Below are 121896 nucleotides of genomic sequence, written 5' to 3'. Positions count from 1 at the left end.
AAATCCCTGGTCTAGTGGTCTAGGGCACCCACTCGGCAAGTGAGAGTCCCTGGGTTCAATTCCTCGCAAGAGCTGCTGAATTTTCTATTTTTCAAAATTCATCTTCGCTTCAGATAGCTGTTAACCGCTTTGCTTGCAAGCGATTGGCAAGAAATTCGGGTGATCTTTGTTTGACTAATCAGTGATAAATATGGTAACCTTGTCCTAACCTAACAGCATGTTAGAAAAAGGAAGGAAAGGAAAAGTAGAAAAGTAAGAAAAAAGAACAAATGGAAGGAAAACAGTGAATTACATAAGTAAAAGAGAGAGATGTATAATTAATAATCTATTATACTCTCTTATGTCCCCATCTTTTATCTGTAATACTTACAGATACTAGAATAAGTACGAAGTGGATTTTTCTTTTCACCCTCACCTACCTGTTCTCTTTCGCTCTTAGATGAATATAGTAGAAGGGTAAATCACACGAAGAGGTAAAAAGAACTACATTTTTTTTTCGTAGGGTTGCAACAAAGCTTTGTGATGATGAGGGGGAGAAGAAAGAAAACAGAAGCCGAATCATTTTGAGGGAGACAGTTCCCCCCCCCCCAAGATTATTTCAATACAATCTGACCATATTTCTCCCAGGGAAATACGGGAAAAGGGATTGCAAATACAGGACACGCCAATTATCGCCAACAATGATGCCAAAAGTGAGTAAAGTTGCCAAATATTGCTAAAATCAAGGAAAAATTGCTAATGGCGAGAAATGAAGCACTACTGCGAATTGCAGCAGATTGAAATCAATTGCGCAAATTAAAATATTCACAATGGCAGAATACATAATGAACCGAGCACAATTTATTCACGATGGGAAACATGTAAAATCAATATTCTTGTTTATGGTTGTAAAATAATTCATGAGTTCAATAATAATTTGAATCTTTGATTTCAGTAAACAACGGGTTTAAAAAACGGGGACATTTTGCAAAAAAGTCGGGACATCCAGAAAAAAGAACAGAGAATGTCTTTGAAATTACGGGACGCAGGGCCACGAGATGGTAAACCTAGAAGGAGCATCAAAAAAAGGAATTTTCCAAGACTTAAGAGGACGCATGACACTACAACAAAAGGGAGGACATGTCCTCCGGAAGAAGGATGTCTGTAACCTCATATAAAAACTAACGAACTTTCAATGTTCGGATTCAAAGTGACGGCTCGGTTACATATGGAAGCGATAAAAAGGAGGTTCAAAGAGAGTAGTGACGTCACGACGTTTGTTAGGGCCACGGGGTTTTGTCACCGGCGTGTGGCATTGTGTTGTGTGTGAACCAGCGATGAATTTTTTACTTCTTTCCACGAGTTTGTTGTTTTAAATATGTGTTATTTACTATTGGATGGGGCTGGGAAACGTATTTTGGTTTATGAATTATAGAAGTTGCTGTTCTTGAGGAAAATTAACGGAAACGAGATTAACGTCCTTGAACAAAATTCTGGTATCCGGCAACAACCCGCGTTTTTTTGCTTCAAGATGGAGGACTTGGCCGTCGAAGTTTGCGGCGAAAACGGCGCTTACTACAAGGTAAAAAAAAAAAGACAAAAGTAATTACAACCGGCGACTTACGAGGAAGTGTTTCCTTTTATTTGTTTTCGTCGCGATATTTATTCATTATTGAAAGTGTTCCGGTTAATTTAGAATCAAATCTCGTCGCGATATTTCGAGTTGGAACTCCCGTGCTATGCGACGAGGCTTGGGCTTTCTTCCCTTTTTTTTTTCTCTCTCTCCTATCACGGGGTTGTACCGCGTGGTTTGGTTTTAGTTTCGGCGATGTTTATTCAGCGACTTTTCTTCGGAGAAATTACGCGACGTTTCTTCATTTATATCCAATGACGATTATTTGTTTTTATGTAGATATTCTATTTTTTGTAACCGGAGCTTTGACGGGAGGATTCGTTTCCGAGTTCATAACCATGGCTTTTATTGGCCGTTAGTATTGAATTAGGTCTGGGGCTAATCTGTATAATCAATTAAAGTTATATATTGATTATATTACTATGTGGTTTGAGTGTCAATTCAATGATCAATGATTGCTAAAGCAGTGTATTTAGGATTTCATGTGCTACATGGATTTCACTGCATGTTATCTCTTCCATAAAATGCGAGCACATTTGATTGAGGCAGTTCTTTGTGATTTACTAAATATGGGTTTTAGTCACAATTTAAAGAGCAATATGAATTGATATTGCTAGAATCGAGTTTTCGTTTGTTATGGCATGAATTCATGGTTACAGAATGAACTTCAGACAGGTTACAAGGAAGCGTTTATTATATGTAAGTGGGATAAGCCTAGGAACAGCTATATTATAATCCCTTTTGGTGATGTGTTGGAGATTTTTTTTTCTCTGGTGAGGACAATGTGGGAAAGCAGATGAGAAATCGCCAAGAGTGAAACAAAGTAGTTTTTTTATGTCTTTATTGCTAAAGAAATATTGTGAAGAACGGATAATATTACGGTTAAAACAAAATGACAATAAAAATGAACAAAAACAACAACGAACATACATTTCAGACTAAATAAGGGTTCAAGATTGAAAATATAATATACTAGACCAGATAAAAGTGATTATGAAGACTCTTTCATGAAATACAATGGCCAGGGCAAAAAAAAAAGTGGGTTTGGGTGATAAGTCTTCAAGGAAAACGTCATTACGAGATTAAATTCTTATGGCTAGTATGAAATAAACACGAAAATTCAAGCACATTTACCATCTTTACTTCAAAATATGGAAGACAGATGGCAGTATCAACAAGAACATGTAATAAGCACAATTCTGATATAAACATGTTTAGGCCAGACACATTACAAACACGCATTCTCGCATATTCCGTAGAACACTTTTTTTATGGTCTGTTTACTCATGGTCCACAAAGCGATGGCTTAGGTCAGTGGTCAGCAAACTCATCAGTCAACAGAGCCAAATATCAACAAGCCAAATTTTTTAAACTTAAACTGCAGTAGAACCTTGATTATCCAAACACATCGGGACCAAAGGGTGTTCGGAAAAGTGAAAAGTTCAGAAAATTGATTTCGAAACTAATACACGATAACTCAAAGGAATACATTGAAATTCAGCAAATAACTATTCTCCCCGGCAATAAGAACCGTGATAAGAACTGTCGTGTCAAGAAGACTGCCTCCCATTAAGGCACACCCATAGGATTAAGATTAATTCGTCAGGCAAAAAAAGATGTCTGTTAAATCTGTTCATATTCACACGTTTGCTTGCATGTTAACCGTTTATAACATAAACTGTACCCGGATCCACCCATACGTAGATCCATAGCTCATAGGTACAATTGTTTGTAAGCAAATTATATTGTACAACGGAACGAAACCATCGAGTTGGGATATTAGAGGAATCTCAAGTTCCAAGAAAATAAGAGGTTGTGGCCCAGGAGGGTCATCTTCTATAATTGATCCGGCCGGGTAGAGGTTGATGTTCCTTAGTATGAGAAAATATTGCATGTCTTCCCCCATTGTTTCGAGAGAGCCACTGTGGTGATTAAGTGGTCATAGTGACGGACTCGCATCGCGAGGTCCCGGGTTCGAACCCCACCGTCACCGCAGTTGTGGTCAGCTGAAGTTGGATTTCTGTGATTTCCAACTTCAAGGTGTGAATGCGAGCCGATCTCCCTTTAAAAAAGTCTCGCCACAGAGAGAAACAGACCTACAAACAGTACAAATTGTAATTATATCAATTATCAACACATCACTCACTTCACTTCTGAAATATAGATGGCAGCATTGAATAATCAAACACAACACTACATACGTTCTCAGACTGTTAGGTACACACACAGTTACACTTTCGGCACAACTCACTAGGTAGTAAATCACCGATAGATGGCGATAGACAACCGAGGTGAGGTTGGTTTGAAAGAGAACCCCAGAGAACCTTAGGAAAAAGCCTCGTTTTCGACAACTTCCCAATTTTGACCCACCTGCTTGGTCGCGGAAGTGTCATTTGACAACAGCGTCAGGCTTTCACTCTTTCTTTCGGCAAAAGCCAGCAAAACAGATTACTCACTCGGGAGGGGAAGGGAGAGAGAACAAAATAGAGTCAAAATGTGTGTTTAAACACGATTCTGTAAAAATTTGGAATTTTTGTGCTCCCGCACATGATATTTTGTGGAAGAGCCGCACTCAAGAGGCCAGAGCCACGGTTTGAGGCTTAGGTGGTTTGCAGGCAGACTTAATATCAACATATTTGTTGCTGTAATTATCGTAAGTTATGAAAACGTTATTCATTTATGATAGTAAACATTGCAAATTAAATAAGCGTTGTTGAAAAAATGGAACAAATGTACAAAACTATTCGGAACAACTAAAAATACATGTCCTGTAATACAGGACCCAAGAGGCTCATTGAATCGTTTGACATTTTACTGGTCTTTGGGTTCAGAAAGGTTGAGAAATGCTGCCATAAAGAAATGTGTACTCGGTACATGTACGCATTGAAGTAGTAAGTACAATAAAACCTTTCTCATAGGTTTCTATGGAAAATTGTTTGATTCGTTCCAGCTTCTTCTACCAAAAATTTAAAGATATGTTTTTTAAAGCGCAAAGGAATGCTATAAGAAAGACAAACTGGTTGAAGGCTGAAATGAACAGATTCAAAATTGTATGAAATTCTGTCATTTTGTATGAAATGGTTCAAAGAATTTCAGGAAAAAAAGTTTAGGTACATCTGAAAAACGATTGAGAGCTAGACATGAGTTCCCCAAAGCAGAATGTTTTGCGATGTTCTGCAACGAGCCCTCAGTTGACTGAAAATGTTCTGCTGTAAAAATTTGAATATACATAATAGCGTTTTTCTACACTTTTCTTAAAATTCTTCCAGATTGTTCTGCAACAGCACTGGTTGTTCTGCGACATAAGTCGCACATTTCGGCATATTCTGCTTTGGGGCATGAGTTTATCGAGCTCTAATGATAGTAATTCTGATGATCAGTGTGAAAATTCAGCTCAAGACTCGGCTATTTTATGTTAGAGTGTGAATTCGTATTATTGAACATATTCCTTAGCCGAAGCAGAAAATCATGAAATCTTCGTTAGCCAAGGCGTTCGCGCTAGCAGAGGTATCACGGTATTTACAGAATCAATTTTTTTAACACTTGCTACAATTTTACATCTAATTAACCCTTAACTGGAGTGGGGTCATCTGGATCCCACACATTGTTCGTCTTGCCACACCTTGAGAAAGACATGCATCTTGACCATCTTATTTTAAGTACCATTCAACTAGTTGTTTACACATGTTTGACAAATTATATTCTTTTTCTTCCCTTTATATCATTAGTTAAAGGAAGGTTCTGTTGTTTGACCTCATCACAACACTTCATTGGGCTTGTAAGTTTTTTTGTTGGAGTATTTAGATCAAAATGGCGTCTCTGAAGAGCGTCGGTTTTTTCGATTATGGTTTCAAATTAATAGCGAAACATCGGATAACAGAGGAGAGCGCTGTTGGTGAATTGTACGTAAGATCTGTGTGATCAACATGTCATGGTGTTTGCAAGGACTGTTCCAACTTTGAATGAGATTAATTTTGGTGCTTCTTAGAATGTAGTCGATATTATTTTAGTTTGTAAATTTTATTTTCCGAGTATATTTTAATCATATCTGTTGGTTTTTAATCATGAAAATTGCGTTCAAAAAATTTAATGTATAATTTGAATTTTTTTCTGTAAGTCATGTATCCCTCTATTTTTTTAAATGTCTTAGTAAAAGATCCCAAAGAAATTTGAGAAACAAGGCCTAGTGACCTGATGAAAACTCTCTTCATTGATTTTTTGTTCGCTGATAGTGAATGTGATAGTGTGTAATTCATACTCACTTCCATATTGCAGTAGGATACTATTTTCAGTTTCTTGTTTTCCATATCCTAAAAATTCACCCTAATATAACCTCTTTTACAGAGAGGGATGCAAACAACAAAATATAATCAACAAATTTTTAATGTATAAAATTCCAATTAATATAATTTTTAAAATATGTGTAGATTTTCATAGATATTTGGTGCAATATCTAAGCATTATTCGGCCGGTCCGAATACTCATCCTGTCTGTAATACTGTAATACTATCCAGCAGCTTTCATATATTTAGAAAAAGGGTATAGGATTAAACTGGTGATTACACATTGAATAAAATTCAATAAAATTTTATATGTATATGCTTAGATTTAAAATTCTCGAGAATAATCTTTCGGAGAATATTCTCTGGTAGGACTACTATTATAAATAACTTGAGAATATTCTTATAACTTCTTGATGAAAATATTCTCCTGTTATTTATAATATAGTTACATATAATATCCTTGAGAATATTCTCTGGAATGACTGCTTTCATAAATTACTGGGGAATATTATAGAAAATAAGAATTATTCTGAAGTTAATAATAGTTCTTCCATAGAATATTCTCAAATATTCTTCTCAATGAGAATATTCTTCAGTTACCGAAATCTTTCCAGAGAGTATTATCAAGAATATATGTAAGAACATGTATATTATAATAATCTTGACAAATAACTTGAGAATAATTATTATTTTTGATAAGAATATTCTCTAGTAATTTATAATAGTCCTTTCAGTGAATATTCACTCTGTCCCCGTCTCTCTTCTCGTCAAGAAGATGGGAATATTGAATCTTGTAGAACACACTATTAAAGTTTGAAAGCAAGAAAATTAAACCAACATGGCTAAATTATGTAACTTTTAAAGAAATGTGAGTGATATAGAATTTAAGTGCACGTGCATTGAAAAAAACAACAGTTCTGTATATTTTTAGAATGAAGGTGATTATATAAGAATAGCTTCCTTTATCAATCAACTTTTTTATTTAATTTTTGTTTTGACCTTATTTCTGAGAATTTATCTAATTTTAAAATAATTTTTTAAGGTTTTAAAAGTTGTCATTGGGGGTGATTATACGAAAAATTGTTTTGTTGTGAATGTTTCAGGCAATGAAAACTAATTTATATTTCACTTCACATCTTTACATATGCTCAGCAATGTTTGTACAGTTAGCCTCTCGTATTCACGGTTTTTTTCCCCTTTATTGGGAAAAACTTTTTGGAAACTCAGCAATTGCCATTCACGTATTTTGTTTACAAAATTTGAGTTGTGCATGTTTAGGACGGCTCATTTTTCAAGTGCTACTGATAATGCTTCGAAAAAGACAAAAAAAAAGTGAAAGGTTTACAAGAAAAATTGGATAAATTGACTATGCTTGGTGAAAGTAAGTTAATTGCTGCCGTGGCCCGCCATTACGGAATCAACGGATCTACATCGAAGAAAAAGGAATCTGAAATGCGTTCAGCCGTGCCTGTGCCTGTGGCAGTGAAAACTTTGCATCGCGTATGGGATCCACGTGTTTCTTGTACAGAAAGTGCTGTTTTTTTTTTGTGGATACAAGACTGCTACAAAAAAGGTATTCCAATTGATTGTAATATTATAACGGAAAAGACAAAAAAAATGTTACTTTTATATAAAGGGAAGGGCTGGTGAAACGTCTATTTCATCAGAATTTTATGCAAGTAAAGATTGGTTTCATAGGTTTAAGAAACTTATCGGATTACGCAATGCAAAAATCATGGGTGAACAAGCCTCTACCGACCAGGAGGCAGCTAGAAAATTTCCAAAGACTTTGCAGAAAATTATTGAAGAGAAGGGTTATGCACTTCAGCAGGAGTTTAATGCTGACAAAACTGCACTATTTTGGAAGAAAATGCAGCAAAGAACAGTCATCAATCAAGAAGAAAATCGAGATCGCCTGGGTTTTAAGATAGACTTACTATGTTGTTTTGTGCAAATGTGTATTGGTACATGATAAAGCCCATTTTCATCAAATCTGTGAATCCGCAAGCATTGAAGAGAGAGGATGTGAAAGCTCCCAGTATTTTGGAGGAACAATAAAAGGACTTGGACTATAAAAACACTTTTCCCTAATTGGTTTAAACTGTGTTTCGTTCCGGAAGTCAGGAGGTACCTCGAGAGTAAATACATGTCATTCTAAGATCTTTTGATGCTGGATAATGCTCCTGGACAGTCAATGTGTTCAAAGCTGATGGTGTGGAATTCCTTTATATGCCTCCTAATCAACATCTATCATTCAGCTCCTTGATCAGGGGTATGTATTCAAGGCTCACTATATATGCCACTCAATGGAGATGATTGTGCACGCAATAAAAGATGAAAATGCATAAAATGTCTTGAAGGTATGGAAGAATTACACTATCACTGATGCCATTACTGTCATAACTAGAGCTGTGGCAGCTCTAAAGAGAGAAAGTCAACTCTGGTTGTATTAACCTTTGGCCACAATGTTTGCTCCAGGACACAACCATTTCTACAGAGCCAACTGAAGAGATGATAAAAGACACTGTCGTGTTATCAAAACATGTGGGTGGAGAATGGTTCAATGATATAGATATAGAAAAAGTAGAGCAAATAATTAATATCAATTCAGAGGTATATTTAATGCAGCTGACTGCTCCTGAAATTGATTAGCAATACCAGCTAAAAAGATCAAGATAAAAAGTGGAGAACAAGTTCACCATGACTAACATAGCGGAATGGCTTCACAAGTTTGAATCAGCAATAGATCATTTTCATGACATAGGTCCTTCTATGGTACGTTCTTCACATGTAGAAAAATTAATAGAGGAAGCCTTGTCAACATATTCCAACATACTTGATGATATGAAGAAGAAACAGCAAACAGAAATCACCATGTTCTTTCAGAAAACATCGCCAACAACTGCTGCACCTTCTTTTACATTCCCTTCTACTCCTGCGTCACCCTGCTCTTCTCATTATGTTCAATGAACAAGATAAATAAAAAAACACTATGGTTTCACTTATTCGCGGATTTCCGTATCCGTGGCCACCCCGGAACGTAACCCCAGCGAATAGGGGGGGGGAAGGTACGACTGTATTTTCTACGTTGCAGCTATTTATACAAACACAACGCTACAACAGGCAAATTGCCCAACGAGGTGGCTGACTTAAGAACATCATGGATCCCCGAGCTATTTTTTGGAGGCCCTACTTACTACTGGTACACCACACATGCACCCCCCCCCCCCGCGCGGAACCCCCAACGAATCGTTACATGCGGGAATGTGCGTGTACGTGTAGTGAAACCTGAAGTGCAGTTTTTTTTCTCTGTAATGCTTGTTATGTGTAGTGCTGCCATCTGCCACCAGTTTTTCTAACTATGAGTGAAGTGTTATGATTGAATGATTTATCATTGTAGGACTGTTGCTCTCTGTGGCGAGACTTTTTAACGGGGAGATTGGCTCGCATTTGCGCCTTGAAGTTGGGAACCACAGAAAACCAACTTCAGCCGACCACCACTGTGGGGTTCGAACCCGGATCCTCGCATTACGAGTCCGTCACTATAAATTGTCGCGAGTCGTCACTATTTAATTTACAACTGGTGTTTTATCTGCAGTACTTACTTCATTGCAAAAGGTTGAGGCAGGTTTTTTCCTTCTAAAGATTACAGATGCCAAATGTACATGTGAATAGTAGAATCAATATTTTTTTCCCCTTAATAAAATGACAACTTCCATTCTTGAAAAGATTTCATTTAACGGATAACTGATAGAAACGTGTATGTGTGCATGGGAATATTGGAGGAAATTACTGTTTGTCAAAGCTTGATTTAGCCTTTGATATTTTAATGCCTTTGAAGTCATGTTTATTTGGATTGAAAATGGTGAGAAATATATTTTTTTAAATATTTCTATATATTTTTAAATGCTTAGCAGTGAGACAAGATCTACAGTGTTGATATTGGCTGTCTCTTCAATCACGTGGTGGTGCTCAGTTTTGTTTTTTCCCAAAATAATAGACATACTTATGAATGTGATTTTTTGCCATTTACAGGAATCTTGAAATATTTTTCTAATCAGAACTTTATTTTTTTCCAGAGTTTTATATTGATATGCTTGAAGTGATTGATATATGGTTGAGTACAGTGGATCCCGCTTATGTTTTTCAAAAAACCATTATGAAAAAATGTACGCAGGAACATACTTTGAATGAGAAATCTGACTATTAGTAAGAGTTGGGACCACAAAATAAGTCATTCAAACCTGGAAGTGAAAATGTTGTTATAAGCCAGATCCAAAAACTGTGTGATATGAATTTGTTTAGTTTAGTTAGAATTAGTTTACATTAGAAATTAAAGAGTGAATTTTTAGTATGACTTTTTTCAAGTGAAAGAAACTTGATATTTATACATGTATATAGGTCATACTTGAAATATAACAAGCAGGATTTTTTAACAAATCAGAATCAAAAGAGGTTTGTTACACATGACTTCCCGAACCCATACTGGTTTTTCAATATCACATTTTCGCCTATCCACTCCACCAATTGCCTTTTGATATTTCCCAAAATTTTCAAGAGGGTGCTTTTAAACTAACTGGATGATAATTTGACACAAGTTTCTCTACTAACCTTTTTAAATATATGACCATCATTAGCAAGCTTCCAAGCCCCTGGGACCATACAGTCAGCAACACTACTTTTGTAAATCTATAACTACAGCTGGTATGTTATAGAAACTTTTTTTTTCAATGCAGAGTCTATCAATATTTTTTACATTTGGTTTTTTTTAATTCCCCAACGTGAAGCAGAAATAAAATGGCCAACATTCAAATGCTCATGAGACCGATTATAACCTTTTGTGGTCCTATGTTAAGGTGGAATCGACATCAGGAAAAACCATACTTTATTGTTATAACAACCCCTTATGATCACGGGGAGACCCCTGTAAATTAAGCTTCTTAGTACAAATGTATCAATGAAAGAACCTAAAACCTCTGGACCTGCAAAAGCTTAAATAAAAAAATTTAATGGTTTTCTTGAACACAACATTTTCATGTAGACATGACAATTATAAAAGTTTATTTATTTGGTTTATTTTCAGTGTTTTTTAATGAAATGTGTGATTGTTTTTTACCCCCCTTCTTTCCCTTCTTATTCAATCTTTATCAATTGTGAAATTTTTTTTAAATTGCACTTGCTTTGATGTCTTTGTATTTCATCATTTGAATGTGTTTTTGTGTGCAGTAACGTAAACACTGACATAGGTATTTATTTGAATATAGGCTTATATCATTGAAGTTCATGATGAAGAAGTTAGTGTTGCTTTTGAAAATGAGTAAGTAAGACCTTATTGTTCTTCACTCATTGATTTTTTTTAAACCATGTCAAAAAAAATGATATTAAAATTAATTTTTGTCCCAACTAATATGCTGTGCAACGCATATTTAACAAGAAAATTCATGTATTATAATTATCATGTTACCTATGTTCGATTTGCCAGATCATATGATTTAAGTACCTTTGGTCGCTAAATTTTACTGCAGAACATTAAAATATGATTATAAATAATCATATTTTTTGGCTATTTGGAATTCATCGACTTGTACAATTTCTGTTCATTAACCGATTGCCGTTCGGATACTTCTCTTCATACTATGTCTTTCTCTTCCCAAACCATTATTTCAAAAAATATTTACAAGTTATTCATATATTTTTTTACATTTAGTTTCAGCTATAACTATTATTAAAACATATGCACATGAGTACATTCATATCTACAGAACATTCTGCCATCTCAAATATAATTTGCCGTATTCTCTTGTTTTAATTCTGAGAATATAGAAGTACTATCTCACACTATATATCTTATTGAGAGAGGAATTCTAGACTTTATACCATTCATACACCATACAGTATATTTATATGTGCTCTTTGATAAAATTATAATATTCTTACTAGTCTAGGTCTCTTCAACCCAGGTCATGGAAAAAAACCTGGGTACACACACTCTCTCAATAAACAAATGAGGTGACTGAAATAACTTTCTCTGAAATTTCAGGTGTTGACTAGCTAGATCCTGGGGTCTGTCCAGCTTAAATTTGGGTCAGTTTTCCTTCTTAAAATTACGGATCTCCGAAAAATAGACCTTTGACAAAATCCAAATTAACACAACCATGCATTAAGCATTGCATTTCTTTTGTGATGAATTAACTAGATTGTTTCAGTTTTCATTAAATTACTTAATTTCACAAAATGACCCTTTTCACAAAAACAGGACCCTGCAAAAAAGGTATGGACAGACCTCTGAGGTCTATAGTACATTAGTGATTACATTCATTTATAAAGCCAGGGCTTGACAAAGTCTGGGCATCAGGTTGCTGTGGTGACTATGAAATTAGTGTTTAAAATTTTCAATAAATGATTATTCCGAGTCTGAGGATAATGGTCAGAAATAAAATAGTCAGAATTCATGTCAGCATGGATACACCTTAGCAAGGGGTCACCAAATCGTAGGGAAAAAAAGTTGACTCTATTTTTCTTGAAAATTTTTTGGCTTCTAATGAATTTAGCAGATGCCTAAAGTTTTTCTTGATTTGTCAAACCCTGTGCGAAGCAATGTTTTAAAAAAATCTGTTATATAGTTAGATGTCTTTCCATCCTTAAAAAATAGCCAATAACTACAAAATCTTAGATGAACAAAAATCTATTGTGCAAATAAGTTGCGGGGTCCATTTCTGTGTAATTTTATTAATTTTCAAGATAGCAAGTAGCAGCATGATTGGAGATTAAAACAGCGCCTAATCTAGTTTCATCAAGCCTGTGGTAGTTTTTTATATAGGGACAAACATTTTTTTTATTGATTATATTACAAACTTCGGTTTCTAAAATGAAGCTTGATAACACAAAAAATTAACCTTAACAATTTTATACTGATTAGACTACTTTTCATAATTTCTTTCCGTATGATTTGAACGGCTACACATTTTTTTAAATGGCAGTAAACGGGCCGAACACCTGAAAGATTGCATTTATTTTACTAGGTTTTTATTATTTAATATTTAAACTTTTTGGTAATGGATGCTCTTGATTAAAGTTTGGAGTGGTGGATTAAATATGATGCACTTTTTTTTCCCGATGCTGCAACTATAAGCAAAGTATGAAGAGAAGGTTGAAATGAACTTAGGAGTACCAAGATAATTCACATTTTCTTCATTTCATTTTTTCATCTTTTCATTTCTTCATGAAAAGATTCCACCAATTTTTTCAGAGCATTGAAATTTCATAAAGTATAGTGGAACAATTAAAAATACATCACTTTCCTTGGTTAAATATGTCCCCAACTCTGCTTAGTTGCAAAAAGTGTGTGTTGACACAGTTGAACATATAAGTAATATGCGAGAACCTATATAAGTCAGTAAGAAGTAGGTGTGCATGGCTGTATTTGGCTAAAAGCAGTCAAAACCTGATCGTGTGACTTAAAAATTAAGAGCCTGATCACAAAAATAACAAGGAGATCAGTTTTTATATTGAAAATTTCAATTGATTTTTTTTGTATAATTTTCTCCTGATCTTCCTTCAAAATCCAGCTCATCTCTTAGATGACTTTTTTTAGACTGGATTTTGAAAAAAAAAAGTTTTGGCCTGCAGTTTTTTTCTATTAAAATTAATTTCAGTTTGTATCAGAATCCATCTATTTTGTTTCAGAAATTGTGAAGCAAGAAAGTCGCTGTCTGATGGCTCTCGGGAAACCTCACCATGGTCAGAATTAGAAAATTGTTTCAGCATTTATCAATTTAAAGTTTTTTTAACAGCCTGTTTTGTTGCTTAAGCGATGAGTTTTTAGTAATTATTGAATAACAAATAAAAAATATGTGAGTATGAAAAACTACCACTGTATCATTCAAGCCAAGTGGAATCAAGATAATCATTGAGAAATCAATATATATTAATCACATTAAAGTTCATATTACTTTTCATTCATAAATGTAATGCATGCTTATGTATGCTTGAAGAAAAAAAGCATGTCAGGACAGAAACCTTTCTGCAAACTAATACATGATTTTTTTTTCTATTGTCATTGGTCAATTTTAACAAGATTGAAACATTATTTGTCATAACCAAAGCACTGATCTAGTCAATCAAGTTGCTACTTGCATATCTTGGATCTCCCTGTTAATCATTTCATGAATTGACTAATTTAATATTTTGCATGGTGAAAGATGCATGGTGGGTTTGGTATCATGATTACATGAATGGTAGAGATTGTGTCTATCACATACATCACATTTGGTTTCATGACTCAGTTGCTTTTAAAAGCATTCAGTTATAATAGCATTGGGTCACTGATACCATATCATTTTTTGAGAGATGATAGATGTGAAAACAAAAATATTCAAATTTTGAGCTGAAGTTATTAGCTTTAGTTTTTTGGTTGATTGCATGGAATTATGTTCATGTAATTTTACCAAAGTATTTATACTTATTTTATTGTTTATGGGCTGCAATAGTGAAATGAATATGAAAATAATTATTTTTGGTTCACATTTTACTGAAATGTTTATCCTATAGTAATTGCACAAAAGTAATTTAAATGTTCACAGTTCAGATTCCCCTTCCCCAATGTTGTTATTCCATGATAACAGTAAATAGAAACAAACTCCTTTCTTGTTTTCTTGGGAGTTGAGCTACTAATGCAGCCTGTAAATGATATTTCCAGCCTTTTTTTTAAAGTTTGTCTTATAAAAATTTATTTTGATGATATATTTCTTGGTGATATAACTTTGCAAGTGACCTACATTATGTTAACAATGAACTAACGAGATGAACCATTTGCCTATGCTTAGAGTTGGAGTTTGTATCTAACTCAAATTATTCCCTCAGTGTTTTTCTGAAATTTTGCGATTGCATTTATTTGTGTAGTGAATCAATTTCTGTGTCCATCAAAAAATTCCTGTGAATTTATCAGCCATCTATACTAATTTTTTTTCAAATGCAAATTAATAAAATGTATTTGCTTCATTTTAAAAGTGATCTCTTCACCTTCTAGAGTCATCCTTCAGCTTTTCCGAGGCATAGTTTGTCTTGGCCTGGAGTATAGCGTAAGGTTTCGATACCATATCTTCGGAATGAAAAATATTTGGTCGAGGGGGTGCAGAGAAGAGCTAAGCATTGCCTGTTGGTACACTGGGCTTGAGCTATGAAGAGAGACTTGATCTTTTTAAACATCATTAAAAGAAGTTGGGAGTAGGGAGACGATGGAAGTGCTTAAAATTCAAATAACTAAGATGGACCATGAGTTATTGATGCACCATCCATTGAGTGCTTCAACAGAAGGACACCAGTATAGATTGGTTACAGTTTCGGTTAGTAAGTATAGATTGGTAAGGGAGCCAATTGGTTGTGGTTTTTTTCCAACAGGGTTGTGAATAAATGGAATAACTTACCCCCAAGTGTTGTGAATTCTAACACAATTCACATGTTTAAAAAAGAAATATAATATTCGTATATTGGGATAAATCCAAAAGCTATCCATTCTTGGATGAAATCAACCATAATCTCTTGTGGGTGATTTCTTTTCTCTTAGTTTTGTGGGAGTATCATTGGCATACAAAGTTGTGTACTGGCACTTAAATTGAAACAGTGATTTATCCATAGGTAGCTCAACCTTTACTCTACAATAATTACTTAAATTTCAAAGAGAATAGCTAAATATATGAAATTTATTAATTTGATGAAACACATGGTACGTTACACATATAAAAAGAAACGATTATATACATGGACACGTAGAAAATAACATTTTAATAGAACCCAGATTGGGAAACTGGCTCTTACAGAGTAAAAGTATATAATGGAATACATGAATTAAATTCTTAAGTACTTTTTCCCTGAAATTTTGGCTATTTGTCAAGTTATAGCCATGTCAGTGACTTCACTGTAACATTTATACATACAGGGTATGAGATATAAATTACATGGCCAACTAATGAATTTTGGTGTTAATGAAAAAAAGTGGAAGTGGTTTTCATATAGTATGGTGTTAGAGTTATTGATTGCTTAGAGCAGCGGTTCTCAACCTTTTTTTGACTCATGGACTCCTTTTTGGTATATAATTTCTAAGGCGGAGCCCCATGGGCCTATTTTTTATTTATTCATCAAAGTTACTGATTTATTTTTATTCAAAAATATTTATAATTATTTTTTAAAATTTACCGTTTTTTTTAAAATTTTCTTCGAGTGGCAGAGGAGCCCCTGAAAGTTCGCACGGAGCATCTGTTGAGAATCGCTGGTTTATAGCATAGTTTCCCAACCTTTTTTGTCCCATTGCCCCCCCCCCCCCAACGTAATCTAACCCATAGGATCCTATGGATTATGGATAACCACAGCTTCAACCGCCTCCCTGGAACATTCCATCGCTCACGTTGGGAATCACTGGTTTAGAGTTATGAAGATTTGTTATATTCTTCACAACTTGTAAAGATTTGTAGATGTGATGGATATCTCTTGAGAAAATCTATTTCACTCATTTCTAAATCTGTAAAATCACATCTTTTTTCAAAGTACCAAATCAAGGCTTGAGAGTTGTATTTTGGCTGTGTGTAGGGTACAAAATGAAACTGTAATGAGCTCAATGCTTTTCTTATTGCTCTTGAATTAAGTGTTTTACTCTTGGGATAATGTCTCTGTATGAATTTGACCAGTTCAAAAGTTTTGTGGTTTGATCATTGAAACAAATTTGTATATTTGAAGTATCTTTTCTTTTTTTACCTTGAGCTATTCAAAGTAGTGTTTACCTAGTGGCTTTTTGATAAACTAGCTGTTACCCCGGGCTTCATTCACGTGGATTTGTTAATCTGAAAATTGCTCAGCGATGATTTCTTCCATATAACATTTGAACCCCTCGTGACATCTTTGTGGGTTGAATTTCCAGAAATCCAGTGTCAGTAAGTCTCTATAATATAAAATATAATACTGACCTAATTTCATATTCATAGCTTTAGTGGTTTGAGCTCACAGATATGCTCAGCTCCCCAGGTAATCTTTGAACCCCCCACGACCTCCTTAGTGGTTGAATTTTGAAAAATTCCTCCTTAGTAAGTCTACATTACAGAATGAAACTACTAACCAAATTTCATATTTACTGCTTCAGCAATTTTGGCTCAGCAATCTCCTCGTCTCTCTTTAGGAGCAGAATTAAATAAAACCATTCTACTGAGGCTTTATATTTTAAAACAAAATTATTAACCAAATTTAATATTTATATCTTCGGTGATTTAGGCTCGGCGTGCTTTCTCTATATAATCGTTCGTTGAACTGCCCATATAGTGAGTCTTTACATTATGAAATGAGACTGATAAAATTCCATATTTATAGCTTCAGCAGTTTTGGCTCTGTGATGATGAATTAGTCGTACAATATTTATATATATATATTAATTTCTTTGGAATACATTTAATTTCCCAATGCAATTTCTATTCCATGCTTGTTGCAACTTGAAAGTCTGTATTTATTTTCACACCCAATATTTTTCATAATATTTTTAGTTAGTTAGATCAATGGTCCTCAAAGTTTGTGTAGTGACCCCTAAGAATGTTGACAACATTGGTCGAGCAACATTAATTATTTCTTATAGTAAACCTCATGAAATGAAATAACAAATAACATTGAAAATTGGATGAAACAAACAAATTTCTTCAATTGAAATTTGTATTTTTGTAATTTTTTTAATTGAAAGTTATGAACCCTTGAAATTATTCATGCATTGTAATTGAAACAAGGATATGCCATCTTTGTGTTACAAACTTGTTCTTTTTTACCTTTGCTTCCCATGTTTTTGTTCATGAGAAGCAGGGAGATTCTTCAAAGACACAATGAATCCCCTAAAACACCTTGTTTAGAATTAACAGAGAATTCGACTGTTAATTTGATGCTGCAAGTTTAATCACAAAACTTTACCTACAGTATGTTCTAACATTTTACGGGGAAGGGGGAAAGCTCAGTTTCTAATATGCAGTGGTTCTCAACTAATGTCATATGACTCTTGCCAAATCAATCCAATAAAAAACATTCATGCCCTACAAAAGTAGGGTTGACAGGGTTACAGCCCATTGGCCTTGTAATGATTTTTATCATTTTTTTGTTTTTCACAATATAATTTAACAATATTTTCACAAATTTGGGAATTCCCATTGATGAGTGGTGTAGGTTTTCTGAACATTGTTCAGCGGTGGTCAAAAACCAAATAAAATTCTTGGTTTCATTATCAAAAAGGTCTCTCTGTGTTCTAAAGTTATTCTTCAGCTTTCCAAGGCTTGATTCGTCCTGGACTGGACTATGCTGTATGGTTTTGGAGACCATACCTACAGAGGGACATGGTCAAGAGGGCTGTAGAGAAGAGCCGTGCATGCTCTTGCTGGCACATAAGACTTGAGCTATGAAAAAAGACTTGATTTCTTAAATATGTTTACATTAGAGAATCCCAGGTGTCGGGTGGGGGATATGATTGAAATGTTTGAAATTTTCAATGGGATGGACAGTGTGCTATTAATACCGTCAATCAACTGCTTCGAGAAGGAGGACACCAGTAATGTTTAGTAAGGGACAATTCCAGGTTGTGGTTCGTAAGAAAATTTTCACTAATAGGATTAATAAATGGAATAGCTTACTTCTGGGAGTCATGAATTCTAATGAAATTGATATGTTTTAAAAAAGTAGGATAGACATAGTGGGTTAAATCGAGGCTATCCATACTTAATAAGACAACTATAATTTTTGTATGAACAGTGCATTATATAGAGTCAAATCTTGTTTTAACGAATACTGTTATAGTGAAAGTCTTGTTTCAATAAACACTTTTCTAACCACCGGATAAGTTTACATGGAAATGTCAAAACCTGGAATTCCTATATAATTAAATTTCGTTATAATGAAATGATTTCTCAGGTCTCTGAGTTCGTTATAGCAGGATTCAACTGTATATATATATTTTGGTGATATATGCTTTTATATTGGATATTTTTGTGCTATTTGACAACCATATTTTTTATGTGCATAAATTTTCAGCCACCTTGTTAGGCAATTCGCCTGTTGTAGCCTTTGCATTTGTATATTGGAACGCAAGGAAGGTTTAATGAGCCTGCCAAATATCCTAGCCTAAGTGCCCTCCTGCATTATGTGGGGGCATGAAAACATTTCGTGTAAAAAAAATGTAGCCAAATCTAGATTGTTTTCCTGTAAAAGGTTGTGATATCTGATATAGAGTTGAATTCACTGCACAGCAAAGTCTATTGTTATTAACTGTGTCACTTTGATTCACTAATGACCCCAAGGCTCCACACATTTAGTTGAAGAATATTTAATGCCTTGGCAATTAAACAGCATATTACACCATGCAATGTTACGTAAAATTAAGTCCATACTATAAATATTTCTCTTTCATCAAATAATATTTTCATGTGAATACTATTTGATGAAATTCTATTTGATCATTGTCACACCACAGTCATTTTCTGCACACAAGGGCTAATTAGACTGGGACCTACAATTTATTGCTGATTATACTCGTCAAGAGGTGCTAACCCCTTGATGGGGGGACTCCCTGCGGTAGTAATTTTTTCTGCGGTCATGTCATCGTTTCTGTTGTACCCCTGTGTCAGAAAAGTTTTCTGACAAGGATGAACCGAGTATCAAACTCGCGACACTTCTAAACACCCTTTGGTACTTTAGGCGAGTATCTTATCGACCTGGGCCACCACGCCCCTGAAATGCTATTAACTGTTTGAAGGCTAATGTTCCATAAACAGAACATAGTTTTAATTTACAAAAATATCAGATAAAAATTGATTTAAACATATCTGGTTTTTGTATCGTATATAGAGAAGAGTTCAAAGTATTTTTTGAAATAAATTTGGAAACTTCAGGTTAATATAAACTTTTTTGACAGAACTTTGAAATTTGACTTTTTTTTTGGTATTTTCCCCATCTCGATTAAAATTTTCCAAAATTTCAATTTTGAAGTAAATTTAAAATTATTTTGTGTGTTTTTACCACTTGATATATCAATCAAAGTAAATTATATATTTTTTGTACTGTTACATGTGAACAAGCTACGTGCGTTCAAATATGCATGTTCCATTTATGGAACATTAGCCTTTCAAGAGAGCTGGATTCTAGCAATATCTAATGTGCAGTACGCTGCTTTGATTTTCCTGTTGTAACCACAGGGTTTTGTCATCATTCGACGCATGTGTATAGGGGGCGAATTCTGGGTAATATGACACAGAGGAATGTGCTTTCTGGGGTGTATTGTTTATATTTTTATTGGGTGAGTACTTTTTAATTCTTGCATTCTTAGAAATACATGTTTTTGTAAACCAAAGACTAATTAAACCGAGATCCGAGGAGAGGAGATCCCCAATCTGCAATCTTATGTTAAGCTGTATGTAACCATGTCCAAAAGTTATCTCATATTAGAAGAAGCTGTAGGATATTTAATAACTCAGATATATGCCAATTACTTGCTAATGAAATGGGAACATCACAGATGAAGATGTTATTGTTGAAAATGTTCTAGTGATAACAGTTCCAACTGAGGTATGTGGAATGCTAGATATATTTTGCAACAACAAGGATTAGTTGTTATAAACGTGTTCCTCAACAGATGTAGCGCAGTAAAAGGGCAACATTCATGTGAATGTTTCAAGAAAAGGCAAAACAGCTTTGAGCAATCCAAAAAAAAAAAAAAAAAAAAAAAACCATTGCATGTGATAAAAAAAAATTCTTAGAATCTTATTAAAACCTCAACTCTGGATTTCATTGGCAAAGATTTGCCATATGACCTAATTGTAGCATTTTGGAAAATTCATCTAGAGTTATGAGAAGTGGATCTTATTTTGCATTTGGAATTCCGAAGAGAAGTGAGAATGGACCTTCTATGAATGAAGGAGGGGTTAGTTATTCATCCAGGTACACATTGTCAACTGAAAAAAAAGATGCCAGGTTATCTGATGGCCATTATATTGTGTCTGCAATGTAGGAACGGTATGTGGTTTGCCAAAAAACACTAAATGTTACCAATGTGACAAACAAGTCCGTCAAAGATGTTTTCCTCCTTTTATCACGGACATTAGAAAAAAAAAATTGTCTGCACACATTTTTATGTTAAAAAAATTGGTATGTGTTGCGAATTCAAATTTGTAGTAGAAAATAGAAAATTTCCTGTGATAACTGTACTCCAGAAGTAAAAAATCATGAGAATATAGGTGATACCAGTTTCTGCTTTCACCTCTCCCCAAGTGCCGAACAATGAAAAAAATTTTTTTCTTTAAACTTCAAAGTTGATCTATGTATAGGCATGCAAAAGGACCTCAAATTCTGAATTTTAAAACAAGTGATTTTGTTAATAGTTTGGTCTTTAGATGGTTAATGAAAGTGAATATTGAAATCTAACCACCAGACACATTCTGCATGATTGCCAAGTCACAATATGTTCAATTTAAAGGCTTGGACTGATTTGTGAATTGAAGTTCCACAGTTGATAACAGTATAAGACTTGGGCTATATTAGTTGGCCATTTAAAGAACACTTATATCTTTAATGAAATCAGTTAGCACATTATTATTAAATCTGTATTCATCAAATCAATTTAAACATATTGTAACTTTTTATGGGTAAAGAATCTCAAAACAGCTAAATTTTTTACATGAAATGTTTTTATGGTATTTCATTTCTTTTTTGAATGTTCATTTTACCTTTTCCTCGTGTATAACAAATCTGTACATTTTAATCTTTTACAGGCTGAATTCAGATTAGTTTCATTATTCCTCTCCTCCTAATCATAGTTTAAAGCAGTGGTTGTTAACCTTTTTTTCCCACCGTTGTACCTCCAGTGCAGTACGATTGCTTTTCCTCAACCCCCCAGGATTCAGCATTTTTTTGTATAATTAAGTATAATTAAGCCTTTTTGTAATTAATTTAATCAATTATTTTCTATTTTTCTCTCATTTCCTTTAATTCTTTTTCCATCCATTTAATAGCCACCAACATTATTAAATGGCTGTAATAATTGGTACTATTACAGCCATTTAATGGTTGGTTTTGGGTTTTTTTAAAATCAATTCAAAAACTAACATGAATGTATTTACAGGCAACACTCGTTATGATGACCCAGATTATTCCATCAAAAACTGATGTTTATCTGGTGATTATATCGAAAAGAAAACATATATGATAGTTACTATGTGAAAACATTAGGAATTACCATACTGTCATTCCCCAAAGCAGAATGTTTAGCACTGTTCTGCGACGAGCCCTCAGCTAACTGGAAATGTTCCGCAGTAAACCCCCCCCCCCCATACATGTAATAGTGTTTTTTTGCACTTTTTCTTAAAATTCTTCCAAATTGTTCTCGCAGTAGCGTGAATTGTTCTGCGGCGTACGTCACAGATTTTTGCACATTCTGCTTTGGGGCTGTCATTGAAATGGTTCTTACAATGAGAGTTGACTGAATTACTTTCAGTCAAATTTTTTGAAACTTGAGAGAAAAAGATTCACTGATTGTTCTTGACCTATTGATTCCTCCAGCCAAAACAACACTATTACATGTTTTTTTAACACTTGATAATTTTTAAAATTTAAAGTTTCTCCAATTTTTAAAATTTAAAGTTTTTTTCTTAGCTTATGAATAACTATATTGAATGTAAGTACAGCATGCTGATAACACAAGGTATGAATGTAAACAAATTGCAAGTATTTTGGGTGAGAAAAACTTTTGCAATGCAAATTTCACATAATGTATTCCTACATGCAAAAGTTAATTAAGGTATCTGAATATAAGTATGATTAATATTTTTCAAATAATTCACAAATTTAATTCCTTATTTTAATCTTTCAGAAAAATTAGTTTTCACAACTTTCTCATCTCGCACCCTTAAAAAGGCTTTGCCGCACCTCTGGTTAGAGATATAATCCTTGAAATTCTCATTACAAAAATTTTTTCCTGTATGTTTTTTGGATTCATCTTTGCCTATGAAGCAACTGTAAAAATACAAATTATAGTAGACCTTTGCTAATCTGGCACAAATAAGATCAGGGTGTATCAGATTACAGAAAGTCAGTTGAAAAAGCCCATTTAAATAAAATAAACTTAGTGTATAAACATGTAGCAAAATCTTAGCCTTTTCTACACTAAAAAAAACCAGCCTTAAAACTCCAGACTAGTGCATGGCTGGATTATCGAAGAGAGTCTACTGTAGATTATTTTCTCCATCAAAAATGGATGATTTTAGAAAAATAAATTTAGGGTAGGTCTAAATGCAATAAATGAAATTTTTCTTTTCTAGATTAATACTGCATTTACATATATACTGATACTCAATAAACCAATACCACTGCAGATATACAATAACTAGAATCCGGATTATAAGCATTAAAAAGTGATGAAATATGTAATGTATAAAAATATTCTATATTCAAATGCTAATCGTGCAATAAAAAATCCTGTAAAAGTTGAATATTTCAAAATGTGTATTGAAAATGAGAAAATATGATATAAAAAATCACCATGCAAAAAAAATGTTCTTAAAATTCATATTTTCTATTTCTTAGTGCATTATTAATTTACAAAAAAATATACCTATATACACATGTATATATGTATACAAATAACTTTTACATATTTTTTTATTTAGGTTTTTTCTAATTTCTAGCTACGCGTAGCTGCTTGGAGTAACAAAGTATCAGTAACAACATAATTTATGTTGCTGGTATTTTTAGAAATGGCATCAAAAGTGGTCAGTTTTTGTTCATCCCATATTAAGCACCTAAAATTTGACTCAAAAAAATGTGCAAACAAATAGGCACCCGGCTTCCAGTTAAGGCCCATCAAAGTTCAAGGGTTGAGTCTGCAATGTTTCACAAAGCTCACCTCAATCATTAAACTGTTATAAATTTCTGAATTTATTGTGCTTGTATAAGTAATTCAACCTTTTAATTATAATATTTTCATTTTACTACACTATAACAGAAAAAAAATTACTGAATCCTACCTGCAGGGAAAAAAAGTTATAAAAATATTGAGAGCAATGTTTGTTCATGTAAAATTGTAAAAAAATGTTATTAAATTTGAGACTTGATAAAAATTCAAAAATATTTCCTTGTTCTAAAAATTCTTTGATTTTATGCATTTATATGCATTAGTATTAAAAAAGGCCAAAGTATAGAAATGCATATGCACATAATCCAGGCTCTAGTAATAACCCTTCATTTTCGAACCTCAGCAAATTTGAGCAAATTTCAAGAATAATTTGCAGTTTTGTTTGGCATTTTTGGTGACAACTGGTAATATTTCTGATTTCTGCAAGGAATTTTCCAATTTTTTTAATTTTCCATGCTTTTTGTCCTAAACACCACTTTCATACCATGAAAGTTGAAGTTTAAGGCTGCCGAGGTGCCTCCGATTTCTGTTGATCGGTGAGTGGATCAGTCAGTATTGAAATAATGAAACTTTGAATTCAAATTTCTCATGAACTAGCCTACAAATGACAAACTTGAAATTTAGATGTTTAGTTCAGCTTGTGGAAGACTCTAGGTATGTCAAGTTTGAAGTACATAAGCAACTCCAATATGAAAATATGGGGGGGGGGGCTGTCGAAGTACCTTTAGTTGCTATCAGAAAATGATGTTATGGCTGTGCTTGTTTTCTTCAACTTTGCAGGGACAATGCGATAACCTTGACATGTAGTAAGCAAAAGGGAAATATTTATTGAAACTTGTAGCTGAAATTTATTTGGGATTACTGAGGTTTTACTGTCTTATTTTTGTTTTGGGGTGGATTGAAATAGTTTTGACAAATGTAGTTCAAGTCAAAAATGAAAAGGACTAATTTTTTAAAAAAAATATTTATGGTACTATTAGTAATTGAATGAATAATAAACATTCTTATGTGTCAGATATTCAGTGGATTTACTCTAGAAAGTTAATTCATTCACCTGAAGGGCAAAGCAAAGTTTTGGAATCTTGCTGTATGATTCATATAATAAGTAAACATTTTTACGTACATTGCTATAAATATTTATTTTATTTTCAGTTGGCAGCCAGAGAGCAAGTTCCCTTTCCATCGTGTAAGACTTCCTCCAGCTGCAGCAACACCAAAAGGTGAAAAACCTGTTATGACAGAAGGCCAGGAAGTTGAAGTAAGTATTTTCCTTTATGCTTGTGATGATTCGTGAAATATATTTTATATATTCATGTGTTATTTAAATGCATAGCATTTGAATTAAGATAATGACACAAAGACTCTGCAGCAATTCTATAACATGGAGAAAATTAAAAATTTAAATTGGTGAGGAGCAAATAAGAGCTGTTACCACTCTTTGCAAAAGACAAACCTCAACTGATGTGATTGTATATGGGTTTCTTCTATACACTCACACGCACAGCACAGACAGCATGACCTATGTTTACTCTACCATTCCCAAGCACATCCCAAGAATGGGGAAAGGTGGTGGTGTATCAGGGAAAGCTTCTTTATATGTAGAATATAAACATTCATATGATTTTTTGAAGCCTTTGACGTGCATATTATCATATTATGACACATCAAATTTTCTCACATCTTTTTCTTTTTTGAAGGTTTTTTCTCGTGCCAATGAGCAGGAAGCATGTGGATGGTGGAAAGCTGTAGTAAAGATGACCAAAGGAGAATTCCATGTAGTAGAGTATTTGGGATGGGAGACAACATATACTGAGATTGTACCCAGTGATAGGTTACGAATTAAAAATACGAAGTAAGCGTTTTTGAAATTTATGCTGCAGTTTTCTCATAGCATATGCTCTGCTTGATTAAATATTGAAGTTACTTTCAAGATATTCTCCATAGTTGTATTTTGTTCTTTGATTCCTCTAAATCAAGGTTTGACTGTATTAAGATTTAATATAGGTTGCTCATGAAATAACTGCTTATATTCAAGCTCCAAGTAGTTGCTAAAATCAAAGAATTTGGATGAAATTAGAAATACAGGTGTTTCAGAGTATGTGTGTGTTCAAGGATGTGAGAAAAAACAAAACCCTAGTTCTTGCAGTTACGACCACAACGAAAACATTTTGAAAAATTTTAATGGCAACACCCACTTTTATGCATTGCAAAATTATCAACGTATCAAAAACATAACATTGGAACGGTACCCATTGCACCATAAATGTGGGTGCAGGACCCAGACGAAGAAAGATGTAGGAACTCTGTGCCAATTGAGCCGCACTGTGCCAAAATTAACATCTTGCACCATCACGCTCCAATAGTGTGTTTTTATATTTTTCTGTGCCAAATAGCCAAAATAGCAAATTTTGCTTCAGTATACCTGGAATTTCGGAAAGCATGACAACAAATTTTTGTTCCTCCTTGCCGTGAAACAATTCTTTCTACGAAGAGCATGTTTTATTCCTCTGTACTTGAACTATTGCCTTATTTAAACTATTGGCCCCTCATCAGGCTTTCTATCGCGAAACCCCAATAATATCCATGATCGTGTAACTGAAGATGGTTTTCAATGGTCTTTCAGCTTTGAAGTGCAAATGTCAGTTTGGGTTTTTAAAAAAGAAAAAAACTTGCCACACTGCCAGCAGCAGAAATTACTGCTGTCGATTGTCATTGAGTCAAATCCAGATGTTTCCTGCAAAATATTTTCATTCTGGGAGTAAAAGAGCAAGTCCGCCAAGTTACGAATGGTAATTTAGAAACTTTGCCGAATAACGAGAGTTAATTTACCAATTGCTGTTATATCGCCAAATAATGAGTGTTGAATCGCCAAACATCGTGTTGATTCTTTTGAAATTCTCTCCCATTTTTCAACAATTTCTTTCAGAGTATATAAAAATTGAAAACTTATAGAAAATTTTTAGCTCATTTAAACTGCTGCCCTCATTAAATAGTGCCCTCAGTAAGCAAAAAAGTGTCAAGTTTATCCTTTCAAACAAGGTGTCAAAAGCCTGAAACACCAAAAATAAAAAAAACAAGCTGATGAAAACAAGATAACAAAAAGACAGTGTAGTTTTATTTTGATAATGGATACGGGTTAACGAAAATATTTTTGTAAACTAATTTCGCTGCTCCAATTTATAAATATCTGCTCCAAAACTGCTCAAAATCCTGAATTTTACTGCTCCAAAATGGACTTTGTCACTTCCCACCTCTGAGAAAGATTTCATCAAGGGGTTGGTATGCTAGATGCTTGGTCAGGAACTTCCACAGATTTGAAGAAATTCCCATACCGAGCGACTAGCTCACCAACCCCTTCGTGAAACATTTCTTTGTCTGCAAGAGACAAAGCGCCCACATTTATGATGCTGGTACAGGCACCATTCCAATGCCATCTATGTTTTTTGATACGCTGATCATTTTTCAATGCATAAAAGCAAACAACAAGTGTTGCAATTCATGGTCAAGCTTGCAGTACTTGTTTTTGTTTCGTTGTAAGTGCTATAAGAGCTCTGATTTGAAGAAAACGGAATGGGGGGGGGGGTGTCTAGGGTTTCTAGACGTCCGTGTACACAGCTTTCAAGGGCATATGAAGGTTGAGATTGCATTAAATATTCATGAATTATTAAGCAACTTGCGACCTGGGGGGGGGGGAGAGGGAAGGCAGCTCATGTGGAATGAGCCTTCTAGGTTCCAGTGTCTATGAGGTGCTGTATTTAATTAACTTTCAATTAAAAATTTAAAAATAAGTTTTTAAATGATCTCTTCCCCCGCCCCCCCCCCTCGAGCCAATGTTGGCATGTCTGGACTATGAATAAACACATGTCATATCCATGGTGTACATGCAGAAAGGGATCACCTTTTGGGTGAAGGAATAAATAAAAAATATGGGTATATATCTACATTGTTTTTCTTCTGTTTAACATGGTCACCTTTCAAAATTAATATTGGCTTCTAGCTGATGAATTTATTTTGAATGGAGGATGAAGCTTGTTTTAATCTTGCAAAGTAAATCTTGAGAACAGAATCAAAGAAATTTACATTTCAAGTTTCACTTTTCACAATTCAATTATTGAAAAAGTGTCTCTGCCCCAATGATAGATGTTTCCCTTGCTGATTTTTTGAGTTAGAAACATAATATTTAACACTCTTGGTGAATCCATGATTGACATTAGTAAGGTTTGACAAATTTTTTGGAGACATCTGCCCTTTTTCTTTAGTTTCTACACTAATTGTAGATACATAAGCAGACCTGCTAACTCTCCAGATTTAGGCGGGAGACTCTGGATTTTTCATCCTTCCTCCTGCTTTCTGGATTTGTTAAAATTGATTTGGATTTTGGCAGAAAATTATATTTTATGTGAGCTTTCACGTTGTTGTGACATCAATGACTGCTGTTGTCGTTAGGGAAAACACCCATAGAGGACAACCGTGGTCATTTCCATTGAGCATCTGTAAAAAAAGTCTTGGTGACCGACATTTTAGTATATAGCATGTTGCGATCAGATTTCTAACAAAAAATTAGCATGCTATTCAGTCAGAATTTGTCTGCCTTTTAAACTATGGGAAAAAAAGAGAGAGTTTTTTGCTCAGCCTAAGATATCAAAGGAACATATACTTTCTGGATACTATGCCGAGGTGAACTCGGAAAGAAAAGTCATACTGTCTCTGTCAGGAATCTCTCGAACCAAGGCCATCATATACTGGCAAGCATGCTACCATTTACACCACTGAATGAGTGACGCCAGGGTATCTGCCACCAGACTTATTCCTTTGCCGAGATCTCTTCCAGCCCAGCTTCGTGGCAGAGTCTGGAACAAAGTGAGTGCACCTAACAGTCTGAGTGTGTAGCTAGTGTTGTGTCTGATATTTCAGTGCTGCCATCAAATTGTGAGTGAAGTGTAATGATTGAATATTTGTAACGTTGTAGGCCTGTTGCTCTCTGTGGCGAGACTTATTAACGGGGAGATCGGTTCGCGTTCGCGCCTTGAAGTTGGGAACAACAGAACACCAGCTTCAGCTGACCACCACTGTGGCGCCGGTGGGGTTCGAACCCGGATCCTCGCGATGCGAGTCTGTCACTATGACCACTCGACCACCACAGCAGCACCATTTACACCACTGGAGACACAACCCTGCCTTCCTTATTTTACTCACTGTGGTATGAGGCACTGAGGTAGAGGCATTAGTAGCGTTTCTTAACTCCAGGAAATGGCTCCCCAGGTGGGTTGGTAGAGAGACAACACTTTTTTTCAGCCCAAGATATCAAAGAAACATATTTTCTGGATATTTTGCTGAGGTGAACTCTGTAAAAAAAGTAAGAAATAAGGAAGGTAGGGTCATGTCTCCAGTGGTGTAGATGGTAACATGTTTGTGTGCCCAGTATGCAAGAGAGCCTGGGTGCGAGTCGCGGTGAAGACAAGCTAACTTTTCTTTCTGAGTTCGCCTCAGCATAATATCCAGAAAATATTTTTCTATGGGGGAAAACTTTGATTCACTGTTATATAATTATCTCTTTTCAATCATTTTTTTTAACTTTGGCTGCAAGTTCATTTTGAATAGGGCTTTTGTTTCTGAATTTAAATTTGCGACCTTTCAAATTACTAACGATTTTACTAACTGATGGTAATCTGAATGAATTTTTTAAGTTCAAGAGTGTGTGTGTAGTGAGAGTTATGGAAATTTATTGTTTCACCTGAGAATGGTGTTAGTGATTGATCTTGATGCTCATTTGGAATTCAGCTTACAGAAAATGTATATTTTTTAATAATTTTCTAGCCCCCCTATTACTAAGGGAACATTTCACCAGTTTGAAATTCCTGTGCCAGAGGATGTGCAAGAATAGTAAGTTCAAATATCATTTTTCTTTTCACATGATTTGTATAGTTCAACTTTATTTGTTAGACTAAAAACCCAGCTTATAAGAAAACAGCAAACTTCCGAGATTAAAAAAAAAGTTACTTAAAGCTTTGTTTTTTTAGTTGATAACTAATTTTGGATGGATGAAGTTTTTTAGTTGTATTTTCCTGGCTATATTTTTTTTTCAAATGAATTTTGAATATATTACACTGTTTAACAAAATTTTTTTTTACAAGTTGCCAAGGAAGTTTGAATGGTTGTTATATTAGGGCTGCTGATTTTAAAAATGGTTCTGGTTTTGCTGAACTGGCTCTAGTTTTTGAAATAATACATACTTTCAACATTTCAATGTAGTCTGCAGCCACTAGTTTTTGCATCAAATTTTTCTTTTATTATATTACCATTTGGGTCATCACATTTCATATTTACATCATCAGATATCAGTGGTCTATATGTAATTATCATGAGGTGAACTTTTCTCTCTTCTATTGGGACAACAAAGCATGTACACGAAGTACTCTGTTTTATTTGCTTGTAAGGCACATAGGTATCATTAGAAAAAAAGTGAAATATAGTTAGCCATTGTAAAGGGTAGCATGGATATGTGTAATTTTGCTATCATGTTATGGCAGCAAGTCTCTTTGTTTACAACATACTTTGGTATTCAGAAAGCAAGCAGTTTTGTGTTACTGCTCCAGTAATATGCAGACCTCGCAGTGCTCCTATTTTTCCTACTTTTTAGAAATGTCATATTTTCCTACTTTCGCCACAGTCGTCCTTTTTTACTTCTATTCTCTCCTCCTATTCTTATTTTATCCCTCCCTTTTGTTTACAGCCAATATCTACTACCACTACAAAAGTTCAGAGAAAGAAAAAAACAGCAAAATGTCACTGCATTCCATCCCCTTATGACGTGTTTTATTCACATCATAACTCACTACTGAAAATTTTTTTTTCAGTTCCGCCAGAGTTAGGGGGTAATGACAAGCGCATATTTTCGCCTCCGTACCTTAGGGCTGTATTGACTGACATAGTTTAAACTGTAGTCACAATTTTTGGATGAGAGATCAACATAGATTGCTTAAAAACCTGAATTTAACCAATCTGTGTCATTCTTTTATCAAAAAATTGTGACTATAGTTTAAACTTTATACAAAAATTGCCACATTTTCAAGACAAATAAAAATTTAATTGGTCAAATGGTCGACACGTTTCGGCTCTTCAATGGAGAGCCGCCATCAGGACCTCTTGGTCAGAATTCACACGAATGAGTCGTGGAGGGGTGATGTTTACGTCTGGTCGTCCAAAGAGTTCACCTTTGTATTTGATGCGTCAGAGTGGTCCTTGGATGCAAATTGGGGAGCCATCTGTTGCAAAGTGTTGAAAACTTTGTCTCGACTGAGGTTAATAAAGCCTGTCCAAGCTGACTAAATAGGTGGCATGTTTTTTCCATCATTAACGAGGAAATTCTGGCATGTTCTGATGAAGTATCCCTCGAGAAAACAAAAAAAGAAAAGGGGGAACAGGCTCTGTCCACACATGAGATTTTCCATGGGAGACTAGGTTTCTCTCTCTCCTGAGATCCTGTAAGGAGCATTCATCCCTAAAGCTGGGTTTTCCTAGGAGTAGGCTTTTTGCGCCGCATGAACCGAACTGGATCATTTCACATATTAACCCAGAGTGTATAAAAATTATGAGCTTACACTTGGGATGAATGGTTAAGGCATTAATGCAGTGGGATTTTATACTGCTTTCTTTGGAGACTTAGAGGGGGAAAATATATATAGACCTGAGAGACCTGAAGAAATGACTGTATAAGAGGAGTGACTGATGAAAGTGAAATAAGGAAATAGACTAAAAGGTCAATATTTGGAGGGTGAAAAAAATCTAAATGCTTTTATGAAGTGATTTTGTCAAAAAACAACCTCTCCAAATCACAATATAGTAAAACCTCTCTTTGCAGACACCTGTGGGACAAAAATAAAAGTGTCAGCAAAAGAGGGTTGGTGATTAATCAAGGGATTGACATGCATACTTTATTATTTATGGAGAAATTATTTGGCTGTAAAAGAGGGTTGACCATTAGGAGGTGTTTTGCTGTACATAAACTTAAAAGTGACTGATTTCATGTTTTAAGTAGAAGTCCTAAATATTGAGAAATCAAAAAATTTTGTGGGAAAATATTTAGTATGACCATTGCTTCTGTAATTAAATGTGGGAAAACCATGTGAGATATTTTATTAACACGTGTCAAATAGTTTTTATGTTAGGCTAGAGATAATGTTACCTTTTATACAGGGGTCATAGCTAACAGCACACACCACATTTTAGTGGTGAACCGTTGATCCTAGAGACATACTCAGGGCTCCCACTTTTACTACTTTTTGGCGAAATGTCCTACTTCCTAGGTTTTATTCTACTTTCCAATTTTTGTCTTAATTTTCCTACTTTTTACCCCCCAAATCCTATCAACAAAACTCATTTAATTGAAGGAATCATCGATATATGGCCAAATATTACAAATGTAAAATTTTTTTCTGGAGAATAGATTTTTTTGCGATTTGTCTAGCCCTGTATTAGATTGTAACAGCCATCAAATTTTCATGGATGCAGAAATTGTCTCTGAAGTTTCAACTGGCAATGACTCATTGTCAAGCAATGGGTCAGATTAGTGGTTCTAAAGGTTTTTGTGCGTTTTCTCCTACAGACATCACCAACCTTTGTCAAGCAAGTCGTGAGCTGCAAACATTGATAATTGCCTATTCAATGCTTAGGAGTGGTTCTTTCTTAGACTACTCAGCAGGATTCGTACGGTGCTTAAAAACCTCTTAAAAAGTCATTAATTTTCATTTCCTTTTTAAGGACCCTTAAAAACTCCTTAAAATCCTTCCAGCTGTTTCTAAAAAAAGGTAGTCTTTCCCCTGCTCTCGATTTTGTCCCCGAAAATCGGATTGTGTGGTAACTGCAGCTCCTTATTCAAATTATCGGCCGCTCATCAGGCTTTTCATCATGAAACCCCAATCATATCTTTGATCGTACAGCTGAAGATGGTTTACTCTAGTCCAGTGTTTCTCAACAACCAACTGCGGTTTCCGTTTTCAAAAAAAGAAAAGAAAAAGTCGCCACTGCAAGCAGCAGAAATTACTATGGTCGATCGTCATTGCATCAAATCCCGATGTTTCGTGGGAAAAAAATTAATTTCATGAATAAGAGCTAGTCCGCCGGATTATAAGAGTTAATTTGTAAATTTTGCCAAATAACATGTTAAATTGCCAGTGTCGCCAAATAATGAGTGCTAAATCGCCAAACATCGTGTTGAATGTCCTGAAATTTGCTCTCATTTTGCAACAATTTCTGAGTACAACTGAAAAACAAGAAGGAAAATTGAAAAACTTAATTTTAAAGAATTTGTATATGTGTTGATTACCTTTGAGCGAGAGATGAATAAAGAGTTGCTGCAAATATAATTTTGTAAGAAAAATCTTTGTCAGCTGTGGATTTTTATTTTTAATAATTGGGGGAGGGGCAATGAATATCACTTTTAGAATTTTTATAATTTATATGGTGATGTCATGAGTTATATTTTTGACCGAAACTTCAAAGTTTTAGAATACTTTGGTGACAACAGAGAAAAGTATGTATGTAGATTGATTATTTTATGAATTCTGATGATGCTGGGTAACAAATCAAAAGTTGTAATTTCTGAACCACTTCTACGTCTATATTTTTGAGAAGAGGGAAAATTTGGCAAATAAAAAATAAATTTGTGTATGGGCCCCGCCCTTTTTTTGCTGTAAAACTTATTAATAAAACATATTAACCATTTTATTGCTGTAAAAGTTATGAAGTTTGCCATGACTCCTTAAAAACTGCTTGAAACTCCTTAAAAAGTCCTTAATTTTTATTTAGAAAATTTTGTATGAACCCTGTTCTGGGGCATCACGGATAAATTCTGTCATAGCAAGGTAACCACGGATGTTATAAGTTCGAGAACAACTGGGTTAGATTATGGTTCTCCACTACCAAAGACTCATTCAGAAGCTGTGGTAGCTTTTGAAACTGCAATTCCATATGTGGAGCAGCATGATAATGCAACCCCTGCAGACATGATTCCTAGATGTTGACTACAAGCATCATTCTCCGCTGAGTATATGTTGCTTCTTTAAATGGAAACAGTTTTTTTAAAGGCAACTAATGTAATTCATCATTCAAAAGCCGCTGTGGTGGTCGAGTGGGCCGCTGTGGTGGTCGAGTGGTTATAGTGCCGGACTCGTGATGCGAGGATCCGGGTTCGAACCCCACAGTGGTGGTCGGCTGAAGTTGGTTTTCTGTGGTTCCCAACTTCAAGGCGCAAATGCGAGCCGATCTCCCCGTTAAAAAGTCTCGCCACAGAGAGCAACAGTCCTACAACGGTAAATCATTCAACCATAACACTTCACTCATAGTTAGTAAAACTGGGGGCAGATGACAGCACTACACATAACAAACATTACACAGAAACAAAACTTTACGTCAGGTTGCACTACACGTACACGCACATTCACGCATGTACCGATTCGTTGGGGGGTTCCGCGGGGGGCGGGGCGCATGTGTGGTGTAGCAGTAGTAGGTAGGGGCTCGGGGATCCATGATGTTCTTAAGTCAGCCACCTCGTTGGGCAATTTGCCTGTTGTGGCGTTGTATTTGTATTTGTATTTGTATCATTATGAGGTGTGATCCCCCATATGTGAAACATAAGTGTTACATTGCAGCATTTGAGTTTTTTTTTTTAGTTGTCGATTCTTCTTTCTCGCGCACTGAATCTTTTTTTTTAAATATATATATATATATATATATATATATATATATATATTTATTTATTTATTTAAGAGCCATTCGGATTAAGCAGGTTTTTTGGATTAGCAGGGTTCTAATGTATTTAAAGACAACGTCTTGGAACTAGGAACTATGTTCAATACAAGTGTTCCCATGCGAGCTGATCTCCCAGTTAAAAAGTCTCCCCACAGAGAGCAACAGTCCTACAAACAGCACAAATATTCAGTCATTATACTTCACTCACTTCACTTCTGAGATATAGAGGGCGGCACTAAAAATCATACACAACACTAGATACGCACTCAGCCTGTTAGGTACACATACTTACACTTCCGGCACCACTCACTAGGTAGTAAATTGCCCATGGCGATAGACCTGAATTGTGCTCGGATTGAAAAAAAAAAAAGTGTTCCCAACCTTTTGGTTCTTCTGGACTGCTCTGCTGCATTTAATATACGTTCAAAAAATGCATAACTAATTTTTTTTTGTAGCTCCAAAGTTGAAGAAGCCCACAAAGAATTCAAGAAAGCAATAGAAGCAGCTGTATGTAAATATAATGCAGACAAAAAATGCCTTCAAATAATAGTAAGTATAGCTTACACAATAGTTCTAATTATTCCCCTTTAAAAAATTAAGTGTATCAAAATTTTTGTAAAAGGTTGGAGCGGATAATGATTCCAAGGATATCAGTATTTCAAAAAATGATACACGCTGAACAGCATTGGAAAGCATTTGTTGTCCGCTGGTCCAAGGCCACTCATTAAACGATCAAATCACCTAGAAAAAAATTGTAGTGACCCATAGGACCAGTAGCTGAAAATCCCCTGATACATTAATTGCAGAAGAATCTCCTGTGGAAGAATCGTCAATCCTCAGTCAATTTATGTTGTCTCAGCTATTTAAATGCTCCCGAGTGGCATGGTGCTAAAATGCTTGTCTACCACCATAAAGATGTCCATCGTGGTTCAGGGTTCAAGCCCACGGGAGAATATAGGTAAGATATTTTCTTAACGAGCTTGAGACCACCTATAGATGATGCCTTCACTTCCAACCAAACTTATTAATGGCAGCAAATTGCAATATAACGATATGGCCAGAGTTGGTGTTTGGTGAAGTAGCTATTTAAATGTCAAATGTTAATCATTTATTTGCTGTAAAAAATGTTTTGAAATCCACTTCTGCTGCAATTTGAAAATTTGTGAGCGAAATTGACTGATATCCTGCATGTATACATACCATTTGGTGCCTCAATCCTTTTGCATCCATTTGATGAATCAATTTTTTTTCGGCATTTGCATGCTATCATAATGCCATATGCTCTCAAACTAAATTGAAATTTTATTGAATTTTTGTCTAAAAAAAATAGCATTATACTAGAATATCATTGGGAGCTGCTGATTTGAGATTAGCTCATTCTCAATCCTTTAGCTTTAGGACCCATCCAATTTGATTTTCTATCTTTTCTGGCTGAAAAACATGTGGTTGGTTCCTTTCAACCCTTATTCCTGAGGGTGCATAGATAGCATATTCCAGAGTTCTTTTTTTGCCTGTCTTTGCCGCTCTGACACCTGAACATCTTATTTTTTGCTGAATACGATTAAAAAAATTAAAATGTGCATTCACATGAAGATATTTTGTTTTAATTATTTATTAATTAAAGTTGTCATTTTAATCTTAGCAAACCATTGAGTATATATCTTAGTAGATGAAAATATCTTTCGCAGAATCTTTTTTGAATTACGTTTTCAAAAACAATGTCTTTAAATCTGCTCATTTTTGTTTTTCGATAAAGCCACAAAATCAGTTGTTTTGGTTTAAGCAATCACACACCCCTTAGTGGTATATCATTCTTTTGAATGCTAATATACAGTCAGTCCCGTTTATAACGTTTTTTAAAAACAGTCATCGGGAAATCTTAACGAGAATTTGTTAGAGTTTAGACCACGACAATAAGTCGTACTAAGCTGGAAAACGTTATAAGTAAGAATGTTATAAGCAGGAATGTTGCAAGCTGGATGGACTTTATTTAGGAAAATAAATTTTCATTATTCAGAATGTATTTAGTTTATTAGACCAGCTGCAGACCAGTTCATTCTCATGTTCACTGGTCCGTGTTAACAGTGACTTTAATTTTTTTAATTCTAATGCTGTTGAACCACCTACTATTTTCCACTATGATGACCTATAACATCTATTGCTCTACTCCCTTTGGTGCTAATTTTTCAAATTAGTCAATGTGGTTAAGCATCTTCTGATATTTGAATTTAATGTATACTACATGTATGTAGTATAATAATGTATAATACTCTCAATATTTAATTAAAAAAAAAACTTTATGGTTCAGCATGGCCATTTTCTGCACGTGAAGGCAAATTAGATTGGGACCTTCAGTTACGATTATTCATTTATTAAACTTCACTCACTATGAGTTGAGAAAAAACTCAGTTTAAAAAACTGATTGCTGATGGCAGCACTACACATAAGCATTACACAGAAACAAACTTCACAGGAGGTTCACTATGCGTACACATACATTCCAACGTACCAATTCATTAGAAGTTCCGCAGAGGAATGTGAATGAGGTGCATGTCTGGTTTAGTAGTAGTAGTTGATGGATAGCAAATTTATTATTTATTTATGCAATATTATTGGCCTTTTCAAAGGCCTATACAAGAGGATGTGATTGATTTGCATATAGATGTTTTGTAATATTTGACAAGAAATTGGATCATGGGGAGTTAACAATAGTGGAGGGGAGCTCGTTCCATTCAACTATGGTATGTGCATGTCAAAATGGCAATATTCTATAATTTTTTTTCTTTCATGTGTGTTTAAAGTTTGGTGAACTAAAAGGCATATGCAGACAGAGGTCATAGGTGGTACTTGTCTCCCCCAAAGTTCATTAAAAACTATATTTTTATAAAACAATTAATATTGTTTATTTTAAAAAAAGTACCTTTAAATGCTATCCTGATAAATTTGCTCCATTGGTTCTTAACCAGGGGCCCACGGGCCACGTGAGGGTCCTTAGAAAGATTTCAGGGGGTTTGTGAGTTTGGGATGAAAAAAACAATTGCCTCATATTTTTTAATATTACTATATCCTTTCTTTGAAACAAATGAGTTTTACAAAATGAGTTGTGCCGAAAGTGTGCGTATGTACCTAAGTCTGAATGGGTATCTAGTGTCCCCTGTCCTATTTTTTAGTGCTGTATAGCTATTATTAGCAACTTTTACAGCTATTATTCAAACCAATAGTGAGGTGTAATGATCGAATAGGTGTAACCGTGATGACGAGACTTTGGGATGGAGATCAGCTTGCTTTCACATGTCAAAGTTAGGAACCATAGAAAACAAACATTAACCGACCACCACTATGAGAATGGAGTTCGAACACAGGTGTTTGAGATACAAGCCTATCACTACGTCCACACAGCAGCCATTGTTATATACTGAATATTTTGTGAGAGAATCATAGCCTTTATTTTATTGTCACAGGGTACAAGAGCAGGAAAAGCTATTAAATGAAAAAACCATTAAAGTTAAATGAAACCATTTTAATTTAATACACCCCGTACTTAATTAAAATGCTTTTTGAAAGATAAAATTTCATCCCCTGAGAACTTTGAGTTATGTCCCCCTCTCCCAAACTCTGTCCACAGTTCAATCCTGCATACCCCCATCCCCTGAGTGAGCCGACCCCTTACAGGAGGGTGAGAAGTTCCTCCTGAAGTTTTTCTGGTTTCGAGGCAAAAATATGAGATCTCCTCGTTAAAAAAAATCTTGCCACAGAGAGCAACAGGTCTACAAACGGTATAGATATTCAATCATTAGACTTTGCTCACTTCACTTCTGAAATATTGATGACAGCATTGAAAAATCAGATACAACACTAGCTACACACGCACACTGTTAGGTAAACATACTTACACTTCCAGCACAACCCACTAGGTAGTAAATTACCCATGGTGATAGACCTGAGTTTTGCTCGGATGAAAAAGTCCAGTTTTACTACCGTGTCAGGAATAATTCTGACATGCATTAATTAGGTATGAAATTAGTGATACACTAGTTTGTGAAAATTTTCAAATTGATCATTTTATTTGATAATTTTTGTCATACCAGGTTCATTTGATATATACTGGTTAATTGAACCCAGATTGGCACTTTATAGCTGATTCTGAATGGATTCTGATTTCTGCATTGTTATTTCTTCTGCGTCTTTCACTAAAAGGTTGATGTGTTCATAGGTTCCTCGTAGAAGCTTCTTGGCGTAACCATGCTTTTGTGCATTTGTCTTGGCACCATCTTTCTTTCATGGGAGTAGTGCGTATGTGCCAGAAAAGATTTTCTGAGAAAGACTGAGCATGTGTGCTTTAAACCAGTGTTTCCCAAAGTGGGCAATGGGGAGAAGTCCAAGGGGGCGATAGAAGCTTGTGGTTTAGTGTAAGATTTTATGACTTGAGCTGGGGGCAATGAGACTAAAAAATTTTGAAGAAGGGGGGGGGGAATGGAACGAAAAGTTTGGGAAAATATGCTTTCAACTTTTGGAATTCAGAAATTCACAGATTCTTCTGAGGGGGTGGGGGTGGATGGAACTGATAAAAAAATTATAATTTTTTTGACATTTTTTAATGAATTGAAAAAGTGGCCCCCCCCCTTCCTTAGACTGGTCTTGGATAGCCCCTGAGCAGAATATAATCGGGGATGGTATCAGTGATGAATATTCTTGGGTATACAAACTCTCAAATGCAGTTGTATATTTTCTTTTTGAAGACATTTGATCAAAGAAAAGAAAAAAAAAACTTCCAAGTATAAGGCTTCTGATGAAAAAAGCTCCTGTGATATCACATGGTGTACAATCAATCTGTTATTGTTTGCTGTATGGCTGTTGATAGAATACAACAATTATACAGGGATGTCTGCAACCAAGACCATCCTCTGATAAATGGTTGCCCATAAGTGCTAGTAAACAAAGTCACTTTGTTGCCAGCTTGCTTAAATGCGCCCATCAAGACATTTTTTTGATGGCTATTTGATGCAAGTAACTTCAACTGAGTTGGTAGGTTCCGTGAACTACAGCTGCCCTATATAGGTATTTTCCTCAACAGAAACTGTAGTCATTGATCATTGATGTTGAGAGAAAGTTGATGTTAAATCGATGTAATGATTGTATTGTTTTAGGCCTGTTGCTCTCTGTGGTGAGAGAGCAACAGGCTAGGAGAGAGCATACGCTTCACTTCTAGTTAGAAACATTGATGTCAGATGGAAAACACTACACACAAGCATTCCACTGAAACAACCTTCATTTCAGGTTCACTACATATTCCAACATGTACCAATTCGTTAGAAATTCCGCAGAGGAATATGGATGAAGTGCATGTATGGTTCAGTAGTAGTCATTGATGTCACGACATCATGAAAGCTCTTGGGAAATCTAAATTTGCATCTAAAATAAAAAATCTTTCCAAATCTAATTATCTGCTAACAAAGAAATTTTTAACAAATCCGGAGAGCCGGAGGAAGGGCAAAAAATCTGGAGAGTTGGCAGGTCTGGACTAGCCTGCACTGACTAGAATAATTAAATTAGTTCCGTAAAATTGATTTGGCAAGTTTGATTTTAGCTAGCATATTATTTTAATCTTTTACTGGCTGAATTAAGATTTGAATTGATTTTCTAATTTTTTTTCCCTGTTATTTCCTGTCCTAATCCTTTAGAGATATGAATCATAAAATTCATGAGAAAAATTTTTTTTGTATGTTTTCTCGAGTGTCGTATCATCATATCACATTTTTTGAGTCTACACTTGCTCATGTCCATAGAAACAACATTGAAATGAAAACAAAAAAAATTAATTTTATTCTTCCTTTAAATTGTAAAAATTGGCAATTTAACAAAATTAAATTTATGGCATAAAAAAAAGTGCTGAAATGAATTTTTTTTGTAAATTAAGTTTTGAATCTCATGTATTGGGGAAAAAAATGAAGTGCTTTCATGTAAAAAAAAATATTCTTTTGCAATTAATGAAACTGATGTTCCCCCAATTGGGATCATTGTCCGTTAAAAGATGAAGGAAATGTTTAGATGTTTCAACTTAATATCAAGGGGAATTACTAATTAGTGCAAGTCTATGTATGTAATGTTTTGGTGAATTATATTTGCTAAGCTCTTGTCAGTTGCCCCCTTCGCAGGCACGGTCTGACTCTTCGAAGAAACGGGCTGTCATGCTCAGTGATATGCACTTCAGAAATCTTCGGCAGAAGGTGTTGCTGATGAACAGAACAGAAGAAGCTGCTCGGCAGCTAGAAGTAAGCCTGGATGTTATGCATTTTAGTAATTAATTATTACCCCATTCCTTAAATTTAAATCTTTTGGAGCAGTATATGTTTTGTAGTTTACAATAAGAATTTTCACAGCACAAAGAGTACAGTGGTATACATTGTCTTGCTACTACAATTTATTCGGTAAATGTGCTTATATTCTAAAGCACTTGTATATTTAAGTCCAGGATCTTCAACCCATGGCCCTCTGAGCTATTTGACATAATCTGCCAACCACTTTAAGAAAATAGCTGCTTCACATAAAGAATGGAAAAAAAAATTGTTGAAAAGCTGTGGCCTTTAAAATCTGTACTGCTGTATTTAGAGCTGCGAGGTATTTTCTAAATTCAATTGTAATGGCGTGCATTTGATACTTTAAAAGGGCTGTCGTAACAAATTCTGGGGGAGGGGGGGGGAGCTGGGATCTAAACACTTTTTCAATTTTATTACATTAACAAAATGCACATTACAAAACAAAATCCATCCATGGGTTCGTTGTCCATCCATACTGGTGGATGCAATTATTTTTGAGTTGATTTTCAAACATTTTCAAAGACATGATTTTTGGCATACAAGAGGCATATATAATTACAGGATTTACAGAAATTCTGAAAAACCACTTAATGAAAGAAGTACGGTAATTTCAGAGTTATTGAAAAAACGTAATTTCAAATTATTGAAAAGTAATTTTATAACTCGTATTCCAAGGTTTCACTGTAGGCCTACACATTTTCAAAAGTTGTTTCAATAAACAAAAATATCAGGTCTGAAATCATTGAATTTTTTTACATATTGTGCCAATTTTTTAAAATCTTGAAAATGTACTCAAAATATATTACCAGGTATATAACTACCAGTTTTTTTGTAAAAGGCAGTTCAAAAATCTTTTGAAGGCATCTACAGGTTTCCATACTGTCATCTACCTCTCAATGATAATTTTTTTTATATCACCATATTCTATTTTTTGTGGTGGTCTTTTTTCCTTCTCAGATAGTCAATCATTTCAAGAAACTTCAGAGAAATCTCTGCTACAAGAGGTTAACTTTGTCTTTTTTTGGCCTTTTTTATGCTTTCTATGTTTCTGAAGAAGAAACTCCATATCGTTGCGAAATGTAATCAATGAAAGTAGAGTAGTTAACTATGAAAAGTGTTTTTTAAATACCAGATGAAAAACAGCTTCCAACACAGGTTCAATTGAAAAAGATGTGTAAGTACACCCTGCATTAATAGTAATTTTTCTAGCTGCTTGCAAGCAGTACAAGTCATGTAGCATATCCACTTTACACAAAACAACACAATGATATATTCACTTGAAAATGTACATTTCTATTCAGTACCCTTTATTATTACAATTTTTTTAACTGTGGGCTCTAAGCAATGACTGTTTTTATTGGGTCTGTTATAATGAAGGCTCTACTTTACTTGCTGTAAGCATTTATATTTTCTTAAATTTCATTTGAAAACAGATTTAGCGACTGACTGGATTCAACAAGCATTGAAACTACGTCCTTGCTAGATGCTGGTCCCATTGAACTTTACATTTTTTCTCTAAAACTTTCAAAGGCCTGTTGCATAATATTTTGCTTGTTTAAAATTGCATAACTTCTGTGTTTGTCAGTGAATTACTTTATGAATTTTTCTTCATTTTTATTCCTTCTGCAGAGTACAAGGTTGCATTCAAATTCAGGTTATGGTGAAGAGTTCACGGTTCGGGAAGATCTGATGGGGTTAGCTATCGGTGCTCATGGTGTCAATATCCAGAATGCAAGGAAGCTTGACGGTATTACTGGAATTGATCTGGAAGAACGCAGTTGTACCTTCAAAATTTTTGGAGATGTATGTATATCATGTTAAGTCTTGCTGTTATTCATTTATCATTTGCATAAATAACCAATTCATAATTTCTAATTTGAGAGATAGATGGCTGCATGCACTAATTTAATGTTAATTGCAAATTGTAATGTTAAATGCATGTTAATTTAAATTTAACCATGTTGAGAGATAGGCATTTTGCCTGTTTCAGCACTTAATTTTGTATTAATGCTTGATAATTGCAACATGTTTCATCTGTTTTAATAGATCATCATTTTCAACTTGGACAAGCACTGATAACTGTTACTCTGAACAATATTTTTATCGATTGCATTTTTATTTATTTTTGTGTGTGTTTCTGGCTCATTTTTTGTCAGTTTCATGGGGACAACAGATTTCTAATTTGTCTCTGTTTTGTTAGAGCGTGAGTTGAATTCTCAAAGCAAAGTATCTAGATGAAACATTATTTGCAACTTGAATATTGCAACCAAGAAATTTGGATTTTTTAAAATTTTTTCCCCCTTAACTTTTGATCAAACCTTCCTTCTGGTTACAGGGTTCGTACGGGTCAGGGAAAACCTGGAAAAGTCGGGGAAAAACAAATTTTTACTAAAAAAAGTCAGGGAAATCAGGGAAAATGGCCCATTTTTGCTTTAAAACTTGGAAATTTCTTACAATGACCTGGAAAATCTTCACGATTGTCGTCTGATCGGGTAAAAAGATTGATCAAAAATAATAATGAGGGAAAAAAAAGTCTGTCGGGATGAAAAAGAGAATTCCGATAGCATCGTAAATATTGATAATCCGTAAAATATTGTAATATATCGCAAAAACGTTAGATACTGCCAAGGAGGAACGAGGATTTCGTTAGTCCGCTTGGAAAAGCGTATTGCTACGACTTTATCGTAACTTTTTCTAGTGCTTCCAGAAACATAACTACGCATCGTATAAAGCCATGGGTACAAAGCGCAGTTGCGATAATTTCGTAAGTTGACTTCAGTTAGAAACGACAGATGACGCACGGGTATGTTTTGATTTTCCACGTGGGTATTTTTATTTGAAAACAATACGTTGTAAGAAAACTTGTCTGAGCGGATCGTCAGTAGGCTGATTGGATCGAAGCAGTCAAAAATGACCCGTTTAAAGCATGGTGGCAGCTTTGCGGTAAAACTCGCAACATGGGCAGATAAGTTATCCAGAACTATGCCGAGCACCTGAAATCAGAGTTGATGAACAACCCCCGATTGCGTAGCTTCTCGGTTCTAGCGCTTACGCGAGTGCAAGCCAACTGTAAAGAATTTTGATGCAGTGAAACCAACTACATCTTTGACTAATTATGTCACAAAGGAAACAACTGTAAAGGCTTAAATCTTGTGCTTAAATCTTTTGTGGGCATTGAAATTGCCGAAAAGGGAAATCTTTCATTCCTTAATTGTGTTCCATTTTTCTTCTCCATCAGGTGTATTTGAAAAGCATAAATGTGTGTAAAAAAATCTATGATTATGATGTCATTATGATATTGTAATTAAAATTATTAATTTTATAATATAAATAATTTTATAATATAATTAATTTTTTCTAAATTTTTATTAATTTATATCAATTTTTTGATTTAAAAAATACCTGGAATTTTTTGAAAATTTGACTGGAAAACCTGGAAAAGTCAGGGAAATTTTTTTACGAAAATGAGTATGAACCCTGGGTTACCTAATGCCAGGAGGAGGACATTTTACATGTTTTGTGACACTGTTAAAAAAATAAGCATGTATGTTCAATTGGACAGTTACATTGCTCTTAACCTCAACACAAAATTTGATGGGGGCTACTTTAAGACCAGTCATGGCCCAGGCTCTGTCTCTTAGGGGGATATGAGCCATTTACCCTGAAGGGTTGAGCCACGCTGGAAAGATGATAGAAGGCAACTGGTGTTGTGGGCTTTGAACCAATTTTTTTCTAAGTGACACGAGTGGGGGAAAAAAAGCTGGGAAAATTTTTATTTTGCTATAAGCTGTTGATAAAAAATAGTTGAAATTATGAAAAAGATTAAATATGAAAGTATAGTGGTTCTAAAAATATATATTGGGGAATTTTTTTTTTTGTTTTAGGATAGAAAGTTATGATCTTAAAATTTGAAAAATAGACTGAAGATAGCCAAGGCAAGGACATTGCCTTAACAAATGAAACATTGTGGATGAAATCTATTGATTAAAAAAAAACCATGAAGTGGCAACTTTTCCAAAACTGGAACTTAGGGAAGGACTAAAAAAAAAAGTGTATCAAATACATTGAATTTAAACTACTGGGGACACAATGTAGGCCAATTTTGTGAAATGACTCGTATGTTAATATATAAATTTTAATTGATTTTGAAAAAATTATATCTTCTCTATGAAATCATTAAATTATATAATCTTTTTCGAATTCCATTACGTTGAAAGTATAAAATATGATTTCAATGATTCAGCTTCATTCTTAAAAAAGAAAAGCCCACCCAGCCACTTCAATTATTAAAAAAAAGATTCTGATTGTGCCTTCACTTTATGCAATCTAAATAGATATTTATTTTTGGAAAAAAACGGGAATCCTATAAATTGAAATATATAGTATACACTCATACTTGAATCATTCAGTTATTTTACTGTTCTGAATTATTTGTGAGCCCATATTGATTGTCTCCCCTCCCCTTTTTTTTTAGTCGCAAGAAGCTGTCAGGAAAGCAAGGAACATGTTGGAGTATGCTGAAGAATCTGTTCAAGTGCCTCGAATGCTTGTGGGTAAGTAATTCATTCAAAAGTTAGCATAACGTGTAACCGGTGTGCATCAGCCTTGTTTCCCCCCCTTTTTTATACATGATGTTTTGAAAAACCAGTTAGTCAGCTCATGAGAAATTTAGATTCAGCATATAAGGTAGTTTTCTTTCCACCCCATTTCATATGTCTGTCAAGCTGTCAAAATCACCTGCGTTGTCCTTAGCCACACTTCGAAATTGATTTTTGTTTGGTTTGGTATGCCACTGTACGACCGGTTTGGATTCTTCTTTACATTGGTGACTGCAATTGCCATAGGTTACTGCAGCTGCGGTAAGAGCGGGAGCTCTCTGTGCAGTTGTTGTGTGCATTCCAGATTGCATAAAAAATGCATTTAAACTGTCAAAAACTTTAAACCATCAAAAACTATTGTAAACCGTCAAAAACCTAAACAGATGCTTTTGGATAATATTTTGAACACGATAAGTTTGATAACTTATTTTTTGTGTTACATTTTATTTTTAAACACTAATTTATTTTAATGAATAAAACAAAACATCAATTATAATTTGAAATTTCAAATATTTTGACATGCAAAGAGTCAGATATAATTTTATGGACCATTTTATCTAAACTACTGATTACCTGTGTTAAATTTACTAAGCCAAATAGTGCTGTTTATTCAAAATATGTGTGATAGATCACATGGTTAGGTTTTTGACCTCAGAAACTTGATCAGTCTTAAAACAGTCAAAAACTTATTGCCAGTGTTGTCATTCTTATTTTTTCACTTAGAAATTCACTTTTTACAATCAGCACTGGTAAATTAAAGGTCTTAAAATTTAGTATTTTGATTGCTAGCTGTATTTTAATGTTATGCATAATAAGGTATCGTGTTAAGTGTCAGTGATTATTCAGATAATTTAATAACAGAAATCAGTGTTACATTTTTGACATAATGCACATGGGCAAGAATAACGGCAAAACTCAAAAACCTGAAATTACAGAATAACGAAAATAAACTTCACATTTTCACTACAAAAGGCTGTTCACTAGAACAAAACTTTCGCTGCTTAGCGGCCAGTTTTGTAGTTACAGGAATGTCAATATTACTGACTTGTAAAGAAAAAAATTGTTTTGAATATGGCGTGAACCTAAATTCTTGAATTTTGAGTTGTGATGTTATTCTTGTCAGTGTGCAACAAAAGAAATTTTTAAACACCTATCTGTTATAAAAAGATGGTTTATATCAATATACGTACAGGACGTCCATAATTGAAAGACTATTTTAAAGTAGTCTACAGGCAAAACCAGTCATCAGAAAAGTGTGAAATTTTGTGGAGAACATGAAGTGATGGAAATTTATTTCAGGGGAAAAAATTAGTTGTGCGTGTTGCCACCAGAGGGCATTTCACTTTGAATACCTGTAGTAAACGTGCAAATTTATGTGATGTCAAGCAGCAGCTGTTATAAAACCTAGAAACCAGGGTTGGGTTTTTGACATGACAAGTGTCAAAAACTGGATTAAACCGTCAAAAACCTAAATGAATGCCTTTTAATAGTGTTTGAATACAATAGGTGTGCAACATGATGAAAAACTTACTTTTTGGCATATTACAATGTTTTATTTTTAAACATTAATTTATTACAATAATTAAAACAAAATATTATAATTTGCAATTTTGAATTTTTCAACATAAGAGTTCAGAACATATGAAATATAATTTTATGGTTTATTTATCTAAGCTACTCATTATCTGTGATCAATTTGATAAGCGGAATAGAGCTGCTTATTCGAAATATGTATGATAGGGCATCAGAGTTAGGTTTTTGACTTCAGAAACTAACTCGGTATTAAAACTATCAAAATCTTACTGTCAATGATGTAAAATTGTTTTTGTTAACTTGATAGATATGTTAAATAACAAAACACTTACTTTTATTTAGATTAAAGGGTTTTATATTCAGAATTATAATTACTGGGGAAAAATACCAATTTTGATATTTTAAATTTTGTGATCTGCCCAAAATTTTATTCTATATAAAAATTCTCATGTAGCATCTGTTAATGCACTAATTAAACTAATTTATTTTCGCCTAAAAATTTCTTAGATCAAGGTGTATAAATTCACAGAGCTTTAAAGAGTATTTTCAAACCAAAGCAGAGCTGACAAGACTTGATACCCAAAGCATTTGTTTTGCATGTTTGAATACAGCTTCAATTGGAAAACCATTGCATTATAAATGCTAGTAAATGTACTATATCACAATGCAAAAGTAAGAATAATCCAAGTTTGACATATACAAGCTAGCGTTGCCAAATTAAATGGCATTTTAGTCCTACAATTTAGTATTTTGATCGCTAGATATATTCCAATGTTATGCACAACAAGAGTATCGTTTTAAGTATCTGTGGTTATCTAGATAATTTAATAACAGAAATCACCATACATATATGATGTAATAAACCTTTTTTTAAGCTCTTATCTGCTGTAAAATGAGTACAGCAGATGGTTTATATCAATGCACACATATATAAGCAGTTGAAGAAATTTTGGAAGGTCAAGAATCATTTTGAATCAGAGAATGTCAAATCATTCCATAGTTTTCCCTTTCGTGTTTATGCTATGCTTTATTCAAATTGTATATTTTATAAGAAAAAAAAAAATATATATTGTGCAAAATAATTTTGTAGAGAGTAGACAATTATTTTAGAATCACATTAAATATTTATTCTTTGTATAACATAGTCACTTTAAACATTACATACAATTAACGTGTTCATTTCCAATGGAAATTTTTATATCGAAAAGCAATATTTGAGGTTTTTGACAAAGTTTTTTGACGGGATGGTTTAACGTGACAGTTTAAACCATCAAAAACTGCCATGTGTCAAAAACCTGCCAACCCTGCTAGAAACATCTGTGGAGATCTTGTTTCTCAACATGTTTGCTGCTCACAATGATGATAAGTGTACAAGATCATGCTTTCTTGGTCAAATTGTTTTACTAAAACAGCAATTCTGCAGTAATTGTTTTACGGAAATATCAGACTTATAAGAGAATTTGAGGAGGTCTAATGAATGTTAAAAAACATTTGGAGTATGATAAAATTTGAAACCCCGGATCATTGGCTGTTCGTCCTGGAAGAGGAAGAAAATCAGTTTGTATAGACGCTGTGCAGGAGGTTTCGCTTCATGTGGAACAGGACAGCTTTTCAAATTCTTGTGGTAAGGTCAGGCATGTAGAACAGGCGTTGGATAGGCCACGTTCAACTGTCCATAAGATGATGCAGAATATCCTCCGATACTATCCGTACAAACTTTCACTTGTGCAGCTGTTGCTCCACATGATTATGATGCTCAGCTCTGGTTTTCACTGCAGCTTCTAGCTCGCGTTGAGGTAGATTCAGAATGGCCTTGGAATATATCACATTTTCACTTGGATGGTGCAGTCGATACTCACAACGGCCGAATTCGGGAACCAGAAAATTTGCATGCTATCTTAGAGGTCCCGTTGCATTCATCAAAAGTGATGGTATGGTGTGGATTTACTGCATCATTTATTCTGTGTCGCTACTTCTATGAAGAGTTGCGTTCTACAGGTCTTGTGACATGTTCGATCACAGTGAAGCAATATGCTTTGCTGTTACAGAACAAAATTGTTCCGGCTTTGCAAGCATGTCACTACCTTGCAGACACAATTTTTATGCAAGACTGAGCTCCTCCACAGTTACAGTGTGTGTTAAGAATGTTCTTAAAATACATTTTACAGAACGTATCATCAGGTTCCCTAATCTATGGCCTCCCCGATCCCTGGACCTTAATTTGTGCGATTTTTGGCTTTGGGGGCATTTGAAACGTCAGGTAAGTCATAACAATCCAAGAACTTTATCTTATTTTAAAGGCAGCATTTCACGCTACACACTTCGGTCAGTTGTGGAACATGCCATCTAGCAATTTCACATAGTATCTGAAAATGATGGCCATCATGTGGAACATGTTTTGTTGCAGTAACAATTGCAAAAGTGTTTAACAGTTGCTAAAATTGTAAACCTTTGCCTAAATGCGTCATTTCTAAATAAAGCTTTCTCTGGTGGCGACATGTGCAACTAATCTCCCAGAAACAAATTTCCATCACTTCATGAAGTCCTCCACGAAATTTAACAATTTTCTGATGACTGGTTTTGCCTGTAGGCTACTTTAAAATAGGGTCTTTTAATTATGAACACCCTTTATATAAGCAGTTTTAAATAAGCATAAATTTTTGAAGATCGAGAATCTCATCTTGAATTGAGGAATATCAAATAATTTCATAGTTTTTCCTTTAACTTTTATGTTATACTTTATTCAAATTGTATATTTTACATGAAACAATACACATATACACTGAAGTGCCAAAAGCCATGGTATACCTCTTAATATCATGTGGGACACCTTTTACCCGGCGAAGTGCAGCAACATTAAGAGGTATCCTATAACTTTTGGCACTTCAGTGTATTGTACAAAATAATTCTGTAGAGAGCGGAAAATTATTTTACAATCATATCAATTATTTTTTTTTTGCATAACATAGTGACTTTAAACATTGCAAGCAATCAATATGTATTTTTAACTTGAATTTTCATATTCAAAAGCAATATTTATATATTTTTTAATGGGTTTGAGACAAGACAGTAAAAAAAAAAACCCCTGCCACGAATGTTTTGCATTATTATATCCTGCTCTATAATACATTTTACCTGCTTTGTAATTTTTTCACAAAACCGAAAAAATTTTGATAGGGGCTATGGCAGGAAGGGGGCATAGTCCCCTAAGGGAGAATATCTAGATTTTTGGACTCCAAAAGTTGTCTGGAATAAATTTTTTTAAACACTAATTCTCAATAAATTTCTTGAAACTGAAATAAATTTCTTCTACATTGTGTCTTGAAACTGATTTAACACCACAGCAAGCACATTAAAATTAAGACTTCAGGATGCACATAGGGTCCATCAGACTCATATGCTGTAAATTTTAGTGATATAGTGGACACCACTTCAGAATTATGGATATCATTTGGGTAAGGTTATAGCTTTCCCCAAGTATGTACCAAACATACGTATATCCTAACGTGGGAACACTTTATATTTACTTTATATCAGGGCTCTACAAAAAAAGTTTAAATCCATTCAAATTTTCGTTTTAGCCAAGAATGGTTTTTTGCAAAGGAAAAAAAAGTCCTAAATATTTTTTTTTTACTTTTCCCATGGCTTAATAACATCTTCCGATGCTAGAAAAGCCATTATAATGAAATAAGAAAATTTTGTATCAGACTCCAATTTAGCAGGTACACACAGAAAATTAAGGCACCAATTCCTATTTTATAGTTACCATGGCGACCTGAGATTTATCAAGCCCTGGTGCCTCGTTGGATCCCAGTATCTTGATTTCAGAATGTAGTCTATAGACCTCTATTTCATGTGGGTGGGGGAATTGAAGGATTGGTCAAACCCCCCACCCCCCCCATGAAAGGTGAAAAAAATTAACGACACATTCATAATCATGTGATTATGTTGACCACACTAACGTATCAGTTTTGATCCGCTCCCAGTGAAAATTTGACTAAACAAGAACATTAAGTGTCATTAATAACATGGTAAATATGAAAAAGCATGTTTTTTGAACATGAAAAAACATTAGACATTTTATCTGTATGTAACACATCAAAATACTGTACAGTGAATACCTCACATAATGCACACTTCTCGTTAGCGGACACTTTTTTGAATTCCTCTGAATAGGACTTCTATTTATTTCACCACCATTTAATCCAATGGGTGCCTGTTATTGAGAGGTTCCATTGTAGCATGAATAGGATTTTTGTACCTTTCACTCTTAATGAGATGGTTGAGCTTGTTGGCCCTTGCAGAGTTCTTTTATATCTGGCTCAATATTAGTCAATTGCAGTTGAAGATCGACACATACACTAAGCCGATTTCTGTATTTTTTTATTTGAAGGAGAGGGATGAAAAACTTTTCTCGCAGAGATTGGTGGTCGGAAACTGCATGATGATAATTCAAAAAATGCCTTTGTCACTGAAGGTGAAATCCAGAACTTTGACATTCCAAGATCATGGAATTGTATTTTGAGCCCACTGTCACTGGACAATTCAATAAACTGCTTTTTTTTTTACAGTGGAAGCTCATGTCCGTGATTGTATGCCCTGAAGGGATCGTCAACCCATAATTGCTTGAAATAGTTATTGTGAAAATATAATTCAAATTCCTCCTTTGCAATTTAGAGATGTTTACAGACTTTTTCGAGAAACTTGGAATCAATGCATATAGTACTTTCCACTGAAAATTATTCAAATGTTGGGGGAAGGTGCAAATTGTCGGTTCTGTATGTAACTAATCCATAAATCGAATTTTCTTTTAAATGCCTTTACTTTGTTGAAGGCATCAAGAACTGTTAGAAATTTCTCCTGAAGTTTAGTTCAGTTCATTCAATTTATAAAAAATGTCCTGAAGATATGATAAATTTAACAAACAAGTTTAGTCTACAAGTAGCGATGCAAAATAACAATTAGGCTTATGTTCATTCACAAACAATAAAACTTCATTTCTCAATTAAAACATCCTTGTCAGTATTTTGCCTCTGGAAAGCCAGCAAATTTCAGAATGAAGCAAGAGTTGCGTATGCTCGCTACCCATTTCATCACACAGTACCGTAAATATTTTGCTGTTCAATAGCAGAGCCTTAATAAAATTAATGAGCTTTACAGCATTGTCTAGCACACTTTTGAATTCTGGTGGCATTCCTTTGGAGGCCAATGCTTTCCTATATATAAACAATGCACCCAATTCATATCTGTAGCTATTTCCTTGACCTTAAAAATGACACCACTATGCTTGCCTGTAAGTGCACAAGCTCCATCCGAACGAAAGCCCACACAATTTACCACTGTTTTATTTTTCTGTTATGTAACTGTTGGGAGAGTGAAATAATTTTTCTCCAGTTATTCACGTCTGCAAAGTGCTACAGAATAAAATATTGTGAATGTTGTTATCATGCACATATCTAACGTAGCATATCAACTGAGCTTCATTTGTCACATCAGTTGTCTTGTCGATTTGTATCGCATAGTATGGGCTTTTCTTAACTCTTTTCATCAACTGAGACTCTACATTATCTGCCAAATCATTGATTCTGCAACTGACAGTGTCATTAGAAAGGGGGAATCACATCAATATCTTTCAGAAATTTGTAACCAAAAATTGTTGTTACAACATCTTTTATAGCTGGAAGAAGTAGATTTCCACCAATTGAATGAGGTCTGCCTGTTTTGGCTATGTGCGAACTTTGCTTCCAAGGCTTTGCTATTTATCGAACCCATGGCCGAAACGACGTTTTTCCATGATTGAGTGTTCCTAAGTGTTGCTGAAAAAATTCAACTGATTTGATTTTCAAATTACAATGTATAGTTTCTAGATATCGTCAGAGTTTCGCAGGTTTCATGCACTCGTTGGACAGCACTTCATAACACCCAACACAAAGTGGTTTTTGTTCACTTTTTCATTACCATACCAAGTAAATCTGAATTCTAGATATGAACTGTGTGTGTGTGTGTGTGTGTGTCTCTCATATCTTCTATATTTGTTTTTCGACTTTAGTCGTAGTAGTAGAGAAATCTCTTCTACTCTCCGTTATTGCTCACGTAACACCATTACAGTATCATTTATATTATTCGCTTTCCTTTTCAAAAACCCTGTTCAGAGCCACTTTTCCATAATTAAATTTTTTATTTAAAATGTAAAAAAACTGGAATTAACTAACAGATTTTTTTCAACTACTGTACCTTAACACTTCTGAAAATATACTGAACATTGAATGAAAGAAGAAAGACAATCTGAAGATTCTCAGGGTCCAAATATACGAATAATACTATCATGGAACCACTGTGGTCCAACCAATCTCATGTGTTTATTTTTTGAGGGTTATAGGAAGAAATGTTTTTTTTGCATATGGTGAAGTTATGCTAATATGAGCATAAGCATATTTGTGTGTAACTGCTAAAAGCAGCCATTTTCTTCTCTCTCTCTCTCTCTCTCTCCTATTTTTGTGTTCTTTTTGCAATATTCCACTAATTTCCAATTAGTGATTGAAAATTACTTTTTTTTTACATTTAGCCTATAGACGCAACTCGAAGAAAAAAAAAATTGGATGAGCCAAAACCATATGAATCTTATTTTTTGTATCACCAAAACTGTTAACAGCTAGTAAAGTTGCAGCTAAAAAGTACAATATGTTCCATTCCAACACATATTTTTAAAATGCAAGCGAAATTTCCAATTTATCTTTAAATCGAGATAATTGTTTACATTTTCATTGAAAAATCTTATTTCAATTAGTGCATTTACAAAACCCGACCGCGGACCACAGGTTGAGAAATGCTGCTATAGATATAGTTATGTAATTGAAGGTATGCTAGTTTAATCCCTCTTCATAGGGAAAAAAATTCAGATTTCCATTGTGCTCTAAGATAAAATTATTGTCTGTAAGATACAGGGCGATTCCTTAATTCCCTTTGTTGCATTTTCCTTAATTCCATGCCCTGGCAAACCTTGATCCTAAAGGCACATTTTCAATTAGAAAACGTATCCGAACAACATGTAGATCTTAGATTTATCATTTAAATTCGAAGAAGTTATATAGTTATTCAGAGATTAGAGTTGTACTCTAATCTTGGTCCGCAGAACCTATGTAAATTATAGACAGGGCAACAACTTTCTCTTTTGTTTTTCAGGACAGTGTCTATATAAAAAAAGGTATTTATTTTTTAATAACTTTGTAAGTCCTTGTGTGTGTAACGTGAATGTATCTGAAGTATGTGTATACATTATTTGGATGCTTTTTCTTACTGAAATCATGCTTCTAGAACCAATGGTTTGCCAGTAAAATGAACCAAAGAAATTAAGGAATTAAGAAGTATATAGACTTGGAGGAAGAGAAAAATCCAAAAACTTTCAGTAAGAGATGTTGTTAAATTGGATATAGACCTGTAAAATTTATTTTTTTTTGAGGTCTCAGGAAGAGTTATAAAATTCTGATGCATAAAAAGAATGACTTTGTCGAAAACTTTTTTTTTTCCTGTGGTTCTGTGGGATTGACCATGTATGGCACTTAATTAGTGTATAAAGTTTGAAGGAGAAAAACGGTTTCAAATATAATGAGAGTAATTTTCATTACAGGGAAAGTGATAGGAAAGAGTGGACGAATAATTCAAGAAATTGTTGACAAATCTGGTGTCGTACGAGTGAAAATTGAGGGTGATAATGAGAACCAGTCACCAAGAGAAGAGGTAACATAAATTTTTTGCACTAGATAATCATGCATTAATATACGTTATGTACATTATATGTTATAATATGTATTTATATCTTTTACTGTAAAATATTATACACACTCACTGATCATTTTGTAAGTTTGATGTATTTTTATCATATACAGTCAACTCTCGATTTTACGAACATGCTCTTTTTTACAAACTGTTTCTGTCCTGAGCAGCATGCCAGAGCTAATGTTAAAATCCACTGTTTTACAAAAAAACTCTCATTCCTATTAACTCTATTTTATAAACTTAGTTTTTCTTTTATTTTTAGTTATTTTATTCTTCCATCGTTCTCTGAATTGGTTGTAGTAAAAGGCAAACTTCCATTCAGTTGTTCTAGTGTCTTGAGAAAATGGAAGAGGAAAGGGTAGAGTTCACCACTTTCTCATGAGCAACATACAGGTGTTTTGTGAAGATGTACTATTAAGAATATTTGATTGTTGGCAGGAGGTGACCATGAAGTGAAGATGCGTTGACAACAAAATTCACTCTTTGTGCATTATGATTGGTTGAACTTAAGGTTTTCAAATTCCCGACATTTTGAAGCCGACATGAACAGGAAATCATATTTTCTGAGAATTATTTCAGGAATTCCAGGAATCACTTATTTGCAGTGAACCCCCTGTTTACCCAATTCTCTCCATTTATAAAAAAAAAAATTTCGGACTCAATTTTTACTCTATACTTTTTAAAAATGAAATATTTCATTTATGTGCCACACAACTTCAATTACACATTTTCATGACATAAATCCAAAATTTTCTAATTAACTGATTAGCATTATTTTATTATAATTTATCCATGCAGTAAACATAAAAGGTTTGGAAATCTTTGCGTTAAATGGTGAATTGGCACTCGTTCTTGTGCCCTTGAGATGCTTGGTAGTGCCAGGCCCTAAATTTCATTGCAGTTTAGCCAGGCTCCAAAAGACTTATACAATTTCATATTTTGCCTGTTGCAGATCAAATTGGATTTACGCAGCATGAAATTTTATTCTCTCATTTTCTCACAGATAGCAAAGGAAAAAAAAAAAATGCACCTTTTGTATAGTTTGAATTCCAACTTGTGTATGCAGTGCTAATATGTCTTCATCCCAATTATGCTGATCACATGCTTACACATCACTCATAATCAGTACTGATAAATATAATAATTCATGACCACTAATGCAAAATAAGCATTCTAGAATTCTGCGTTTTAAACTGTGTCTCTAAACGTTTGAGATTCGTATAGCTTCAACTTAAAAAGTAATTTTTCCCCTATTTGTACATTAAATTTTTTTAAAACTCATTTCAAGCTATTCAGATTGAAAAGCTGATTGTGGTCACTTGAAAGAGCAAGAAAAAAATCACACCCCTTGCAATCCCTCTTATTTTCCTATAGGATTGCTTTAAAAAACAGGGCCCAATGACGAATTTTCCTGGGAAAGGATTCACATGCACCAAATTGAGCCATCACTTGCAGGTGGTTAAAGAACAAAAAGAATAAGTTTTTAAATATCAAGCTTGTGGAGGGCGAGGATTAAAGAAGGTAAGAGAGTATTAGAGGGTATTACACAATTATATTCTCCAAGGAAAAAAGGGGCCCCTCAAGTAGTGCTATAAAGTAAGGGGTGCTGATGAGTGAGGAAAATATTAAGTTGTTATGCATGTTTTACTTCAGAATAGCAGAGAGCTTCTGTCATCCATTTCTGAAGCTCTCTTCCTCAGAAATGAATGGACTTCACACATAGAATAATTGGGATAGCTTTTGATGCTTCAGCATATTTAGAAATCGCAACAAACAGAATCAAAGTTTGAGCTTCAAAAGCATGTGCTTCTTTCTGATCTTATCTCCTTTGCTTATCGCTCGTGTTTCCACTTCCCAAAACAGTACTTTAGGAATTCATAGTAGGCAGGGTTACTAACTGGAAGCCCCTTTACATTTTTTTACTCAAGCTCTCTATTCTCCCCCCTTTATACTTTCCCTGAAGCAATACTTTGCTATAGGAATAGAAAATTAAATTTCCAACAAATATTCCGATTGACTTAAAAAAAACATTTTATATTCCATTTTCAGTATTAATGTGTCACAACAAATTTTTTCGATTTCCAGGGAATTTTTCTCAGGATTTCAGGAACGAGAAATCGTAAAAAATTCCAGAGAATGGGCAGGAATTCTTGTCTGGAAACCCTAGTTGAACTGGTGGTTTGAGAAATGGTGATTAATTAACTTGGGTTCTCAATCTTTACTCTAAAGATTTTGTGTGCCCTTCTCAGAAGCTCCAAGGATGCTCCTGGAGTATGAAATGAATCAGTGAGCTTGAATAAATTTTTAAAAAGTGGCCACCATATAAGTTATATATTAAAAATGGTCCTGTAAGTCAAAGTTTTTGCTGCATTAGCATATTGATATGGCCATTTCTGAGTTGATCGGACTCTAGTTCAGTCATTTGCGGTTTGTCTACTTTCCCAAAGCAGAATGTGCCGAAATCTGCAACATACGTCACAGAACAATTATTGCTACTGCAGAACAATCTGGAAGACCTATAAGTGCAGAAAATGCTATTATGGAGATTTTTATCGCAGAACATTTCCAATCAGCCGAGGTCTTGTTGCAGGACAATGCAAAACATTCTGCTTTGTGGGGGAAGGGGGGGGGGGCAGAAGGAGGTATCTACTTTCCCCTTCACAAATCGACGAAAAGGAAAATATTGTACTTGATTGTGTTTTTTTTTTAAATTGTAGGAAACCAACTCCTTTTTTTATTTCCTGCACTTTTTCATTCTCTCTTCCACTTATGAACTAATTATCATGTTCGTACGGATTCATAAAAACGAGCATTGACTCAATCGTCAATTTATCACATTTACTGGTAAATATATATTATCATAAGCCTGTATTGGTAAGTATGATAAATCATGGTGTTAATTATGATAGTAAAGTGCATTGGTTTTTTTAAAATATTTTTGTTGTGTGTAGGTGCCATTTGTTTTTGTTGGAACAGTGGAAAGCATCACAAATGCTAAAGTCCTCCTTGAATATCATTTGGCTCATCTAAAGGTTTGTTAATTTAATATATAAAAATTTTTGAATTTGAATTTCAAGACATGAAAAAATTGGTTCTGTGTTTTCTAGTGCATAATCTGTTCTGGTTGTAGGGCATAAGAGAATCATAATCCTTAATTGCAGATTATATGAGCCATTGAATGCAAGTAAAAAAAAAGTCCTTTCAAGATAGTCCTTTGTGAGAAGTTGTGTAAATTTTGAGTTATTAAATGAGATACATTTTTTCACAGTGGTCGGCTGAAGTTGGTTTTCTGTGGTTCCCAACTTCGAGGCACGAATGCGAGTCGATCTCCCTGTTAAAAAGTCTCGCCACAGAGAGCAATAGTCCTACAAACAGTACAAATATTCAGTCACTACACATCACTCACTTCATTTCTGAGATATAGATGGCAGCACTGAAAAATCATACATAACAGTAGACATGCACTCAAACTCAAACTGTTAGGTACACACACTTACACTTCTGGCACAACTCACTAGGTAGTAAATTGCCTATGGCGATAGACCTGAGTTGTGCTCGGTTTGAAAAAAAAAATTCACAGTCACCTCAGTATTGAACATCTCTAATTATTTCACCAAATTTCAGTGATACTTATTCAGAATTGGATGAATTATTCCATAGTAATGGTGATGGACGGGGGTATTAAAGAAGTCCATCACATCCTTTTTTTCTGACTTTGGTAGCTGGTCTTATTGCGGTGTACAATGGCCATTGCTGGATTTGTGCAGAAGATTGTGCAGATCCCTTTGCAGGTGGCAGTCAGAATGTATGAAACTGCTCTAGACCTTTCATTGTATATTTATAGTACATAACATGTGGGCTGTTCTTTCTGAATGGCATCCAACTTATTTTGAGCCACTTACTGGCTCGTACTGTACTACTTCATTGATTTTTTTTTTTTTTCCTTATACAGCCTTTTCAACTTGATGTTGATTTAGTCTTGCACATAAAACCTATTCTTCTGGGTGGAGCGGGTAGGTTCATATCAGTCTGGAGATATGTGATGCACTTTATTTCTGGCAGCAGTTTCAGTGTGTTTGTATCATTCCTCATATAACTAGCCTGATACAAAATATTTTTGATCAACTACCCTTATACTATGTGGATTAATGACAATTTTAATCAATGTTGAAGCTACAGTTGGGCCCCATATTCGGGGGGTTATGTTCCGGAGGTGACCGCAAATACGGAAATCCGCATTAACTGAAACCATGGGTTTTTTTGTATATCTCGTTCATTGAACATCAGAACAGGGTACGCGGGGGGGGGGGAGGAGAGATGTTTTCTGAAAGAACATTGTGATTTCTGTTTGCCGTCTCTTCATATCAAGTATTTTGGAGTATGCTGATAAGGCCTCCTAATTTTTCTACATGTGAAGAACGCAGCATAGAAGGATCTATGTCATTAAAATAATCTATTGCTGATTTGAACTTCCGAAGCCCTTCCGCTATGTTACACATGATGAACTGGTCTTCTACTTCTTTATCTTGAACTTCTTTATCTGACAGACCAGACGCGACCCAGGCTCTGTCCCTCCCGGGATATAAGCCATTTACCCGTGTGGGTTGATCTTCTTCATCTGGTGCAGCTTCAGTTTCAGGAGCAGTCACTCAGCTGCATTAATTCCTCTTCGGTTAATGCCTCTGAATTGCTATTGATTTTTAACTGTTCAATTTCTTCTATATCCATATTGAATCCTTCTTCTCTCACCTGACGTCTTTTATAATTTCATTGGAAATTTTCTAGCTGCATCCTGGCTGGCAGAGGCTTGATTGTGATTTTTTACATTGCGTAATCAAAATAGTTTTTTAAACCAACCTTTAATTGCATGAAGTTCTGATGAAATAGACGTTTCACCAGCTGTTTCCTTTATAGAAGAGTAAAATTTTTTCGCCTTTTCCTTTATAATATTACAATCAATTGGAATACCTTTTCTGTGGCAGTCTTGACCCACAAAAAAACAGTATTTTCTGTACGAGAAACATAGGTCCCATAGGCAATGCAAAGTTTTCGCTGCAATAGATGCAGTTACAGCCTCGGCTGATTGAATTTCAGATTCTTTTTTCTTGATATATCTCACCGTAAATTCCTTGATTCCATAATGGTGGCAACAGCAGCCATTGATTTACTTTCTCCAAGCATATATAATCAATATATCAAAATATTTTTTGTAAAGTTTTCACTTTTTTTTAAAATCTTTTTGAAACATTATTAGTAACACTAGAAAAATTACCATCCCAAACATGTGGAACTCAAATTTTGTAAACTACACATGTGAATGACGTTTGCTGAGTGTTGGCAAAAAAATGTTCAATGAAAAAAAAACTCCGATTACGGGGGATCGGCTGTACTTTGAAATTACAGTTTTGCCCGGTGTAACTGTCACAATGCTACTGGGTGCTTCTAGTTCAAGATACTTTGTGAGACAAGAAGCTATTTCCTGAGATCACCTTGAAGCAATCATCTCATCTCGCATGTACATCCAAGCCTTATTTTCCGGCAATTTGTGCCTCATTCATTTTTATGCTTGTGATATGACTTGCACCACTTTTGCACAAAATGTTTTTGTCATTTTATTTTTTACTAATAAACTTTTGCTGCAATATGGCGATAACCAGTTGAACTGGAGTCAACCACTTGTACACAAAACAGATTGAAGGTAAAGCTACCCACATATGGCATTAGTCAAGATTGAATGAAAAAGGATTTTCATCACTCTTGTACTCAACGGCTCATATATTGCTGTGTATCTATTACTACTTGACCATACATGCACTGCACCACCTTTTGCAGAACATATTGCTGCCTATTGCCTGCAGCTTATTTTTCTGAAAGGCTAAAATATTTTTCAAAGTTATTTGTAAAAAATAAGTTTTGAAGATTTATAGATGGCATATAGCAAAGCTTGACAAATCAAAAAAAAAAAATTTAGGTGACTCCAGCCCAATTAAACTCCCTCCCAGCAAAGCATGATATTTTGTTTAAAAAACTGTCCTAAATAATTTATCTTTTACTTTTCCTATGTTGAAAGACGTACCATGATGAAATCAGAAAATTATATGTCGCCCTTGAAGTCTAATTTAGAAATTTACTCTAATTTAGCAGGGGTGCAAGAGCTGCTCCAAACTGCGCCGAAACGGTGCTCTTGCTACATGGTGAGCCGAATCCCTGTGCATTTGTGTCAATTCTTGTTGGTGGTTCGTGGAGGTACCACTAATACACTGTAGTGCGTCAAATACCTGGAATTTAGGAAAAAGAAGCATAAAAATTTTGTTCACGGGATGCGTTTTTTCTGAGACACGGAAAAAGATACGGAGAGGGAGAAACTTCAATTTTTTTCCGCTTCCCACCATCTACCACAATCGCATTATCTCGTGACGTTGGAAAGTAGTTCTACTACCTTGAAGTATAAAGTCCTATACTGTTATTTGTTAACCGGCGGGCTATCAAAGTTCCTGAATGAATATACCGAATTTTCAGATTTTGGAGACCGATTTTTCTCCTGCAGGTTATATACTGAAAATAACGGTAATTTTGCGGCTGCCAACCTGCATTCAAAGATGACATACATCTAAAAGGGAATTGGTTTACTTGTTTAAATTAGCGACACTTTTCGAAGATCGTTGAGAAAAAATGGGATCTGTAAAAACTCCTCCTAAAATATTCATAGTTCTGTCATCTGGCCACTATGCGGTCGTGTGGTTATCATTGGCGGTTGCCGATCATGACAATTTCACATTGCGAAAATCCGGATTTGGTGAGCACACACAGGGGCGGCTCGAGGAAAAAAATTTCTACCCATGTAGAATCTATTTTTGGCGCTACTGACAGCATTTTTTTTGGTCAACAAAGCTTTTTTCACCCTTTCAACTTCATTTGGCACCCCTCCTAGCATGGCACACAATATGGCCGCACGGTCCGCACTGCATTGATGGGGGAGGGGCATGCTCTTAACAATAGTCAAAGGAAGGAGTTTGTACTAGGAGCATGTGCTCATTTTACTTAACTTCTGTGAGATACCTTTTTTGTATTAATGTCCTACCTTTCTGAAACATGTTGTTGGAGAGAATGAAACGTTTGCACCCTTCCTTGTTTTTCGCACTCCCTCTCGTGCATTGCTGGGATGGCACATTACTCCCTCACGTATTGCTGGGATATTGCGTAACATTGTATCACCAACAGAACTATTAATTATGTGTGATGAATGTGTTGCATTACAATGCAAAGAATTACAAGAAGTGAAATCAGTTCAGAGGATAGATATTGGGCAGACGTATTTAAACTTTGTAACTTTGAAAGCAGCCCGAAGTTTTAAATTTTGCCAGTTTTGGTGAAGGCTTTTTTATCTTTAGCACACTGTAACGCAGACAGTGAAAAAGAGTTCATTATTAACAAATAAATAAAAGTCTGTTCGAACATTAAAAAATCTGTCCATCCAATGCTTTAATGGAATAAGACACAAAATCTTATGTTCAAGGGTATGAAAAATTTGAAAAAAATTGTCATTGAGATGCTGAACTTTCTGAAAGCGACTCGTGATTTGTAATCTATTAACATGCTATTAGGTTGGGAAAATGTTTAAGTAAATAAGGTATTTTTATATTTTTCTCATTTTCGCATTTTGCTTTTAAATTCAATAGTTCCTTTAAATTCTGTGAGTAGATAATTTTTTTTTCACGGAAACCCTTATTATATTCTGCACACACTTTTTTTGCTATATCAGCATGAATAAGATTTTGGTGTTGCAAGCAGCAGAAATTCTTGCTGTCTAGGTTTTTAGTATGCATGTTGCTTAATTTAAAAAGAGTCTAATAATTTTTATTCGTATTCCAGTAATGCATGTTTTAGTAGTGACAGATAATTCAGAAAAAAATTAAATGGATTTTAATTTGTGAAGGAAATTTATTTAGAATTATTTGTTTCAACCATTTTTGGAAAAACTTTTGGCATTTCACGGAAAAATTACTCCTTATATTGCGGATATAGTTTGTTTTTAGTTCTGCTCCATTTTCAAAATTTCTGCTTCAAAAATGAAATTTGCTGCTCCAAAATAGATGAGGGGTGCTTGCACCCCTGATTTAGCAACCTTGGAAAATTTTAGGCGCGAATACTAATTTTCTAGTCACCACAACACACACAGCAACCTGGCCCTTTTCCAGCCCTGCCGTATAGATACGAGTAGAAGAATCAATGTCTTTTTTCCCAGATATATATTTCTTTATTGGTGAATGAAATTTGGGCATCTATGCAGATTATACAATGACTTTTTTTTTCTTGAGGTAGTAAAATTTTCCACATATAAACTGCAGATTTTACATGTGGGGAATTATGATACAAAAATAATATATTTGATTGAACTACATCTATCACGATTTCTATCACTTCTATATAATTTCTGTATCAAATTCTGTAATTTTGGACCAATTTTTTGCCCGAAAGGAGGGGGTTTCGATTATAATGCTGTTTTTATTTTAAATAAAGCATATCAGGTTTTCTGTCATTTATTTTAAAATATTTTGTTCCTTATAGGAAGTAGAAAAGTTGAGGCAAGAGAAATTAGAAATAGATCAGCAGCTACGCAACCAAGTTGGATCACATAACCAGAACTTCCCAGTACCTAGACGTCCTGGTCTAGAGCGTAACTACAACTCGGATGGAGAAGCTGTCAGAGGTCGTGGGATGCCCAGAGGCAGAGGAAGAGGATCTGGGCCAGTACCGGGTCGGCGATGGGGTAACGACTCGCGTTACAACAACAGTACTGGTAGTCACCCTGCAACGCTGAATGACTACATGTCAAATCCAGATAAACGAGGTAGTCACAACTCTTATCCCAGAGGTGGCAGTTCTCGGGGCCGAGAAAGGGGTGGAGGAGATAGTGGTCCAAGAAGCCTCCCTAACAGAAAGTAGCCCAAGTTTGGTTGGGGAAAAAAATATTGACCAGTACCTTACCCTGGAAATTCACTATACACAGCATTGTGCTTAGTGCTGACAGTATTTAAGCTTGGAATTAATCTGAGTTGTCAAACAGACACATGTTCATAATAATTACTATGATAACACGTATTGATTTCAGAAAGTGTCTTTTCCCGTTTTTCGTCCTTAATTCCTGATAATGTCTGCAAAAAGAAAAAAAACCCTTATGCTGACAAAAAAAGTAAAAAAAAAAAAGATGTATTTAAAAAAAAAAAAGAGTGTATGATCACTTACAAATGAGTTGATAACGTAAAATCAGTATTTAAAGGCAGCAGGAGTTTGAAAAGGTCACATGTCAATGCTAATATGATGATGATAAAAGTTTGGTTCAGAATGGAGTTACAATGGGCACCTTCGATTACATTTAAAAAAAGGTTCGTCGGCTAAGTCAACTAGAAAATAAAAACAAAAGACATTTCTTTTTCCTTTTCCCCCTCTTTTCTTCCTTTTGAACAAGGCAGTTAGTTGATTTTTTCTTTGTGTGGTTTTTCTTTTTTGTAATAATTGGTTCTGTATTTAGTGGACGCCAGAAAATGTGGACTTCAATTTTCTCTTTTGTAACATTAGAACGAAAAAAAAACCCTCATTATTTTGTGTGTGTAATTATGAACTCCTAGAGTGCATATCAGCTTTATCACCTTTTTTTGTCATTATGCTATTTCCTTCTACCAAAGGTATGATTAACCAATTCATTTGTTAGTTGATTGCATGTCATAACATGTGTGCACATTGATCGTACAGTTTTTAGTGCTTGTTATTTAAAAAAAAAAAAGAAGAAAACTTTGCTTTTTTTTGGAAAATAGTGTCGAGATCTCGATGGGAAAAGTTAATACTTGAGAAACATGTTTTTTTTGTTTTTGTTTCGGGTGGAAGATATGCCAGGCGAAGTGTATTTTTTTTCTTTTTTGTGCAACAGCAGACTTGCCGAGAATTTATTGTATGTTTTTTTTTCCATTTGCCAAAATAACAAGTCCTTCAAACATGACATCTTTCATGTAATGGTCAACGCATATTTATATACGATGATGCGTTCACTCTTTATCAACAGAGGTAATGACGAATATTATTTCATTAAAGTCATGTGGCAGTGCATTGAAATTCATCATGTAAACGTGAAGTGTTCAGCAATATGTTGTTTAAAGATCTGAGTGCAGTTTGAAATGTTACTATTAAAAAAGAAATCTTGTTTCATGCTTGAAGTGTTATTGAACTGGTGCTATACTATTAACCTTAATGGTACACGAAGAGATTCCAGTTTTAAAAAGCAAAAAAACATCTTGTGTAATGTCATCAATGGTTTACAAGCAGCCACATCGAAATGACTATAACTACATGATTGAGTAAAAAATAAATACCTTGGCTTTCGACATAGATTCCGATATAAGACATAAGCAAGATTTGCTATTCCGAAAGAGTCATGTTAATTAGGAACTGTGATATGTGAAAAAAAGTGCATAACATTGACATTATTTGTGTGAATGGAATGCCGTCTGGTTTATATTACAGCAGCATTTGGTCTGTGTAAAAAAAGAAAGTGTAAGCGAGTAATAAAGTGGCAAAAAGGAAGACTCCCATGCGTTTTAAAGTCAGTGGCGTCTTCTGATTTCTACATTTTTGCTTTTTTTGTAATGGAAGTAATGTTCCTCAGGTTGTAATAAAGCTGCCATATTGGAAGCAAGTCTCGGTGATTTCATTGGATAGCTTGAGTTTTTTTACAATACATGTTTAACATGAAGTCCTTGGTATTGGACTATGATTTCATGCAGGGTTGTAATTATGAGTTCAGGGTAAAACAATTTTTGCATCCTCCCTGCTATAAAATTTAATGATTCTACAACTTTAGTTTTTCTCTGAAATTTGTTGCCCTTCTCAAAATTGCTGCCTCCATTCTTAGATCCGATCACAATTTACTGTATTAAATTAGGTTCTGGTTCAGAAAATAAAAAGTTCCTTTAACTCAAAAATACGTAGTTTAAAAATTTAAGAATATTTGAATGTAGTTTGCAAAATTATTTTTATGAGGGGGATTTTTTTTTTGGTGTAAGGAAAAGAATTTTCGTCGATAGAGGTACTGCATAACTCTGGTAGGAATGATTAGACCTGGACCTTTAACCTATAGTTTTCCTACCTTTTTTGTCCCATCGCAATCTAACCCATAGGATCCTATGTTATACCCGTAGTTTCTGCCTCCCCCTGGAGCATTGGGGGCGTTAACGCCCACTTTAGGAATCACTGCTTTAACCTTTTCTGAAACGTTCGTAAAGCATTTCTTTTACCTCAGACAGTGTTTTCCCGCCGATGACCAGATCACAATGGAAAACATTTGAGCGCCAGTAACAAAAATTCTGCGTGGTAAGATGCTCGTCTTCCACTAAGAAGGTTGTCAAGGTCCAGCCGAAAGAACATCGGAAAAAGTTCTTTACCTATCAAGCCTGGGTATCAACCACTGCCATAGCTGCCGTCTCCCGAATTTTAGCTTCATCGCTCGATCTCCCAAATTTTTACGATGATCACAAAAATCCCTAATTGTCCCTAAAAATTCCCTACTTCATTAAAAAAAATCCCCGCTTATGAAAACAATCCCTAAGGAATTTCTTGTGGGGCATGAAGCCTCTTTTTTTTCCCTTTCGAAATGACGTCACACGTCGTAAATTGGGAAATTCCCTTTTTAAGGAAGTTTTACAAACCCTCTGATGGTAACAAGAAAGTTGTTTGTCTTATCGTGCAGGGAAATGGCTTAGCAGCCAATAGTCCTGGATAATAATTGAAGATTATGGTGATGCACATGTGGTCAAAATTTCTTTTGTTGAAGTTACGTACGTGCGATATAACAAAGCATGAATAATGAAAAGCAAAAACATATTTAATCAATTTTAAAGATACTTATTCCGATGAATTTCCTTTCATCAAACGTTCCAGAAGAGGGCTGACTTTTCCTTTTTGTACAAGTTGTGTTACGGACATAAACATCGGTCATGGAAAGACTGCCATCATCAGTCGTGAAGTGAAAAAAAAACCATCAAGCAAGTGTCACAAAAAGTCAGTGTTCTTCAAAAATTGACGGTGTTTTCCTTCATCTTCCGATGATTTTGTTGTCATTCGCGCAGAATGTTTGTTCACAGCGTTTCTGATTGAACACAATATTTATTTTTACATCATTGAAGTTTTGGCCTCCAATTTCACTTGTTTTTTGCGTAGGAATTTTATTCCCAAGGGTAATGGGAATAAAATCTTCCATGTGTGTAAAATCCCTATTTTAATTTGACTTTTTGAGTAGGGATTTTATTCCCTACGCTTTAACTTTTATGTTTGGAAAATCCCTATTGTATTTATTAGGGAGTGGTTTTAGCATAAAATACGGGTTTGCGCGAAAATCTCCCGAATTTTCATTTTCAAAAGTTGTCAGCTATGCAATGGTATAGATGGCGCCTTCATTACCCACCCAACTCTACTAGTTGGAGATTGCCAAATGGCAATGCATGACTGGAGTTGGTGTGCGGTAAAGTATTAACAAGAATTCATAAACGAGCAATTAATCGTTCACCCTCCATTTTATGGACTCTCATTCGCATGTTTCCAGTGATTTGTTTTGTGCAGCGGCATCTATCGACGAAAATTTAAACCAATTTTTTTCTGCTGAAAAAAAAAACCGTGAGATTAACTTTTTCGCAAACCGCGTTCAAGAATGTACAGATTCCTTCCATTTTTACGAACTTTTTTGAACGGGATGGAATTAACTGCACTTTTGTTTGAATGATCTTTATTGTCATTAATCGATAATTGGTTTCAAACTATTAGTGTCAGTCATTCGAGAGGCGGTGGGATCTTGCGTGAATCATGAAAAATATAATCGCACCCTAACGAGAACTGTGGCCGCTCCCTATGGTCGTAGACGCCCGCGCGATTCGCGGTTGGGAAATGACCCCAAAGCTGTATAAAGGTAATCTCGAGCCGCTTTGCCCAAGCCCTTCCAAGACTTGTAGTGTGATAGTGCACGTCATAAAGAACGACGCAAAAGAATTGATATTAAAACGTGATAATATACGATCAGGTAATGAACCAATTATAATACCCGGCTCTGCCCTGGTTTTCAATTACTAGGAGGATTGAAAAGTGACAAATCATTATAAAGGAATATAAACTATATTATATATATATTCACTCAGCATTAAAGAAATGACAAACCATTGTAAAGGCATATGCATGTCTGAAACGAAGGGTTAGGGAACCACGGTAACTAAAATAAACGTAGCTCTGCACAATTCAATCAGAACCAAAGTCATTCCGAAAGTCGTTGAGGCCCAAAAACCATTAGGGCCTGACGGTTTTTCGGGCATTTTCACAGCTCTGACGAACTTTTAAAGTGGCCTATCGTTCAATCCTACTTCACTAACTCTGACCGTATTGCTATTTATTGCCATTAATGAGTTGGAAATGAAGGCACCATCTATCGATGGTCGTCTCAAGCTCGTTAGGTAAAAAATATTTTTCCCCGGGTTGGAACCTTAGACCGTGATAACAACCTTTATGGTCGCCGCTGTGGTAGTCGAGTGGTCATAGTGATGGACTCTCATTGCGTGGACCCGGGTTCGAGCCCCACCGTTGCCGCAGTGGTGGTAGGCTGAAGTTGGTTTTCTGTGCTTCCCAACTTCGAGGCGCAAATGCGAGCCGACCACCTCGTTAGAAAGTCTCGCCATAGAGAGCAACAGGCCAACAAACAGTATAAGTATTCAGTTATTTCATTGCTGAAATATGGATGGCAGCACTGAAAAATCAAACATAACACTAGATACGCACTCAGACTGTTGGGAACTTACACTTCCGGCACAACTCACTAGGTAGTAAATTGCCCATGACGATAGACCTGAGTTGTGCTGCTCGGTTTAAAACAAAAAAAAAAACTTCACGGTCGTAGACGAAAATCTTACCTCCACGCCACTCTGGCGGTTATCCTTCAAACCTGGTCCTGTTACGTATATACAGTATATGTAAAATTGTAGATTTGTATAGAGAAAATGAAAAGACACACAACAGAGACAGAAAATCAATTATGAACGTGTATATATATATATAGATTATATGTCAGGAACAGTGTTGTATTGAATAAGTTCACGTTGGTTAATTGATTCATTAAAAACGTACCTGAAAACTTATGATCGTTCAGAGGGAATTATTTTAATTAGCCCACTGTATCGAATAATTATAACTAGCGGACTCTTAATAAGGGTGCAGTGGTTAAATACCGTATAGCCCCCGTTCACGTGTGCAAATATTGCGGTAGCATTGAGAGTTCTAGCACCCGCTCGGCGACTTTTTTCTTTCGTAAGGAAAGAAATGAAGAGCAAGTCACATATTGGTGAAAATCCATTTTTTTTTTGTGAAGCGGGTTTACTTTTTCTATTTCCCATGTGAACGGGGTTATATGTATTTAAAAGGGGGTAGAATATAGTATCAACCGCACTCTAGTTTGGATGATATATAAAACTAAGGTGGTTATACCAGATCCGAAAACAACAAGGACACTTGCACGTGCACCCATAGTGACTCACTTTTTCTAATTTTCACAACAGATGGCGCTACTATACGAATAAGAAACCGCCCTCCACAATTATTTCTCCCAACTAGAACCACTAACGGCCGTATTCATCGAAAGAGTTTAAACTACAATCGCAGGTTAAAGGATTAGACATGGACACGAATTGGTAAAAATCCTGACTTTAACCAATCATAGTCGATCTCCAATCCTTTCACCTGCGATTGTAGTATAAACTGTCGGTGAATACGGCCCTTACAGAAGAATAAGAAGAAAAAAATAACAAATACCTATCTGCCTCCTCTTGCTTTTGATGAAGTGTTCAGTCTGGTCAGTTTTATTACTCTGCCTAGAGCAAGGCGAGAGGTTTTCGTTCTCTAACCTGAGTTTTTTTCTTTTGGGAGCGTTGCTTTTTTTGCCAGAGGTGATTTCGCCACAGTAATCATTATTCAGCGTTGTGTTTGCATCCTATTTTCTTCATTTCTTTATGGAAGAGGTAACCTGGAGGTATAAGAGTGTCTATTAAACATTTAAGTGGTTTTTAAAATTTTCCTGATCATCATTATAACTGCCACATTAGAAATAAATGAGTGTTAGGAGCCCGAGATATTTCGAGGTGACCGAAATAAAGCAGATCATGTTTGACGAGATATATCGGGATTGCCGCTGTAAGGGCTGTGCGGAGAACTTCAACATTGTCTTTATGGAAGAAATGTTGATTGCAGAGGAGTTTATCCGTTACCCAATGAAGCGGGACGGACTTCATTCGATCTTTGATTGCGAAAAGTAAAACCGAGGCAAATAGGCGTCTTGAAAGCCTTTTTTGGGACAGTGAATTTAATAGCAAAATACGGGGACATCTGGCCACCCTATACATGACAGTTCTAAACACATTTACGAAAAAAAACGCGAATTTCAGAAAATATTTTTTCCACAGAGAGCAACAGGCCTACAACGCTACAATGAAACATTACGATACATTAGAAAAGTACGCGTGAGTACAAGTTAGGTAAATTATATGCATTAAAAATTCATTTGCTGTTATAAAGATGTAAGCTTACTATAAAGAAATGGATTTCCAAGAGAACGGAGAGGAGAAATAATAAAATATCAACCGAACCAACATTGGCTTCACTGCAATATAAGTTAATATACAAAAAAAACAACTTGACATATTCCGAAGCTCCAAGTGCACGTATAATCCTTAGAACATACGTTAAACGTTGAATACATTATTGAAACAGTTAAAAAAAAAAACCCCGCAATTCAAAGAAGAACAAACGGGTTAAGGCAGTAAAAGTTACAGGTTGAATGATTCTTACAGAAATTTCTTTAGTTCGCTCCGGGAACAAATCACGAATAAAGTCAAGCTGTTTTCTGTGTATATTGGTTCTTATAAAAGTGAATTTTGTGTTTAAAATGAATTTCATTTTTTTTAAGGTGTTGAATAGTTTCAATTCATACTTACGTTATATGACTTCATCCATTTATATCTTTTAAGTTGGTACTCTGAGACAAAATGACAATCAGAAAGTGGTCCGAATGTCCTATGGCACCTGGGATGACATTACCCTCTAATATAGAAATGGTAAGGTGCTAAACCTAAACTCTTCAATTGCTCTAAAATCTTCGTTACATCTATTTGTAATAATAATAACTGATGGGACTCACCTGGGTTACCAAAACGGATGCGCAAATGAAAGTTTGAGGCCTTCAAATTTTTCCTGATATTGAATCACGTCGAAAAACCGGCTAATTGACGATATATCTTATCAGAAAACACCCTCAAACCTCAGGTCGTTACATTTACATGCCTTGACGACTGCAGCGCCACAAACGATCAACCAAGTAAGTTTTACACCGCCAGAATTTTGTTTTTTTCAAAACTGGTAAGTATTTTACTTTCTTTTTTCAATAATTGTATGCATTTTCGTGAGCATATATAATTCTTACAAAAATTCCAATTTTCATCGTATGTTTCTTGCTTATAACATGCGGGGTTTCCAATGACGTTTTACGAAACTTTGACACTGAACATGAGCCGCACTTCGAAGACATTCGAGATGTGACAATTTTAGTATTCGGAGAGAGATACATTTGATATAGATAAATTTTAATTATGGACTTCACGACAAATATCAAATTTATTTTTTGATAATTTGGTTGCCAGATGCATAGTGCATCTTATATGAAGATTTCAGTTCAATGTCGCGAAAATTCGGAAAGATGTCAGTTATACAGTGAGCAGTAATTTGAGTTACTTGCCGAAAATAGATGGATGATAAGGGACTTTTCATAAATCAATATTTCGATTATTTCCTGTCATTTGATTATTTCAAGAATAAGCCCGCACCATTATGCGAATGAGTGAAGAGGCGTGTCTGATGCTTACAAAAGAAATTCATGAGTATAACACATGCGTATGAAAAAATGTGAACGCGAGGAAAAACTGAAGAAAATAATGAAATGACAGAAACTGAAGAAAATAATCAAAATGACAAAAAATAATCGAAATATCGATTTGTGGACGATCCGTTATCGTCTGGCTATTTTCAGTAAGTAACTGAAATTACTGCTCACTTTACCACTGATATCATCCTGAATTTTCATGACGTTCAACTGGAATTTTTAAATAAGTCGAACTGGTAACAAAATTAAGAAAAAATAAAATTGCCATTTCTTTGCTCCAGACAATCAAGAGTCACTTACTTGCTCGTATCTCATCTAATACCAAAAATTGTTACATTTTAAATTTCTTTACACTATGTCTCATGTATAGTCAAATTTTCTGTGAGTTTCGTGGTACATTTTTATAAGAAACATTTATATTTTCGTGAATGTATGTGACATTTTTACGGAAATGCATACAAGTATTGCAAACAAAGCAAGTAAAATATTCCCTGACAGAACATTTTATTTATATTATCATTTGTAGCTTTTTATAGTTGATCAAAAACTTTTTTTTTTTTAATTTTCTGTCGGTTTCTTAATAACATCCGCGACTAAATTTTCACTGTTCACAGTGCAAGATCTGCATAGAAAAGTGTAAGTTCAAGTGCAGTATTATGTTTATATGCCCGAAATTACAGAACAGTGTGAGGCCATAAATAATTTGCCCGAAACTGTCGGGTGACCATACAGGGTGCCCTGTAAGTCCTGAAATTCGGTCTTTATCTCATCAATCGTTCAACGTAGACGTATGGTTCTAAGTTAACGCTAAGAAAACGCTAAAAATGTGTTAAAAAATCACTTTACTCGTTTTGAGAGTGAAAATACAGTGTCACAAAATAAAAAAAAATATTTTTTTACACAATATCTTTGTCTTCTAATTTCTAATTAGGAAGTTATCACTTTGTCTCTCCTGAGGTCAATAAAAAAAACATTAGCTGAGATACTTGATTTGAAAAATCGGAGAAAAGTTATGGAACAGTATAGAAAAACGGACAACGCTCATTTATGCTGTTCTTTTCCAATTCTTCTTCGACTTTTTAGTTCAAAAATGGGTCAGCGAATATTGCACTTAGAAACATGGAATTTTTTATATTATTTTCCGTACATACGATACCGTAAATGTGATAAATGTGGTTATTATACATAATAGCAAATTACTATGCATACTTACCAAGCATTTTGGAAAGTTTGAATAATTTCCCTAAATTTATCACTTTTACCAGCGATTGTGCATTGTACTCAAGCGTCGTTGGTATATTTGATAAATTTCCCTAATTTCAATACTTTTACCGGCGCTTATGCATAAAACCCAAGCGTCGCGTTGTTGGTGAACATGATAGAAATCGTTCTATGTTATATACTATTCACGATAATTTGTACATGTATTGTATCATTATATCGGGGTACGATCACAAATTTTCTATCATTATATCGGAGTCCGTTTATATTCATCACACATACTAGACTCAATTGTACTTTTTTTCATATTTATTAAATTCACCATTACACTAAGCTATTATGCACAATTTCTGATAAAAGCTATAAACTTCAAGTATTTATCAAATTTACCGAATGCCACTTTGTTATTATGTAGAATAGCCGGTAAAGGTGATAAGTCCTTTTATCAAACTTATCAACGATGCTTCGATATTATGCATATTCGCCGGTAAAAGTGATAAATTTATCAAACTTACCAAGACGATTGGTAAGTATACATAGTAACCGGCTATTATGTAAATAATAGGTTGTTATACATAACACACAACCGATTTAACACATTTACCGTAAAATATACATTAAGTGTCCACTAAATAAGCGAAGACGCGTGTCTGATGCTTCTGAGAGAAATTTAAAATGAAAAAAGATAAATGAAAACTGAAGAAAACAATCAAATAGCAAAAAGCGAATCAGAATAGGACGAAGAAAAACGGAGCTCCATGAAACGATGCTTCGCGTCCTTCCGTCTCTTTGTAAGAGAATAAAACCCTTCTACTTACTATATTCTACGTACTTGTATTGTATTTGCCATTACTTAAGCATCGCTTCCAGGTAAATGTTCTTAATGCAATATTTCATTTCGCTTCTTTCGTATTCGTCGAGAAAACAGAGGACACTAGATATTTTTGGGAAGATAACAATGTGACATGGCTATCGGACAACTTTTACAATCAGGAGAAATATTGATGTTGACTTTATCGGTGGAAAAAGTCTAGCCAGAGTAATGTACCACGGATAGTGTGCGGCGCAAAAAAAACCCCCCTCAAACACAGTGCATGTTATATACATAAAAGAAGTTATGGTGTCATTCAACAAGCGTATTAGCGAGGCCTCCTGGCTCTTACTTTCTTGCAGTTTGTCTTGTTTGCGAGCCAGTAAAGCCTTGATGGATTATCCCATTAGCACAAGGTCCTTTTCACTCTCTTTTTCATGTTACTTTCATCTTCCTCCTTCCAACATTGATGGTACATACATGCTTTTCTCATTTTTTTTATTCTCATCCCTGTTCTTTCCCCAACGTTGGCTTCTTATCGAAGTGGAAGAGTTTTCAGGTTGATGGTATGAAAAAACAAAACAAAACAACACACAACACTGACTGGAAACCTCTCAATTTGCAGGAATTCTTTCAATTTTATTGTTTGACTACTCTTATCTTTGAAAAAGTCTAGAAGAACAATAAAAAGCAGAAGCCATAATTGCAGATGCATTTAATGTTTTCCTCAGCTCTGAAATGAAATACATACAGTGTTTATCATCGTTGCCCTCATCAGAATATCTCTTCTCAGTCTTCACCAAAGGCCGCTGTGGTGGTCGAGTGGTCATAGTGACGGACTCGGATCAAGAGGATTCGGGTTCGAACCCAACCGGCGCCACAGTGGTGGTCGGCTGAAGTTAGTTTTCTGTGGTTTCCAACTTCAAGGCGCGAATGTGAACCGATCTCCCCGTTAAAAAGTCTCGCCACAGAGAGCAACAGGCCTAAAACGTAACAAATATTCAATCATTACACTTCACTCACAATTTGATGTATAGATGGCAGCACTGAAATATCAAGCACAACACTAGCTACACACTCAGACTGTTAGGTGCACTCACTTTGCTCCAGACTCTGCCATGAAGCTAGCAGAGCCCCTGGCGTTCATTCAGTCTTCACCAAAGCACACTCAAACTCGGTTATAAGAACATCGAAGATTCCGTGAATATATATATTCGTCGTTACTACTGGTGTCACGTTACAACCAAGGTTGACGTTTTCAAGACCTTTTTGATGAGAATTTCTCGAAAGAATGAAAGAAAAGGAGAAAAAGTTTAGCCCCCTCAGTTATGCTGTTCCCCCAATTTTTCTCCATTTTTGAATTCAAATATCTCAGCGAACATTGCACTCAAAAATGTAGTATCTGTTTCGTTGGCCCCAACTAAAGAAATTCCCTCAGACAGGGCAACAACTTTGTAACTGGGTTTTTTGAGCAAAGAATGTCCGTATGCAAAGATAATATTTTTATTTGAATAAGTATGTAATATGCATGACGTATCCACGTTGTACACGTTATTTGTGTGAGTACTTTTCCTAATTGGAAGCATGCCTCTAAGATCAACGGTTTGCCAGTAAATTGCGGATCCAACTGTTATATAGCTATGCACTCGGTATATAAGAAACACCACTAAACTAGTACCTCTGCTGCCACCTATCAAGTAAAAAACACCACCATTATGATTTTTCTATTGAAATTAGTGACCAGTTCTTGATTAACGTGCCGCATTAAAAAAAAATATGGCATGACATAATTAAAGGATTTATAGGTAATAATATTTGTTAAATTATTATATTTGCCTCGAAATTTCAAGTCCAAGTCCTCCTTGCATATCATGTCCTTTTCGTTACACTTACCGGAAGGCACTTGGACTATGAAAAGTTTTACTAATATTATTTTAGCTCATTTAAACAACAACTGCTAAAATTTGAGGTAAACTTTACGGTTCAACTGTTATTACTTAGCTTACAAATTATTTAGTAATATCATCCTTTTGCTGCACATCAATCAAGAACCGATCACCAATTTCAATCCACGAATTGCAAAAGTTGTGTTTTTTATTTGATAGGTGGCGGCAAAGACACTAGATTAAATTATATTTATTATGTATACATGGTGTTCTGTAAATGATAATGCGGTCTTTATCTCATAAACCGTTTGTCATAGAGGTATGATTTTAATTTCAAAAATTACTCTGTACCAATTTTACTGTGTATAACAAAATAAGAAACCTAAATTTTCATACAGTCCCCCTGTCCTCTAACTTTCATGTAGAAAGTTGTTGCTCTGTCTCTTCTGCGTCCGATTAAAGAAATCCTATGTTGTCAATTGCAATGTTCACAGAGATATTCGAATTCAAAAATCGGAGATGATTGAGAAAGGACAGCATAAATGAGGAAAAAGAGCTTCACCCGTTAGTTTTCGCTGTTCTTTCATAACTTTTCTCGAATTTGAATTCGAATATTTCAGCGAATATCGCACTCGGAAGCATGAAATTTTTTCTGTTTATGTCAAGGAATGCAGGGCAACAATTTTCTAATTGGAATTTAGAGGATAAGGGGACCGTATATAAGTTTTTTTATTTTGTTACGCACTGCATTTTCACTCTTAAAACTGTTACAAGGTAAATTTGGAACGCCTTTTGAGCATTTTTATAATTGGAATCATATCTCTATGGCAGGTGGTTTATGAGATAAAGGGCACATTAGCATTAACAGGACACCCTGGTATACATGTACACTGTATGTTAAACTGTATTTGCCAGTCTGACTCTATTTTCTAGTAGGCATATTTTTGTTGATAAAGTTTTATTTTTTCCGTTTGTTGAAAATGGACAAAAGTAATTTCGAAAATCACCACTTTTTAATCGTGAATAAATTTACAAAATATGGACCTTTAGAGTCAGAAAATGCTCCCGTGTATATAGAGTTTTTTGTTGTGCGGAAAAAGAGAAAAATTCCCTGTACAGCATGAGGTAGCAAGCACGCTATTTTGTCATTCCGCACAGATATCGAAATTCTGTGGGCAAAGAAACAACTGGTCTGTGCAGGTAAAAGACAAGAATGTGCCCCCAGGGCCGCAACTAGGGGTGAGCGGGCGGGTCTGTTGCCCCGAGCGTCGGACTGGAGGGGGTAAAAATTTCACTCTTTAACCTCTCCTTCAACATTATGGGGGGCGCCAAAATGCGTGCTGGCCCCGGCTGACACAGCATCTAGTTACGGCCCTGCTCCCCCCACATACCTGGAAAGAAAAGTTAGAGAACACATTTCATTCAAACAAAATTTCTTCTTTCCCCGCGTGAATCTCGGGGCTCGCCATGGCCTCCACATCCTGGAGCCAGGGCCCTAGAATAGCTTTGGTGGGTCTCGTCTGTAGTAATTTATACTGAAAAAGACCAAAAATAATAGTAGTCATTTGTTCCTACCATGCTTGAGCTCTACCAGTCCTCCTACCATTGTGGATGTAGAAGGGGGTCATGGCGCGATGGTTTACATAAACCAGTGGTTCCCAAACTGTCGGTCGCGGCTCCGCGTTTAAGAGCTAATTGATTGCGAAAGATTTTCCAAAATTTAAACGTCTTAAAATCAGTTTATTTCATTCTTTCGTAACGTAAAGAAATATACGTCAAACGTAAAACACACCTTAATTATCAGCTGAACTTTTTATTATATCCATGTACTCATTCACTAGTCATGAGTAAAGCACACATCTAATAAATTAGAAATTACAGGGTGGCCGGAAAATGCAGGAAAATCTTAACGACAATAAATACAAATACAAATACACCGCCACAACAGACAAATTGCCCAACGAGGTGGCTGACTTAAGAACATCATGGATCCCCGAGCCATTTTTTGGAGGCCCTACCTACTACTGCTACACCACACATGCACCCCCCCCCGCGGAACCCCCCAACGAATCGGTACATGCGGGAATGTGCGTGTACGTGTAGTGCAACCTGACGTAAAGTTTGTTTCCCTGTAATGCTTGTTATGTGTAGTACTGTCATCTGCCCCCAGTTTTTCTAACTATGAGTGAAGTGTTATGGTTGAATGATTTACCGTTGTAGGACTGTTGCTCTCTGTGGCGAGACTTTTTAACGGGGAGATCGGCTCGCATTTGCGCCTTGAAGTTGGGAACCACAGAAAACCAACTTCAGCCGACCACCACTGTGGGGTTCGAACCCGGATCCTCGCATCACGAGTCCGGCACTATACTCACGATGGAAAATGGAAAGTCATTTTTTTTCACGCTTGTGCAGACAGCCTGTATGCAACGGCACAAATCTTCAATCGTTACAGTTCACTCATAGTTCGAAAAATAGGTGACGGGTGGCACAGTTAAAACAAGCATTACACAGAAACAAACTTCACGTTAGGTTTGCAAAACACATACATACACGTTCCAACATGTACCAGTTCGTAAGAAGTTCCGCAGAGGAATATGGATGAGGTGTATGTGTGGTTCAGCAGTAGGCATCCCTGTAAAAAATCACAGGGTTTAAAACGTTCGATTAAAAAGTTTAATTAAACGTGTTTAACGAAATCATGTAGTGTTATAGATTTTGACGACAGGGGGAAGCCTTACAATAAATTCAACTTTCATTAGTTGTCAAACCTTCTGATGATGCATGCATTGCATACATTGCATAACCACTGACTTAAACCAATGAGTATGGAGTCTAAATTTTACTGTCAGGAATCAACGCTCTATGATTCAAAATGATCAGCATCATTCAGTGAAAGCAAGTCAGAATTCTTTCATGGGTGCTTTTCTTCTGGTGATGGTTATAGACAGTGTTTTTGATTCGTGAATATACCTCCCAATAAATAGTCTTCACCCTCGTGCCAACGCACCGACGTATCCAGTGCTTCCACTCTCCCAGAAGCTCGAAAACCATGGCGGACACAAAATAGGGCACAAAAACTAAAGAAAATGCTGGATGGAATAGTAAAAGCCAAAATGTGTGAACGTGGTGAAGAAAAACCCTTTGTCCATCTAAGTGAGGGTTGAAGGAAAGAAAAATTTCGGCAGAACCGTCCGGATTATGGATTCATCTGCATTATGGGTGCCCGGATTTGGGAGATTCTACTGTAGCAACCGGTATTTTGGCACAAAGATTACACCAATATGCAGCGGAAGTCTCGTACCATATTGCATTGTGTATTTTCATGCTAATCACGTGCTTAAAACCAACAACCATTTTATTTTTATAATTGTGACAGCAGGGGTCCCTAACTTGACGTGTTTCACGTTTTACGTATTTAGATTAACAAAGTATAAATTTGAAATATGTGTCAGAAGATTAGGAAATTTTCTTCCAATAATTTATTTTTCCGCTGGTCAAAAAATTATTTTTCCCATTTATGCCGGTTCGCGAAAACGTGCAAAAATAACGTGGTCCTTGCCAGTGCTCCTTTGGTTACATAAAATATTAACATGACAAAAATATAACAGTGAAACAATAAATTATTAGCATAATATTTAACGTAGATAAAAATTAGATAGGAGAAAATATTGAAAATAATTCTATTTCATTGAACAAGCAAAAACAAAGACAGAGAGGCGTCCCGAAAGCAGGGCGAAAAATAGCAAAAACCGGGACACCTGGCCACGATAATAAAGGGCATCTAATTTGGAGGAAAGAGTAGTCAAGAAAACCAGACTAGAGAATGGGTAAATGAACAGTGGCAAAATAATTTGTATTGACCACAGGCTACAAGACGACAAATTTGCATCCTGGGGGGGGGGGGGGGAGGCCTAAAATTATGTGGTCCTCGCCAGTGCTCGAATTTCGTAGAAAAATGAGGGAAAAAAATCCTGCTGAGATTAATGAAATTTTTTTGTTTGTTTCCGTGGTACCAAGGATTCCCTTTTTCAGATAGCGGACACATTCTCTTCAATTTCACTTCCACAGACCTGTTGTTTCTGTGCACACAGAATTTCTATGTCTGTGAGAAATGAAAAAAATATCATTCTACCTTATATACAATATAGGGAATATTTCTCTGCGCAGTAGAAACTCTATGTACACGGAAGTGCTGTCATTCTTAGCCATTCTCAGACTCTGAACATCCATATTTTGTAAAGTTATTAACCATGAAAAAATGTTGCCTTTCTTGGTTATTTTTGTGTATAACCAAAAAAGAAAATTTTATCAGATAAAAAAAAAAAAACCCTTTTCGAAAATAACTGTACAGTACAAGATGTATTATATTGAGAGAAACATCATATTTAACTGAAATCCCTTCTGCCACCTATGAAATAAAAATAAAGATAGTCATTGAAATTAAAAAGTCATGAAGAATAATATGCTGTATAAGAAAAAACAATACATATTAATATTTTTTTTAAAAGCGGTACAAATTAAATTATCAAATTTGTTGAAAAACTTTGACTGTTGCGATTATAGTCAAAAACGTACAAACCGAAATTTAATATTATTTTGCGAGTAATACTGATGTTACTTTAGTGTACATAAAAATCAACTGTTGAAATTTTTGTACAAATTTGATAACTCAAATAATATTATCGCTTATAAAATACTCAACAATATCATATTATATATATATTTTTTGTTACATTAATAAAAAAACCAGTTACGCAATTCCATTCCAACTATTGTGTTTTTTATTTAATAGGTGGCAGAATCGGTTCCAGTTTAATGATGTTTTCCAATACAGTCGAATCCCGTTTTAACGAATACCGTTATAGCGAAAATCTCGTTTTAACGAACACTTTTCTAATCCCCCAAATAAGTTTACATAGGAACAATGTAGGTAACCTGGAATTCTTTTATAACGAAATTTCGTTTAAACGAAGTGAATCTTCCAGTCTCTTGGCGTTCGTTATAATGGGATTCGACTGTATAACACATCCTGTACTGTATAGTTGTTTTCTAAAAGGCATATTTTGATGTTGATAAAGTTTTCTTTTTACCCATTTGTTGGTTAGGGGCCATTCAAGTATTATGTCAGCATCGATGGGGGGGGGGGTGAAGGGGGTTTCCGATTTGCTGACTTTTGATGACTGGGAGGGGGGTGGATGATGCTTGCGTCATCAACCACCTTTTATGAAGATATGAAATATTGTTAATGGCATATTATATATTCGGGTGCGCCAAAAACGGAAAAATCTTTCGATAGTTAGTGGGCATCTGAACTAACATTCTCCCTATTGATAAGTTCCCTACAGAGCCACTTTAGTGATCTCTAAATGTTTCACGGATCCTTTAAGTGCTGCTTCCGGGCAGTTCAAGTGCTCTGGAACTATGCCACGTATCACTCAAGTGATCCGTAATTATGCCACGGATCACTTAAGTATCTTAAGTTTTAATCTTGGAAAGTTCCGCGGGTAACTTGAGTAATGTAGAATCGCACTGGGGGCGCTTAATTTTTTCTTTGAAATTTTAACTTTAAAATTTTTTTTTTGCATTAAAAATATTTTTTTCTCATCTGGGGGGGGGGGGTGGCGCACGAGCCCCGTATGCGCCACTCCCGCAAACGTTTTTGATCCCACCAATATGCGTTAAGGGGGCAGTGCCGACGAAATTTTGCCGACTGGGGGGGGGTCAGAGTTTTGCTGACTTTTGCTGTCAGAAGGGGAGGGTGGTCAAAAATGGCTAAAAATTTGCTGACGCAATACTTGAACGGCCCCTTGTGGACAAAAGGAAGAGGCGCCAACAAAGGCTTAATAAATTAATTCTCCATTATGCGCAGTGAGATAGGTAGGTGCAGGTGAAATAAAATACAATATGCGCTCGTCTGGAAGGAAACAAAGTTGGAGGGCACATTTCTTGTAGGAATAAAATGTTTCCTTTCCCCGCGAGTATTTCTGTGCTCATCATGACCCTCTCGCACATTCTGTAGCCAGGCCCTGTGGACTTAGATCGTTAGTGGGGCCCTCCTTCATAGTGAATTTATAGTGTAAAAAAATCCGACAACTCAGATAAACACCCTATGATTGAATGATTAGCATTATAATTATTTCAAGCATTTTCATGATTATTTAACGCACATGCCAGAGTTCTTAAACGGGAGCTCTGGTGATTGTTACAATCACACCTCTTGATTCGAGAATATGCCTCCCAATAGGATGACAGATCTCCAACCGCTCGAGTCCCAACCACGAATTCAAGGCACGGCACGGAGACCTATGTCCCCTTCCCATCCTACAGTAGGACCCTCAAGCAGAGATTTTTGGTGGGCTCCCAGGTAACACTCTGCACGGCCACTCCCATTATGAAATTATAGTGTGAAATAAAAACTATGAAAACAATCTCGGTGCCCCATACTGGGGCTCTGACAGCCCAGCTCCCTTGTAGGGACATCAGTTGAATAGGGGGTTCCACGATATGATCTGGCACAATGATTTATGACAATTAATATGTATATTAAGAGCAGAGACGTACTCATTTGAAGTACGTACCTTTGAAGGTTCGATCCTGCTTACGCCTCTGATTAAGAGGTGGTGTCTAAGCTCTCTGTCATTCCGCTTTTCGTTCTGGGCTGTAGTATGCTGTAAAAGTTTAGAGACCACTCCTACAGAGGGAACTTGGACGCAGAGAAGAACTACGCGTGCTTTTGATGGCATACAAGGCTTGAGCTATTAAGACTAGTTGGGAAAAATATTTTTATGGCAGTGTATTATATATAGTATTAATTATTGGTTTTTTTTTCTTTCGTGATACGTATATGTTGTAGACATATACGACCCAATGTGCTGCATTTTGATTACATTGGACATCCAAATTTTTATGGGCATTTTTTTTCAGTCACTTCTTTGGGCCTTTGTGTTTGTATTTTGGTTTATCCAAAAGTTCGTGTTTCTTTCAATGTTTTGGGTCATGTCACCACTTCTGTTTAAAAAAAAACCACTCAGCACAATGAACTTTGATGGTCCCATTTGCGCACCGTTGGTGGAGCTCACGAAATTAAGAATGTCTTAGAGAGAGGTTCTGAAAACAGGACCGTCTTAAGAGCATCATGGGCCCCCGGACCAAGTGATGTTTTTGAGGCCCTACCTGGAAAATTCTTGAAAATTTCAACCACTTCTCACTTTTGTGAGAAAACCCTCTTCTTTCGAGGCCCCCGGCCGTGCCCGGGTGGGCCCATGCGTTAAGACGGCACTGTCTGAAAACACCAACAGTATGTTTTTTTTGTGATTTCGAATGCGGTTGGAAAAGAAATTATAAGCAGCACCCCTTCCCCCCTAATTTGCTGATTTCGCTGCCGAATCGTCAAGAAGGTCATCAGTTATAATCGCAAGTTCCATTAAGTGGTTTCGTGCTGCTCGTGGCAAACGGACATGGCCACAAGTGGCAAAAGAGTCTCGCACGAATTTAATCGTCTTCTTCAGTCTCTGATCTGGAACCGCAACTGGAGGGAACGGGAACGGGTAGCAGCAGCAGTCAGTGAATTACTTGCTTTTAATGGTGACGGTTTCCCGCTTTTTTCCGCTTTCCACCATTTACTTACTTTTTTTTCTGCTTCCTCCCGAGACATTATCCGGCTTGTGTGTCTCGTAAAGAGTCGATGACGCTCCACAGGTTTAATTACGGCCCAATGAACGCTGTCTAGGGGGCAATTTATGCCATGCGGGAGACCAGCGGCCTCTGCCAATTGCAGGAAAAAGTCCCTTCCTTGCTTTTCCTCGGATTTCGTTCTCATGCTACTTTTTTTTTTGACTTCTCCTCGGAAACTACCAACAAGAGAGGATGATGAGGGAGAAGAAGAGGAATGGGGAAATTGTCCTCTATTTCTTACTTCCAGTGAGCAAATGGAACTAGGAGCTGCTGATGAAACCCTGCGTGGGTTGCTGAGTGTTCTGGAAGCAACTTCTGGATTTAATGCACGTTAATGTTGTGAGAAGAAAAGAAGCAATTCTCTTAGAGGCGAAAAATAAATGCTCGTTTTCATCAGAGAACTTTCTTTCTTTTGCTCTGGTGATCAATGGACGATTCTCTCACCTACTCTATGTTTCTGCCAACATACATGTGGTTTACAAGAACTCAACATTATCACTTGCCTTAAGGCAGTATAATATCCCTAAATACTCTTAAATACAGTCTACGCAGCTTAATGTGATCACAAAACAGTACAACTTTGTTTTCATTTACCATATAATTGGTTGCGAAATTTTCAATCGTTCCATTTTTTTAAATTCTAAAACGGTACTTTTTCCCTTGAGCTAAAATTCTGCAGTTCTGTTATTCGCCTATTAGAAGGAGTTGGAACGGACCTATTTAATGTACAGTGAAACCTGAATACAACGATTATCGATATAACGATAAAAATCCCTCTACAACGATATTTTTTCAAGTCTTGTTTTTAAATGGCTATAGTCTAGATTTAAACTACCGCCTCTTGTTGAGTCACTCGTCATCTGCGACTAGGACCGCTACTAGAAACTTTAGCAGCCGGGGGCAAGCACCCATTCTGGCGTTCCTGTGTAATGCAGAAGAAGAACCAGTCAAAGGGTAAATTTGGCCTCCTCTCTAGTCCGAGGCACAGACCCACCTGCTCTCCCGCCCCCCCCCCCCCAGTGACGACACTCTCTGAGACCACCGACGAGACGAAAGTTGAAGAAGAACAGAGGCAAGGACGTTTAAAAGTCGGAGGGGAGGGGGAAGAGGCACATTTATGGTTTTCCCTCCTGTGGGTGTTACACGAATTTTACCGCTTTTTCTCCCATACTAGTCCAACTTTCTTGACTACTCTTCTCCCCCCCCTCCCCAACTCCTTCAATTGCACCTGTGGTTGAAGTCATTTTTACTCATTCACATGGACATGGTTGCACAATGTTCTGGTCACTCACACGCTCACACACCGTTTTGGTCAGTCACTTAATTGCACACGCTCTAGGTCACTCACTGACCTGGTCGCGTAATTGCAATCCCTACATTCTTAGTAACACAAGAGGCATTAGCACGCAGTTGATTGGTTACTACGAACAAGAAAGATAGCTAGACGTCACGAGAGGCTTAGCTTTTGGCGTAACTGAATTTCGCCAAATAACTCGCTAGGCGCTTTTTCAGTTGACGATACAGTGAAGCTGCTTGAACGCAGTGTTGCCAACTTTGATACTGTGAAACTGAGAAATCTTGCGCATAAATTGAAAAATGCGTCGCGTATTTCCCGGAATAGAATTATCATCATTTCCATGGTATTCGGCTAGTTCGGGGTGTAAAATTCACCGCCCCGAAGGAACTATTGGTGGCTGACGACGTCCCAACAAGATGTAAAAAATACATTTTTTTTAAAATTAAAACTAAACTAAAAAAATCAATGCTTTCCCACCTTGGTTTTTTTTGCTTCTTTGATAGCTTTAGAAAGGGCTACGGGCTTCGGCTTGGAAGATGTAATTTCCACTTTGCAGCTTTGCAGACCATATGGCTATCTCACGTTCTCCAATGTATATTGCATACGCTGATCCTGTACCAATGCCGAGATATCTCATCTAACATGCTGCGCTTTATTTCGGCAATCTCAAAATATCTCGGCTCCTTGAAACCCTCTCATTTCGGCAATGACGATCCCAACTGCTGCGTTGAAGTATGTTTTATTTTTACATTCAAACGTGTTTTCCATCCCCTACAATCTGTGGATCAACTGCCAGTAGATGGAGTTAGCTTTTGTCCAAATTTGATTTGGTGCGATTAGGTGTGATTAGGTGCGATTGTTTCAAGGGGATTTTAAATAAGTATTGGATGTGGGAGCAAAAAATAATCGTTCAAATAAAAATATCGTTCACGTAACGCATAACATCAAAAAATGTTGTCTTAAATTAACAACAGATGCCTCTAGTGAAACCGAAACTAATTTTGATTGGAACACGTAGTTTGCGAAACCGAAACTTAAAACGGTGATTTTAATGATTCAGAGAGAGAGAGAGGCCCGACAAAAAAATAAGTATAAACTATTTTAACCGATATATTACTGTATTAAATTTCACTTTGATCAAGCTCACTTGTAACAAATTTTATTAAAATAATAAATTGAGATGTAAATTTTACCAAATAAAACCAAAAAAACATATATGCATCAATTCAGAAATTAGTGGTACAAACCTACAGGAGATGACGCTAGTAAAACATTTCCCTTCATGGTTTATCAACTCATTTAATTGCTCTTTCAATTCTTAATGAAATTGCACATATTTTTCATGTACGATTACGGTATGATGATTAAGATGATAAACTAGCCCAAGGCTGTCAAACTCAATCGGGCCCTGGGGCCATTTGCTTCAAAATTACCTCTCAAGAGGGCCGGCCATTATTAAAGACTGGTAATCAAAATTCTATTAGTAAATGAAGATTTGGTAAAAAGTTATTCAAAATTGTTAAAAAGTTATCAGAAATTTGTTAATTAGTAATTATTATTAATTATTATTATTATTAGTAATTAAATATTGTTTAATAGGAATTGAAGGGCGGTGAAACAATTATAAATGAACCATGAAATTAATTCTACCTACGTGCCAACCAAGATTTTTACTGATCAACTGTTGACAAATGGAAAAATAATTGAGAATATTCTCTTCTGAATATATTTTTGAGCAAAGCTAATTAATTCGCCCTTATTATTGTTAGCTGATCTTTGCCTTTAAAGTGCATATTTAAATTATCCAAATGCACTAATATCAATTAAGAATGATAGTTATCACACTCGTGTCTTATTATGAAACAAAACATCCTATTGTTTCATTTCTAGGAACAGTTTTACCTCGTTCAAAAGTAGAAACAAAATGTTTTCCGAACTTTATGACCGACAACCAATATATTTCTCTGCCACAGACGCGAGAACGCTGCTGCTTATTTCCAACTCTTAGCAGCAAAGATGATCAGCAGGTCTTTGCTCGTATGGGAGCGGTATTGCCGTTTCCCTTTCTCTAAAACGACCGCAGACGAAACGATGGAATGGTTCGCGATTTTCCCCGGTGTTTATTTCACCAACTAGGTATTTCATTTCCAATAAAATTTTAGCCTATCACCGTTTAAATGTGGGGAAACACTTTTACCCACTCTTAATGCTTTTTTATGGTCTGGTAGGTGCCAAAGCTCGAAATTCGGACATTGGCCGGATCAATTGGCAACGAAATTGGCCGATTCACAAACTGGCCGATTTTGGGGTTTGGCGGTAACATATCTACATTCCTTACACATTCTTTACCCAAAATCTACACATTCCTTTACCCAAAAGAATGAGCGTTAAAGAGAATTTTAATCAAGACTATATTGAAATTGTATGTACAATTATTTTACGGATAGAAAATTAAATGGAATACATACATTTTTTTTAAATATGAAGAAGAATTGTAAGATTTTGGAGCCATTTTAAAATAAAGTCCACCGATCTCGAGAAGCACATTGTCTACGTCACGTTACGTCACGACGGACATTTTCTTTCAGGCAAAGCGACTGCACATCGAGAATAGCGTAAAGCAACTGAGCTTTCTCGTTTGTCGTCTTTAGTGCAATTGTGGCCTCATACAAGTGCAAACATGGCTCACTCAATTACCGTCATCACAGAGTCTCTGTAACTTAAACCATTTCACCCCAACAACGGTGGGATGGCATTGCTTCAGCCCAGGAAAATTTTCATTTCTTTTTCCAAACTATAAATTCATTGAATAGCGGTCCATGAAAAATCTGTCGAGGGGCCCAACGAAGATAGGCTCTGGCCGGAGCATGTAGAAGCCATGACGTAAACATTGGTTGTTCGAACAACCACAGTATTCTGCAGAAGTGATCGAGCACTCCAGTATTTATTCAAAAACGGAATTTCATGCATCGAACTATAGCCAAAATCCCCACAGGTATCCCCACAGGAATAGCCAAATTCCGACGGCTTAAACAGAGAGAGTATAATACCATTATCCTGCAGGGTTTCCGGGCCGAATATAAATCTTTATACACGAAAATCAATTTGTTGCACAAACTCAGATCCTACATTTCGTGTTGACTTTTATTATTTCAAGACATTTTATGAAACCCATAGCGTTTGAACAATTTTTATTTTTACGCTTATTGATAAAGAAAACACCTTCTACGGGTTCAAAAGAAAATAAAAATAAAGTAATTGAATACACTTTGGGGAGACAGTTAAGACGCTTCAGAGTCAAAACTTATCTCAGACTGATTTTTTTAAAACATCTATTGTATAAACTTATGATTGCCAGTATGACAAAAGTAAGTTTTTAGCAATTTTTTTTCCTCCCCTATTTTTTGTGTATAATATTGTTTTCTTAAAGAATAAAATGTATTGATTGATTGAGGAAAAAATACTGTTGTGAGTAATTCATTAAATAAAATTATGTTTTTCTTCATAATAATATAAAATACATTCTCCTCATATAATTTCATTTATTCATCAGTACTAATATCCATGATGTCTGGGATTTGTCTTTAATGTTATTATAAATATAAAAAAAGTATTTTAGAGGCTGTCTATATGAATTGTTAAGAAGCAAAAACATCGTAGTATATATTTCATCGTATCAAGTTTAAAATTAAAGTCGTACTAGAAAATTGAAGTGAGATGAATTGTTGGTATATCACAAAATCTTTCAGCTGGATTAATTTTATTACTGAAATCGTGAAACTTATGACCGATTTGAACAATCTCAAGATCAGCTTCTTTCCATCTAAATTTCACGATCAGCTTCTTTCCAGTATAAATTTTAGGATCCGTTAGCACTGCAATAATATTAAATAAAAAAGACAATTACCAATACAGCAAAGAAAACGAATTGCATGGTGACACATCACCTAATTTCAACGAACAAACTGTGCTTAATTTTTTTTTCCATCTTATAATTTTCAGAATCAATCATAAAATGAGACTATATCATCATATAAGTTGAAGTAAATTTACTAAATAAATAATCGTGGATACACATTTTATATATATTTAGAAAAAAAAAAACTGAAAAAAATCCTACATGTGGGGTTAATAAATAATGAAATAGATTTATAAATACTTCATAGAAATTCTTATAGAAAATATTCTGAAGTGGTTCGGGTATTTTTCAAATTCTTTTTCTTTCATTCAATGTCAATAACGTATAACTAATTTTTCGAAAAATAAAGAAACTTTCCGCAAAGGTAGTGAATTTTCCATTATTATTATTATTTTTTCAACTAAAGATGAATGAGTTAAACATCGCTTATTCTAGCAAGAAAGGCAAACATTTTTCCAGAAGAAAGATTTTTTTTTCTGATATGGCAAAGATAATAATAATAATATATGAAAAAAAAAAGAATAAAATGTCTCATCCATGAAGTAAGTGGTGAAAAGGAAAGTGAAGAGCAAAAGTAGAATAAGAATCTCTCTGTCGAGAGCAGCTTTTGAACAACCGCTCTTTTCATTTCTCCATCTTTCTACATGAAAAGCGAAAAAAAAAAGATATCTTTTTGAAAAGAGAAGGAATTTCCCTTTTATTATTATTATTTTCATTTCCAATTTATTTTTTATTATTGTTATTATTTTCGAAAATATCACTCTATTATGTCTGCCTTCGAAGCTTTTAGTCCTACGGCAATTTGTAAAATAAATCAATTTTCTGTTATTTTATTTGAGAATTTTTTATTTACTTTCTTCTTGGTGTACACTTTTATTCATTTAATACGTTTCAACTTCTGAAAGGTACTTTTGTATTTTTTTTTCATTTCAGAAGGAAGAAAGCTATATTTACTCTTCAAGAAATCTCTTTATTATTGTGTGTTTCTTTCTCTTTGGTATATTGGTATGAGCTTTATTGGTGTTGTTTCGTTGTCTTGACGTCGATATCGATCAAGATCATGTTATAAAATCCAGTTTTTTCCTAGAGTTAATTTATATTCTAATGTACGAACACGTACATCTTGATTGGACGATATTGTTCTACTTTTATAATATCAAAAATTTATATCACTGAAATCAGGCTGACGGCTTACGGAGTTTTTGAACGATGAATTAACTGTACTTAACGGAGATATTTGAATCTGCATAACTTTGTGTTGGTTTTTTTGTAATAATACACTGCATGCAGTGAAGCCTGACCCAGAGTTTTTCCAGGGGAAAAAAACCTGAAATACATAGAGAATCCAATCCTTATTATGGAAATACCTCATTTTATCGTCTACAATACTGCATCTAGCATATTTGAAATCTGAGAGAAACAGATACAATCTTGCCGTACGTCCTGGTTTCCTGGTAGTGTGTGGATTTGTCGTGATGGACTCATAAATACCATGGGATATCTCGGTTAGGTCAGCTTTGTTTGAAATGAGCGTTCGTTTACACTAGACCAGCGGTTTCCAATTGGAGGTACCTGAACCCCAAGGGGTCCATGGCCCAATTTCAGAATTACAAAAAAAAAAACAAAAAAAAAACACCAACAAAAAAAATAGAGCCAAGATGAAAAATAAATAAATAAATGACTGCAAAAATAATGTTTTAATTAAATTAAACAAGCACAAACACCGTTGCAACGCTGGTAGATTATAGTAGTAATATTGTTATGATTTGACAAGATTATTACTTGAGGTGACACCTCTCGATAGGAGTATGAAACGTTGTTTTAGTCCGGACAGTCTGGTTTTGGGACAGTGTTCTAGAACTCCACCGCCGCCTCAGTGGTGGTCGGCTGAAGTTGGTTTACTGTAGTTCCCAACTTTCAGGTGCAAATGCGAGCTGATCTCTCTGGTAAAAAGTCTCACCACAGTCCTGGCGTCACAGCAGGCCTACAACGATACAACTATTCAGTCATTACACTTCACTCATAGTTAGAAAAATTGATGGCAGATGGCAGCACTGCACACAACAAGCATTACGCGAAAACAAACTTCACGTTAGATTCCTTACACGTACACACACATTCTAACATATACCAATTAGTTAGAAGTACCGCAGAAGAATATGTGGATGAGGTGCATGTGTGGTTTAGTAGTAGTCTGGACTATCCAAACATTTTCCTATCGCTGCTATAAATGGAGGTCTGTGGTGGCCACCAAGATTTTTGGGGTGGTCTACGGCTAAAATTACTTGGGAACCACTGTATTTGACCAATGAAAGAAGCGTAAGTCATATTTATAATCTTGGAGAAAAAAAAGTATAAAATATTGTAAACTAGATTCATTATAACAAAGTGAAAAAAAAACAACTTATTCTCAAATATCCAAGAGAAATCCAAATATCCAAACTGTCGAATCACCATTAGATATTAAAATAGAATATATATACTATTTGTAAAACTGAATGAATGGAGAGATGTACGATTTTTAGATAACGATTCAATGGAAAAAATTCCAGACAAATTTTCTTTGCTAAAAACTACTTTTATTTCTTCCACAGTAATTTGGCTTTCCACTGGCATCTGTATTAATCGATCAAGACCGCAATTAACTATTTTGGAGTCTGTCAATTCCGAATGTTCTTGCGAAGTTCTGGCTGTCTGTCTGTCTGCAGCAATTTATTATCGTTTTTTCGATTCTTTCCCCCGAATGTGGATTAGAATAAAAGCAAGCGGAAAAAATGCAACGATACAATTCGAAATAGCTTTAGCAGAAAGAAAATGGACCGTAGGAATTTTTTCCTCATTCATCAATAGTTTTCTCTTTTTTCTATCTATATAACTAATGATCTAGAATTCCTCTCATTCTATTGGTTTCATTCGAATTGCTTACTGTTTTTTTTACTTTCTTCTGAAAATTTGTTTATTCATTTCGAAATGTTTTTTATTGCTTGAAACTTTTATTAAAGTTGCGACACTGAAATCCGAGGACAAATTGAATTCGTTGTTTATAAGAATTCCTCTGTTAGGACAAATTTTTGACATTATGAACTAACATTTACAGTATTTTTGGGAATCGGAAAAAAAATGATAGGAAGTAGTAAAAAATTCACCAAAAGCAATACGATTTTTATTGCATCGAGAAGTAATAAAAATAGGCGTTTTTCTTTGGCATTTGTGTAAAAGAAATTACTTGGCATTGAGCTTGTGAAACCATTTTAAAGACTATTGATGATGAAGAATCATAATTTAATCACGTTATTCAATTTACATTTCAACTGTGCATAAAATATATCTTAACATAAAGTTTCTAAAAATCCTACGTTCAGTATTTTTTTCTGCTCGGTCGAACGTTGGAACCATTGATATATGTCAGGGTTGGGCAACCTGCGGTACGCAAGCCACAACTGGTACGCCATGGTATCAAAAGTGGCACGCGAACGCTTTTCAAATATTTAAGAAATTCTGAAATTATACTCCATTTTTCCATCAAAGAAATTTTCTTCAACTTTTAAGCAGTACTTTCCTTATGAATTATGGTCATGTAAGCTTCCATACCTATAATTAGTATGATAGGCATTCTTAAAATAGTGATTATGTGAGATGACTTTCTATTCAATGCGTTTCTGTTTGGTTTTACATCTTTGAACATAGTTGCTTTACGTCCCATGTGTGTAAGGGATTCAGGATCGTCCGCATGGGGAATGTGCATTGTAGAATACAATTCCATTGCATATCCACGAATTCATGGAGGGGTAGCTAAGCCCTCTTAAACGTTTATTAGAGTGGAGAGAGGGCAGAAGCACCCCGAGTCCTCATGTTCCGTTGTCTGTGCCCACCATGGTGTAGGTAAGATGAACTTCTACCGATATACGTGCACAATCTATCTGCATTGAGTTAATCATGTTTATGACTCAAAAAGAAAAACCAAGTTAGAACTCAAAAGAACATATCAATGAACATATCAAAAGAACTCAATGAACATATTTTACGGAAAATATGGGACTAAATTGAAGCTAATGGGGGTAATCGGGAACGAAAGCGATAGGAGTTGCTCCAGACCAACTTAAACAGGATTGCATCATGGGCAAATGAATGGAGCATGACGTTTAGCGTTGATAAGTGCATGGTCGCTCATTTTGGTTCGAACAACCCACTGTTCAACGGTGTCACTATCCCGGATGCAACTAGGGTCACCGATTTGGGAATTCTCATTGACGAGCGACTTAGGTTTTCTGAACATTGTTCAGCGGTGGTCAAAAACTCGAATAGAATGTTTGGTCTCATTTTCAAAAAGGTCTCTTCGCGTTCTCCTAAAGTCATTCTTTCGCTTTTTCGAGGCTCAGTTCGTCCTGGACTGGAGTATGCTGTAAGGTTCTGGAGACCATACCTACAGAGGGACATAGACTTGGTTGACGGGGTGCAGAGAAGAGCTACGCGTGTCCTTATTGGCACACAGGGCTTGAGTTATGAAGAGAGACTTCATTTTTTGAATATGTTTACATTGGATGAACGCAGGTGTCGAGGAGATATGATCGAAGTGTTCAAAATTTTCAATGGGATGGATAGGATGGACCATGAACTTTTAGTACACCGCCAATCGACTGCTTTTACAAGGGGACACCAGTATCGATTGGTGAGGGACAATGCAAGGTTACGGTGTCGCAGGGAATTTTTCTCTAATAGGGTTGTTAATAAATGGAATAGCTTACCCCCGGAGGTAGTAAATTGCAACACAATTGACACGTTTAAAAAGAAATACGATAAACATGTTGGGGTAAATCGAGAAGCTATCCATTCTTAGAATAAGACAACCATAATTATTCTTTGTGGGCATTGTATAATATTTTATCATGTGTATATATTGTTTATAATTTTTGTTAATTGAATTTTTAATTGGGTTGCTGTATTTTTGAATTATATGACATCCATATTTTTATGGGCATCTTTTTATCAGCCACCTCATTGGACATTTTGCCTGTTGTGGCGTTGTATTTGTATTTGTAAACGAAGGAGGATATTTCTTTTACAGGAACAAAAAAAAAGCTCGTGTCATAAAAGCGGGACGTATGGTCTGCGCATTAAACGTAAGAGTGGCACGAGCATCGGAAATAATCTTGATTATTTCGAACCTTTTTCCAAGCCTTAATCTTGATTGCACGGCTTGGATAAAGGTTGGTCACCCTCACCCCTGATATACGTCATGGTGGAACAAGATTCGCGAACTGGCTGACCAAAGGCCGAAATTCGGACATTGACTGGGTAAATTTACAATTGCGAATTGGCCAATTCTCGGACCGGCGAATTTCGGGCATTGGTAGTAACATATGTGACAATTTAGTTTCTTAGAGCTCAATATAGTTATTGATCTGAAGTCTTAGAGTTTTCTTTTCAGGAAAGATTTACTTTTGGGCAAATATTTACCTTTTTTATATAATCATTGCAAATGGATTCGACCGAAATACAGTCAAATTCGGTTATGACGACATCGAATATTTCGCGAAATTTTGTCGTTATAACCAAGGTTCAAAAGCTTTCGAGACCTTTTAGATGAAAAATAAAATAAGATATGGTGGAATTTCTAAGCGGGAAATTGTTAACTCGCTGTGATTAGTGTGGCCAATATAAGCATACAATTTTTTTTTTTAAATAATATTCGAGCGATCGCTTTTTAGACATAAATTTTTAATATATTTTTTGGAAAGAGCGATGTTCTTGAGAAGATTCTTAAGGAACAATGTCGTTGTGTGTGTATTTTGTTATAAGAATATTGAATGATATAAACATGGAAAATTCCCGAAACATGTCGATCATGCAGAAATTTTCTGGGTCATTTTATTATTATGTTTCTCAACTCAATTCTGTATATATTGTTTTGTTTTATTTAAAAGATATTTGTGCTTTGAAAACTGCTTATACTTTTAGGTAAGAACAAACAGCATTTAACTTACTCTTTTTGTTTTGTTTATGTGACAGTTTGGTTTGTTTGAGAACAACATAACTATTGATCTGATGTCCCTTTTTTTTTCCGGAAAGAATTACTTTTAGACAAACATTTACTTTTTTTTTTACGATTTCTTTGGCAAAAAAATTTGGAATAAAGCATAATCATTGCGGTGCAATACAAATGAAATACTCACTCAATACGCAGTGTGATAGTTGAAGTTAAATATTGCGTATTATATTGTACATGAAAAATATAGTCAACATTTCCTTTTCGAACTTTTTAATGAGTAGATAATGTGTTACGTACTTGCGAGTTGTTTTCTTGATGCGAACAGTCACCTCAATATAGCCTATTCAGAATAATAAAATAAAATATGGATTAAGAGGGCCAGTTCTATGAAAAATTTAATATTAGTTATGACTAGCACATAACTGTTTTGTAGATACGATTTTCATTAATTACCCATCTACCCTTATACTGTAAAGTGCCATTTTATCCAGTGTGCTTAGAGATGAGTGTGATAATAAAAACCCCTGCAATTAACAAATACTTTACTGAATTCTTATGTTTCGTTCATAACGCACACTATATGTTTAGCGACTAAGCTTTTGGTTGCATGATGAGTGACACCCATAGTAAGTCTTGAAAGTGTTTATAAATAAATTTAATTGAAATATTCGTGAGGCAGTGAAATTTAACTTGCATATTAACTAGTAAAACCAATTATAAAGGTCTGACAGTATTAGGTGCGATTTTGAGTTGATCCATTTCGGCACATATCATGCTATTTTAAATAACAGTGTCATCAGTTGCACGAAAGATGTTAAAAGATAATAATATAAGTCATTTAAAAAATTCTTTGCAGAAATGAGAAAAATTCTAGATTTCTCCGTAGAAATCATGTATTATATTGATTAATGGATCCAAATGAAAGAAAACTACGGAATTTGTATCCGACACCCAGAGATTTCTTGTTAACGATTCTACAGCAAATATAGTTCCAAAATGCTCTCAATAGAATACATCAAGCCGCACACTCACGGCTGAATTAAAAAAATTAAAAAAAATCGACTTCCTCCAGCAATCTCAACGACAAACTGAATTTGCTCCAAATTAGAAGATGCAAAATCGAAGAAAAGCAAAAGAAAAAAAGAGTAGAAAGTGAAGAAGTAAAGCTTAAAGAGAAAAGCGTTTGACGTGAGAAACTAAGTTTTTTTCCGTGTTTTTTCTTTTGGACATTCTCGAGCACTTTCTCTTCTTTTTTTCTTCTGTTCACAATTAAAGTTCACCGATTCATTAAAAAAGGTTGAAGCTGAGGTGGAAGGTGCATCGTAAGAGAAAAGATCCAAAAGGATTACATTGAAAATGAAGTAAGATTAAAAAAAAGAAATAAGGTAAGAGAAAAGATGGGAGTCGGTGCTGCGAAGCGGTTAATTAGTTTCCTGATCGATGGATACAATTGCCAAAGAAAAGAAACTAATGCTGCGAACTGTTTCTTTCTATAAGTATTTTTAATTTTTTTTTTTTTGCTTTTTGCTTTCGTCTCATCGAATTCACGCTTAAATATTCTAAGACTCAAAGCGTGAAACAAATACTTGTTTCTGTTCAGATCAGAGAAGAAACGAAACAGAAACAGATGAAGGAATGGATTTCTCTGAAATGGGTACATCCTGGTGAAAGAAACACAACCTTTAAATACGAATTGATGTAAAAGCTCACGCTGGGACAAGCCAGATATATATTTGAACGATTTTCTCAATTTATTTTTTTCATTATGTCAACTAGGGTGACTTTGCTCAGTTGTAAAACTGAAATTAAAAGTTTTGACTCTTAAAAACCTTTGATTAAGAGTCTAAAATAAAATTTTTATGTTTGCTTCATGGCTCGATTTACGAAATTTTTATTTTAATGGGTCACGCCTCCTTTTCATAAAGAAATAAAACAGGGTAGGCAAAGTCACTCGGCAAAATCGGGTGACTTTGCCCATCACCTGATATGTGTATATAACAAAGATGTAAGCGGTTCTAGAGGAATGTGACTACATGGAACATCAAGAGAACCGCAATGACAACAAAAGTAACGCTAAAAAAATTTTCAATTTCGTTGTCTTTATTATTGTTACAAAACATAAAAATAAAAAAAAAGTCCAAGGGATCCTATAGGATCCATATTGGTGGACTCACAAATTGCAATGAAATTTTATTTTTAAATCATGTAAATTATGACTGTTTCTTAAAGCACGGATCCACGAAACATTACGACAACTTAGAAAGATACATCTGGAAGTTCAAATTAGGTATCTTACATACATTAAGAATTCATTTGTTATTATAAGAATGAAAAGCTTTCTATAAAGAAATGGATTTCAAAGAGAAAAGGGAGTAATAAAAAAGATCAAAAAATCAAACGAACCATTGAATTCAATGCAATATAAATTGGTACCCAAAGAAAACAACTTAACATAGTCCTAAGCTCAAAGCGCGTATAATCTTTAGAGAATACTTTAAGCGCTGAATCTATTATTGAAAGAGAAAAAAAATCCTGAATCAAAAGAAAAACATACGATTAACGCAGTAATAGTTAAAGGTTTGATGGTTCCCAAAGAAATTTCTCGAGTTCCGCCCCGGAAACAATCATGAATAAAGTCGAGCGGTTTTCTGTGTATATTGGTTCTTATAAAAGTGAATCTCGTGTTTAAAATGAACTTCTGTTTTTTTTAAGTTGTTGAATCGTTTCAATTCATACCTACGTTATAAGATTTCATCTATTTTCAATCTTTAAGGAGGTTGGTGCACGATCTTGGCATCCCGTGCTTTCCTATGGGGAAAATCTCCTTCTTTTAATGAACATTTAAAATTTTTCTATTCATTTTAGGCACTTAATTTTTTTCTTCAAACGCTATGGATAATTTTATACAACTTAACATGCGCATTTAGGATTTTGATTGTTGGTTTTTTTTTCGAATTTTTAGTTCAACAACAAGGCACTTTTTCAAAAATCACAAAAATTTACCCGTATTTTTTGCTACAAAAATGTTTTAAATAATTTTAATAAAAAGAATCATTGTGTTAAAGTGTGTAACACCATAGTTTTGAGACACAGACACACAAAGTTTGAAGGCATTGGATTGCGCGGTTATCGAAAAAATTTTCCTTATTTAACAAAAACATAGTTTGGGAAAAAGAGCATTTTTATAGTGGAAAATATTAGCATATATAATGCCTGCCAGCAGTTTTTATTAAAATATTTTAAGAATATTTTTAGTACATGTAGTGCAAAAACTTTTGCACTACATGAACGCAGAAAATTTTGAAGTATTTGAAAATTGAAAAATTCGAAAATGTATTTTTTGAAAGATTTGCGTGCACCAACCCCATTAAGTTTGTAGTGGGCAAAGTGACCCAGAATTTCGTATGGAAACTGGGGTGGAGGACGTTGCCTACTAATATAGAAATCTTCCGATGAGGTGCAAAAAACCTCAACTCTACATTGCTTTACAATTTTCATTACATTTATTTATTTATTTTATAAAACAAAGCTACAGGTTTAAACCCAATTACAGCTTGCAGTAAAAATAAAAATTTGCACAGAATAGAAAAAGCGACATGATAAAGTACACAAAAGACAAATAAAAAGTAACAAAGAATTACGCAAAATACAAAAATTCTATACAAAGATAAATACAACGCAATCACAGCAAAAATCTTCTAAAGTCGGTAACAGACGAATGAAAAATACCCAGATGTTGAGGAAGCGCATTATAAAATTCGGAAAATCTGTTTATAGCACAGAAATTACCAATATTAGTATTATATGATTTGATGGCAAATAAACAATTAGATCTTGTATTGTGACACTTAATATTGAAACAGATTTCATTAAGAATTGGTATACAATCAATTTGGTTAGTCAACAGTTTCTTGAAAAAAATAACGAGCAAGTACTCTTTGCGTTTTTGTAAGCTATTGACATTGAAACTGTTTCGTAGATGAGTGGCAGATAGAATATTGTTATATGGACCATATTTTTTGAAATATAAATACCTTAGAAAATTGTTTTGAATAATTTCAAGACTCATAATATGGCAAGCGTGAAATGGGTTCCAGATAATTGAAGCATATTCAAGTTTAGATCTTATAAGCGTATTAAAAAGGGATATTAACGTATTACTATCCTTGTATTACATCTACTAATGATAATAATAATAATAACTGATGGGACTCACCTGGCTACCAAAAAAGGCTGTACAAATGAAAGTTGGAGGTCTTCAAATTTTTCGATATCGAATCACGTCAAAAAAACGACTTAATAGCGACATTTCTTATCAGGAAACGACCTCAAACCTCAGGTCGTATCATTTACATATGAAGCAAATGCCTCGAGGACTGCAGCGGTACAAACGATCAACCAAGTAAGTTTTACACAGAGAGAAAACTTTTTTTTTCAAAAGTCACCCAAGTTGACCAGTGAATGTATCGATTAAAATGATCCTTTTTCGTGTATTTTGTTTAGATAAAAATTTTTTTGTGGTCATCGCATATTCTTCTTCATATATATATATATATATATATATATATATATATATGTTACAATGAATGTGATAAATCGGTTATTATAGACCATAACCGGTTATTATGCATACTTATCAATCGTCTTGGTTAATTTGATAAATTTATCACTTTTACCGGGAATAAGCGTAATATCGAAGTGTTGTTGGTAAATTTGGTAAATACTGAACACATTATCACTTTTCTCAGCGATTATGCATAATAACCAAATGGCGTTGGTAAATTTAAATTTTTTATTTAAACATTTTGTTGGTAAAACAATAAATACTGAACTTCATCGTTCTTTATCTGTGATTATGCATAATATCCTAATTTTATTGCGGAATTCGATAAATATGAAAAAATTCCAAATGAGTTTAATATGTGCGATGAATGTATTCGGACCGCGATATGATGGTACAATACACGAATGAATTATCATGTATAGTACGATTTATTATATTTACCAACGACTCGGTGCTTGGGACTCGGTCCCACATGGGGGCCAATTCCTGAAGTTGAGGCTACTAGTCTCTACTTCAGTGCCCCACGCCACAGTGCGTGAAATAAGGAAGGCAGGGTCGTGTCTCCAGTGGTGTAGATGGCAGCATGCTTGCCCGGTATGCAAGAGGGCCTAGGTTCGAGTCCCGGCGGAGATCAGATGACTTTTCTTTCCGAGTTCACCTCAGCATAATATCCAGAAAATAAAATGTTTCCTTGATATCTTGGGCTGAGAAAAAAGCCATATATCTCTAAAAATAGAGTGTTTCGCGTAGATATCCCAAAGGAATGTTAATTCTGTAGTTCATTATGAAAATAAAATAAAATATTGAATGACAACTAGTCGAGTAATCAATGGTTAAAGTTCTTGATTTTCCCCTTCTTTTACGTAAAAAAATAGACCAGGATTCGAAAACAATAAGACGATGGTCAAAATTAGCAAAAATCAAAAAGTTACATACATCTCATCAAATTTTCATTCCAATAATACGAGGAAATTTTCTATCGGGATAATACTAAGTTTTAGCATACTTTATTAATAAAAACTTTTTTTGATTCGAGCCACATAAAAATTTAAAATTTTGTACCCAATTATCATTAATAGCAGATGAATTATCATCGCTAACAACCACCCATGAAAATAATTTTATTAATTTTCAGTTACTATTAATGAAATAAACAAACATAAATTCGGTTGATGTTTCAAAAAACTTATTTTTCATCTAAATTGCATATAAATTGAAATATGGATTTTCCAAAATAATTATTTCATGTTCTTTCTTTTACACTGAGTTTCAAAAACACGACTAAATTTAAGAAACTGTTTTTGTTATGAATAACTTTGAAGCTATTTAATATTGTAAAAAATTTTTTTATATTTATGAATATTTTTCTTTGTACGGCTAAATTTCGTCATAAATACAAAATTAATTTTTTTAAATCCTTTTTTTTCGAGATACAGAATTTTAATAACAACATTAACTGCATCATAAAAAAAATACGAATAAAAACTTTTCCATTAACGTAAAAAATCATCAAAAAAAGTTCACGGCAGTGACGTCCATAGAAGTTTCTTGCATTTCATAACCTTGGCCGCGTCGCATATTATAGCATGTTGCGACTTTCATTCACCGCATGCTATTAAATATGGCGTAAAAGAACGAAAACTGCTAGAAATGAAAAAAAAAAAGTGCGTTAAGGGAAATGCGGCCTAATGGAATAATCCATCAAAGATCATTGGTGCGTGGACAAGCTCTAATGCGTTTTCACAAGATGGCGAAGTTGCTACGATGCCACTTTTTCTTGTCCGTTCTCGTGTGTACGTGTACACAAAAAACTTCATGATGGCTCAAGTATTGCTCCACATAATTTCGACAGATCATCTTCCACTGCTGTAAGCAACGCAAAGAAAAAATGGATACTAATTTTTTTACTCTTCAATAACTCAAATTTTTTATGTGCTTTATATTAGCATGTGCACTATTTTCTCGAACATAAAACCCCCATTTCAGTAAGTTACCGCCTTTTTTTGAGTCAATTTTATGTTTGAAGCGAAGTAAATAAAACTTGAGAAGAATACGAATAATTAATTTTTCAAAGGATTTACATATTGGCATGGCTTTAACTATTGACTGTTTACAATTATTGTGGAAGTAGTTTTTTCAAGAAATGTTCTCAGGTAATCAATGCCAACCTCGAAAAAGAAAATTGGTAAATTCACTATTCTCTAGTAGAACATCTCGATAACAGACACCCATTGGACCAAAAATTTTGTCCCCTAATAGGGAGGTACAACGTAAAGTAGAACCTCGTTTATACGACTTTCACATTTATACAACGTTTGACTCAAGTTGCAATCGGTTCCTATAAATTTTAATGTTAAAATGTATGTGTTACTGTGTGTATGTAAAAGTGAACATCTGTGCGGCTGACATGCATAATCACCAGTTGACTGGATAAAGAAAATATGATTTGAAATATTTCCCTATATTTTTTTTATCACTTTTACCTGCGACTATGCGTAATGCCCAAATAAAAATGGAAAGTTTAAGTATGGAAAAATTTATATATAACCTTTTTTATCTACATTAAACCAATCAATTAGTTTTACTCGTACATGATACGTGCGCAACACATATTTTGCATAAACAAATTAAATTAAAATACATGTGCAAAGAGAGATAAAAACATATAAACCATTATTAGTCTTGTAATGTCAGCTTTCTTCACTCGTACCAACGTATGTAAACAAAACCAACATTACCATTCGGAATCAACACCCTGGACGATAGTTATGCTCAGTTAATCAAGTAATTAATGGACGGATCATATTTTCCAATACGAGCTTGGAATTGTACATAATCACTGTTGAATATGATAAATTCTCGATTTATGAATAAAAAATAATAAATTTGAGTTCGGAAAATAAATTAAGAGTTCGACTGATTTTTTAATGTCTGCTATTGAGAGTGTCCGCTAACGGGGAGTGAAGCACATTAAAGCCCTATTCCATGGGACCAGGGATCAGAAAAGTATCCGTTAACGGGAGGTGTCCGTATACTGTACAGAGGGTAACTTAACTGATGGTCAGAACTGTAGAGGTCGATACGCCGAAATAAACATCTTTCACCATATAATTTGGGGTCGGAAAGCAATCCGCAAGAGGGTGCTTTGTCTGGAGTGGATGAAACGATGCCTTTCGAAGAATCCGTCGTTCAGCTGCTATCCGTCATCGATGTGACGCTTATATTACAGCTGGTGGTCGCTCATTTAAGTATCTGTTGTCAAGTTTCCGATAATAAAGATTCTTTGTCCTTTATTATTCACCTTTACTGTGTTCTTCATTTTCACCACGCAGGTGCCCTCTCGCCGCTTGCTTTCTGACCCCACATTGTACGGAGAAAGTTGTTTTTTATTGAGAGTTCTATCACAACTTACAGTTCTAACCATCAGTTTAGTTACACACTGTATGTAATTTATATACCGTACTATTCATATCATAAATACCATGCCAATTGGAGGTCGAGAAGATGATGGCAGCTTTCCAAAGCCCTGAATCCCGTCTGCCAGGTTGGAATTTCAAAGGTCATGCTACTACTACTTCACCAAACACCAACTCTGGCCGTATCGCTATATTGCAATTTACTGCCATTAGTGAGATGGGTCGGAAGCGAAGGCGCTGTCTATCGGTAGTCACCTAGAGTTCGTAAGGGAAAATATCTTACCTATATCCTCCCTTGGGTTCGAACCCGGGACCCTGACAACAACCTTCACGATGGTAGACGAGCATCTTACCACCATGTCACTCGAGCACAAATTCAAAGGTCACGCTGGCTCAGTGATGGTTTGGGGAAATAAGACCGTTGATTTCTGTAAAACTTTTCTCGTCCAGCACCGGATGGAAGGCCGATGCCATCACCATCTACCATCCATCCTGATGGACATGGGGTGTATCTTCAAAAGAACTGATCTTTTCACAGATCCAGGTTCACCTCTGCTTGATTTAAGAAGCATTCCACGGTGTCCTCTGTAATCAATGGCTATCTAAAAGCTGAGCTTAAATTTTATTGATAAAGTTTGGAACATAATGGAGGAAGGAGTATATGCCAACCAATTGTTAAACTGTGACCCTGCCTAGTCAGCCGAAGCTTATGTTCGGCAGGCAAGCTTATGTACCGGTATGTGTTTGTACACGCTTTGGTTGATTTCTTGCGCAGTCATTTCGCAAAACTTAAAGTGACTCTCCCCCACTCACAGTGTAAAGCCTTTAAAAAAAAGCACACAGTGGCATCAACGCCAAGTGAATGATGCGATCTGAAGGAAAGTTAAGTGAGAGTTATTGTTAAAGACCTGCGAAAACAACATTAGTGTTTTTTTTTGTCTAAAGCACTCAATTACTGACATGGCCGGAGATACGGAGGGGGGGGGCGGCGTCAAAGATGGAGTCGACTCATCTAATGTATGTGTATATAGAAGTTGACATCATTATCATCGTGCCCCACCTCCCCCCCAGCAATAATGACCGTCTCCCCCAGACTTCCCAGTCTATCTCTGCCTATGATTACTGAGTTGAGTAGGGATAGAAATGCTTTCCACAGACACATCTGGTACTGCGACAGTTGAAGATCAATGGACGTCTCGAAATCACAACTATACCGAAGTTTATTGACGTTGGAGTGCATACGTTTCATTCTGGAATTGTATTTACAGTAGAACTCTCGATAATGGACACTCTTGGGACTGAAGGTTTTGTCCACTAAAGAGGAGTGCCCTTCAATGGATAATAAAGTACAAAAAGCCCGTCGTGGTAAAAAATGTCCGTTAACGGGGTGTGTCCGTAATGAGAGGCTCCACTGTACTCATGCCTTCAGAGCTCTGATTGTGCGGCTGGTCTTAATGAAAAATCTCACTGATATTAACTAATTGATTGCAAGCAGCAGATGAAACTGCAGTCCAATCAGTGATGTTCATAATTGATGTGAGGCAACAAATGAATTTCAACAAGCGCTATCAAAGGTGAAGCAGATGGTTATGTTCAACTTATGATGAGAGACCAACAACCATAACACTTAGAATTACACGCGGATTTAGTGAGATGGCAGAGTAATACATCTTGTAACACTTGCACGAAACAAGTGCGGCCAGACTTAAAAAAAGCAGTTATTATCAGGAATTTCTGCTGAGGGACCCACTTTCTTTCGGTTCATGCTACGTAGTGTGCTAAAGGAATTGTGGCTTCTTAAAAAAATTGTAATATTTAGTCTTACAAATGCAACAATATCGTAGGCATTTTTTTGGTTGCATAACATGCCTGCAATGAAATCATAAAACTGCTCTAGTAATTGAGAAAAGAGAGCTTTTTTTGGATATTATGCCGAGGTGAACTCGGAAAGCAAAGTTTCCTGCCTTGGGTGTCATCTTAAAAAAATTTGGAAAAAATGAAAGTACATTTATCTCACATAGAAACACATAAAACCCCCAAAAAAAAAACCTGGTCACCATGAACCTTTAGCTAGAAGGAACGAGATCATTAACGTCATCACTCTCTGCGGCACAGGCCGAGGGATATGGCTCACCTATGATCATCAGCACCTCGTGACTGGACTCCGTATCCACTGATTCAATGCACCACCTCCACACGATCATGGCCATCTCAGTACTGATTCATATAGCATGAACTGATATCATTCCTCACAGCATCCAGGCCTGAGTATGTTAATTTGCAAAATTTAAAGAGCTCTCTTATCTGAATTAGTAATTTTACCATACTGAAATTACCGCAATGTACCCAACAGTGTTATTTGAATCATCATATGATTCAATGAAATTATTTAAAACTATTTTCGCTCTCTAGACTCACTTCCAGAATGTTTTAATTGGGTTTTTACGTATATTGTATATTTCGTTTTTTAGCTGTCCTACACGATCACGAACCCCTTACCCTCAAGTAGGAAGCTTAACCTTTCACAACAACCTCCACCGGGAATCGAACCTCGATCGTTTTTTGCGGAGTTAGCAAACTTCATTTTACGAGTTCACCTCAGGATGATATTCAGAAAAGTCTATTTCCTCGATGAATTATGAGAAGTTATTATAACGCTTCGATATCTCTTTGAGATGGGAAGTGGGGTGTGTCCGGTCCTTCAATGTTTAATGAAGAACTGAGAATTTATTAACTTAATTTGTGGGCTGAGAAAAATCTCTATTTTAAGGTTAATCATTTGTAGACAAGGAGACACCGAACATTACAAGACACCGAATTGATTGAAAAAAATCAAAACTAAAGACTCAATAAAAAATACTTATCATCCCGTTGCCTTATTTTTCTCCCTTATAAAAATGATATTTTTTCACGTTTAATAACAACTCATTCTTGTCTTTTGCCCATTCATTCAAAAGACCAATACTGGAAAAAAAGATTCAGTCATCACACATACCATTACGTTTACACCCCTCTTTCTCCAGTCTACGGAACTTCGTTTTTTCTTTCCAAGAACATAAGGGCTAAGATTGCACCTCATAAAACGTAATACAGTGACAAGGAGAGAATCAGAAACAGCGAGTGAGTGTATGGGTGCGTGTTTGTATATCAGAAAATAAAGGGTGAAAAGATCGAAAGGAATGAGAAAAAATGGTCACGGGCAAGCAGAAGAAATAGTAGAGACCAGAGGAAGCAAACCCTACAAAAAGACAAGAAAGTTTGCTTACGAAGCTTTCTTGTGAAAAGAAAAGAAAAATCCAATAGCAACTTGTTCAAATACGATTGCTGTAAGATATTCCTTGGATAGACAAGTAGACCATTCCAGTTCCAGAGGACATTTCTTCTCTGTCTACTTCTCCTCGAGTAATTCTGCTTGGAGTGGTTCGCAGCTCGAAGCGTCTTTATCCAGAGAAGAAAATAGAAATGTATGAAGCACCTTCTTTATTTTTGTTGATGTTGTTGTTGTTGCTGCTCCTTCCAGCAGACCACTTTCGTTGCCACGCGAAAGACAATAGATTGTGAGTGGATCTGTCAATGGATGGAGAAGAGAACAGGAACACCACCGTGGAAAAAGAAAATGAACAAATAAACAACATGCCTCTCAGCTCAAAAAAGAAGTTCTCTTCCTTTAGGGGCCTTCCAGTAGAAACTAGACAGATAGAAATATATATACGTATATTGCAGGTATTCGTGTGGTGGAATGGAAGAACATAGAAATGGATCGACCACGAGTAAGATAAAGACTTGAGAAAAAAAAAAAATACCTGAAATGTGCAGCCACAGATTTCTTTTCCAATGACGAAATAGAAGAGAAAAAATAAAAGAAAGAGGCATGAAAGATTCCCTGAAGCAACCTATTTAGAAAAAAATCCAAGAAGTGCCATAGAATCAAACACGAGAAGTAAAAAACCCGAAAATTCATGGATTTTTATTTTATTTTCATAACTTTCCAGCACAAGAGAAATGATATTAATATCATTCCATGGAATGCCTTCTCACTTTAGAGAGAAGAGCTGAAGAAAATGGTTTGATGAAAATTGCGAGTATTATATTGTGCGGAAAATATCTGACTGTTTGCTAACTTGAATACTTCCTGTTTTTCAAAATGTATATTTGTATATTGTACTCAAATTTCATAATATCTATTTCTCTCAGTTATAAAATATCTGTTTAAAACTCGTATCATATTTTCATCTACGTGATGTCTACACTTCTCGTATTGCGTTTCATACATAATGCATTATAGAAGTGAGAAGTAACAGAAAAGTAAATTGAAAATATCTTAAATATCCAGCCGGCAGAGATTGGACATTGCTGTCAAAAATATAATTCAATTTAACAACAATTAAAAAAAAATTGAAACCAACCTAAAATACTCTATAAAAAATTGTGGCATTTTTTAAGCAGTTGTAAAATTTTGTATTATAATACAGGTATATTTTTGCACGCAATAAAATCTTGAAACTACTCTATTTTTTCAATGCACAAAATCAGTTTGAGAAAAAAGTTGAGAATGAACAAAAAGAAATTATTACTGTTAATAATATGCAACGTATTTTTTTATTTTTTTGTGAGAAAAAATATCCGAGATGTGCCATAGAATAAAACTCAAGGAGTAAAAACCCAAAATTCATGTATCTTTATTCTATTTCTATAACTTTCCATCAAAAGGGAAATGATATTAATATCATTGCATGGAAAGCATTTTTGCATTAGAGAGAAGAGTTGGAGAAAATAGTATGATCGCAATATGAAGATTATTATATTCAAAATATGTCTGATCTTTTTTCCTAACGTGAAGGTTTACCTTCTTCGAAAATGAATATTTGTATATCATACGGCGAATTTTACATAAATATATATTTTCTGAATATGAGGCAATATCTTTTTGAACTCGAATCATATTTTCATCTAAAATATGTTTATATATCTCGTATTGCGTTTGATATGCAATTGGAGATAGAAACGAGAAATAAAGAAAATGTACATTAAACATACCTTCAATATCAAGGTTAATTAGCAGAGATTGGGCATTCCTGTCATAATATAGAATTCAATTTCTCTCAAGAAATTTAATAAAAGTTACCAAATTTACGCCTCCTCAAAAAGGGGGGGGGCACCATATATTAAATTTCTCGAGGGAGGCTTTAAAAGTGCCCTGTGTATTTCAAATCTTCATCCCTTAAATTAAAGAGTCATTATTTTTTTCAAACCTTACTCTATGGACTCTAAATAACCGAGTTTTGCATCTCAATCCTTCTAAATAAACTAGCACGAGTTTACTCACCTTTGTCTGGTCACTAAGAGTCCTTTTTTTCCATAACGTTAATTTTTTCTTTCTGAGGTACAAGCGAAAGGTTATACCATATCTATCATGAATAAATAATATTTCTGTTTTTCCTGTTATTATTATCAACGGCTCATTCACTCCATGTATCAACCTCCTCGTACAACTTACGAATTCCCATTGTTAGAAACGTTGACACAGTTTGAGTTACATAAGGGGCGCGGTAGCCCGGTCGATAAGATGCTCGCCTAAAGTACCAAAGGATGTTTAGAGGTGTCGCGAGTTCGATACCCAGTTCGTCCTTGTCAGAAAACTTTCCTGACACAGGGGTACAACAAAAAACGGCGATTTGACCGCAGCAAAAATTGCTACCGCAGGGAGTCCCCCATCGAGGGGTTAGCGCACCAACCTCTCGATGAGTATGAAAAACAAGCCTGCCGTTCGGAATCGGCAATAAATTGTAGGTCCCGGTCTAATTAGCCCTCGTGTGCAGAAAATGACCGTGGTGCGACAAAAATGATCAAATGAGTTACATAATTAAATATTTACTCGAGAATTCATACGTTCATTTCATGGAAATAAATGCACCACCTTTGAAGTTAAATACCATCGAATAAAAATGTGTTTAATTAAATAGTTGTCACCTGGCAAAGATATGCACTTAATTAATAAAAAGTGAAATAAAATCGCTCCGTTCCCCTTCACTATTTCACATTAAAAATTCAATTCTTCAAAAAATATTTTATTTCCAGACTATAAAATAAATAAAATCTGAAAAAGATACCAAATATTATAAGAATAAAATCTATGGAGGATTAAGAAAAAATAATTGAGCATGACAAATATCTAAATTTCCATACAACACTGAATACTTTTCTAGAAATATTAAAACAAATTTATCTAATGAATAAATATTTACTTTCATTTCTGTTATGGTATATACTGTCTTCATCAATAAAAATACATTTTTGAACACTATCATTGTTGAAATATTAGCAATGTGGAAGGTAGATCAATTTTTTCCAAGTATATTAAGAAGTCAACAAAGAATAAGGCAAATACACGAAAAATACAAAAACTCATAATGCATTTCGACACGCAATATATTTTTTCCTGAGAAGACGACACCCATTGTGTGTCGAAATGCATTAGGAGTTTTTGTATTTTTCGTGTACTTGCCGTATTCGTTGATGACTTAATGTTAGAAATATGTTCATGTCATAATTAGTTTTATTATTATATGTTGGTTACTTTTACATATTGTATGATATTTTCTAAATAGAAGGTACTTTTAAATCAAGATGAACATAAATTTGAGTAAATATTTAGAGATTAAATTCTATATAATTAGGTATACATATGTACACACCGAAAAGAGAGAAGGAGTGAGTAAAAATGGATTTTCCTTTGAAAAATCAACGCTTTTATTTCTGGTTCATGACTTTTTATAACGTGGACATGATATCATTCAAGAGATTTTAGGGAAAGCACTTTTTTTATGTCTCTCTTTTCTCTTTGTCATCCTGCCTCACATTATCATGGTTTTTTTCACCACTTCGACGCTGCGCAAATGGCATTTGAACGATTTGTTCAATTTATTTCCATTCTCATCTTTCACATGTTTTCATATCTCTTCCATTCTTCATTTTCCATTCTTCTCTTCTTCTTCATTTTATTGAAGTATGTGTATGTACGATGTTTTTATCAATTTTTGGGTTCTCCATTCCTGCTTTAAAAAGAATACATTTAGAATTTATCATCTATATTAAATTTAGTGGATACAGTTGTTCATTCTTGAATTCCATACTTTTAAATTTTGTTTGTAGTTTCTGTGGTTTTGAAAATTGCATTATGGATTTATAGGAAAGAATCATAATGTTTCGCGGTGAACATACAATTTTATTATTATAAAGAACACAATTTCTTTGGTTTGTCATCTGACCTGTCTTTTTCTAGATGATAAAACTCTATAGCGTATTAGTTTAATTGGTTTTGCAATGATAAATTTACCAAGTTAGACAGGCGAGCTAAGATTTCAAACTTATACGAGTAAGGTTATCAAATAGAGTTCTTATGATTAATTTTTTTTTAGTAGGTTAGCAATATTTCTATGGTAGAAGATATAGGTAAAAAGACTATCATAAAAATTTTTCGTTGAGCAACCATTATGTCAGCTTTTTTTTGAAAAGCTGCTGTAATTAGAACGTATTTAACTATTTCTGACATGAATTCTTTTTAGACAATGAAAATATTTTTTCTGAAACATATACTATAGTGGTGGTATTCTAAAACAGTTCCAACCGGCAACATTTGACATTTTCGAGCCGAATATTCAACTTATATAATTTTAAATTCAAAAATGTAATTAATTCATGTGTAACATTATCTGACCATATGAGAAATAAAAATCACTCTCTATTGGTATCATTAAAATACACAATAAATACCTCAATAATTATTGAAAGTTTTACACTCAGTCAGAAATCATAATGGGACGTGTTTATATTAAGTTGCTGTATTTTGATTATATATTTGACATCCATATTTTTTATGGATATCTTTTTTCAGTCACCTCGTTTAGCAATTTGTCTGGTGTGGCCTTTGTGTTTGTATTTGTATTTGCAAATCAATAAAGAGAAGTGGTTGAGCTTATAAAACTGCAGATCCCGACTCAACCACAGCAATCTATCATGGGATGGGACTGTAATATGCAGTGCTAATTGGTATCATTCTTAACGAATAATGGGCTGTGAAAGCCAAAAAAGGTAGAATCAATGATTCAGAAAGGGTTAAACAAATTTTTTTATGGAATACAAGCTTTTGACAAGCTCCGTGAGGAATGTATTCAATCCTATGTGTTCAGTATGTCATACAAACTAAGCAGTACATATTTAGCTGAAGTTAATTAAAGAGTCAAGTTGCAAACTCTCTTGAAACGTTAGAAAACACATTCAGAATTTAACTTGAAGCTAAATTTCAAAACTGAATATTCATCATTCGTGAAAATACATGAATATGCAGAAGAAATATGATCGATGAGTTTAAAATTTGCTAAAGCTATCACTTGATGATTTAAGCCTTGCAACTGCTATTTTTCACTAACATTGACATTTCAGAACTTTCCGGCAGAAACTCATCTCCCAACCCTTTCTATTCTTAATACTATACTACAGTGTGTAGATGCTTATGGCTAAATACAAAGAAGTAACAACAAAACGAGTGGACAAAATTTGTAATTTTTTCTCGTTAGATGTGAATATCCATTAATTTTTTTTTGTGCATGTATATGTTTTACAAGTTTTCAAAAATACTTTATTCTCCAATTTTTCCTCTTTTAATTCGAATAGTAGCTTGTATCTGACCGACTTTCCACATACTCTTAATGAACCATATACTTTCAGGTTATAGCGTTTGAGTGTTTTGGAAGATTTCTACTTGTGAGTGTATGCCTATTTACTTATCCCGACTTTGGTAATATCTTCGAGTCTTTCTCAGTACCGTTTATTGTGCTAAATCTCCGAGCCGCGGGACAAACGTAGCCAACACGATATGTACCTAGGCTGACCATATTTCCTCGATAAATATAAGAGGAATCCGGTTCCCTGCATGAAAATTCTGGACATCACTAATTATCACCAACAAAGTCTTTAATGTCAATGAAATTGCCATTCATCACTTCTACCGTACATATGCGCAATTCCGTACACAATTCTTTCAGAATTTCTAACGAACTGGTTACATGCAGGGATATTTTGTGTCTGTATGCTTGGCCCTAACGTATTTATGTTATCAGGAATATATATATGTTTTTTACATACTACTTTACCAACTCTGGCTATATCGCAATTTACTGCCATTAATGAGATGGGTTGGGAATGAAGGCGCTGTCTACTGGTGGTTGCCTCAAGTTCCGTTAGGGAGAATATCTTATCTATATCCTCCCTCGGGTTCGAACCCGGGATCGTGACAACAACCTTCACGGTGGTAGACAAGCATCTTACCACCATGCCACTCGGACGTTATTTTGTATTATACTGGTGCTGCCGTCTAACATCAATATCTTGAAGTGGAAATGACAAAAGTCAGCATCGCGTTGATGTTCTACCTGCTCTTAGCGGATAAATTTTTTTCAAATGGGTGACCGGCTCGTATTCGCTATATTCCTCATAAAAACATCATAAATATCTGTGATAGTTTATTTGTGAAATATAAAAACATTATTAACTTGGAAAAAAACTCTTGGAATAATCTAGTAAAGTTTTGCATTTTCGAGAATTACTTATATATACATAATGGCATCGATATATTTAATCAGATCAAAGGTATACCCATGGGCACTTGCTTCTCTAGTGCTTTTGCAAACATTTTTCTACATTTCCACGAAACTAAAATTTTCACTAAACATAAAAGACAATATACATAACATATAAACATATTTTCACTAAATTAGAATTGAAGTTACGTCCACTTTTGCGTTATTACATACAAGTAATACGTGAACAAAACTTTAAACGTGTTTTACGAAGAATGCCATTTTTCACAATTTACTTGAGTTTGAAGCGTGATTAAAGAAATTATATTCATTGGATCACTACAGAATTTTGGTATGATATATCCTCATATATTGTAAAGATTATGAACAAAAGTATAAGGCCTATCACATATATTTTCTAATTACAGTGTTGTATAGATTATATGTAAGATTAAATTTAAAAACGTTCACACGAAAATTAACAGATTTGAGTGCAACTGATGAGAATACCATACAATCTTTGAAATTTTGGTTCATAACCTGCTCTATTACTTTTTAAATGTATTGTGAAAATAACAAAACATTTTAATGACACATTTTGGAATATCACAAGAATTTTGCTTAAAATTTGACATAAAAATGACTTTTTCATTGAAGGACATAGATGGGTCCAAAATATAGAACTTTTTTTTCATCATTTTGAGACACTTTCTGTCAAAAAATATCATTAAAGTTTTAAACCATTTTATGGAAACGTGCTTCTGAACGTAACCTTAAGTGACCTATGCGAAATCATTATAATGGATGAAAATATATATGAGGGATCAATAGGAAAATATTTGGTATTTGTCATATTGGTTGTTTTAATCAAACGGTCGTAATAACGCATTGCCGTTACAGCGAGCTTCGACTGTATCGCGATATTTTAGTATCTAGGAATTCTGTCTCCATTCTTAGAATTGCAAATACGTATATAATATGATTTATTTAATTATCTTTATAAAATTCCGAGTAAAAAACAGTTTTTTTTATAAATTCATCAGGGGATGTTCATCTGAATAAAAATAAATAAGCCCTGCCTAAAAATGTTTACAAGAAAGGCGAAGAAGTATTTCCAAAAACTGCAGCGAAATGAAGTTTTTTTGCGTTTCCGATTAGGTTTGGCTCTCCTTCCGGTCAGCAATTAAAATTTCGAGAGTCATTAAGGAATGAGAAACTCAGGGAGTCAGCCATCAGGAAGCTCGAGATGCGGTAACAACACAGTCTAATATGGAAACCGGCGGAAAAGAATATATTTCTTCTAGCTGAATTTTAGCTTGACGAGGCTTTGGAGCGGTTAATTAGTTTCTTGATGAATGTTCAACGATGCCTGTGAAAATAAATTAACTCTACAAAAACCTTGTTATTTTTTATATTTTATAGGGACTTTTTATTTGGGTGTAAAAAAAAGAACCTTGATTTCATTGAAATTTAAACACTTCTGTACGTTCTTTCGAAGAATATTAAATCCTAACAAAAGGGGGGGGGGAAATAAAAATGTTGGAATGTACTCCATAATATTGATCGCTTTTATGTTTCGGAATTAAGCTGAGTACAACGTCACTATGAGAAGTTGATTATTTTGGTTATATGAGCATCCACGTCACTAAATACAATGAAATGTCATATGAGGGGTTCATAACCATAGTAGACCAAGTCCATTTATCTTTATTATGGATAATAACACCTTAAAGTTTTTGATAGAACTATCAGTTTTCTTCAGTTAAAGTGATTTAAAGGAATTAAATATGTCAAAGTTTAGTTAAAACTATCATTTTTCAGTGCCCTGCTTTTACAAATAATAAACCGATATTTCTGTTGTAAATTTATAGTCTTTCTTTAATAATGAGGACTTGTTCCACTTTGGCTGTAAAATGAAGCTTCTACGTGAAAAAATATGATGCTACCACGTAATTGAAGAAAATTTTATTATGATTTATTTTATATCATGAAAAATTCTTTATTTTGATATATTTTCATTAGGTATTTTTAAACTACAAATTAATTACAATGAATAAAAAATGTTACAATTTGTCGTAAATCAATCCATTGTACAAGATATTACCATCTTCATCAACTCTAGAGGAAGTAGCTTGGAGCCTAGTATTTGCCTCCACTGGAAGATTCTTGAAATGTAGATGGTGAATAGGTGGAATGTATGGGAGAAGATCCATTATATCTTTCTTTATGGCCAAAGTGATCTTTTTACGGTTCGTGAACAATGCATTTTGACTTACATGAGACAAAAAAAACAACTTTCGTCCACGAACCTGCTGAACCAAATTTATTTTGTGAAAAGGTAGATAGATCCTCATTGAGGGTTTCTTTGAACTCCAACATGAAGGGAAAATCTCTCAGAACCCGTAGCCATCTGATATTCAACCAACTGAAACAAATTCCCTCAGTGTCTTTGTTTCGGTTAGTGACAGCTTCTTCCAAAGCTGTGGTTGAGACAAAATCAGAATTTTTAACTTCTGTGAATCATATAATATCTCAGCGAATATTGCACTTGGAAAAGTGGAATTTTTTTGTTAGCCTCAGGAGATCAGGAGAGACAGGTTTACAACTTACTAATTGGAAATTAGAGGACAGGGAGACCGTATAAAAATTAAAATTTAGATTTTTTATTTTGTGATACACTGTATGTTCATTTCACTCTTGAACTGGTGCAGAGTGATTTCTTAACACATTTTCATTATATCTTAAATTAGAACAATATCTCTAGGACGAATGGTTGATGAGGCAAAGGCCGAATTAGGACTCAGGAGACCCTGCATATTTTTTTTTGCCCGTCATTTTTTTTGTCATTGTATTGATTGTACAGATTATCATAAAAAAAACACATGATTATCATCGTAAAAAAACAAAAACGCATTGATAATCTAATACGCTAGAAAATATAGAATTAAAAATTCTAACTATGAGGGAAATATTCTCTAAACAACTTGTTCTTAACCGTACATAAAGCAAGTACACATTTCTCTACCCCGGAATTTCTAATCGAGGGTGCTATTATAGTGCACGCGTATTTCCGATTCTGGAAACCCGAAAACTTCGAAAACCTAGAAACCCGGAAAACCTAGAATATCTACTTATTTATTTAAACTATAACATGAACATTGAACAAGACTTAAATCAAAGATTTAAAAACAAAAACGTAACTATAGTCCGTTTTAGGTTGACGTTGCAGTGAAGGGGAAGCTATGAGGGAACCGCATCACTCGTTGCTATGGGAACGAAAGCCTCTTAACAAATGTATCGATGCGCTGCCTTGTTAAGATATGGCCGATTCTCACCACTATCACTGAGAAAAACCTTTTTTTACGTGTAACGTAATGAGTGTAAAAAAATTGCAAAGTAAATTAGTAATAATTATAGAATTTAAAAAAAAACACTGCCGATAATTTCAGAAATTAGTGAGGTTTTTGAAATAATTTGTTTTGTTTATTGATGAGAAAGTGTTTTAAAATTTAGAAAAATAATTATCTTACATCAGAGAGCGTGTCACTTACTCTTCATATTGATGTGCCGTAAGTAATACTAAAAATTTCGAAAAACATATAGTAATATTTTTCTGCAATATTTCCCTTCCCTCTTAGCTGAAATTTATTTATAAAAAAAATTCCAAACAACAATATGAAAGCAACGAACGTATAATTTTAAAATACTGTATATTAACCATGGCTTTAAAATAATTTTTTTCTTCAATTTATATGAAAAAAAAAAATGCTCGTTAAATAAACTTTTTGAAGCCAATCAAAAAAAATAAATAAATAAAATTAATTAAGAACAAGCGGATTAACTCTGTTTTCACGTGAAAATGCAAGAGTAGCACCAAATAATAATAATGGTGCGTTTTAATAATAATAATGCGGAAAAGTTTAGAATTTTTTTACTCACTTTTCGTGCCGAAATTTCCGTCGCTCATCCCCAACCCCACTTTCTCCGAACGGTATACGTCGATGACACTTGTTTTCACGACAGTTTTAGTCTTTTGTTACGGTTGATGTGTCGCTCATGGGGTTATTACGGATGATTCTTATCGAGTTTTGTTTACAGTGAGCATTCAAAAACCAAAAATATAGTATTCAGGAATAAAAGAGCCAGAGAACGTTTTAGCGTGGGTATCTCCGGTGAAAAGAGAGATATGACTGTCACATAAAAGATGAAAGCCTAACCCATTGCAGGCCCCCCTTCTCACTTATTTTATCAGAAGAGACACTAAAGTCAAGGGGCATTTGGACAAACAGGTGGCCCCTGCTGTGGGGTGGAACATGGCGTTCATGTGAGTGGAAGACGTACCTCGTGTCTACACTCTCCATGATCGGCAATAGGGGATTCAGCAACACCTCCTCTCCCAAGAAGATGGTCATAAGAAACAAATAATTAAAAAAAGGAGTACCTAAATCCAAAACTACTGCACCCATAAAGTCTTTCACAACGGTATCGACGCTCTCGTGGAAGAGAAACACTTCCTGTTATCTATGAGTGAATATCTGAATTCACTGAAGCCTAGGGAGAAAAAAAAAACTGATTGAATATTCGTATTGATGTAAGTCTATAACTGCATGTAAACTGAATGAAAAATTGTATCGTTATGGAAAATTCAACCAAATAGCGATATAAAATATGTATGTATATTCAGTATATAATTGGGTGCAACGAAAAAAGCACGACAGTGATATCGGCGGAGAAAATTTCTAGGATATCGCGCCAGAATGTTGTTGCCGTTGCCATGTATTTTCGATAATGGTAACCAATATTTTTTCTAATTTAAAAATTTTAAATGAATAAACATCGGTTCAAAACAATATTTTTTCAGTAATTTTTCAAAATCATAGAAAAAATTGAAATATTCTGCATAAAAGATCACCGTAAACCTCCGATGTATGGGAACTATATTTTGCGGCGAAGGAGTACACTCTCTACCTTTCTCTTCACCGCAAAGTTAACCTGAAACAGACTATATAAATGATTATGTATGAATCATATTTAGTTACAGCTTTTATGGCAGCCATTGTACACTAAACGAATGTACAACGTATTTGTGAAAAATAATCAAACCACCACAATAAAATACTTTCCCTTTTAATTTAACGCAGGTAAAAAAGCGAACATTTACGTCTAAAAGCTATAAAATTTCTGAAAAATTCTAATAACACGACGAAAGTACTTTATATAAATGCGGTAGAACTCAAGTGTGAATAAATCATGTACACCCATTCTCTCAAGTGTTGAATGAATAAATGCACAAACATGGGAATTTTTCCTACTTTTAGGAGAAATCTACAAATTCGAAGCCATAAAGTTTTTTTCCTTCTCGGAAAAGGGAAACTTCCTTTAAGCTTTCAAGATGTAAGTAAGAAAAGCGACTCCACAGTGTTATTGTCCGAATAACTTTAACGAGATTGAAGAGTTTCTCGGAATTTGCGTGAGAACGTATTTTCTTGAAGAAGGACTTGTTAAAAAATTGAAGAAAAGGGAAAACACTCTCTCTGTCGTTCATTTATGTGGAGGGGGGAAAGACGGACCCGTTACTTTCACGCGTCATTTACCGTAGGAGCTTTTGTTATTGTTTCTGTTGTTGCTGCCAGAATTGTTGTGTCAGCTTTAGTGATTTCACAGGTCGCATAGCTTGGGTGGTAGTATCTACTACACAAATGGAAAGAGATGAGGAAAAGAAAAATACGTTTTGTGTAACGAATTCTTCACCAATCCATGAGAAGAAAGCTTCCGAGACCGAAATTACACCCCGGTAATGCTTCACTGGAATACATTTATACATATAAATGCATAAAAACATAAAAAAAGCAAATTACAGACTTGGGACTTTCACGGGCTTAAAGCAGATACAACAGCAAAGCTTCTTGAATGAATGCTTGTGGGATGGAACGAAAGAAAATAGAAAAGTCTAGAAAAGTAGAGATAAAAAAAAAGGGAGAAACTGCGAATACTAGATAAGCATCAGGACATTCTTTCTGGCAGAAGATGCCATTTGTAACATGTGCGTCTCTTTGCGTCGACCTACTTTTTTGGAGAAAATGCTCAGAGATTCTGCGAGAGAGATAGAGAGATTGTCGCTTTTGCTGCTGCTTCGATGCAAATTTTCTTTACCATGATTTCTTCTTCCACACACCTCCAGCAGAAATCCTGACAAACTTTTTCATTCCTTTTCTTTTCCAAGACGAGGGGGGAGATTTTATATGTGCACCACATTTTATCTGTTCGAGGAATACAGTCTTACAAGATTGAGGTACCAAAATCAGACATGCAACTGATAACTATGAGGTTTTCATAATTTCTTTTCCTCTTAACATTTCTGAAAACATTTCTGAATGTATTATATTTGACAATGAAAGAGAGTGCATTAATGAACAATAATAAAGTAGAGATAGAAAGAAAGGAAGAAAGGGCAGTAGAATACTAGAGAAGTAGGTGTAACATGAAAGAAAAAAGAGAAAATGACAGAGTGAAGAAAAAGGCAGGAAGAAATAAAAAGAGAGAAAGAAAAATGATTGAGGAAGGAGAGAAAGTAAATATGAAAGAGAAAAAGAAACACGAGAGAGAAAGGGGTGTTGAGAAAAAAAGGATGGGTTGGGTATGGGAACAAATGTGGAGAAGAAAGTGTAGAAATAAAAGGAGAAAAAAGAAGGAAAGAAAGGAAGGAATGAAAACGAAGAAAGAGTGAAGAGATGAAAGTTGGAAGTGAAAAGTGAAAAAAAGAAAAAATAAACTTAAGAAAAGTTAGAAAATAAGAAGGGTGGGTAGGATGTTGGGGGACATATACATATATAAAAAGAAGTAAAAATAGAAGAATATATGTAGGAAGTGGGGGAAAAAAGGAGAGAAAAAACGAGATATAGCAGAGAGAAAAAAAAGTAAAGGGGGGGGGAGGAGATGAAAAATTGAGAAAATAAGGAGGGGTAAAAAAGTAAAAGTAAGAAAGCAGACATGGGAAGGGTAAGACATAAACAAATGAAAGAAGAGACACTTAAGGCCGGTCGTCCACTGGAAGCGACAACATACGGGACGCTACGCGAGCGGTAACAGCCGACATCAAGTCCGACGACAAAGGGCGTCTAACGTCGACCCCTGATAGCGACCTCTTTCACACTAATCAGTTTGCGACGAGCTCTACTCCATGCAGACGAGCAGCGTGTTCTTAAATAATTTTAATGAAATATTCAAAAACGAAAACTTGAGAAAATTTATTGAGTCCATTCTTGATAAGGTATTTGGCACAAACTCAGAGAAGCCATTCATGTTGTAAATAAATAAGTAATTGTATTTAATCGATTTAAGAATTGTGATTAGTTCAGGGTGAAGTATAGAGAAAAATAGAGGGAAGAAGCGAAAAATAGAAAAGAGCGATAGAGAGGGAAAGAGAAGAAGAGAAAAAAGTGAAAAGGGGAAGCATGAAATAGAAAGGAAGGTGGGGAGACGGGAGTAGAAGTAATAAAAAAAAGGAGAAACAGAGGAGATAAAAGACGAAAAAGAATAATTAAAGGCCCTTTCACAATGGGTTAAGCAATTTAATAGTTAACTAAATTCAAGTCGTCAAGTATTTTAGAACGTATGCCAACGTTGAGGCTCGTTTACACTGGTCAGTTGATGAGCAATTAATTGGTTTAGTGGTTAAGTAGATAAGTACAATACACTCCAGTCTATTTTTTTGATTGAATAATCACTGCACTCATGTACCGGTAGGCGTGGTCTCGTACTATTCAATGATCATTCACTACTTGATTACTTACGTTTTGACCGTTTTTAGAGCACATGATGACTTAAAATTTAGTTAAATACTGAATCACTTAACTCGTGTAAACGGGTCTTAAGGGAGGAAGCAATAAAGAAATACAGAGAGGTTTATCAACTAATAATAAATTTAAATGGGAAACTTTGGAAGGTGTGGTTTCGCCAACCACACCTTCCAAAGGAAAAGGTGGATAAAAAAAAAATCTTATTGTTTTAAAAGAGGTTCTGACCTCTCTCTTCTCTCTCTTCCTGATGGTTCTCAGAATCTTTCCTCACACGTGAGGCAAAAAAAAAAATTACTAAACATCCTCAGATGGGTCTGTCCCGACGAAAAGGTTAGTACACCAACTTCTCGGTTAGAGACATAAAGGAAAAGTCATTCGAAATATCGATTATGAAATGAACTTTGGATCTTGGTCTAATTATATCTTCACTGCTTAAAATGACCAAGTTTAAAAAAAATAATAAACAAAATTTCATCCTGGATTGATGTCGCGAATTGGTCAAACAATAATTCACTGCCTTTTTTCAGCCAGATTTTCATCAATGTTTTGTCAAGATTCATTGTGAATTAACCACTTTACGTAAAGAGTATTAGCAAGAAATTTGGATTATCTCTATTTGACGAATCGGCGATAAATCTGGTAACCTTGTGCTAAACTAACTGCACGTTAGAAAAAGAAAGAAAGAGGGGAAGAAAAAGAATGTAAAAGAAGAAAGTAGATAAAGTAGATAACAGTTTTTTAGAGTACTCTTTTCGCCCTCAACATTGATGCACTCTTTCACTCTTACATGTATGTAGTAGAAAGATACATTACATGTGTGGAAAAGAAATCATTAGCAGTATAGAAAGAAAGGAGGGAAAGAAAAGAAATTTTATTTGAGATTAGGTTACTGAAAAGCTTTCCAATGGTTAAGAGAGAGGAAAAAGAACACAGATAACTTGTTTGAATTTTATGACATGAATGTCGCTCTCCACTTGTTAACACAAGATATACAGTTGACTGGATGTTGTGAAGATATTTATTATTTTAGATGTTAATTTTTTTAAGGAAGGAAAGGTAGAGGCAGAGATGAGTTTTTTCCTTCCTTAAAAAAATTAACATCTAAAATAATAAATATCTTCACAACATCCAGTCAACTGTATATCTTGTTTGAATTTATTCCACCGGTGTTTAGACGTAATATTAAGTTCATGATCGTAAAGAGGTAGAAAGGTTTTATTGGCTCTCGATTGCAATAGACTGGAACGTAGAAGGAAACGATGCCTTCTAATAATATATAATATCTATAAGTTATAAAAGAAAACACAGATACCTCTGAGGGAAATCGAACCACCACCTTCTCGCAGTTCGGGTGAGTGTTCTACCATTAGCTTACATTTGATTGACATTTTCTTTACTTAGAGCAAAATTGAGCTCGGCAAAATAGAGCAGCCTGCTAGCTCGGCTGATAGATCTTAACGGCAGTGCTCCCAAAATTGCTTCACGATAGTGGTTCTTAACATATTGGCCGTGACCCGAACTTGGGTCGTAGGAGCTTCCGACATGACAAAACCCTCTAAAAAGAAATATAATATATTTATCTTTCCTCTTTTTTCTCTGACGCAAATATTGCGAATATCTCTGCTAATGTTGCATTTATAAACATGGATATTTTTTTGTTGTCCTCAAAAGAGACGGAGCAACGGCTATATAATTGGAAGTTAGACGACAAGGGGTGGGGCATATAAACAAGTAAATTTTGTAACTTTTTTTATTAATAATTTCTTTCATATGAACGGCTTTTAATATGATGGGCGACATCATCTGAAACAATTTTTGTAATTGAAAGTTGTCTCTAAAACCAACGGTTTAGGAAATAGCTATTGGAAAACGATAAGAGTGTGTGTGTACATGCTGTATAAAAATAATCAATTTAGATACTCGGCTTAGATACGCAGCTGAGTCGAGCCTGTTTTACTTAGTCAAATAGATTTAAACGGTGTGCACAATAAAATATAACGCGATTG

General features: G+C 34.9%; 1 protein-coding gene across 4 annotated transcripts; it reads left to right on the top strand.

Moving 5' to 3' along the window:
- Positions 1-1254: 1254 nt before the first annotated feature.
- Positions 1255-65472, top strand: LOC149067463 (fragile X messenger ribonucleoprotein 1 homolog). 4 transcript variants are annotated; one of them, XM_089252749.1, is made up of 13 exons: positions 1279-1561; positions 11160-11212; positions 13582-13635; positions 24962-25067; positions 25507-25661; positions 29627-29692; positions 35014-35107; positions 40714-40830; positions 42505-42678; positions 45350-45428; positions 54634-54743; positions 57734-57814; positions 63351-65472. In XM_089252749.1, the coding sequence occupies exons 1-13, from the start codon at positions 1511-1513 to the stop codon at positions 63726-63728; spliced, it is 1518 nt and encodes a 505-aa protein (XP_089108875.1). In that variant the 5' UTR covers positions 1279-1510; the 3' UTR covers positions 63729-65472. The 4 variants fall into 4 exon arrangements, with proteins under 4 accessions (XP_089108876.1, XP_089108875.1, XP_089108874.1 ...); XM_089252748.1 differs by having other exon boundaries at positions 1281-1561; positions 40699-40830; XM_089252750.1 differs by lacking the exon at positions 13582-13635 and having other exon boundaries at positions 1255-1561; positions 40699-40830.
- The last annotated feature ends 56424 nt before the right edge of the window (positions 65473-121896 follow it).

The sequence above is a fragment of the Pholcus phalangioides genome, unplaced genomic scaffold, assembly GCF_987345545.1.
Source record: "Pholcus phalangioides strain wild (caught in Gottingen) unplaced genomic scaffold, Ppha-v1.0 ptg000030l_1, whole genome shotgun sequence".
Classification (NCBI taxonomy): Eukaryota; Metazoa; Arthropoda; class Arachnida; order Araneae; family Pholcidae; genus Pholcus; species Pholcus phalangioides.
The sequence above is the reverse complement of the archived record's forward strand: the minus strand, read 5'-3'. Positions and strand labels throughout refer to the sequence as shown.

What these genes read in the sequence shown, in the direction of transcription:
- LOC149067463 (XM_089252748.1), top strand. Translation starts at nt 1,511, where the DNA reads ATGGAGGACTTGGCCGTCGAAGTTTGCGGCGAAAACGGCGCTTACTAC. An exon ending in AGTGTTGCTTTTGAAAATGA is followed by an intron (nt 11,213 to 13,581) that starts GTAAGTAAGACC and finishes ATTTTGTTTCAG; the next exon opens with AAATTGTGAAGCAAGAAAGT. An exon ending in TCTCGGGAAACCTCACCATG is followed by an intron (nt 13,636 to 24,961) that starts GTCAGAATTAGA and finishes TTTTATTTTCAG; the next exon opens with TTGGCAGCCAGAGAGCAAGT.